General features: G+C 54.4%; 7 protein-coding genes across 14 annotated transcripts; 2 read left to right on the forward strand and 5 right to left on the reverse strand.

The window, feature by feature from the left end:
* Positions 1 to 30332: 30332 nt before the first annotated feature.
* AVPR2 (arginine vasopressin receptor 2) lies at positions 30333 to 31889 on the forward strand. Its single transcript, XM_068963051.1, has 3 exons — positions 30333 to 30357; positions 30643 to 31524; positions 31684 to 31889. Exons 1-3 carry the CDS (start codon positions 30333 to 30335, stop codon positions 31887 to 31889), a joined length of 1113 nt encoding a protein of 370 aa, XP_068819152.1.
* Positions 31890 to 32559: 670 nt separating this feature from the next.
* Positions 32560 to 48093, reverse strand: ARHGAP4 (Rho GTPase activating protein 4). The gene is made up of 22 exons (XM_068962608.1): positions 48013 to 48093; positions 43954 to 44161; positions 43685 to 43847; positions 43411 to 43473; positions 42978 to 43157; positions 42236 to 42364; positions 41926 to 42147; positions 37911 to 38012; positions 37567 to 37758; positions 37382 to 37466; positions 37110 to 37137; positions 36787 to 36889; positions 36191 to 36251; positions 36002 to 36079; positions 35786 to 35920; positions 35572 to 35677; positions 35234 to 35467; positions 35071 to 35144; positions 34799 to 34982; positions 34515 to 34607; positions 34215 to 34329; positions 32560 to 33127 (listed from the first exon to the last, which is right to left on the reverse strand). Exons 1-22 carry the CDS (start codon positions 48077 to 48079, stop codon positions 32894 to 32896), a joined length of 2856 nt encoding a protein of 951 aa, XP_068818709.1. The 5' UTR covers positions 48080 to 48093; the 3' UTR covers positions 32560 to 32893.
* Positions 48094 to 52381: 4288 nt separating this feature from the next.
* On the reverse strand, positions 52382 to 57055 carry NAA10 (N-alpha-acetyltransferase 10, NatA catalytic subunit). 4 transcript variants are annotated; one of them, XM_068962385.1, is made up of 8 exons: positions 56891 to 57055; positions 56322 to 56420; positions 55867 to 55907; positions 54850 to 54895; positions 54652 to 54767; positions 54414 to 54458; positions 53245 to 53329; positions 52382 to 52700 (listed from the first exon to the last, which is right to left on the reverse strand). In XM_068962385.1, the coding sequence occupies exons 1-8, from the start codon at positions 56909 to 56911 to the stop codon at positions 52464 to 52466; spliced, it is 690 nt and encodes a 229-aa protein (XP_068818486.1). In that variant the 5' UTR covers positions 56912 to 57055; the 3' UTR covers positions 52382 to 52463. The 4 variants fall into 4 exon arrangements, with proteins under 4 accessions (XP_068818486.1, XP_068818485.1, XP_068818488.1 ...); XM_068962384.1 differs by having other exon boundaries at positions 55849 to 55907; XM_068962387.1 differs by lacking the exon at positions 56322 to 56420 and having other exon boundaries at positions 55849 to 55907.
* Positions 57056 to 57352: 297 nt separating this feature from the next.
* On the reverse strand, positions 57353 to 64201 carry RENBP (renin binding protein). Of its 2 annotated transcripts, XM_068962208.1 has the most exons (11): positions 64129 to 64201; positions 63730 to 63839; positions 63487 to 63562; positions 63239 to 63314; positions 62869 to 63041; positions 61320 to 61544; positions 60540 to 60621; positions 60137 to 60312; positions 59485 to 59616; positions 57576 to 57663; positions 57353 to 57486 (listed from the first exon to the last, which is right to left on the reverse strand). In XM_068962208.1, exons 1-11 carry the CDS (start codon positions 64153 to 64155, stop codon positions 57353 to 57355), a joined length of 1299 nt encoding a protein of 432 aa, XP_068818309.1. In that variant the 5' UTR covers positions 64156 to 64201. The 2 variants fall into 2 exon arrangements, with proteins under 2 accessions (XP_068818309.1, XP_068818310.1); XM_068962209.1 differs by lacking the exon at positions 64129 to 64201 and having other exon boundaries at positions 63730 to 63857.
* Positions 64202 to 67115: 2914 nt separating this feature from the next.
* HCFC1 (host cell factor C1) lies at positions 67116 to 89021 on the reverse strand. The gene is made up of 26 exons (XM_068962831.1): positions 88572 to 89021; positions 83307 to 83455; positions 82994 to 83154; positions 82237 to 82445; positions 81288 to 81372; positions 80686 to 80792; positions 79406 to 79585; positions 78964 to 79323; positions 78574 to 78734; positions 77980 to 78177; positions 77428 to 77652; positions 77230 to 77334; positions 76653 to 76872; positions 76151 to 76293; positions 75872 to 76010; positions 75552 to 75772; positions 73727 to 75074; positions 73366 to 73529; positions 72298 to 72874; positions 71615 to 71935; positions 71286 to 71404; positions 71063 to 71200; positions 70584 to 70769; positions 69705 to 70005; positions 69252 to 69315; positions 67116 to 69034 (listed from the first exon to the last, which is right to left on the reverse strand). The coding sequence occupies exons 1-26, from the start codon at positions 88762 to 88764 to the stop codon at positions 68995 to 68997; spliced, it is 6114 nt and encodes a 2037-aa protein (XP_068818932.1). The 5' UTR covers positions 88765 to 89021; the 3' UTR covers positions 67116 to 68994.
* Positions 89022 to 94152: 5131 nt separating this feature from the next.
* On the forward strand, positions 94153 to 96917 carry TMEM187 (transmembrane protein 187). The gene is made up of 2 exons (XM_068963166.1): positions 94153 to 94925; positions 96794 to 96917. The coding sequence occupies exons 1-2, from the start codon at positions 94153 to 94155 to the stop codon at positions 96915 to 96917; spliced, it is 897 nt and encodes a 298-aa protein (XP_068819267.1).
* A 22325-nt stretch (positions 96918 to 119242) lies between these two features.
* IRAK1 (interleukin 1 receptor associated kinase 1) lies at positions 119243 to 127054 on the reverse strand. Of its 4 annotated transcripts, none has more exons than XM_068962183.1 (14): positions 126919 to 127054; positions 126658 to 126825; positions 126404 to 126535; positions 126185 to 126288; positions 125841 to 126029; positions 125530 to 125594; positions 125209 to 125323; positions 124708 to 124826; positions 124038 to 124245; positions 123724 to 123789; positions 122359 to 122598; positions 121376 to 121694; positions 120815 to 120958; positions 119245 to 120532 (listed from the first exon to the last, which is right to left on the reverse strand). In XM_068962183.1, exons 1-14 carry the CDS (start codon positions 127052 to 127054, stop codon positions 120471 to 120473), a joined length of 2067 nt encoding a protein of 688 aa, XP_068818284.1. In that variant the 3' UTR covers positions 119245 to 120470. The 4 variants fall into 4 exon arrangements, with proteins under 4 accessions (XP_068818283.1, XP_068818285.1, XP_068818284.1 ...); XM_068962181.1 differs by having other exon boundaries at positions 119246 to 120532; positions 121376 to 121787; positions 122362 to 122598; XM_068962182.1 differs by having other exon boundaries at positions 119243 to 120532; positions 126658 to 127054.
* Between the last annotated feature and the right edge of the window lie 7727 nt (positions 127055 to 134781).

The following is a 134781-nucleotide window of genomic DNA, read 5'->3' on the forward strand; positions in this document are numbered from 1 at the left end:
GGCGGGGGGTGGGGATGTGGGGGTGGCCGGAAGTCTTAGAGGAAGCTGCTGAGTCCTTGGTGCTCCCAGCCTCGCCCCACTCTCAGGGAGAGCACGCCCTCAGTCCCTTCAAGGCTGCGGTCTCCAAGGCAACACCAGCTCACCTGTAATGGACCATTCTCCTTACACGGTAAGGAAGGGGTGGGGCAAAGGTTAACTCTTTGTGGGAGAGAGGGGAGAGCGGATGGTCTCCACTGAGAAAGGAAGGGGGGGGGGGAATCTCCCCAACGGCAGTCAGACATTTCCCCCTTTCCTATTTTATTAACTGAATTCATGGCCAGCATGTCCTGCAAGCCAGGGACGCCTCTAAATACCCTTACATGCATCACTCATTGAATCCTGAAAATGACCCTGGGAGAGCAGTACTATCATTATCTCCATTGTATACATTGAGGAAACTGAGGCTCAGAGAACTGGAGCACCATGCTCACCATGTATGGGGTTCTAGATGGCGTGGAGGCCCCCAAAGACAACTCCGGGGGTCAGCTTGCCTCTGGGCATCTCAGGCATCCTTGTGCATGCACCTGCCTGCATTCGCAGAGGGTCAGGGGCCTGGACAGGGATGCGCTCCAAGCCGGCCTGCCCCCTGGGGAAGGGCCTATTTGCTAGGCAGATGGCAGGCAAACGTGGGCAACCGGGAGGGAACTCTTGGGAGAGGGCCACGCGGAAGTAGAAGGCGAGCCACATCCCATCTCAGCACAAAGCAGAAACCACCCTACACCTCAACCCCCTCCCCCACCCCCCCCCAGGACTCTGCACAAGAGAAGGCAGACGGCTTTTGGTTTCTGGCTCCTCTCTCCCTGGCCATGCAGAACCTTGGGATGCTCTGACCCCTTTCTGTAAACCAAAGGCTCCAGGGCCCCCCTCACAAAGACCTGGCTACCTAGAAGGACCCTCTCTCCAGATACAGCTTAGGGGCAGCATGGACTCCCTTCCTGGGCAGCAGGGAGGTTCCCAGGGTGTGTGACCAGTTGGGAAAACTGATGCCCATGGCCTAAAAATGGGGCCCCCTCATCCTCTCTAAGTCCTCCCTCTGGGTGTGGAAAGTGGGCTCAGAATAAGATCGCAAGCCCCCATCCTGAGAAATGAACCTGGCACCAGAGGGGGCTGGGGGCTTCGGGGACTGGGCAAGAGGGGGAGATATATATCCGCTCCAGGACCCCAAAGGAGAGAAGGCGGCAGGCCCTGTGGGAGAGGAAAGGTGCCCAGCCAATGGGAGAGGCAGGAGGGGCCCGGCCCAAGGCCCACCCCAAGCTGCACAGCCACGCTGGCCCCGGGACACCTGGCCCAAGCGAGAAGGGGCCTCCTGGAAACAGCTCAGACACAGCCGAGGCCCCTCTGGTTGCCTCGGGGCTCCCTGTTCCAAAGGGTTAAAGGGCAGAGGGGGCACCGGAAGCCTGGAGATGGACAATGGAGGCTCTGTTGTCCCCTGGGCTTCAGCATTCCTAAGGCATGAATGCAGGCGGCCAGGGGAGGGGCCAGAGGGCACCCTGCCCCCCAGGAGGAGGCCTCCTCAGCCCGCAGGGAAACACACACGGCCTCCACCAGCAACAGCCCCGCCTCTTCCTAGCACAGGATCCACGCGGGTACAGGACAATCTGTGTGCACACGCTCTCTCAAGCACACGCACACACACACGATTGCACACGTGCAATGAGATGGCTAATGCCCACGCATGCAAACAGGAATATGGGGAAGCCGCGCACACACACACACACACACAAAGCTGCCCGGTGCAAACCTCCAGACCAGCCGCCCGCCTGGCTTTGAACACTTCTGAGCAAAGCCTGGCTCCTGGGACACACCAGAAGGGCAGGAAGGGCCAGGCCTAGGACATCACAGCCCTCCTGCTCCTCTCAACCTGAGGTCATCCCAGTTGGCCCCACTAGGTTGAGGGCCAGAGGCTGCCAGGGGCTGCCCCATGGCAGGGGAGAGGCTGGGTCTGTGACCCCCTCCCCCAGCTCTGTGACCTGGGGAGAACACGGTGGGGGGGTGGGGGTATAGGCCCAGGCATCGGGTGGGGGCACTGGACAAAGAAAAGCTTCTGGAAAGACCAGCAGTCCATCCAGACCCTCCCCCTGCAGAGGAACTCACCACCCTCTGGCCCCTCCTGCTTGCAGACTACAGTCTCTAGGAAGTCACAAAGATCCTGTTGAGTCTGGGGAGAAGGTGGGCCGGCCTTTGCTGATTGCCCCCAGTCTTCGGTTGGTGGCCACCAGGCACTCCCCCACCCCCGCCCCAGCCACCCTGCAGGTCAGACAAAGCTCCATGGGAGGCCGGGGCCCAACTCAGTGGACTGGGCTGGGAGGTGGTAGCGCTGAGAGGGGAGACAGACAAAAGGGGAAATGGGGAAACAAGGGACAAGGGCATCTGGGGACTGAAGGGAGGGGGACAGTGGCATGCCCACCGCCACAGTGAGGGGGCAGGAAGTGAGCAGAGGGAGGAGGAAGCTGACATGTGGGGGGCGAGGGTATAAAGAAGCTGAGAGCAGGGTAGGGGGGGCATCCAGGAATGGCCAGGTAAGAGCTAGCAGGAGGGAGAAAGACTGGGGGGAGGTAAGGCCCCACCCAGGGACCTCAACCCAGCCTTCTTAATTAGGGGAGGAGAGACAGGGCCGAGCCAGCAGCCCACCTGGGACCCTAGAGCGGGGATTCAGATCCTCTCTCTCCCTCACGGTCCACATCCCAGGGTGGGGCAGAGCCCTGGGTGGGCAGCGCTCTGGATGGCCACTGAAGCCATGTGGGGGGGCCTGGTGGAAGAGGGAAGAGGGCCCCGTTATTCTATTCTCTCCCAGAACAGGCCCCTGCTCAACCCAGGGCACCCGCTGGGAAGCTGCTCCCACCCACTCCTGTTTCACCCCCAAGAAGGGGTTAGAGAAAGGCTTCCATCGCACCTTTGCCCCAGCTTGCCAGGCCAGGTACGGCAAGGCTGCTTGCCCCCTGGACAGAGAGTGCCCCAGGAGACATTCTGTCCATTGAGAGGGGCACCAGGGACCATCTGCCTTGAAAGGGACCTTGTAGATGAAGGGGTCCACACCCCACGTGACAGCCAAGAACGCCGAGATTCAGAAGGGAAAGGGCAGAGGGGCCTGCATTGCTGGGCCATGGAATGGCGGGTGTGGCACAGGGGCACCTCCCCAGCTGGCCTCGCCCAAGTGCATGTCATGGAAGCTACCCACCCCAGCACAGGAAGAGGCTGACGGGGGCACACAGCCTGGGCACGTCTGCCCACTGGAGTAGGCCCTGGGACAAGGCCCTGCCTCAGTTCTTGCCTCCTCTTACCCTGCGGGGAGTCACAAAGGAAAACAGAAAACCCATCTGGAGACAAAGAATGTGCGGGTCCAGTATGTCCCTGGCTTTTCCATGGGCGGCCCTGAGCCTGGCTCAGGCAGGCACCCGGCAGGGCATGCTGCCCCATGAATGAATGTGTGCCCCGTGGGCCCCAGAGCTCCTGAGCTGGGAGGAGCTCCCAACTGCCCGGTGGCAGGGGGCTGGGTGCTGGGGGAGGAGTCTTTTGGGAGTGGTTTGTAGCCAAGCAGGGAGACTGAGGCTGGGGTGTGCTGAGCGGGGGTCTCTCTGTGATCAGATCCCCAAAGATCCCTAATTTCTTTTGTTCTATTTTTTTGTATATTTCGAGCCTACAACAATAAGATGTATTACTTTGGGGATCACACACACACACACGTGAAGAGAAAGAGAAACACACATGAAAAGAAAGGGTGTAGCAAAGACAAACATCAGGCGGAGGGGTGTCGCAGCCTCAGCACTGATAAGGACTTGCCATCTGGCCATAGATTAGCCAAGAGCCCCCCATGAGAGCTAAGGAGCCCATGGGTGCACCTGTGGGTGTTGCATGGAGGTCCTGTGATTGGCCAGGCCGGGCTGAGCCCCATCACCTGCAGCAAGGCGTTGGTCAGAGGCAAGAGGCCTCCACCTCACCCCAGCCACCCCACAGGGGACCAGAAAGGTGGGACTCGGGGGCACTTCATGGGAGGGAAGGGTGACTGGCTTATTCACCCTCAGGGCCATGTGAGTCAGCAGAGATGGCACCGAGTTGCCCAGAAGCCCCTGCTCTCTGGGTGGAGTTAACTGGAGTAGGGTTAACTCCTTGGAAGGGGGTGTCAGTCCCCCCACTTCTTGGGGGGACCGGATGGCCCTGGGCCTGCCAACCAAGAGTCTCCCAAAATTGACCCTAGGAAGGGGCAAGAGGAATTGCCGTCTCCTCCCATAACCAGACAGCCAGAAGGAAGACAGCCATGGGTGCAAGCCCTGCAGTGGGCAGGGCCGAGTCACGATCCCTGCTTCCTGCAACCCTCCTACCTGATGGGCTACAGTCTACATCCATGTGCCCAGCGGCACCCTAGTGGGTACCCAGGCCCACCTCACTCGGAGTTTCCTGTTTGGGTCCCGAGAGCCCGAAGAACCTGCGGGCTCCAGGGCAGGAGACTCTGGTCCTGGCACAAGGTGTGAGGGGAACCCTGGGGAGGTCAGGTTCAGGTTTAGAAAGCAGGAGAACAAAGCCCCCCTCTCCTACCTTGGGGCGGAGAGCTGGGCAGCGCCCAGCCCAGTTCCCTCCCCTCCCCCCCCACCACTGCAGGGGCGGCTGAGTCCAACCTGCCCCCCAAGCACACGGGGCAGCTGAATGTTCCACCAAACAGGATCCTGAAAGGGGGAAGGGGGCAGCCACGCCCAGGGCCACACCCCACAGCGGCTGATGGGGACGCCTATGTGGGGGTCCCTGGGTCCCACCCCTCTCGCCTTCTCACCCGCGCACGCACACCCGGCGAGACGTGCCAACTTCGGACCCCCATCGGCGGGCACCGACCCTGCCCGACTCCCCCCGGAGAGACGGCACTGGGGGCGCCGCCCAGGTAGTCTTCACCTGTCAGGGATGCTCCTTCCCTGCCCCGCTGAGCTCCGCGGGGGCCCGGAGCCGACCGCCTGGCCTGGGTGGGGCTCTGGCCGCTCCGCTGGTGGTCTCGGGCTGGTCCGGGTGGGGCTCCCCGCTCTCGCCCACCCGCCCACCCTTCCAACCCCCCAGGGCAGGGCTGGGACAGGAGGCTCGGGGCGCTGCCCGCGCGGCCCGTGCTCAAGGGCTGGCCTGGCCGCCTTACCTGCGCTGAGGCCACCGCTCGGGCTGCCCGCCCAGCCTCCGCACGCGCCGGCCTCGGACGCGCCGCCCGAGCGAGACTGCGATGCTGATGCTGCGGCGGCCGCCGCGGCGGGGCGGGGGCAGGGGCGGGGCGGGGCGGGCGTGCGCGCGGGGAGGGCGGGGGACGTGGGGGCGGGGGACGTGGGGGCGGGGGGAGTGAGATCACCTTCCCGCCGCCCGCCCCGCCCGGTCGTGCCCCTCGTCCCAGCGGGACCCGGCGACGGAGGCCGGCGCGAGCCGGGGAACCCCGGTGACCCCCCTCCGGAGCTCAGTGGCATCCCGGCCGCCGGGTCCCGCCGGACCCGCGCCCGTAGCCCTGGAGTCCCTGGCCCGGCGGCGCTCCGCAGCCGGGCATCCGCTCCGCAGGGGCCGGGCAGGAGTCTCCGGGCTGGGGTGCCCCCCGGGGCGTGGTGCCGGGCGGCGGAGAGAGGAATCGGGGAGCTGGGGGAGGGAAGAAACAGATGCCCCCGAGACTCCACCCGGCCTTCGAGGGCGCTGGCGAGCGGCGGGCACCCATGCGCCAAGCGGGCTCGGCGGTGCCCTGGCCAAGGGATGTTTGGACGGCTCCTCGCCCCCCACCTCCGGCAGGATTCCCGAGTTTCTCAGCTCTTCCTGGAACCACTCCTAGGAGCTCTGTCCGCTCAGGCCTGATCTCAGCCCGCCAGGGAGGCACAGCGGGGCGCGCGCTCCTGAACAGCGCAGAGCCCGGGGAAGGGGGGGTGTACGGAGGTGGCTGAGAGGGTTCCCCGTCGAGCTGCCATCACCCATCCCCAGAACTGCCCCCCACCCCCGCTCTCCATCCCTTTTCCTGGCGTCTGATTTCTTTGTCCTGGGGAATGGCCTCATCCCTACCTCTCCTGGTGGCCCAGGCCTCCCCCTCTCTGGAGGGCCCCCGGGGATCATCCCCTCCCCAGCGCCCCCTACCAGGGCTGGCGGTCGTGACCTCCGAGGCCACGAGGAGGGCAGAGCTATTCCGGAGCCAGCCGAGCCCAGCCGCAGGGCAAGGAAGGCCTAGGGCCCAGATGGCAGATTGCGGCCCTGGTGGCCATGGTATTTTTATGGACATGCCTGTGGCCCAGTGAAGCATACTCGGTCCCTCAGCTAGGCCTCCTAAGGCCCTCTGAGTCGTGCAAGAGGCCCTTGTGAGAGGAGGCCTCCATTCACCATCCCATCTCACAATCCCTGGAAGGAGAGGCTTTGAGTGGTCCCACGTGCCCCCAGGGAAGGTCTGGATGCAAGGTTGCAAGGTGTCTTCAGGATCTTGAGTGAAGCAGGGGGCTGGGGCAGGGAGAACCAAGGGAGCCGGGGGCAGGGTGTGTCCCAGGGCGGCCAGTGGCCCCCCTACCCTTCGATTCCAATAGACCCAGGGCAGGAGAGCTGGCTGGGCCTTTGTGCCACCCGTCCGGCCCCTTCAGGAGCTGTGAGGAGGCTGGGGCTGGCTGGGGTGCTAGGCCAGTAGGCTGGGAGCTGGGCGTGGAGGAAGCTGGGCAGAGGGCAGGCATGGGCACCCAAGAGGGGGTATTTTCCATGAGGCGCTGAGCTGCGGTTGGCTTCCTGCCAGCTCTGATCTGATCTCTGATAGGCTTGGCTTCCTGCCGGCTCTGATCTGACCTCTGATAGGCCTGGCCTGTGCCTTCACTCAGCATCCTCTCTCCCTCCCCTCCCACCCCCAAGTTCCCAAGCTCTTCAGCCAGCTCCAATTAAGGACCCTAGGGTTCCATGCTAATCCCTGGGATGAGAATGACCACACTGAAGTAAGAAGGGGATAGAGCCATTTCGTGTGCTCCTGCTAAGCACAGAGTCATGGGCTCAGTCTCCATTTCTCATACTATATTCATTACTATTATTCCACTACATCCCATTTACTGACCATTGTCTCAGACCTGTCACTGTTCTCAGCACATGTCGAGTCTTGGCACATTTACTTTTCATGCCAACCAGTGAGGTCAACTGTGAACCACATCAACCAACTCAAGGAACGTGTCCAGGAAGCAAGGCTGGGAAGAGTGTCTTTGTCTCTTTAGCTCATTGTGTCCACAAGTTACCCACCTCTCCAAGAGAGGGGCCCAAGGGGCAGGGGGGCAGTCATGCAACCAGTGGTGCTATATGGAGCAATTCGCTTGCATTCACCCACCTGCTCTTCAGCACATCACTCTACATCAGCACCAGTATTGCTCCCATTTCCCAGATGAAGAAACTGAGCTTCACACTGGTCATGTGACTGACACAAGATCACCCAGAAGGTGAATGGTAGAGCTGGGATTTGCACTTGCTTCTGTATGACTGCCATATGCAGAAATGGAGGAATAAGAGAGGACTGTGGGGAGAGCGAGTCCCAGGGGAAGCATTGGCAGGCAGATTCTTTACCTCTGAGCCACCAGGGAAGCCCCAAGTCAACAATACTCCAATATAAATTACTTTTAAAAAAAGAAAGTGAAAGTTGCTCAGTCGTGTCTGAGTCTTTGCCACCCCATGGACTATACACAGTCCATGGAATTCTCCAGGCCAGAATACTGGAATGGGTATTCTCCAGGGGATCTTCCCAACCCAGGTTTCCCACATTGCAGGTGGATTCTTTACCAGCTGAGCCACAAGGGAAATGAAACTAAAAGACACTTGCTCCTTGGAAGAAAAGCTATGACCAACCTACAGAGCATATTTAAAACCAGAGACATTACTTTGCCAACAAAGGTCTGTCTAGTCAAAGCAATGGTTTTTCCAGTAGTCATGTATGGATGTGAGAGTTGGACTATAAAGCTGAGCGCCAAAGAATGGATGCTTTTGAACTGTGGTGTTGGGGAAGACTCTTGAGATTCCCTTGGACTGCAAGGAGATCAAACCCAAGGGAAATCAGCCCTGAATATTCATTGGAAGGACTGATGCTGAGGCTGAAACTCCAATACTTTGGCCACCTGATGCGAAGAACTGACTCATTGGGAAAGAACTGATGCTGGGAAAGATTGAGGGCGGGAGGAGAAGGGGATGCCAGAGGATGAGATGGTTGGATGGCATCACCAACTCAATGGACATGAGTTTGAGCAAGCTCCGGGAGTTGGTGATGGACAGGGAGGCCTGTCGTGCTGCAGTCCATGGGATTGCAGAGTCGGACATGACTGAGCGACTGAACTGCACTGGACTGAAAAAAAAAAAAGAGAGATGGGCCTGAAAACTGAGTGCCAGCTACTGTCCCAGCCATTCCCTCAGCTCTGGGCCATCTTTTAGACAGACTGAATGTGCTCTTTTTTCATTCTCTCCTCTTATTTGTTTAGAAGCACTGTAGTTCCCATTTCAACATGCCTCCTTAACAAAGTCTAAATTTAGTCTGGCGATTTTAACCTGTGGCTACAAGCTCTTTGATGCTCATCTCTTCAAGAGGTGCGTCCTCTCAGGTGTGGGCCAGACTTGGTGACTCATTTCTAATGAATAGAGAGACAGAAGGGATAACAGGCAACTTTGGGGAGCAGGTCATAAAAAGTACTGCTTCTTGCTTCCCATTCTCTTCTAGGGTTGCTCTGTCTGAAAGTCAGACGCCATGTTGTTTGAGGTTCTCCTCATCGGGCCTGGCCACCCTCTGCTCCCTCTTGTGCTATCACTCTGCCAACCTGCCCTTCACCCATACGACATCCCCACCTCTCAGTTCCTTGACCTTCTTGGCCTCACCTCAGCCTCTCCCTCACACAGTTGTGCCTCGTCACCACCCACAGAATTGCTCTGAGGTGTTAAGTTCCAAATGCCACCTCTCTGGGCATAACCTTCAATCTTCTCTTCTCGTTCTCTAGTTCCCACCCTTCTAGCACCCCTGCATTTGAGCTGAGCTCCAAGTTTTCCAGTCCCTTGACCCCTGCACCCAATCTATCGGATCCCATTTGACTTTTTTCTCCCTTCCATATCCCATCTCAGCTCAACAGCAGATCTCTTTACACTCAAGTTTCTGCCTTGAGGGAGGGTTCCTGTAAGAATGAGGAAGGCCATTGTGTCAGTCAGAGGTTTTCTAGAGAAACAGAACCAATAGGATATGTGTGAGTGTGTGTGTGTGTGTGTGTGTGTGTGTGTGTGTGTGTGTGTGTGTGTGTAAAGAGATTTATTAGAAGGAATTGGTTCCTGAAAGTATGGAGCCTGAGAAGTTCCAAAATCTACAGTTGACAAGCTGAAGGCCTGACTGTAAATTCCAGCCCATGTGCAGGAAAACACCCATGTCCCAGCTCCTGCAGTCTGGCCAGAGAGTTTCCCTCGCTCAGCCTCTTTGTTCTATTCTGATCTTCAATTGATTGGATGAGGTCCACTCACCTTATGGAGGGCAATCGACCTCACTCAATCTACTTATTCAAATATGGATCTCATGCACAAACACCCTCACCAACATGCCCAGAATGATGTTTGACCACATGTCTGGGCATCCTGTTGCCCAGTCAAGTTGACACATAAAATTAACCGTGACAAGGTTGACTTCAGACAGCTCCCCAGGCACAACCCGACACCTGAGCTTTGGGGAATCTGAACCAGATATTTGAGCAGCTCTGTGGTCCAGGTTTTCTGATCTATATGCTCAGCCTCCCATCCCTGAGCTGCTATTATGGTGACTCAGCACCTGCAGCTCCTACCACCACCAGCCAACAATATCACCTCTGCTCTGTGGCTGTCTTTTCTTCATCCCTTTGCTTCTCCCTAATCTTAGTTTCTGCTCCCCATTGGCTTCGACTGCCTCATGAAAGTCACATGTGGCCTTTCCTCTGCATGTCTTTTGGCTTCTAATCTCATTGCAGTTCAAGTACCTACAAGAAAGGAGCTTATTGGCCCAAATCCTCACTATCCTTATTTGGGAAGAGCCTTCATCCCAGGTAACCTGATAGACTAGTTACTTGCCCATCAGGTTACATGGGATGAAGGCTATTTGATATATAGTCTGGTCATCTGCTATAGACTGAATTTTGTGTCCCTCTCCCCCCACAATTCATATGTTGAAGCCCCAGCCTCCCATGTGACTATATTTGGAGATGAGGCCTCTGAGAAAATAATTAAGTTTGAATGAGGTCATAGGGGTGGGGCCCTGATCTGATAGGATTAGTGTCCTTATAAGAAGACACATCAGACCCCACAGTCACCTGTCCCTGTGCCCTCTCTCTCTCTCTGCTATGTGAGAACTCAGTGAGAAGACAACCATCTACAAGCCAGGAAGAGAGTTGACAAAAACAGCAGCTACGTGTAAATCACTGGCTGGAGATGCTCCCACAGCAGGGAGCTATGTCTTTGGAGGCATCTTGCTGGGCCTGTCCAGTCTAACCATACCTAAGTCTCCTAGTCTCTTGTTTTCCCTAGAAACCCCCAGGTTTTGAACAGAATTGCCTATTTGACTTTACTCCCCACCAACAGGCTGTGGAGAACACTGCTGGATGAAACCAAGTCAGTGTGTAGACAGATCACTAGGAACTCATGGGCTCCAAACAAGCTGGCCGGTGGGCACCATAGCCCTGTCACACACCCCCTGCCAACCTCCCTCTGTTTCCATTCATTGGCTCCTCCAGACTTTTTCCACATACTGTCAACTTGGAAACAAAGGGGACATATTAAATACATGCATTTACTTTCTCTCCCCACCCCCCATGAAGCCCCATAACAATGACAGTAAATGATTTTTAAAAGCAAAAATTCCCAAGGACAAAAATAATAGATAAAATAGCAGCAACAAAGTTATGATAGCAGAGCAGTAACCACTGTAGCAGGTCCAAGAAAGCCAAGGGAATGGGCACTACTGAGCACCAGCTGAATTCACAGGGCAGAGCTCATGCAAGGCTTAGAACTCAGTAGAAATGGGGGTGGGGAGGGGAATGAAACTGTACAAGAGGCAGTTGGATGCCATTGTCCATCCCAGAAGGAAAATAACTTCATTCTTTGGGGATGATGAAAGCGTGGGAACAGCTGAGCAGTTACCATGTTGAAAACGAGGAGACTGTTTACTTACTTACTGAACATGGGGTCGTCTGGGCCTTCTCACTGACTCAGTTCTTCAAGTGCTGACAACCAGCCACAGCTATAAGACTAAAGGTCTTTCTTTGGACCATTTGAACATTCCACAAGGAAGGGACCCCAGAGGGTAACATTGGGATTCCCCTCAAAAACAGCCCAGGTACTTCACCCTACCATGAGGCTCATATTGACAAGCCTGCCTCTTGCAATAAGCTCTTTAGTATCCCATCCTTGAATATGAGACAACAACCAAGGCTCACTAAACATCTGAGAATGCCTCCAACATGAAAGCATGACAAATAAAGATCAAAATGAAGAGGAAAACAACTGATGGGAAACAGGATTGTGAGGGATAAGAAATATTTTCTTAAAAACTCCTTAACTTCCTCAAGGAGATAATAAGATGAATATCCATGAGAGAAGAACAGAAGCCATAAAAAGGAACATTCAAAAATAATTCAAAAAAATATTCAAAAAAAAAAGGAACATTCAGAGAACCAAAGAGAGCTTTCTGCAGTTGCAGAAATTCCAAAGTCAATAGATGGCTATTTTGCTGCTGTCTGAGAACAGAGTCATAGGTTTTTTTTCTTTGAAGCCTATCAGGGATCTGAAATCACAACAAAACTGGGCCAAAATCTGGAAAATGACAAGTCCTTCCCAGGAAAAGGCCCATCGCTCCTTTTATCCTGGACAGCAGCTGCAGCAGGAGGAGAAGGAAGCTGCCAGACACTAGTGTGAGCAAAAAACAGAGGAACTTTTGATAAATTTTTTAAACATTGAGTATAGGATGATGTGACAGTTTGAATTCCTAGGAACCTTAGACATAGAGTTTGCATTCACCCACCAACCCTTTGCCATGGCCTTCACCAACAAAGTTTGCAGACAGGGCAGCTGGGCTGAGGGAAACCACACTCCAGACCTTCCAGTGCTAACTGGTGGCTGGGAAGGGGCAAAAGAGCTAAGAGAGAGTCTCCCCAGGTCGAAGGGACAAGGATGTTGAGGTCCTAAGTCAGGATAAGGAGGACTGAGAGACACCTTCCAGGCCATCGCCTAAGTCTCCCACTGAGACTTAGGGTGAATAAAAACCCAAAGCAGAAGGCTGCTATGGCAGAAGACTGGAAGCACATGTTCATGGACCTACTGGAGTCTCAGATCACGAGTCCTGCTGCAGAGAAGGCTCTGATCCTACCTTGAAATCACTTTTATTTTCTTTTTGGCCATGCCCTGAGGCACTGGTAGCTCGGAGTCTTAACCACTGGACCACCAGGGGAGTACTTGAAATCTCTGAAGATCACGGAGAACAGAATCTACCTAAAGCAACAAGAAATCGCAGATGTAGCTCAACTACAGAGCAAATTGACTCGAACCAACACCCAACACACCCAACACACACACACACACACACACACACACACAAATAGTCTAACAGAAGAGGAGGCATGTCTTTTGGGGGACATAAATATGTTTCTGCTTTGTTTTATAATTGGAGTATAATTGCTTTACAATGCTGTGTTAGTTTCTGCTGTACAACAAAGTAAATCAGCTATTCAGTTCAGTTCAGTCGCTCAGTCATGTCCAACCCCTTGTGACCCCATGGACTGCAGCATGCCAGGCTTCTCTGTCCTTCATCAACTCCCGGAGCTTGCTCAAACTCATGTCCATTGCGCTGGTGATGCCATCCAACCATCTTATCCTCTGTCATCCCCTTCTCCTCCTGCCTTCAGTCTTTCCCAGCATCAGGGTCTTTTCCAATGAGTCAGTTCTTTGCATCAGGTGGGCAAAGTATAGGAGCTTCAGCTTCCAATGAATATTCCGAACTGATTTCCTTTAGGATTGACTGGTTGGATCTCCTTGTAGTCCAAGGGACTCTCAAGAGTCTTCCCCAACACCACTGTTCAAAAGCATCAATTCTTCAGCATTCAGCTTTCTTTATGGTCCAACTCTCACATCCATACAGGACTGCTGGAAAAACTATAGCTTTGACTAGACAGGCCTTTGTTGGCAAAGTAATGTCTCTGCTTTTTAATATGCTGTCTAGATTTGTCATAGCTTTTCTTCCAAGGAGCAAGCATCTTTTAATTTCATGGCTTCAGTCACCATCTGCAGTGATTTTGGAGCCCAAAAAAATAAAGTCTGTCACTGTTTTCATTGTTTCCCCATCTATTTGCCATGAAGTGATGGGACCGGATGCCATGATCTTCCTTTTTGGAATACTGAGTTTTAAGCCAGCTTTTTCACTCTCCTCTTTCACTTTTGACTTCCCTGGTGGCTCAGATAGTAAAGCGTCTGTCTACAATGTGGGAGACCTGGGTTCAATCCCTGGGTTGGGAAGATCCCCTGGAGAAGGAAATGGCAATCCACTCCAGTACTATTGCCTGGAAAACCCCATGGACAGAGGAGCCTTGTAGGCTACAGTCCATGGGGTTGCAAAGAGTCGGACACGACTGAGCGACTTCACTCACTCACTTTCACTTTTATCAAGAGGCTCTTTAGTTCCTCTTCACTTTCTGCCATAAGGGTGATGTCATTTGCATATCTAAGGTTATTGATATTTCTCCCTGCAATCTTGATTCCAGCTTGTGCTTCATCCAGTCTGGCATTTCTCATGGTGTACTCTGCATATAAGTTAAATAAGCAGGGTGACAATATATAGCCTTGATGTACTCTTTTCCTAATTTTGAACAAGTCCATTGTCCCATGTCTGGTTCTGTTTCTTCTTGACCTGCATACAGACTTCTTAGGAGGCAGGTAAGGTGGTCTGGTGTTCCCATTTCTTGAAGAATTTCCCACAGTTTATTGTGATCCACATAGTCAAAGGCTTTGGCATAGTCAATAAAGTAGAAGCAGATGTTTTTCTGGAATTCTTTTGCTTTTTCTATAGTCCAGCGGATGTTGGCAATCTGATCTCTGGTTCCTCTGCCTTTTGTAAATCCATCTTGAACATTCGAAGTTCTCAGTTCACGTACTGTTGAAGCCTGGCTTGGAGAATTTTGAGCATTACTTTGCTAGCATGTGAGATGAGTACAATTGTGCGGTAGTTTGAACATTTTTTGGCATTGCCTTTCTTTGGGATTGGGATGAAAACTGACCTTTTGCATTCCTGTGGCCATTGCTGAGTGTTCCAAATTTGCTGGCACATTGAGTGGAGCACTTTCACAGCATCATCTTTTAGGATTTGAAATAGCTCAGCTGGAATTCCATGACCTCCACTAGCTTTGTTCTTAGTGATGCTTTCTAAGGCCCACTTGACTTCACACTCCAGGATGTCTGGCTCTAGGTGAATGAGTATACCATTGTGGTTATCTGGGTCTTTAAGATCTTTTTTTGTATAGTTCTTCTGTGTATTCTTGCCACCTCTTTTTAATATCTTCTGCTTCTGTTAGGCCCATATCATTTCTGTCCTTTACTGTGCCCATCTTTGCATGATATCTCCTTGGTATCTCTAATTTTTTTGAAGAGATCTCTAGTCCTTCCCAGTCTATTGTTCTCTATTTCTTTACATTGCTCACTTAGGAAGCCTTTCTTATCTCTCCTTGCTATTCTTTGGAACTCTGCATTTATATCTTTCCTTTTTTCCTTTGCCTTTTGTTTCTCTTCTATTCTCAGCTATTTGTAAGACCTCCTCAGACAACCATTTTGCCTTTTTCCATTCCTTTTTCTTGGGGATGGTCTTGATCACTGCCTCCTGTACAATGTTGCAAACTGTCCATAGTTCTTCAGGCACTCTGTCTATCAGATCTAATCCCTTGAATCTATTTGTCACTTCCACTGTATAATAGTAAGGGATTTGATTTAGGTCATACCTGCTTCCCTGGTGGCTCAGACAGTAAAGAGGCTGCCTGCAGTGCAGGAGACTCTGGTTCAATCCCTGGGTCGGGAAGATCCCCTGGAGAAGGAAATGGCAACCCACTCCAGTATCCTTGTCTGGAAAATTCCATGGACAGAGGAGCCTGGCATGCTACAGTTCATGGGGTTGCAAAGAGTCAGACTCGACTGAGTGACTTCACTTACTTCTTTACTTTCTTTCTGAATGGTCTAGTGGTTTTCCCTACTTTCTTCAATTTACATCTGGATTTTGCAATAAGGAGTTTATGATATGAGCCACAGTCAGCTCCCAGTCTTGTTTTTGCTGACTGTATAGAGCTTCTCCATCTTCGGCTGCAAAGAATATAATCAATGTGATTTTGGTATTGATCATCTGGTGATGTCAATGTGTAGAGTCATCTTTTGTGTTGTTGGAAGACAGTGTTTGCTATGACCAGTGCATTCTCTTTGCAAAACTCTGTTAGCCTTTGCCCTCCTTCATTTTGTACTCCAAGGCCAAACCTGCCTGTTACTCCAAGTATCTCTTGACTTCCTCCTTTTGCATTCCAGTCCCCTATGATGAAAAGGATATCTTTTTTGGTGTGTTAATTCTAGAAGGTATTGTATATCTTCATAGAACCGTTAAACTTCAGCTTCTTCAGCGTTACTGGTTGGGGCATAGACTTGGATTACCGTGATAGTGAATGGGTTGCCTTGGAAAAGAACAGAGATCATTCTGTCGTTTTGGGGATCGCATCCAAGTATTGCGTTTTGGACTCTTTTGTTGACTATGAGGGCTATGCATCTCTTCTAAGGGATTCTTGCCCACAGTAGTAAATACAATGGTCATCTGAATTAAATTCACCCATTCTGGTCCATTTTAGTTCACTGATTCCTAAAATGTCAATGTTTACTCTTGCCATATCCTGTTTGATCACTTCCAATTTACTTTAATTCATGGACCTATCATTCCAGGTTCCTATGCAATATTGCTCTTTACAGCATGGAACTTTACTTCCATCACCAGTCACATCCACAGCTGGGTGTTGTTTTCTCTTTGGCTCAGCCTCTCATGCTTTCTGGAGTTATTTCTCCACTGATCTCCAGTAGCATATTGGGCACGTACTGACCTGGGGTGTTCATCTTTTAGTGTCCTATCTTTTTGCCTTTTCATACTGTTCATGGGGTTCTCAAGGCAAGAATATTGAAGCAGTTTGCCATTCCCTTCTCCAGTGTAGCATATTTTGTCAGAACTCTCCACCATGACCCATCCATCTTGGGTGGCCTTACATGACATGGCTCATAGTTTCATTGAGTTAGACAAGGTTGTGATCCAAGTGATCAGGTTAGTTTTTAGTAATTGTGGTTTCCATTCTGTCAGCTATATGTGTGCATAAATCCCCTCCCTCTAGGACCTCCCTCCTACTCCACCCCCATCCCACCCCTTTAGGTCATCACAGAGCAGTGAGCTGAGCTCCCTGTGTTGTACAGAGGCTTCCCGCTAGATGTCTATTTCTACATGGTAGTGTATATATGTTAATCCCAATCTTCCAATTCATCTCACCCTCCCCATCTCCCACTGTGTCCACATGTCTACATCTGTGTCTCTACCTGTCCCTTGCAAATAGGTTCATCATAGCATTTTTCTAGATTCCATATATATGTGTTAATATATATTTGTTTTTCTCTTTCAGACTTACCTCACTCTGTATGACAGACTCTAGGTCCATCCACATCTCCACAAATGACCCAACATTGTTCCTTTTTATGGCAAATATTCCATTGTATATATGTACTACATCTTCTTTATCCATTCATCTCTCAATAAACATTTAGATTGTCTCTGTGTCCTGCCAAGCTCCTCTGTCCATGGAATTCTCCAGGCAAGAATATTGGAGCAGGTAGCCATTCCCTTCTCCAGGGCATCTTCCTGACTCAGAGATCGAACCTGGGTCTCCTGCATTGCAGGCAGGTTCTTTACCATCTGAGCTGCCAGGGAAGCCCTTCTATGTCCTGGCTATTGTCAATAGTGCTGCAATGAACACTGGGGAGCATGAGTCCTTTTGAATTCTGGTTTTCTCAGGATATAGGGCATAAATGTTATTTATTATACTCCCTACTGTTCTATTACATACAATATCTGGCATTCATTTCTTTTTAAAAAAGATACATGTAGAAAAGCAAGGAAATAGGATCCATCATCAAAAGAAAAGAAATAATGAAACTAGACTCATAGATGGCCTAGAGGTTATAATTACCAGACAGAGACTTTAACATAATAATGTATTTATCATAATTCCAATACCCCCCAGGCACTTCATAGTCAAACTGCTAAAAAACAAAATTTCTTTAAAACCTTGAAAGCAGTCAGAGAAGAAAAGACATACTATATCCAGAGGAATACTAAGAGTGATAGCAGACTCCTAATCTAAAAACAAATGGAGGCCAGAGAGTAATGAAACAACACCTTCAAATGCTAGGGAAAAAAGAAAAAAAAATTTAATCTGGGATTCTATATCCAGCGAATATATCCTACACAAATTAAGACAAAATAAAGTTGCATCCCCAAATGGAAGATAAATTATATCAGACTGAAGAAAGGAATGAAAAAGACCAGAAAGAGTTAAAATATGACTATTTTACTCTTTGAAGTAAAAATAATAACAATGGAAGGTAGAGTTATCTTTTTGTATGTTGTGTGTGAAAATAATTATATAACAACCAGAACACAAAAGTTGGGACTGAAGGAATTGGAATACTGTTGTAACAGTCTTACATTGTTTACAAAGTAGTAGAATTTTTTTTTTTGAGGGTAGAGTGTGCTAAACCAAAGAAACAAATGGTAGTCTCTAGAGCAACAATTTTTAAAATAACACGAAAGATTAAGAACTACCAAGGCAGTAAATAAGATGAAATACTGACAAAATCCAGTTTGTCCTCTCCCCCTGAAGAAGGGGGGAGAAAAGGAGAAAAAGAAGAAAAAAGGATGGAACAAATAGAAATCAAACATTGAGATGATCGACCCAAAGATATCAATAATTTTGGTAAAATATCAATGGACCAAATATACTAAAACTATTCCTGTTACTGCTGTTGTGTAACCAATCGTTCCAAAATTTAGTGTTTCTATTTTTTTAATTAATTAATTTATTTTAATTGGAGGCTAATTACTTTACAATATTGTAGTGGTTTTTGCCATACATTGACATGAATCAGCCATGGGTGTACATGTGTTCCCCATCCTGAACCCCCCTCCCGCCTCCCTCCCCTAGTGTTTTTAAATAGTTAAAATCACTTTCTTATTGTGCATGGTTTCTGTGAGTCAAGTAAATGGGATAGGCATTCCTCGAAAAGCTAAACAAAGGAGGACCATATTATCCAGTGATTCCACAGTTTTGTTTTGTTTTGTTTTGTTTTGTTTCAAAAAAAGATGTGATAAGGGCTCAACTGGGCAGTTCTGACTGAAGGTCTTTCACGCGGTTGTCATTAGACAGTGGCTTCAGCTGCGGCAGCTTAGAGCTGGTCAGGTACCTTTCTTTCCATCTTCATGTCATCTCAGAGCGTTTTCATGTGGTCTCTCCATCAAGGGCTACCTTGGGCCTCTTCATAGCATGGCAGCTTCAGGGCACTTGGACTGATCACGTGGTAGCTAAAGGCTGCATTGCCTTTCCTGATCTAGCCTTGGAAATCAAGTAGCACCACTTTTAACATATCATCTTGATTAGAAATAAGTCACAAGTCTGCCCAGATTATAGGGAGAGGATTAAATCCCACGTCTTGATGGGAAAATGGAAAGGTTCCAGAAGAGCATGTGGGATGGAAAATATTGTTGCGGCTACCTTTGAAAAACACAATCTGCCACAAACACCAGTTAAAAGGCAGGGAACATCAGGCTAGATAAAATAGCTCTGTGCTATTTACATGCACAAAGACACAGAGAAGTTGCAAGTAAAAGAACAGGAAAAGATACACCATGCAAAACACTGAATGTTAAAAAGTCAGTATGGCTACATTAACATCAGATAGAGTAGACTTCAAGACAAGGAATATTACCTGAGGTAAAGAGGAATATTTCATAATGGAAAAAGGACAAATCATCAAGAAGATATAATCGTTTTAAATATGTAAGCACCCTATAACAGAGTTCCCAAGTACATGGAAAAAAAAATTGACAGCACCAAACTGATCTGAAAATAGACAAATTTAAAAACATAGTTGGAGACTTTCCTATTCCTTTCTCAGTAACTGACAAAATAAATAGTAAAAAAAAATCGTTAAGCTAAAGAAGATTTGAACAACACTATCAACCAGAGTGACCTAACTGATATTTACGGACGACTACACCTGACAACAAGAGTATACACATTCTTCTCAAATACATATGTAACATTCACCCACAGAGACAACTTGCTGGGCAATAGAGCAAGCCTCAGTAAGTCACACAAGATAGAAATCACACAAAGCAGGATTTCTGATCACAAGGAAATTTCTATCTGGAAATGAAAAAAAAAAATGCTTCTAAGTAACCCATGGATTGAAGGAGAAATCACAAGTTAAAGTAGAAAATATTTGTAATTGAATAAAACTAAAGACATCACATATCATAAATTTGGAATTCAATTAAATAAGTGATTAGAGGAAAATGTGCAACATTAACTATTTATATTAGAAAAGGAGAAAAGTCCCAAATCAATTTTGTTCTTTCTCTTATGACTTATTTTCTGTACAGGAATTTTGAAAAATTGTTAAATAGTTGGACTTCATGAATTTAAGTGAAATAATACAGAGAGACAAATGATCTCACTTATACATAGAATCCAAAAAGTGGAACACGTAATAACAGAGAATGGTGAGTGAGTACTAAAGATTGTGAGCCAGCTGAAATGGGAAGATGTTGGAAAAGGGTACACATTTTCAGTTATAAGTTCAATAAGTTCTGGAGACCTAATGTATGGCATGATAGTATACTCGAACTCTGCTAATAGAGTAGATCTCAAGGGCTCTCACCACCACCAAAAAAAAAATTTAAAAAGGGAACTGATGGGGTGATGAATATGTACATCAAAATGTCACTCAATATACCTAAATATTTACAATTTCAAGTCAATAAAACTGGGGGGAAACCTAGAATTTATTTGTATTTTCTTTTATAGCTTCTTGTTTTATCTATCTGTGTGTTTGTTTTACTATAATGAGGATGGCTTGTCCACAGCAAGAGAGAAAAATTCTCCCATGTTTTCGTCTAGTGTTGTTCAGTATCTGTCTGTTTGCAATCCCATGGATTAAAGAACTCCAGGCTTCCCTGTCCTCCAGTATCTCCTGGAGTTTGCTCAAACCCATGTCCATTGAGTCAGTGATGCCATCCAACCATCTTATCCTCAATGGCACACTTGTCCTCCTGCCTTCAGTTTTTCCCGGCATCAGGGTCTTTTTTAATGAGTCAGCTCTTCATATCAGGTGGGCAAAGTATTGGAGTTTCAGCTTCAGCAACAGTCCTTCCAGTGAATATTCGGGATTGATTTCCGGTAGGATTGACTCATTTGATCTCCTTGCTGTCACATTCCAACCTTTCCTCTGTCTGGAATTTCTTTTGCTGTAAAGTGTGAGGTAGTGACCCAAATAAATATTTTTTCAGATCACTTTCCAGTTTCCCCAATATCCTTCATTCAATAATTCATCTTTTACCAACTGATTTATAATACTATCTTTATAATAAATGTATGTATATAAATTATATATAACATTTCATATAGCTATAGTCTTAGGTTTTTAATTTTTTTTCATTGATCTATGTGTATACTGTTAAAAAAATTCAGAAAGTGAATTTGAAGATCTGATTGGCTTTATTAGGCGACTGATAAATTGGGCAGCATTCCCTCTAGCAATGAGAGTAAACTAAATAAAAATTAGGTAAAAGGGAGAAAATAATAAAGATGAGAAATCAATAAACTAGAAAACAGAAAAATAATATAGTAAATATATGAAACCAAAAGCTGATCTTTGAAAAGATTAATGAAATTGATAAACCTCTAGCCAGTCCGCTCAGGAAAAATGGAGACAAGATATAAATTACCAATATCAAAAATGAAGGAGGGGCCATCAATACAGATCTTATAAACATTAAAAAGATATTAAGGGAATGTTGTATAAAACATATGGCAATAATTAGATGAAATGGAGGAATTCTATGAAATATACAAACTATCAAATTTCATTAAAAACGAAATAAATAACCTGACTAACCCTATAGTCATTAAAGGAGTTGCTACTGCTAAGTTGCTCCAGTTGTGTCCGACTCTGTGTGACCCCATAGACGGCAGCCCACCAGGCTCCACCATCCCTGGGATTCTCCAAGCAGGAACACTGGAGTGGGTTGCCATTTCCTTCTCCAATGCATGAAAGTGAAAAGCGAAAGTGAAGTCACTGAGTCGTGTCCAACTCTCAGCGACCCCATGGACTGCAGCCTACCAGGCTCCTCCGTCCATGGGATTTTCCAGGCAAGAGTACTGGAGTGGGGTGCCATTGCCTTCTCCGTAAAGGAGTTGAGTTTGTAGCAAAAATCATTCTCACAAAGAAAACTCCAAGCTTGTATGGCTTCCCTGGCAAATTGTACCAAATGTTATGGAAGAAATAACACCAATTCAACATGAACTCTTCCAGAAAATAGGAGAGGAGGGAACACTTCCTAACTCAGTTTACAAGGTAAGCATTATCTTTACACCAAAACTGAAAACATTACATGAAGAGCAAACTACAGAGCAGTATGGCTCATGAACACACATGATGTAAAAATACTAATCAAAATTTTAGCAACTCAGGGAATTCCCTGGCATTTCAGTGGTCAGGACTCATGCTCTCACTGCCAAGGTCCTAGGTCAGGGAACTAAGATCTTACAAGCTGTGAGGCAAAATTTTTTTTTACAATTTAGCAAATCGTATCTAGCAATATGTAAAAAGATAACACATCATGACCAAATAAGGAGACAGTTTGCTTTAACAGCTGAAAATCAGTCAGTGTAATTGACCATATTAACAAAGCAACAATAAAAAAAAGAAAATCACGTGATCATCTCAATAGCTGCAAGAAAACATTTGATAAAATTCCACACCTACTCATGATAAAAAACTTTCAGTAAACTAGGAATAGAGGAAAACTGCCTCAGCATGATAAAGGGTGTCTATGAAAAACCCACAGTTACTGTCATATTTAATGGTGACAGATTGCTTTTCCCTTATGATCAGGAAAAAGGCAAGGCTGTTTGTTCTTATCACTTTCACCCTTCGCTGCACTGGAGGCCCTAACAAGAGCAGTAAGGCACGAAAAGGGAATAAAAGGCATACAGATCAGGGAAAAAAAAAAAAAAGTAAGACTGTCTTGACTCAGAAAGAACATGAATGGCTATGTAAGAAAAAGTTCTAAGAAATCTGCAAAAACCAGTAGAACCAATAAGTGTTTAGCAAAGTTGCAGGATAAACAGTCAATATCCAAAAATCATTAGTATTTTTATAAACTAACAGCAATCAGAAATTGAAGTTTAAAACTACCATTTACAATAGCATCAAAAATGTGAACACTTAGGGATAACTTAACATATGTGTAAAACCTGTATATCAAAAACGACAAAATATTGCTGAGAGAAACTAAAGAAACTTAAATAAATGGAAAGAAACACCACATTCTTGGGTTGAAAGACTTGTTACTGTTACGATGCCAATTCTCCCCAGATTTATCTACAGATTCAATGTAATAGCAATTAAAATCCTGGCAGGCTTTTTTAATTTTTTGGTAGAAACAGACAAGCTGATTTTAAATTTTACATGGAAATGCAAATTACCTACACTAGCCAAAAAGATTTTGAGAAAGAACAAATTTACAAGATTTATGCTATCTGATTTCAAGACTTACAATAGGGAATTTTCTGGCAGTCCAGGGGTTAGGACTCTGAGCTTTCACCACAGAGGGCACAGGTTTGATCCTTTATCAGGGAAGTAAGATCCCCACAAGCTGTCCAGTATGATCCAAAAAAATAAATTACTATCACTCTAGAGTAGTCAAGATAGCATAGCCTTGGGTTTCCCTAGTGGCTCAGTGGTAGAGTCTGCCTGCCAATGCAGGAGATACGTGTTCGATCCCTGGTCCAGGAGGATCATGCTTGTCTAGGAGCACCTAAACACTTCTGCCATATCTATTGAGCCTGTAGTCTAGAGCCCTGGACCTGCAACTACTGAAGCCCTCGTACCCTAGAGCCCGTGCTCCCCAACTAGAGAAATGACCATGATGAGAAGACTATGAACAGCAACTGGAAAGTAGCCCTCATTCTCTGCAACTAGAAAAAAGCCCAAGCAGCAATCAAAACCCAGCACAGCCACACAATAAATAAAGACATACATAATTTTTTTTTTAAATAGGCAGTGTAGCCAGCCTTGGTTTAAGGTATAAGGATAGGCATAGAAATCAAAGGAATAGAATTGCGAGTCCAGAAAAAATAAGACCTACCCGCATATGATCAATTTTCAGGAAAGGTGCAAGGTAATTCAAGATGAAAAGGACAGTCTTCTGAACCACTGGTTCTAGCACAAATTTGTATCCACACAGAAAACGAGGAACCCAGACTTTTACCTCATACTATGCACAAGATTTAACTTGAAATGAATCATAGACTTAACTCTAGGAGCTAGAAATATACACCTAGAAGAACTCATAGAAGAATATCTCTGCGACAGTGAATTATTCAAAGAATTTTTGAAGAGGACACAAAAACCCAAACCATGATAGAAAAAAAATATATAAAATTAGACTTTGTCAAACTTAGAAAACCATTTGCTACAGGGCGGGAGAAACTATCTGCAAAACCTTTCTGTTGGAGGACTTGTAACCAAAATACACACAAAATGGAAAGAAAATGAGAGAGAAAACTTTTAAAAAGTGCCAAAGATTGAACCAAAGAATTCTATATTCTATATTCTTCACCAAAGAATATAGACAATTGGTAAGGAAGTATATAAAAAGATTCTCACCATCATCAGTCAAAAGAAAATGCAAAATAAAACCTGAATAAAATACCACTGAAATGGTTAAAATTGAAAGAGGCTAAAGAAAAATGACAGACCAATCATAGCAAGGGCTGGTGAAGATGGAGAGCAAATGGAACTGTGCTTGTGGGAATGCAAACCGATCCAAGGCATGTAGAAAACAATCTGCTTTCTTATCAAATGAAACCTATTTATCACAGAAGCTGGCTGTCCCAGGACTAAGGCTGCCTGCTAGAGAAGCTAAAGCATGGAAAGGCTTGCACTCAAGGGCTCAGAGTCACCTTATTCATGAAAGCCCCGAACTGGAAACAACCTACCTGTCTATCAACCGTTAATGGAATAAGGGGCTTGTGATCCATCTGGACAACAGAATGCTTCTTAGAAAGAAAGAAGAACAAAGTCCTGATACAAACAGCCATAGAGATGAACTCAAAGGCATCCTGTTGAGTGAAAAAAGCCAGACATGAAATATTGCACATGCTTGGATTCTACGTGTGGACAGTTCTAGGGAAGACACAGATATAGGGATAGGAAAATGCCAGGCTCTGGGTAGGGGAAGGAGACTGCAAAGAGCCATGAGGAAGCTTTCTGCAGTGATGCAACAGTTCCGTATCATAATTATAGCGGTGCTTACACAACTGTATTAGACTTCCGTTGCGGCTCAGCTGGTAAAGAATCTGCCCACAATGTGGGAGACCTGGGTTTGATCCCTGAGTTAGGAAGATCCCCTGGAGAAGGGAAAGGCTACCCACTCCAGTATTCTGGCCTGGAGAATTCCACGGACGAGTTCATGGGGTTGCAAAGAGTCAGACACAACTGAGCAACTTTCACTTTCACTTACACAACTGTATTATGTGTCAGATCTCGTGAAGCAAGTCATGAATTTTACTGTATGCTAATCATCCTTCAATAGAGCTGATTTTACAGAGTCATTCCTGGGGAATGCCCTGGCCATCGAGTGGGTAGGACTCGGTGCTTTCAGTGTCGAGGGTGCAGGTTCAACCCCTAGTCAGGGAACTAAGATCCCACCAGCAGAGGTGAGACCAAAACGATTATTTAATTAATTTAAAAAAATTATGCATTTATTTATGTATTTATGGCTGTGCTGGGTCTTCATTGCTGCACAGGCTTTTCTCTAGTTGGGGTGCACAGGCTTCTCATCGTGGTGGCTTCTCTTGTTGCAGAGCACGGGTTTTAGAACGTGGGATCACTAGTTGTGGTGCACATTATTAAGTGCTCTGAGGCATGTGGGATCTTCACGAATCAGGGATGGAACGCATGTCTCCTGCATGGGCAGGTGGATTCTTTACCCCTGAGCCACCAGGGAAGACCTCATGACTTAATGTTTGAAAACTCATCCAGGACCTGGAGAGAGCTCAGAGCCTACAGGGCTCCTAAGCCATCAAGTTCCATTGCCCAGCCTCCTCCAATGGGCAAACGGGGCTTGTCTCACTTTCAAAATCCCTGCTCACTTTCATTCAGACCTCAGGCGAGTGATCACCCTATCTTTCCATTGTCCCAGCACACACTTGCCCCAAAGCACATCCGCATGTTTGGATTCAGGGCATCTGTGTCCTCAGCCTGACTCCTGGCCCTGCTTCGTCCCTGCCATACCGGTTCACTCGCTGGGACATTACGCATTCCTCCCACTACCAGGCAGGAGCTGCAGTCTGCAATGCCTGCTCCTGGGGGGATGCCCAGTTACAGGCCCTCTCTCCATGTCTGGTGTAGAGAAAGAATGTCACCTGCACCTCTGCATCTTGCCACACACAGAAAAGTACTGGATGCAGTCACTTGAGTTGTCTAGCTTTCTTTAGCCGACGCTAATCTTTTGATGTTCCCATGACCCGGTTTTAGTTGCAAAAACTCCCATACATCCTGGCTCTTCCCTTACCTGTTGGGGACCGTCCCTCAGAGCTTTCTGAGAGGCTGGTGCCCCGGGATGCACTCCTCCAAAAGTCAGCCGAATAAAACATACTTCACTTTTGAGGTGTGCATTTTTTCCAGTTGACACGAGGTCTGGCCTCCCCTTGGCTTGGCTCCTGTCTTTCCTTCCCTCACAGTACCTGTCTCCCCTCCTAACCTCGGGAACATCTGCTCCCCTGGTTTTTCTCCAGGCTTTTTGTCACTCTTTCCTTGTGTCCTGGGCTGGCTCCTCTTTCTTGCTCATGCCTAAAATAGCCTTCCAGGGTCTTTCCCAAGGCCTGAGAAATGCCTTTGGTCTCCATTCCTGCTGGGCTTCAAAATCACTGCAGATGGTGACTGCAGCCTTGAAATTAAAAGACGCTTGCACCTTGGAAGAAAAGCTATGACCAACCTAGACAGCACGTTAAAAAGCAGAGACATCATTTTACCAGCAAAGGTGCATCTAGCCAAAGCTATGGTTTTTCCAATTGTCACGTATGAAAGTGAGAGTTGGACCATAAAGAAAGCTGAGCGCCAAAGAATGGATGCTTTTGAACTGTGGTGTTGGGGAAGACTCTTGACAGTCCCCTGGACTGCAAGGAGATCCAACCAGTCAATCCTAAAGGAAATCAGTTCTGAATATTCATTGGAAGGACTGATACTGAAGCTCCAATACTTTGGCCACCTGATGCAAAGAGTCAACTCATTGGAAAAGACCCTGATGCTGGGAAAGATTGAAGGCAGGAGGAGACGGGGAGGACAGAGGATGAGATGGTTGGATGGCATCACTGATTCGATGGACATGAGTTTGAGCAGGCTCCGGGAATTGGTGATTGACAGGGAGGCCTGGCATGCTGCAGTCCAGGGGGTGGCAAATAGTCGGACATGAGTGAGCAACTGAAAAACCACCACCATCACCTGTTGCCTGTCTGCACACCACTTGGCACAGGACTGCACTTCCCAGGATCTGGGTCCTGTCCCCCTGACCTCTTCTCTGACCTCCGCCCTGGCACCCAGTACCTGGGGGCGGCCTTCTGTGGCCTTCTGCTCAGACACTGGGTCAGGGGAGCTCAGGGCATGCTCCTTGGCCACACATAGAACCTTTCTGCAAATGCAGTCCTGGGCAGGGCAGAGGGGGCTGTGCTGGGGAAGGGGCTTGAGGGGATGGGGAGGGTGTCTACTCAGCTCTGCCCCATGCCTGAGGCCACCTGAGGCTAATCAGCATAGCTCCATGGCTAAGTCTTTCTTGGTGGCTGGGGCAGGGGCCTGCTGGGGCGTCTCTCTCTCATAGGTCTCTGCTGCAGGCAGCGGGACTCGGCCCAGGCTCTCAAGGGGCAGAGCACCTGCACGTGCACTGGGGTTCCGGGGGTGGGGGGTTCTCAGGGGCCGGGGGAGGCCAGAGTCTCTCTCCAAGCATAGCCACTGGCCTCGGGGTCTCTCTGTCCCTTCCAGAGGTCCCCAGCACTTGCTTCCCTTTACACCCTGGCCTTGGTGTAGACACAAATCCCTCCCCTTGCTTCTTGGAACCCAGAGAAAGCTGGAGGGAGGGGCCTTCCCTGTGACTTTCCCTGGACTCTCGACAACAGGAAACAAGGAACACGGGGAGCAGAGATGGTCCCTGGCCCTGCGCCAGCTCGCTGCTGGAATCCAGCCCTGTGGGGCCCCGTTTGGGTCTGGGCAGAGAACCCTGTAAGGAGGTGATGAGGTTGGCACTTCCATCACCAGCCAGCTCAAGTCTCTGCCCGTTCTAGAGCCAGGGCTCAACTTTCAGTCACTGGATTCCCATTTTACAGAGGGGCAAGCTGAGTCACAGAGAGCTGGTCACAGCCTTCCAGAGTCACACAGCGGGGGAGTGGCAAAGCAGGTACCTCAGATTCCCAGGCCGATGGGGGAGTCCTGGGGACTGGGGTCCTGTGAGGCACATAGGGACACAAGGCAAGAAGAAAGACATACTGAGTGGTGGTGTGTTGTTTCAGTCACTAAGTTGTGTCCAACTCTGTGATCCCATGGACTGCAGCATGCCAGGCTCCTCTACCTTCCACTCTCTCCTGGGATTTGCTCAAACTCATGTCCATTGAGTCAGTGTAATGTGATGTGAATTTTTCCCAGTGGCTTACAGTTTTCCTTCGAAAAATCTGTTCTATAATCTTACCTGGGAACTCCACTTTCTACCTTTTTAGTAGATCCAGATGGCAGCTGAAAAGTTTTTTCTATGCCTCTGGGTTAATAAAACTCATGTGGTTACAGGCAGAAAGTAAGGATGCTCTTGTTGTTAGGAGGTATGGCTGATGTGTTCAGACGTGCGGCGCTGGTATTCTACAACCGACTCTCAAATAGGAAAAACCATTATAAATACCCATGTGTACTGCGGGAGTGTGGCGGGGGAACATGTGTACAAGCAGTGTGTGTGTGTTTACTGTGTGCTGTATGAATACTGAACATGATGCGAGTGTGATATGCTGTGTGTGGGTGCATGGTATGGGTGTGTGGTGTGGGTGTGTGGTGTGGATGTGTGTGGTGTGTGGTATGTGTGGGTGTGTGCTGTGTACTGTGTGTGCTGTGTGTCCTGTGTGTTGTGTGTGGGTGTGTGGTGTGGGTGGGTGCGTTCTGTGTGCTGTGGGTTCGTGGTGTGGGTATGTGGTGTGGATGTGTGTGGGTGTGGTTTGTGTGGTGTGTGTTTGTGGGGGGTGTATGTGTGTGCTGTGTGGGTATGTGCTGTGTACTGTGCGTGCTGTGTGTGGTGTGGGTGTGTGTGGGTATGTGTGCTGTGTGTGGTGTTTGTGGCATGTGGTGTGTGGTGTGTGTGGTGCATAAGGTCGGGTGGACCCCCATCCTAATGTCCCCCTACTGGTGCTGCCAGAGTCCGGCCAGGAGGAGGAGGCCTGGCCTGGGCTGTACCCGGGCCTGTTTGGAAGAGGCCGTTTTGGTCTCTAACCTCGCAGGTCAACAAGGAACATGGACAAACAGGAAGACAGAGTCAACATCAGCCTGGAGTCAGGCTCCGCGCGGTACAGTGCGCAGGCCACTTCCTGGGGCTGGGCTGGGCCAGCCTGGACTGAGGGAGGCCGGGCCTGTGGCACGAGAGGGCTGTCGAGGGGGGGAAATGATGGGCGGGAGGGAAGGGGGTCCTGGAGGCTGAGGAAGCACAAGGAGGGGGAGATGGGATGTGGGGTACAGAGACGGACAGGTAGCTGCGAGGTGGTAGGGGGAGTCCGGGCTCCCATAGAACCTCAGGGGAGGGAGCTGGCAGGACCTCACTCCACCGCCTTCCCAACCCTCATCTCCGGCCCTCATCTCTTCCCACCCCTCATCTCTGGCCCTCATCTCCGGGAGGGAGGGCCTTCACTGGCTGGGGACAAGCCCTCCCTCTGCCTAGTAGGAGCCTCCAGCGCTTCGCCCAGGCCCGGAGAGGGGCCAGAGGAGCCTGTCCTGGCAGAGGGGAGTCAGGCTTTGCCACGAGAAAGCTGTGTGGCGCTGAGCCAGTGCGTCTCTGGTCACAGCTACCCCACTTTGAAAATAGACACAGTGAACTCCGGGATGGCCCAGAGCTCTGCAGACCCGACATTGTCATAAGGCGGTGTGTGTGTGTGGGAGGGTATTGGGGGGTAGCCAGGCCCAGCTCAGAAGGGCTCGGGCCTCCTCAGGGGCAGCCTGGGGCCCCAGGGACTGACCTGGGATGGCTCGGGCTGGCCGGGAAGGGAAGCAGAGGAGGCCAGGAGCCTACTTCCCGGTACCAGAGGCCAGGAGGCTCATGGAGGTGGGGGAGGAAGTCCCCTCCTGAGCTGGTCACTCCCAGAGGACTGGCTGGGGCGGGGCCGCCCATGGAAAGCTGATCTGAGCTCTGGGGCCACCTTTACGCCTGCTGCCGCCCAGCTGCCCAGGAGCCCAGGAGTCTAGCCAGGTAAGGGGGATGTAACAGCCCTCCTACCCTGCCCCCAGCCCTCCAACGGTTCCCTCTCTGGGCCTCTGTCAGGGCAGGAGGTTGTGGGGGGTCTGTATGTCTGCCTCGCTTCTCATGGGCTGCCTGGATGGGTCTTAAGCTGGGTTTGTCCATCTGTCTGATGACCCCTGGCGCCATCTTCCCCCGCCCAGTCGTGGGTGCCAAGGTCTGAGTCTGCCTCAGTGGCCAGACCTCACCAATGTCGATTAGGCTAAGACGTACCCCCCAGGACCCGGCCATGGGAATGAACACACACACACACACACAGTCTCACACACACACACAGTGTCTCTCTCTCACATACACATGATTCACACACACAGTCTCACAGACACACACACAGAGTCACACGCACAGGCCCCCACCCCACCACCCCAGCCAAGGCTCTAAGGACCCCTATCCAGAGACTCTGGGCAGCACGGCTGGCCCCTCAGGTGGGAGGCTGAGCTCACAACGTCGTCTCCCCCAGGCGCTCAGGACTCCTGCACACCCTGCCATGTTCATGGCATCCACCATCTCAGGTAAGCTTCCCATCCCTCGGCGTCCCCAACTCAGCCCACCTCCCTCACTGGAAAGAGCCAGCCCTCTGGTTCACCTGGGCCTGGGGCTGCCCTTTCCTCCCCACCACATGCAGTTTGAGGCAGTGTGTGGTGGGGGGACGGTGCTGGATGACGTGTGTTGTGCTGGAAGGCCAGGAGCCAGGAAGGAGGAGGCTGGAGGGAAACAGAGGGCCCAGGTTGACAGCGGCCTGGTGCCTGGGCAGAATAGACTCACTGACTTGGCCCTCTGCCCCTACCTCTGCCCAGCTGTGCCCCGGCACCTCTCTCAACCTACCCCAGCAGGCAACGGCAGCGAAGGGGAGCTGTGGACTGCCCGGGACCCGCTGCTAGCCCAGGCAGAGCTGGCCCTGCTCTCCACCGTCTTCGTGGCCGTGGCCCTGAGCAACGGCCTGGTTTTGGGGGCCCTGGTGCGGCGGGGCCGGCGGGGCCGCTGGGCACCCATGCACGTCTTCATCGGCCACCTGTGCCTGGCCGACCTGGCCGTAGCTCTGTTCCAAGTGCTGCCCCAGCTGGCCTGGGACGCCACCGACCGCTTCCGTGGGCCCGATGCCCTGTGCCGGGCAGTCAAGTACCTGCAGATGGTGGGCATGTATGCCTCCTCCTACATGATCCTGGCCATGACGCTGGACCGCCACCGTGCCATCTGCCGCCCCATGCTGGCACACCGCCACGCGGGTGGCACTCACTGGAACCGGCCGGTGCTGCTGGCCTGGGCCTTCTCGCTGCTCCTCAGCCTGCCCCAGCTCTTCATCTTTGCCCAGCGTGACGTGGATGGCAGCGGGGTCCTTGACTGCTGGGCCCGCTTTGCTGAGCCCTGGGGCCTCCGTGCCTACGTCACCTGGATCGCCCTGATGGTGTTTGTGGCTCCTGCCCTGGGTATCGCTGCCTGTCAGGTGCTCATCTTCCGGGAGATTCATGCCAGCCTGGGGCCAGGGCCGGTGCCGAGGGCCGGCGGGCCCCGCCGAGGGTGCCGGCCGGGCGGCCCTGCCGAGGGAGCCCGGGTGTCGGCGGCCGTGGCCAAGACCGTGAGGATGACGCTGGTGATCGTCATAGTGTACGTGCTGTGCTGGGCGCCCTTCTTCCTTGTGCAGCTGTGGGCCGCGTGGGACCCAGAGGCACCGCGGGAAGGTGTGTGGCGGTGGCTGGGGTTGTGGGGGCCCACCCAATCTTGGTGCATGTGCACCTTCACCCCCCTCCACCCCTCAACCCAGCCAGCGTGGCCTTCGAGCCCAGGTGCACCGACCTCGAGGCCCCCTCAGCCCCAGCCCCAATTCCCGCCCCACACAGGGCCTCCCTTCGTGTTGCTCATGCTGCTGGCCAGCCTCAACAGCTGTACCAACCCCTGGATCTACGCCTCCTTCAGCAGCAGCGTCTCCTCCGAGCTGCGGAGCCTGCTCTGCTGCACCCGGAGGCGCGCCCCGCCCAGCCTGGGGCCCCAAGAGGAGTCATGCGCCACAGCCAGCTCCTTTCTGGCCAAGGACACCCCCTCCTGAGAAATCGGGGCAGCAGCGGGGGTGGGGGTGCTGCTTTCCTTCTAGAGGCTCCACAGAACTCAGCTGACCGCCTACAAACTGGCTCCACGGGGGCCTGGCCGAGACATGCAGCCAGCCAGTGGAGGTCCCGGGGGCCCAGGGGGCAGAAAAAGGAGGTTGGACCAGGGGCCATTCTTGCCCCCCCCCCGCCATCTTGTCCCCCTTGGCCCTCCCTTCTGACCTTGCCCTCATAAAAACTCTGGCTCATTTTCCACCTGGTGAGTCTCTTTGGATACTGGGGTACTGAAGGAATGAACACATTTTCAATAGGTTTCCCATATTTTTCTATATTTGCTTCTTTTTGTCCCCCTTTTCTACAAGGATGGTATTTTTAAAAATTCATGCATGTTTAATTGCATTAAATGTGGGGGAAGCACAGAGAGATTCTCAGGCCCCTCCTGCAACCACAGACACGTGCACGGATCTGGAACCTACCACACAGGAGACAGGACTTCCAAGACGCAGGTCCCCAAGCCACACAGCCCTGTGCCAAGAAGCCCCAGAAGCTGGCCTCGAGTGCTGAGGGTGCCAAGAGGCTGGGCCTGTACCCACCTTCCAACTACCCTCTCCCCTCCCAGCCAGCCAGAGAACTGGCTTGCATCTGGGAGTCAATGCACAGGATTTTATGAATGGTTGCCAATGCCTGTCAACCCCCACCAGGCTGGCGCCCTCAGCTGAGCAAAGGCACCCGCCACCTACTGGCTGCCAAGGGTGACAACCAGCCACGAGCCCTCACACCCAGGGCCAGGAGGGGCCTGCCCCCTGCCTCCCTCCGCAGCGGCCTCCCAGAGGGGCCCAAGCCAGAGCAGGGAAGGCAGGGGTGAGCTGGAGCGGCCACTTCCTCCTCTCTGCAGAGGGTCACGAGCAGGTATGCTGGATAGGGCCAGGGAGAAGCAAAGGGTTGGGGGCGCCTGGCCGGTTTTGCCCTGGGCTGGGGCAGGGCCTGCAGAGGATGAGGGGGCCCTTCAGTGGGACTTGAAGGGTGAGTCTAGGCCCTGGGGATGGGAGGTCGAGGGTGAGGCTGGGGCACCAGGGCCCCGCGAGAAGCCTTTGTTCTTGCCCAGGCGCCCACAGCCTGGAGGTTTCGGGCTGCGAGGCCCAGGGCTTGGGGAGTTGTTGGCATCCGGTCCGAGGCCCTGACGGAGGGCGGTCTTCCCCAGGAGCTCCTTAAACACAGAGTCCATGGTCTGTGCCACAGCCTGGCGGAGAGGAGAGAAAGGCAGGATGCTGGCACAAGTGGGCCCCACCTGCCCAGTCGGTCCCCTGCCCCCAGGACAGTGACCTGACCCAGGAGTCAGCCCTGCTGATCCCCTGAACTCCTCTGCCCCCTGAAACAAAGTCCTCAGCCACTGCCTCTGTGGACTGCAGTGATTAGCTCAGCCTTCAAATGGGAGCTCCTCCAGCTGGGCCCTGGGTACCCATCTTCTCCCCACTCTCTCCCTGGCAGAGATCACAGCCACCACCCCCTGGCTTGGGGGGCCCCAGTGGGCCCCAACGTCCCAGGCCAGGGCTCCCCCACAGCCCGCCTGGCCCAGTCTACCGGCCACCTGCCCTGGGGTCTCATGGATGCCCTGCCCCCGACACTTGGCCCATGCTCCCCCAGCTACCACACATGTGTGTCCCCAATCACCCCTCTGTTCCTGGTGCCCAGGCCTGCTCACCAGGCCACACCTGGGACATGGCAGGCTCTCTTACTCTCTGTCCCCAGGCTTGCACTGTCCCCCAGGGCTTCTGGCAGTGCCCACCAGGAGCCTACGGAGGGGTGCGCTGGGGCCAGTGGGCACAGCAGGCAGCTGGGTCTCCCCAGGCTGCACCCCATGCCACGGCCCCATCTGGCACCTGCTCTCTGCCCCCCTGTAAGGACCATGACCCCGCCAGGCTCCCAAGTTCACCACTTCCCTCAGCCGCTTTTCCATCTGCCCCTTTCATCTTCTCTGGCTCACAAAGCACCTGCCATGTTACCACCTGTCACCTAGCCTGGCTCTAGATGCCAGCCTTGAAGCCTGTCCCGTGTGCCGCTTCCCACTCAGGAACCAAACGTGAGGCCTAAATGTGTGACTGCTCTCCCCCAGGTCTCCCACTACCTTGCCTCCAGGCCAGTCCCTCCCTACCAAGCTCACCCCCTTACTGGCCTGCCCCTCTCTAGGCTGGGCTCAGCCAGTGTGTCTGCGATCAGGAGGGTCAGACTTGAATCTCAGGCAGGAAGAGCGGCTTGTAAGGGGAAGCAGAGAACCTACCTCCGGGGAGGTGCACCCCTCTTGCAACGTGACCATCCCCAGCGCTCACCTTATCCACCTCCACGTGTCGTTCCGGGGATGCTGGGACCATGCAGGGCCGTCGGTACCCGGAGTGACTCCCGGGGATACCAAGAGGGATCTCGGGTGGGGTGCATGGCTCCAGCCTGCAGGGCACAGACAGGGAGCTTAGAGGGGACCCTGGGGAGGCCCCGTGCTCCCAGGCAGGGGCTTCTCCCAGTCCAGTGCACGGGAAAGGGAAAGAAACTGCAAAACTGGTCCTTGGCCATCCTGCCTCCAGCCTGGGATGGGCAAGCAAGGCCTAGAAAGGGTCTTCCCTGCTTCTGCTCACCTCTGGACAAGCTCCACCATGGGGAGCCCCTCTGAGCTGCTCAGCAGGTCCCCGGTGGCCAGCAGCCCCTGGCCCACCACGAGCTTCTCCACTCTGGAGATGGAAAGACAAGACACTTGGAATGCTCACTCTGGGTTTGGGGTCTGCAGGGCAGAGGGCATGGTGCGGGCCAGCAGTGATCAGCAAGGCACAGCCTAGGCCCGCGGAACCTGGGACTCGGCATGTGGGAAGGGCTGGAAGCCTGGGGGTGGATGGGGGACTGGAAGGAGAGCCTCCAAACTCACCCCGCAGGCAGAGTGATGTACTTGTGGGGGATGAGCCCCCGCACCCCCGCGTGCTCGCCCCGCCACCAGTCGCCCGAGGCCCGCTCATGCAGCCGCAAGATGTCCCCGCGCTGGAAGGTCAGCTCCTGGGCCGTGCGGCCTGTGTAGGCAAAGCAAGCCACGGCCTCCACGACACCCTCCAGGTCTGGGGAGAAGAGATGCAAGTGAGGTGGGGGGGGTGGCATGGACGCCCTGGCCAGGGACCCCGTGGGGCTGTCCTTCCCCACCCTCACCCTCATCCTGGGCTGAGGTCCCCGGCTCCAGCTCCAACTCGTTGTCCCCCGTCGGGCCCTCCAACTGGGCATCCCTGTAGTCCAGAGAAGAGCGAGGTGGCTGAGCATCCTCAGGGTGCCCCCTGCAGCCAGCCTCTCTCTCCTGCCGGTGCCAAGAGCCTACCCCAAGCAGCTGGCAGAAGGCGGTGCCATGCACTTCTCATAGATGGGGCCGGGCAGCTGGGCCGGGGCCGGGAAGACCCGTGCAGGCTGGATGATGAGGGTCTGCACCAGCTGGTTGACACGGCCTTGCAAAGCCACTGGGTCCTGCCCAGCAGGGACGGGCAGCAGCGTCGGCCCAAAGCACACAGCCAGGTTGTAGGGGTCCATCATGTTCTCGTCACTGTACTGGGCCAGGCTGGGGGTACAGACAGGTCATAGGCACAGAGCTCCTGGCTCGGCATCCCCACGCCCCAACCTGGGCTGCCCCCGAGCTCCCCCCCGACCCCTAGAAGCACTCACTGGTTGAGGAAGGTGAAGAGGTACCGCAAGACCACCAGCACGGGTCCAGGCAGCCGGGCCAGGAGGCCAGCCACGTGCTCCACCCGCTCTGCCACGGCCTCCAGCTCTGCAGACAAGGCCATCACCCCAGGGAGAAGCCGTGAGCCTGGGCAAGGTAGCCACTAGGGAGTGGGGAGCCCCCCACCCCCACCCCACCCCCAGGCTCCTGGCTCACCTGCAGAAGCCAGCAGCTCTCTAAACAGGTCTGGTGGGAATATGGGGGGCTGCAAGCTCCGGAAGTAGAGTTTCAGCACGCCCGCCACCGAGTCCAGGTCATGGGCAGTGCAGCCCTCCACCAGTGGGTCCTCTCCTGGGAGGGGGTGAGGAGAGAGGCCCGTGACACTGGCTCTCCTAGCCTCCCCACCCCTGACCCCACCTCACCGGTCCCCACCTCTCTCAAAAGCATCACGGATCTCCGAGATCTGAGGCTGGGCGCCCGACACCCGAAAGATGCCCTCATGCTGCAGGCCTGTGGGAGGATGAAAACTGGTGGGCACCAAGCCTCCTCCCCACCCCAGCCCCTCCAATCTTGCAGGGGGCAGGGACAGGCCAGGGGTGGGAGGGCCCAGATCTCACTCACCATTGAGGTTAATGAAGCGGACACAGCTCTCCACCACCAGGGGCACGGGCTGGCCTGAGCTCTGCAGACAAGGACAGAGTGCCCTCCATGGTGGATATGGCGCAGCCCACCTTGTCACTCACTTGTTTCCCTTTTGTCTTAATGCATTCTGTGGTCGGCAACAAGGCTAGGGAGATGTACGCCCGGTGCAGGTGGGGGAGGGGGGGGGCGGTGTCTGATCCCTGGTGCCGTGCCTGATATTTTATCTGTTTCCTGCTACGGAGTGGAAATGCCACCCAACTCTCTCTGCTGACCTTGAATCAAGCAACATCATGAACCTCGGGTTTGTTCACTTAAATAACCTGCTGATTCTTCTGAACAGTGAGAGACTGAATCACATCGCTGCAAACAATAGTGTCATTTCTCCTTTTCTGATCTCTGGTGCTTTCCTGACTTCCCTCTCTAGCAAGCATCCCAGAAGTGGGGCCTGCAGGTACCCATGCTCCTGGTAAGTCCTCAGTTCGTGGTAACTCATTCGGGTTCACGGGGGCCCCAGGGCTGGAGGCACAGCTGAAGCAGGAAGGGGCCTGCACTCGGTTGAAGGGTAAGGCAAGTACCTGGATAAACTTCTCCATGTCTCCCCCGAAGAGTTTCTGGTTATACTGGGAGCTGGGGCGGGGGGCGCGGCTCTTCTGGAGTTTTCTCTGTGTGTACTGGGTCCTGTCGCGGTGAACAGGAGCTGCCTCTGAGGGGAGCAGGCCTGGACACGAGGCTGCCTGGACCCCTCAGCCCAGCCCAACTGGATGCTGGGGCTCGCAAGTTATTCCAGAACCCTCTGGGCAAAATAAGTAGGAAACTAAGGCCACCGAGGAACAAGCAGAGGGGACCCATGAACAAGGATGGGTCCTCAGGACAAACTGGTCCCTCTCAAAGGACTCACCAAGTCACCTCCCGGTCTTCCTTGTCACCTGGGAAGGAGAAAGGGTTGGTGTGCCTCTTGGGCCAGGAAGTTTCTCAGCACATGGCAGAGGAACAGGGCAGCCTACAGGTGAGGGCGGCTGCAGGACAAAGAGCAGGATGGGGGCCGGGACCCTAGCTGGCTTCCTTCCTGTGTGCCCAGCACCTTCTCTGGCCAGGGAGAGGCCGCAGGAGGAGAGCCATACCATGGCTGGGCTGCTCCCGGCCCTGGGGGTGGCGAAGCAGAGGGCTCACCTCGCTGGATGGCGTCCTGCAGTTTCTCATGCTTAGCCTGCAGCTTGGCAAGGATACTCCGTCCACTCAGGTACTCCTGGAGTTTCTGCCAAACCCCGAGAAGAGCCCAAGGCTTTAGTCCTAGCCCCGGCCCTCCCTGGCCCCCACCACCCACCCGCCCTCCTGGTCCAGCACCACCTCCCCACCGTGATGTAGAAGGTCTCGGTCTCCTGCTGTTGGCCCCGCCGCCGGCCAGCCTGCCGAGCCCCCGGGTCCGAGCTGGTGGACTTGAGGGACTCGGTGGACAGGCTGGCCTGGAAGGAGTCGAGCATGTCGCTGTCTTCCGATGCCACCACCTCCAGCAGGGCCTGCACTGTGGCCTTCAGCGTCTTATTCACCTTGGGAGGGGATGGCACCCGGGCAGAAAGAAATGGGGGAGAGATGAAGAACAGGGAGGTCGAGTCAGAAGGAAGGGGAAAGGGAGATCATGGCCATCCAGCTCCGTGTGTCCAGGTCCCTGTCCCCACACCTGGGCCAGGCCATCCTGTACCTCCTCTGTCTCGATGGTCTGGCGGTCCAGGCGGCTCTGGATATTCTGGGCTCTGGGCAGAATCTCATCCCGCAGCTCCATCTCAACCCGAATATCAGCAACCTGCAGGGTGCAGCATTGGGTAGGGGGGCAGTTAGGGCCACACCTGAGACACCGGGGTGGGCTGTGCAGCATGCTCAGAGGTTTCTGGGGCTGATTTTCACTGCCTTGGGGGCTACTGCAGAGGGTCACCAGCCTTGACACCCAGTCCAGCCAGATCTGAAGCATGGACCCCTTCTGAGAGGAAGGCAGCATACACTCATGAGCACTGAGACTTATGCGTGGATGTCCTTGCAGCGCTGCTCATAATAGCCCAAAGGTGGATGCACCCCAAGTGTCCAGCAGCTGATGGGTGGATAAGCAAAGGGTGGCGTCTCCATAGAGTAGAATATTATTCAGCAGTAAAAAGGGAGGAAATTCTCATACATGTTTCAACACTGGTGAACCCTGAGGACATTATACTCAGTGAAATAAGCCTTTTGTAAAAAAAAAAAAAGGACAAATAGTATAAGATTCTACTTATATGAGGTGTCTAGAGCAGTCATGGAGAAGGCAATGGCACCCCACTCCAGTACTCTTGCCTGGAAAATCCCATGGACGGTGGAGCCTGGTAGGCTGCAGTCCATGGGGTCGCTAAGAGTCAGACACTACCGAGCAACTTCACTCTGACTTTTCACTTCCATGCATTGGAGAAGGAAACGGCAACCCACTCCAGTATTCTTGCCTAGAGAATCCCAGGAATGGGGGAGCCTGGTGGGCTGCCATCTATGGTGTCACACAGAGTCGGACACGACTGAAGCAACTTAGCAGCAGCAGTAGCAGCAGAGCAGTCAAGTTCATAGAGACAGAAAATCAGATGGTGGGGGCCTTGGGCTAGGGGAGGGTGAATGGGGAGTTAAAATGTCTAACAGGGACAGAGTTTCCATTGAGGAAGATGGAAAATGTTGGGGGGATGGCTGGTGGGGATGGCTGCCCAACCATGTGAAGGTCCAAATGGTAAGTCCCATGTATGTTTGCCCACAATTATAAAATTTCTATCCAGGCTCTAGGAAACGCTGACGTGAGAAGACCCACCCCCCTCAAGCCCACATAATGGGCAGATCACGAGAAACTGACTCTTTGGAAAGGATAAATCAGAGACTTGTCCTGATGAGCAGGCACAGCAGCCACCACCATCTGTGCCTCGGCATGAACCTGTCAGACATAAGGAACGTCACAGAGCATCAGCATCACACAAAGCCACTCTCTGGCCATGGTGGCTAAAGATAAAAACAAGATCACATCATCAGCATGTCCGAGCATGAACCAAAACAAGAACTTTGTCCAAGCCACAAAAATTACCAAACCTCCCGCTGCATTTCCCTCCTCGCTAATGACTGCTCTAGCCTCTTTCTACCCACTTTCACCCCATCTTCTTGAGAAGATTTATTAAGACACAGAATCAGAGGCACCCCTGCCTCCTGACAGCATCCAAGTGAGAGCCGAGTCCCTCCCCCAAGTCCTTGAAGTTCTTTCCAGCAGCTGAGACACCTCCAGTTCCCCGTGCTGAAAGCGAGCATCACAAAACATTCCAAGTCTCTACCCAGCCACCCTGTGGGGAAAACCACTGTTGACAAGCTCTTCTCACACACACCAAATACCTAATCTATCTCTCAGTGCCTCTTTGGGAATAGGAACTGACAGCCAAGAACTGGCAGCAATTTGAGGGACAGCTCTAAAGTAGAAGATATAGGGACTTCCATGGTGGTCCAGTGATTAAGACTTTGCCTTCCAATGCACAGGATACAGGTTCGATCCCTGGTCAGGGGGCTAAGATCCCACATGCCTCAAGGCCAACAAACAAAATACAAAACAAGCAATACTCTAACAAATTCCATAAAGACTTTAAAAATGGTCCAAAAAAAAAAATCTAAAAAAATTAAGTGGAAGACAGAGATCAATCCAAGAAAACAGAAAAAATGTAGGGGACACGGGAATATCAAGAAAAATGATAAACATTTCAGAAAAATTTGAGAATATACTGTATCCATGAAACAAGAACAAAGGGCTATTTTAAATAAGAACATATAAAACAAACCAAAACTGTTTTAAAAAACTTATGAAAGTAAATTTTTAAGAAAAATTAAAAAGGGGTGGGCAGAGATAAGTCAAAAAGATCTCTAACAGAACAGAATTAAAAGGCATAGTGATGGGACTTCCCTGGTGGCCCAGTGGTTAAGAATCTGCCTTCCAACGCAGAGGATTTGGGTTCAATCCCTGGTCTGGGAACTAAGATCTCACATGTATGCTATGCACCACAGTGCTGAGTCCTCGAGCTCTGGAGTCCACATGCCACAAGTAGAGAGAGCTCTTTCATGCCACAACTAAAGACACAATGCAGCCAAATAAAGTTTTTAAATATACCTAAATAGTATTAATAAACATAAAAGTTGTAGTGATGAGAAATAGGAAAGATAAAAGATAATGAAATTAGACAACCCATGAGGTTCAATATCCAATTATAAGAATTCTTGAAAGCAAGCACAAATTAAATTAAGGGACGGAAATTACCAAAGGAACAATATGAGCTCAAAACCTTAAGACTTAAGTTTCTGTACCGACAAAGCCCATGGGCGGCCCAGCACCATGAAGGCAAAAGGATCCCCAAGGCATATCATTATAAAATTGTACATGAGGGAAAGGGGCTATCCTAAAAGCTTCAACGAGAAAAATTACAGGTGACAGACAACAGTGCAGAAATCTGAACAGCGGCTGAACTTCTCACCCACAATACTACTGAAAGCTTGGAGGGATACTTTGAACATTCCAAAAAGAAAACGCTTTTCAACCTTGACTTCTACACCCAGGTAAACTATCAACCAATTTCAAGAACAGAATACAGGCATTTTTTTCCAGACAGTCTAAGTCAGGAAAGTATGGGGGAAGATGTCCGTGAAAACAATGTAATAAACCAAAACAGAGGAAGACACACGATCTGGGATGCAGAGGGTCTAATGCAGGGATGCTCAGGACAATGGGGAAAGAAAGGTCCTGGACTGTGCCGGCCTAGAAGTCAATCAAGGCCTACAAGCTGGGACTGCATGGCTCCACAGCAGGGCTCTGAAGAGAAAAGATTGCCTGGTGTGGTGGAGACAGACGGTGGTGATGTGGGGTGGAGCCCTAATCGTCCATGGAAGGGGATTGTAGGACCTCTGGCAAGCTGCAAAGCACAAGCAGCACCTGATGCATTGTCTGCAGCAGCAGCTAGAAGACTGGGAAGTGGCTGCATCTGGGGAGTGGGAATCAGGAACAGGAAGGGTGGGTTAGAGAAGGGCGGTGTGCCCTTGAACGCCTTGAGTAACCTTTGACTTTATCAGATATGACTTCAGTCAAAATACAAATGAAATAAGCAAAAAAAAGAAAAAGGTCAGTGGAACCCCAGTCCATGCACAATCCAGTGTAATCCCAGTCCATGCTCATGAGGATAAACTGGTAAAGGAGAGTACAGCTCAGAAATGCATAAAAAGGTACCCTAGTGAGGGATTCCCTAGAGGTCCACTGCAGGGGGCACAAGTTCCACACGGTGTGACCAAAAAAGAAGATGCCTAGTTATATGCTAGTGTTTGCATGGTTTCTTTCCCTCCCAAGTTTGCATTGTGAAATGTCTAAAGCACACAGAACCACCAAAAGAACAGTATACGGGCAGCTGTCTACCACCAACAAGCTGGCCTCAAAATTGCTGCCATGCTGGCTATGTTTGCCCTTGTGGGGGATGCTGTGTTCACTAGTCGTACTGCATAAGTGGGTTGGGGAGGTCTGCTTGCTTCAGTGCAAGTGCAGAAACTCCCCATTTGCCTTGAGGCCACTTCTGAGAAGTGGCATTCAAGAGGTTTGAGGTCTCGGCAAAGGGAAGGAAATCCATTCCACTCAGCTGCCATCACAGTGAAGATAAGAACACAAAGAACCATTTTCCTGAAGGCTGGGCAGAGACCCTCACCTCATCCCCCTCGTGGGGCTGGTAGTCGAAACGCAGTGGGGGACAGAAGGCGATGGCGTGCACCTCTAGCACCTTGGCCTTGTCACCTACGGGATCCAGGGCATCCACAGCCTCCTCCAGGCTGCCCAGGCCCTGCATCTGGGAGGCTTGGATGCGGCTCTCTGCAGCCGTGTAGCTCCGGAGCACTTGGCCCAGGGCCAGGTGGAATCCTGTGTCACAACACTGGGGGACAAGCGAGGACACGGCTTGGGAGGGCTTGGGGTGCAGGCACCTGGACCCCCCCGGATCCCTCCCCACACCCCGCACTCACATCCATCAGGTCCATGACATCTCGCAGGTAGTAGTTGCTGACGGCGGCATTGACGCTGGCCAGGCTTAGCAGGTACTCATTGCGAGCCTTTGTGCACTTGAGTTTGTGCTCCAAGAACTTGGCATGACGCTGCTCAGGATCACATGAGCCCCCAGGTCATCCACATGGCCGAATCCCCCAACCCTGCCTCCCGTGTACCCACCACCCTCGACACATACTTCCCACCCCTCTCTTCCCCATTTGGACAGCTCTCCCACTATCCCACTGGGCCCCTCAAACTATGTAGCCCAGAAGTTGAAAGGTTCTTCATTCCTAAACCCTGCCAGCCTCCACTTCCCCATCCTTCCTTCAGGGACCACCTAGAACACGCATCCTCCCCACTGATCACTCAGCCCCCCATCCAACGTGTCCTCTCACTCCTCTGAGATCTCCCAGTACTGTATGAGGTGAGGATGGGTGGGAGGAAGGAACCCCAGGCTTGGGATCACTATTTTGCCAGCTGGGTTTGCAGGGAGGGGAGCATGTGGGCTGTCCCAGACCTAGAGACCGTTCTCCTGCCCCCTGTGTCTACCAACCGAGACCAGGGAGCCCCCCTGGCACCTCCCCACTCTGGCCAGAGCCAGCCCTGCTTTCCTGATCCACACACCACCTCCCTGCAGGGCCCAGTGAGGGTCGAGGACATGAAAGGACAAAGGCCAGGAGCCAGAGCCTTTGGACACAGACAGGTTCCCCCCAGGCCCACCTTCTCCACCAGCCGCCCTCCCTTCTTGATGGAACCCTTGCGGAGGGGCCCGGACTCAGTGCTGGTGGTGGTGGCAGTGGCACTTCGGCCTGCCCGCTTCTCCTCCTGCCGCTCTGCTTCACGGAGTTTGGCCTCAGCACTCAGGCTCTCTGTGTGGTAGACCTGATAGGTCTTCTTGGCCTGCAGGGAGGCCCGAGGCTAGGCAGCCCTGCTCAAGGCCATGGCCACAGTCAGCCTGCCCCGTCCTCCTCCCAGCCCGTCTGGGACTTGGGCCTTGAGCACTTGACCCAAGCCCTCAGCACCCGGGGCAGGGAGAAAGGGCCTGGCTTGCGATCCCCGAAACCCAGGTCTCTCCCAGGCACCTGATCCTCCTCCCTGAGCCTGACCCCGGGAGAGGTGAGGTGACGGCCTCCCTGTAATCGCGGGCTCTCACCATCTGAAGCTCTGACACCACCTCCAGGAGCTCCTCTTGCAGCTGTTGCTCCAGATCCTTACTCTGGGGAGGAGGCAAGCTGAGTGCCACCCTGCCCCAGGGCAACACCCACGTCCATCCCGCCAGCCCTCAGCTCAGCACTCCAGGCTCCCACTGGCTCCCCCTGGCCTCCAGGGCCTTCCCGTCCTTGACACTTGGGCTTTGAGCACCCACGGGCTACCCTCGCTGGATCCTGGGGTCTGCCCGCCTCCCAGGCCCAGGGAAGGGGTCTTGCCTTCTTGACCAGGCGCCCCACATCCTCGGCAATGTAGCTCAGGCGCTGGGCCAGGGGCCCGCCCAGCACCTCGCTGAGGGCCGTGCTCTCCCGGCTCTGCTGCCGAGTCTGCTGCAACAACACAGCCCAGCAGTGCAAGGGCGACAGCAGGGACGGCTCCTTCCTGGGGGTGGAGGGGTGGAGATGGGGGCTCAGACCGACCAGGAGCGGGCATCGGGCCTCCCGTCCCCCCACCTTGGCCATCCCAGCTGCCAGGCCCCAGGACCCACCGGAAGCTCTGGTGCTCCCGACTGCTGCCCCCGAGGCGGCCTCCGCGGCCGGAGAACCGCTCCACCAGCTTGTCAAGGCCCCGGGAGTACTCGAGCTCAACCTCAGCACGGCGCCGCATGAACTCAGCCAGCTCCTGCAGCAGCTCCCGCCGCAGCTCACCCTGCAGCTCCAGGCAGCGCAGTTGCTCGCCCAGCTGCCAGCGCATCTCTGCAGGGTGGGAGGGCAGCTGAGGCTGGGGCTGCGGGCCCCCTGAGTCTGGGGAGGTGATGCTGGCCCCGGGGGGAGAGGGGCCAGTTCCAGGCTCGGCAGTCCAGCTGGGCTCCGGGCGGGCCTGAGGAAATGGACCTCCTAGCGGAAACTAAGGGGAACCAGCCAGGTGGGCCAGGGCCCGAGGAACAGAAAGGCCATTCCTGGGACTATGGGCCAGGGCCGAGACGGAGTGGGGCCCATCCCTGCCAGGCACCAGTCATGTGGCCTTCCCATGATTCCCTGCTTCCTGGAAAGCCCCCAGTGGCTTCCCCTGCCACTTCCGGCCGCTGGGGTGCCCAGGACTCCAGGCAGGGCAGCCTCCTCGATAAACTCAGGGACGCACGGGGCTGCACAGGGCTGGGGCGGCCACGGCATTCTTGCCAAAAACTTGCGGCCTCGGGAGCTGGAAACCCGGGCCTCGGCCCCCAGGAGAAAGGGCGGCCTCACTGCAAGGGCCAGGCCGGCCAGCGGGGGCTGACCGGTGACAGAACTGAGGCAACGGGGCTGATTTCTGTTCCCAGTACTAACTCCCGATGACCCAACTCCAGGGCACCCTAACACCACCTCTCAGGAGAGAGCCACACCCAGGGTCCCCACACTGCTGGCTTGTGACATCTTATCGCTGGCTTGATTTGGCAATGCTGCTTTCCCCACAGAGACCCAAAGCAAAGAACCGCCTCAATGAGAATGACAAGCTTGAGTAAGCCACTGGCAAGCCCTGGGCATCCCAGGGAGAGAAGCCCTGTATCTTGGCTTCTGGCAAGTGGGTCACCCTTCTACTAACAGCTGTCCAGATGCCAGGGGTGGGGAGGGGGCATTAACTGATGTCTTCATTCAGCAGAATGTTGATTATACACCTAGTGGGTCTAGACTCAGAGACACACTTCCTGCCCTCCTGGAGCTGGGATAGGAACAGTGTGGGTGGGGGGAACAGCGGGGGAACAAGGGGCAACAACGCAGAGCAGGAGGTGGCATCAGGGAGGGGTTCTTTTAGAGGAAGGTGGTCAAGAACAAGCAGCTTTGGAACACAGAGCTGAAGGAAGTGACAGAGGGGCCGTGGAGACATCCAGGGGAAGAATGTTCAGGCAGATGGCACTGTGAAGGGTGTTGCAGGCAGCATGGCTGAAGAGAGCCGCGCCAGTGGAGGGTGGCAGGGGGAAGACGGCAAGAGAGAGGGCAGCCACAGCAGTGGAGCCAAAGGGTCCTGCTTTGCTCTCAGGGCCCACTTGGGCCCTCAGAGCCTGGGCAGGGGTCAGGTGACAAAGGAAAAGTGCCCAGCCCCAGTGGCCACTACTGCACCCATCTAGGCAATAGAAAATTGGGGGTTTCGACCAGGAGCCAGAGTGAGAGGAGGCAGGAAGTGGCAGGATCCAGGGTGGATGTGGGTAAGGACTCAGTACTGGTACACTTGGGACTTTTGTCCCATCAGTGCCATCCCAGGGGGGTCTGTGGGGCCTGCGGCAGTCTCCATGGGTCCTGCCTGCCCAGCACTCCTGTCTCCTCCTCTCATTTCCCATTGGAGAAGGTCCCTTTCCTACTCTCAGCCCCTGGGTCTGTCTCCCTGGCTCCAGGCACCCCAGCTGTGGCCCCTTCACCCCCCTCCACTGCTGGGACTAGGTCAGTGATAGGCCCGGGGGCCACCAAGCCCATGCTTTCACTGCAAACACTGAATGGGAGCACTCTCTTTCCACGGAAGAGTCAAGCTGGGTTAATGGAAGCCCGGGTGGGCGGGACTGCTTCCTGATGGTGAAACTGACACCATCTCCTTACACTGTCTGAGGCCTGGCCCCAGGGGCTGACTCAACTCCATGGGCCAGCTGGAGTGGGCTCTCAGTCACTTGCGATCATGAGACTATTCACTGAATCACGGTAACATTTTTTCAGATAAAAGTCAATTTCATTTCATTTCAAGAAAGAGCTGAGGTGTCCTGGCTTGCCTTGCTGTCCACTGGCATCTGCTCGCCCTCCTGGAACAAAGTTCCCTGGGGACCTATCATAAGTGAGTAGTGCTCGACGGGCCAGCACACCAAAATGTTCATTTCTTCTTCAGTGCAACCAAGCCTTGGCTGAGATCCAGCAGACCTGGTATCAAGCAGACGTGAGTCGGCAGGGTCTGAGCACAGCTGGCACCTACCTAAATCCCCAGGCTCTAGGCCGCAGCAGCATCCAGCTCTCAGATCTTAGCTGAGGTGTACTCATCAGGGAACCCTTCCCGCCTCCCCATAAACTAGGTCTGGCCCTCTTCCCATGCCCTTTTTGGACATCTGCGCTTTTCCTTTACAGTGGTTTTCATCATAATTGAAACAAGTTGTGTGATAAGTTGTTTACTATATGTCTCCTCCACTGTGAGCCGTATGAGAGCAAGGATGGCTTCTCGTGTGCTCCTCGCTGTATCTTCAGGGCCTGGCAGAGAACCGATGTGTACAAAACATCTGTCAAAAGGATGGAATCCATGTCTGCTTGCATTGCAGAGCTGGGACTGGGCCCCAACAACACTTCCTGTGAGCGAGGCATTCAGTCTCACTTCTGCTGACAAGCAAAGCAGAAAAGACAGCCTCCCAAACCATGACTGTGCTGACCTTTCAGAATTTCGGGTGTTGAGATACTGATCCTCTTTTTGTAGCATAGTAGGAAGTTTCTTTGGCGGGGGCTGGAGGGCGGAGGAGATGGGAAACAGAAGCTCAAGTCATTAGACACCCACAGCAGGCGACGAACATCTAAAGACAGCCTTGCTCAAAGCCCAATCTTTTTGGTGTGAATGAACTGACACGTATCTGCCGACTGAAGGGTTTCCAAAGTTCTTCAGCCTCATGACGTTTGGGGGATACAGGCTGGGATCGCTCTCTCCATCTGAGGGATGATGCAGCAAGGCCTGGAGAGCTGTCTCGCCATGCACAGTCACATCAAGCTGGGTCTGGACAGCAGCCCACCTTTACCAGATGGTAAGGCTCGTGCACACTTTAGTGCAAATTGCTTGCATCGCAGAATTACATTGGACTCTCCACCTCTGGACTGGAAGGACATTCGAGGTTCATTTTCTTACACCTCCTAGGACCTATGGTGCTGTGTGACCATGAGCACACTCTGAGCTGCGTCTCCTTCATCAGTAAAATCGAATGATTGAGACACCAGGAAACTGCTGGTGCTTGGATGTGGCTTTCTTCCCTTTGCAAGAGCCACCACACCCTGAATAAGACCCGGAGACAAGCTGTTGACTAAGAGTTTGCAAGGCTCATTTGCATGCGACTTGCACAGAGTGTTTATCAGAACACAAACAGGTCTGCTCTGCAGTCCACCATTCGCTGTGCCAGCTGGACCCAGAGTGGCCTTCAATTCGGAACCACCTCAAGGCCCAAAAAAGGGCAACCAGGGCTGGGCTATAGGACTGGAGTGGTCTTAGGGTAAAGCCATCACTAATCCACCCACTGAAGCCCCCGGACCCCCTTACCCAGCCCCCTTCGGCAAAGTCAAGGTGTTCCACTTTCTGGTGGCTAGAATGCCACTTTTTGAGGGAAACCAGGTGCCCTCCTTTCCTCCTCGGGCTCCTGAGGGGCAGGGAGAACCTAGGAGAGCAGAGCTACTAGGACAGGAATGGAGCGAAGGAGGAAGGAAGCAGGACCAGTGGCGGTTGAGGCCGAAGGGGCGTGAGGAGGCGGGCAGGGGGCTCAGGTTCCCTCCCTCAGCCCGCTCCAGAGGTTGCTGGGGGTGGGCCTCGAGCCCCGGGCCAGCAGCCAGCACATTGCAAGCTCTCCCACGACCTTTGGGGTCTCCGGGGGGAAAAGGGCCAGGAGCGCCCAGTGCCCTCTCACCTTTGACCTGCGCCTCATAGTCAGCCTGCGGCCCTCGCTCTCGGCGTAGCTTCCCATGAGTGGCCATGGCCGCTGGGCGGCCGCACTGCTGAGCCCGGCTGCTCCCACGCGGCCGTGAGCGGGCCAGGCACGGGGACCTGCGGCCGGCAGCCAGCACCCTGCGCCGGCCCCGCCCTGCCCCGTCCCGCCCCCAACGCGGCTCCTGGGGCGGGGCGCCCCGGGCCTGGCACTGCCCACGAGGGTCTCGGGCCGGTGTGGTTCTCACAGTGGCTGGACCTTGCCGTCCTCCCACCCCAACTCCGGGCACATGGGGCACGCCCCCAGGCAGCCTTGTGCCCCAGGTTCAGCTGCCAAGCAGCCAGGGTCGCTGTGAGAGCCTCAAGGTGCCCGACAAGCTGGCACCCTCTGGCTGCCACTCCCTCCCAAACTCCAGAGGGCTTTGTGGTCCCTGTTGCCAGACTGCATCCCTCACATCGTGGCCATCAGCCATCAATGCCAGTGTGCAGCAATGCCATAGCTGCTCCTGACCGCCAGGCTCCCCTGGGTCAGCTGCCTTCCCCAGACCTCCAGGACATCCGATGGGGCCCACCCTTCCCAACACTAGGAGAGCCGGGGGGGAAGGAAGATCAGCAGGGGAGACCAGAACCTGCCCTTGGGCCCTCCAGGCCGCATGGTGGGGTGGAGGCAGGGACAGAGGGCAGGGCTAGGCTAAGGTTCCCCTTCTGTTCAGCCCTATAGAGAGGAACCAGCCTTGTTTCCCCATAGGTGGTTACCACTTCCTGCTACCGGAAGACACTCTTCTGTCTCCTTTCCCCTGCACCTCACACCTGCTCTGTCTTAAGCCTGGGGGGCTGGGGAGGGGTAGCCCTCTTCCTGCACCCTTAGAACAGTGCCTTACTGAGCCCGGGGGGCAGCTTGCGGCTTCTCTTATCTAGGGATGCTTCACATCTCTCTAGCAACTCAAAGTCAGAGGGCAACAGCTTTTCTCTGGTATACTAAGGCAGGATGCAGTTAGCAGGTAGACAAGGTGGAGTAGACAACCGTGTTAGAGAAATCCCTGGGGTACACAGATGGTGACAAGGGTGGCAAAGGTATTTAAGCTTTGGGGTGGTGCCCAGGCAAGGGGAACCTGTGGGCACTTGTGCAAGGGGTCCAGGCATGTGTTTGCATGGAAGTCAAAGTCAGGCTCTGTGCAAATGTGAGCACATGTGACCTTGACCTGCAGCTTTGCAAGGGAGAGGACTTTGCACAGGTACTTCCTGGCTTTCAACTGTGCACAGTTCTCTTGCCCAGAAGGGGAAAACATACCTTCTCAGCTCCCTGCCCCCCACCCCCGTGTCTAGGCCCTTCTCTAAGGTAAAGTGTGTGTACCAGGGACTGGGGCTTTGGGACCTGGGAGCTAGATGGAACACATCTTGCCCCTTTCCCTCTATCTGATCCCTGACTGGTTCCCCAAAGTCCCTCCCCCATTCAGCAGAGCCAGGCACAGGGCTCAAGCCCACAAGAAACGGCTGCTGAACTGGCCTCAGCCCCTACTCTCCTTCTGTCCTTTTGCTTTATCACTCCAGAAATACCCACGTGATGCCCCATTCAGCCACTGGTGTAAAACTTTTGAGTCACTCATTTCAGTTCAGTCGCTCAGTCGTCTCCAACTCTTTGTGAACCCATGAATCGCAGCATGCCAGGCCTCCCTGTCCATCACCAACTCCCAGAGTTCACCCAAACTCATGTGCACTGAGTCAGTGATGCCATCCAGCCATCTCATCCTCTGTCGTCCCCTTCTCCTCCTGCCCCTAATCCCTCCCAGCATCAGGGTCTTTTCCAGTGAGGCAACTCTTCGCATGAGGTGGCCAAAGTATTGGAGTTTCAGCCTCAGCATCAGTCCCTCCAATGAACACCCAGGACTGGTCTCCTTTAGGATGGACTGGTTGGATCTCCTTGCAGTCCAAGGGACTTGCAAGAGTCTTCTCCAACACCACAGTTTAAAAGCATCAATTCTTCAGCGCTCAGCTTTCTTCACAGTCCAACTCTCACATCCATACATGACCACTGGAAAAACCATAGCCTTGACTAGATGGACCTTTGTTGGCAAAGTAATGTCTCTGCTTTTGAATATGCTGTCTAGGTGGGTCATAACTTTCCTTCCAAGGAGTAAGCGTCTTTTAATTTCATGGGTGCAATCACCATCTGCAGTGATTTTGGAGCCCCCAAAAATAAAGTTTCCCCATCTATTTCCCATGAAGTGATGGTCACTAGTACTGGCCAAACTTTTCTTTGGCATTTAACGCCGTACTGCCTGCTCTATCCTCAGCTCTATTTCTCCACTTCGGAGGATCTAAACTGCTCAGAAGGGCAGGACCAGATCTATGCAGGACCAGATCTGTGAGAGCTTGCTAAACCGGTTGGCGAGTGAATACTTGGTCCGGGCGGGGGCGGGGTCAGGTCTGCTACGCGGAGAATGGACCAGAGGGAGATGAGATCGGTGCCGAGGCTGTTACCAGGTGCCCATGTCAGGTTGTGCACCTCGGTGTATAGGCTCATGCCAGGGAAAACGTCCCCGGAACCCATCCACAGTCCCAAGGCTACAGGGCAGGCGTTCCTGCTTTTCCACCCCCAGCCTTCTGGCCTCAGGTCGGCACGATGGCCCTGAAGGGGCTGCTCCAGAGGCGAGCCCTGCAGAGGCGGAGGAAGTGCTGGGCCCCAAGGGTCACCCGGGCCTGCGGCTTCCCTCTTTGCCCTCCGCCCTCGCCGCAGCTCCCGCCTCCGCTCAGGAAACCCGACCGCCTAAGGGCGGCCGAGCTTCAACCTGCCCCCTGGGCCGCATGGCGCTGGAGGAGGGGCAGAGCGCTAGTCAGAAGAGGCAGGAAGTAAAAGGCCCGCAAGCGCCGTGAGAGCCTCTGCCGGCTCCCGCCAGCCTGCACTGGGGCGCGGTCGAGGTAGTGCGCATGCTCCACCGCTCGCCCCGCCCCGCCCTCCGAGCGGAGCCCGGCCCAGCCGCCGCCGGACCAATCAGAGCCTGGGAACGAAGCCGGCTCCGTAGGTGAATCTAAAGGGACTGACGCGGGGCGCGGAAGGTGGGGCGAGGCAGAAATTTGAGTCAATCAGAACACGGCCTCCCTTCCCCTCGCGGGCCCAGGAGCCGGCGGCGGCGCACAGGCCCGCGCAGGCGCGTTTTCCAATTCCCGACCCGCCCACTGGTCTCCGCCTACCCGGCTGCCTGTCGATCACGTGGCAGGCACCAGCCAGAGAGAGACAGGAGCTCCAACCCTTGGTAGCGTATTCAGCGTAGCAGGAGAGCAATGTGCCATCTGCGGTAGCAGGGGCATAAGGTAGTGACAGCTAAGGAGTGTTGAGCTCCGCTGGGAGGTGGGCGGCCCAGGCAGCCCGCCCAGGGAGGAGGGGCAGCAAACAATGGTGATGCAGTCGGAGGGAATGGTAGGGATGAAAGGTACTAGAGCAAATTTTAGGCTTCTATTCTGCATGAAATGACATGATGTTATTTGTCAAAATCCAGAGTGTACAACGCAGAAGGAAATGTAAACCCTGGACTAGAGTCGGACACCACTGAGCGACTTCACTTCCACGGTTCACTTTCATGCATTGGAGAAGGAAATGGCAACCCACTCCAGTGTTCTTGCCTGGAGAATCCCAGGGGCAGCGGAGCCTGGTGGGCTGCTGTCTATGGGGTCGCACAGAGTCGGACACGGCTGAAGCGACTTAGCAGCAGCAGGACTATAGTTAATAATGTATCAGTATTGGGTCAAATGTAAGAATACAAAGTTATTACTAATGAAGTAATTACCCTCCAATTAAAATAAAAAGAAAAAAGGTCAAAATGTTATTAATAGTTGAAACTGGAGGGGTGAGGCGTGCATCCACGGAAACCCTGTACTATCTGCTCACCTCTGTGAATCTAAAACCGTTAGGAAGGAGATTCAAGGGGTATCACGGTGATCAAATGCACAGAATTGGTGGATCTGTTAGTTTGCAGGGGAGGGAGGAATCAAGGACACTTGCCAGGGCTTGGGGAACTAGGGAGCTGGTTGGGCCACTACTGAGATGGTAGATAAGGTCAATGGAACAGCTGGACTCCCACATCTGGAGCATGGCAGGGCAGCAGCACAGCAAGGCTCAGAAGGCTTCCAGAACTCCAGGGTTTCTTTCCCCAACCACCCGAGACCCAAAGACAGCTCCAAGCCATCAGACCTCTCCAAAGCCCTGACAAAGCTCTTCCCTTCTAGGAGGGCTTGCAGGACGCACTGTGCCAAAAGGCTGTGAGGTCCACATCCAGAGGAACACAAGAGCCGGAGCAGGGCATCCACACATCACCCAGAAGGTGCACACTCGCATACGTGAACTCCCCAAGGCCACTGGGTGAAGTTTATTGTGAAACCTCTTGCTGTGAGGATGGGATGGGTGGGCCAGGACAGGGAGGGGAGCAGGTGCGGGCTCTAGGAAGCCGAGTCAGAGGCCTCTGAGCTGTCCTTAACATCAGTGCTCTCTGTGGTCTCGCTGACCTCGCTTAGGTCCTTGCTGTCGCCACCGCTGTCCTCCGCAACCAGGCCCTTTTCCTCACGACAGGCCTCCCCTGAGCTTGGAAGCGAGTTGCCCTTGCCTTCCATCTTGTTCTCGATGGAGCCCAGCACCACGTGCCTGCCCTTCTCCTTCAGCTCCAGGTGCCGCCTCAGCTGCCACCAGAAGCCCGGGAGAGGCAGGAGGAAGGAGACAGGGCCTAAGTCTCTAGACCATGAGGCCCTGCTCCCACTGCCCATTTCTGGTCCCTTGTTGGGGGGGCAGGCAGGGCAGAAAACACAGGACTGCATTGGGAGACCCAGGGCTAGTCCTGGCAACTGCCCCCTCTGGGCCTGTTTCCTCTGCAGTAAAGTGGAGGTGTTCACACACCCTCACACGGCTGCTGTGGAGCCCTCTGAATGGCCCTGGCCCCCGTGGAGCCTTGGGCAGAACCCTGTCTCCTCAGCCTTGGAGCCGGCTGCAGCCATCCCCAGCCCCACGCCTCAGCACGTCCAGACTGTCCTGTCACAGCTGCCTCTGGTCAAGATAGGCTTCTCAGAAAACGGAGCCTTGGCCCAATGAGAGCCTTCTTTAGAGCCCTGCCAAGGTCTGGCTCCCCACCTGTCAGCTGAGGTGAAGAGGACCAGGACATCTCCAACTCCCTCAGGCCACCCTACTCAGCCTGCTTGGGGCCGGTGGACCTGGCACCACTGGACTCACCTCATCGGCCATCTGGGTGAGGTCCCGCTTCATGGCGTATGCATCTTCCCCGTCAGCGTAGTATTTGGGTTCCACTTCACTGATCCTGGGGGCGGGGGGGTGGAGAGGAGGAGAAGAAACCGAGTTGGGGGCAATTCTCCTCCACCCTCTGGTGCCATCTGCCAGTGGGACGGGGTGTCAGTGCCCCCCAGAGGCCCTTTGGAGACATTTCCGACGTGGCCTTCTGTCTGCTTTCTCTGACAGTAAGCTGGACTCCCTCCCACCCTTGGCATTCTGCCACCCCCCACCTCATCTCTAACCTGGCTCCCAAGGATCTGTTTCTGTGGTTTTCTGGGAACCGCGGGTCCTGCATGTGGCAGTACCCTCCCCCTCCTTGCCCAGTTCCCTGTCATTTCCTGGGCATGCATGGCTGGCTGGCTCCCATGCCGAACAGTTGGAAACGGCGGGGGGTGGTGCTGTAGCCTCTGTTCTTGGTGTTCTTGGATGGCCCAGAAAGGCCCTGCCAGCCTTCAGACCCGGGAACTGTCAACCAACAGGGGCGTCTGCATCCAGGTCAAAGATCCTCAGATGCCCAGCCCGTAGGTCCTTCCCTTCCTTAAGCAAGCTGAAGCTAAGGCTGTCTCAGTGGCCTCTCCACAAACAGCCCATCCCAGCAGCTTTCACCACAACGCCCTGGGCAGGGCAGTTCCTGGCCAGGCTCTCTGTGTCCTGTGCTGGGCACACTGAGCGGACTGCTCTCACCCACTAGGACACCCAGGGCTCTAGACCCCTCTGCTGCACCCTTCCTGCGCCAATATGCTTAGGTTTACCCTTTCTTCTGGTTCTGCTGAGATGCTTCTAGGTGCCTGGTCACTCTCAGTCCTGTTCCTGTCCTGGGTCCTTGTCTCTACTTCTGAATCCCTTCACCATGCTGCCCTTCACCTGGCCCCCACCAGCAGCAGGTAGTCCTCTTCTGCCCACCCTGAAACACTAAATGTCCTCTAGGCCCACAACACGTCTCAAACAGACGGTAACAGGTGGGTGTCACTGTCTCCGAGTGGAGGCCAAAGCCTGTCCCTAGCTCCAGCTGCTGCCCACCCTCATGCCTAGAAGGTAGCTCAGCCCATCTCAGCCACCTGGGCAAGCCAGACCTGGGGACTGTCCCATTAGAAACATCTAGATTTACTTACTGAAAGTTGAGTGTGTTGGAATAGAGGTGCAGAGCTGCCCGGTTACTGTAGGGGAACAAGGCAGTGCTGAGCTCTACAAACCAGGCCAGACAGGGACAACACGTCCAGGCCCTGCCCATCCTCCCAGCCCCCCTCCCCACGAATCCCACCTCTGGAGTCTTCTCCAAAAGCCAAGGCAGCCCAGGACCCGTATCAAGACAGTAGCCCCCACCCCCCTTCCTTTGACCCCGGCCTCCACCTCTTCCTGACATGCAGGGAGACATATTTGGCATTGAAGTTCTCGATCATGGCTCGGGAGGCCTGGTCCATCAGCTTTTGAGCCAGGCCAAGACGCCGGTGGGAACGCTTAACAGCCTAGGGGCAGAAAAGTGGGACCTCAGAGGGGGCTCCAACTAACTTCCACACCCACTAGAGTCTAGGGGGAGGTCCTACGCACCAGCGAGGTGATATGTCCATGGGGCACGTCGTCTGGGTCTTCTTCCCTAGATCAAGAAGAAAGAGAGGCTAGGAGCGAACCTCACAGTGCCCCCAGACCCAGGGTAGGGGAGAGAGTCAGGGCTCTCCAGACCCCAGACAGCAGACAAAAAACATGTGCAGTATCAATGGAACACTATTCAGTGCTAAAAAGAAGGGAGTTATCAAGCCAGGAAAAGACATGGAGGAAACTTCAATGCATATAACTGAGAGGCAGTCTGAAATGGCTACACTGTATGTTGAGGTACGTATGCAGTCAGTCATGTCTGACTCTTTGCGACCCCATGGACAGTAGCCCGCCAGGCTCCTTTGTCCATGGAGATTCTCCAGGCAAGAGTACTGGAGTGGGTTGCCATTTCCTCCTCCAGGGGATCTTCCCCACCCAGGGATTGAACCTGTGTCTCTTGCACTGGCAGGCAGATTCTTTACCACTGAGCCACCTGGGAAGCCCACACACTGTATGATTCTAATCATGGGATGTTCTGGAAAAGGTAAAACTATGGAGACAGTAAAGAGATCAGTGGTTCCCTGGGGAGAGAGGAGGGATGAACAGGTGGAGTACGGAAAACTCGGCAGGCAGTAAGACTACTCTGTGTGATACTATAGTAGTGAACACATGTTGTTATACATTTGTCCATATGACTCCAAGAATGAAACTTACTGTGAACTATGGACTTTAATAATGATGTAGAAATACTGTAACAGATGTACCAGGAGATATTAGTAAGAGAGGCAACCAGGGAAGACAGGGAAGGAGTTATGTGAGAGGGGTGTGTATTTTAAACTCACATTTCCTTTAAAGCTCAAACTGAACTAAAGAACAGTCTATTCACTTCAAAAAGAAAAAAAAAAAAGAACCCAACCCAGGCAGGCTCCATCAAGCATGTGCAAATGTTGGTGTCCCTCCTCCCCAACCCGCAGGTCAGGCACCAGTCTTGTCTCTCTGCCTCTGGTGACTCACATTTTGGCCAGGACGTACCCCACGATCTTCCCATTCTCATCCTCAGCGATGTACGAGAGCTGGAAGACAGGAGGAAAGAGGAGGCAGGAAACAAGTTTCTATCAGAGCTGGAGGAGCCCTTAGCGGACATCTGGCCCCACCGCCTGTCTCTCGCCCTGGCCATGATGGACAGCAGCCCAGGGTGGAGTTCAGTGACAGCTCCTGACCTCCAGGCAAGGTGGCCTTGTTTTCCCATGCCCCTTGTTCTTAACCAGGAAGAGGTGGGCAGACAGGTGGTAATTCTGCTCCTAGGTTGGCCCTGTTCATCTCCCATCTTCAGGCACCTCCTTTCCACCCCCAGCCACCCCAGATGAAGCCAACACCCAGGGCCTCCTTCACCCAGGCGCCCCCCTGGGACTCTTCATGGTCTCAGCCAACCCAGGGTGGGAATTCTGACTTCCTTGACCCAGTCCCCAAATTCAACGGCCGCCCACCTGGGGCCAGGAGAGGCCATGGTAGAAATAGTATTTCATCTGGTAGTTCTCAGGCAGGCACAGGAGGTTACAATGTTGCATGTTCATCAGGTCCTCTGGCTGCGAGGGAGGGCAGTGGAACGCGGTCAAGCCTGGGGCTGCACTAAGTAGGCCTCGGTTCTGTTGGAGCGCTGCTCGTTGTCTACTCACCGAACCCCCATCCCCACCCCCAGACCTGGGCGGGAGCTGGGACTATCTGTCTCTGCACAGTCCTGGCCCAGGGCCGCCAGGCAAAAACTTGACTGTTCCAGGAACGGACGTGAGCGCTAGGAAGCTCCCCAACACCATCCCACAGAGCCCCGACATCCCCGAAAGAAGGGGTTCGCAGCCCCGGCTTTGAACCCCTGGCCTCATCTGTGGGGAGGGCCAACCCCACGGGAACGGTAGCCTTCACTGCTTTGTGCCGGGCGGCCGCAGGCGCTTCAGGCGGCCGGCCCTGGGGCTCGGCCGGGCCCCTCGGGAGCATGCGCACGCGGCCACTGGGCCTGGCTCCCACGCGGCGCGGACCGTCTCCGGCCCCGGCTCCTCACCCTCGCATTGCGGATGTTCATAACGGCGGCGGGACTCGCAGCTCCCAGCGGGTCGTGAACGCGCAGTCAGCTGCCGCCGCGCTTCAGAGCGACACCGGGGCTGCCAGGCCACGGCTAGGGCTGGAGCTAGGTCCGGGATCGCGGGGGCGGTGGCGGAAGAGGCGGTGCGCGCCTGGCCCGTCCACCGGACGGAAGTGGCGCGCTGCCGGACCCACCCTCCTGGGTGCTCGGCTAATGCGCAGGGAGCTCCAAGGGCGGGGCGGGGTCTCTATGTGGGGCGGGCCAATGGCTGGGCAAGCCCGGGCGCGGGGCGGGCCTCTTTGGCAAGGTGGGAGGTTCCAGCACTCCGGGTGGGTCACTGGCCGGGAGAGCAGGTGCCCTCCAGCCGAAGGCGGCGGGCGTTCCCCACCTCCCGCGACCCCACGGAAACTCACACACACAGACAGTGTAACGGGCTTCGTTTTATTCTGCGCCTGGGGGGGCGGGACCAGCGGGCGGAGACCGGGCGCTGAGGGCCGAGGCCGGAGCGAGGCGACTCAGCAGGTCGTTCAGCATCTCCTCGCACATGGCCAGGCACCGCGGCACGTGGAAGCAGCCTACGGGGAGAGGCGAGACAGCGGGTTGGGAGGGCTAGGGGCAGCGAAGTGCCCTGAGCCCCTGAGGCCTCGCCCTGTCCCCCACTCACCTTTGAAAGGACCCCCCTTGATAGTGAGGGCGACCTTCCCGTCTCGGTTTAAGTAGCCAAACCATTCCCCGTACTCTGGATCGCGAAACTGCAATAACAAGGCAGTGACAGGCAGCGCCGGCAGGTCATGTAAATTTGTAACAGATGATTCCCTTTGAGTTCCTGTTCTCTGCTTCACAGGCCTGTCTTCCAGTTGATGAGATTGTAGATATCTAGCACTGAACGGACTCCAGCCTTGCTTGTCACAGGTCCCAAATACATCTCCCTCTCCCTTGGAGCCCCTTGAAGCCTGACCCTGCCCAGCAGCTGTGTTGACCCATTCCAAATTCCTTTCTTCTCTCTTGCCCACAGTTCCTTGCAGATGCTCCAAGGTAGACTCCGGAGCCCTGGCCTAGACCCTTCTCTTTCCTCCCCAGATAGAGACCTGAGTGGAATCCCTTCTCAGAAGGACTGTGGAAGAAGTCAGTGACACTGAAGTCCACTATCAAAATGTCTTTTTAAATGTTGACCTGTGAATAGGTCTACTCCTCTTCATAGCAGGTAACACTAGTTCTGTATCTATTCATTCTATCTTTCCAGTGACACTGCTCATGTCCTCACATTATTCAACTATTTGATCTGACATGGACAGATTGAACTGTTTCTGTGGATGCCTGAATTTCCTGTCTTCTGTTATGATGATCAGTGCATAATGACTGATCTGTTTATAAGTTTCCTGATTGTTCGATGGCCATCTCTCTTTCTTGACAATTTATTCCTTAAATTTCACTTTATGCAGTTAACACCAATGGCCTCGAACACAGGTTCTTTTGAATGCATTCAATATTAACATATATCACCCCGGGTCTTGTGACTGTTGTATTTGGAAGTGATGATGAGTGTGTGTGATACTGGGAGATGCCCCTCGAACTACAATATAACGTGAACACATTTGGGATGTCTACTGGTGACGAAGTCAGACACTGCTAATACCACTCTGCTTTCATTCATGATGGAAGCGAATACTGGATTTCAGTTAGAGGTCAGCCTAAAGAAAGACAGAATTTTCTCCCAGGTCGCAAAACCCACAGACCACCAAGTAAGACCCCCTGTTGTAATCCCTCCTATACTTGGGTTTACTGATGGAGAGAGTTGTGGCTTTCAAAACACATTGGGAATTTTCCTTCATTCAGGCTCAACCCCCAAGGTGCCTCTCAGCCATGGCTGGCACAGGTCATCACTCCACTCATTGCACTCGGGCCTCTAGTGGAGGGGGGTCCCTGGCTCCCCTCCTGCCTCACAACTGATTCTTGTCTCCTTTGCTGGGCCCTCCTATTCCTTCTTCTCTTTTCTTTCTGTCCTCAAAGCTCACCTTGCCTTGTGGCTCGCAGTATATATCATCTATATCCTTATGACACCCAAACACTTGTGGCCAGTCCATACTCCTCCCACTCAACCAGACTCTGAGCCCTGCTCCTGTTGCATCTTCCACCCCGGGTCAGGCCCCCACTCACTGGCCAGGATGACAGCCACCGCGCCACCTCCCTGCCTTGGCCCGGGGCCCTATGGCCTCCCCTTCCGAAGCCCCAGCACCTGTGAACCCCGGAGTCAGGTTGACCCCTCTTTGCTGAGCACCCCTTCTAGCTTTTTTCCTTCCCATCAGCCCCGCCTGCAGCCCCCTGACTTTGCTGTATTTCCCAGAGCTCTCATCCCCATCTCCGTTTGCTTGTTTACTTGTTTATGGTCAGTCACTGCCAGCAAAATGTGAGCTCCAGTGGGGAAGGGGCTGCTCTGTTGACTCAACAGAGGGTATTGGGGCTGGGACCTCCATGTCTGCTGAGGGGCAAGCAGGGGATGTGCAAGAAGACTTGCCCTCCCCACCCAGTCTGCAGTCTCCACACCTTTGCTGAGACCAGGAAGCAGAACTTACCCGGTGGAAGGTGTACTCGGCCACCTGGTAGAAGATGCGCAGCAAGGCAGGGTCCCCAGTCTCACTGTAGCCCATGAGGAAGGCGATCATGGCTTCACTGTGTGGCCACCAGAGCTTCATGGCCCACTCCAGCTGGGAGCAGAGAGGAGGCATCTGGAAGCCTGTGTCCCACCCTCCACCACCCCTCTCAGCAGGAAGGTCACCCCCATCACTCAGGCCCTGGCTAAGACTCCATCTGGCCCAGGCACTTGGAGCTTCATTGTGACATGGACGTCTATGGAGGCCTTGACCGCCTGGCAGATTGGCACTAGCTTCTTGAGCCAGAAGGGCAGGGCTGGGCCAGGCTCCCCTTAAGCCCTGGAATCCAAACCCTGGCTGTCTCATCGGTCTGTCTAGAGCCCCTTGGACAGTCAGCTCCTGCCAGTGGCCAACTCAGCCACCTTCTGTGGACCTCAGTGGGATCAAGGCATAATCACACAGGCGTAAGGGACCAAATCTGCCCCCGCTGCTGATGGCTTAGAATCACCCAGCGAGCCTTTCCAAGACAGAGGGACACGTGTCTCCTTGTGTGCGTGAGCTTGAGGACCACTGGGGTCTCCTGGGCCCCCCACTCTGTGAAATGGGTTGAGGACAGCCCTGGGCACATTCCCACCTGGGTGGGGCAGAGGCCATCAGCATCCTGGAAGTAGAAGAGGCCACCATGCTCAGGGTCCCATCCAGAGTGGAAAGGCAACAGTAGGAACTTGTCAATCACGTGGGCTTGAAGTTTGGCATCACCTCTCCGGATGGCATAACGGAGCAGGAACCAGCCAGCCTCCAGCGCGTGGCCTGGTGAGGGCTCAGGGTAAGGCAGGTAGCGTGGTCTCCCCCAGGTAGGGGGCTCCAGCCCCCTGCGCTCTGTGCTGACTCCCTTCCTCTCTTGCCAGCAGTGGGGGCTGCTCTGAGCCATGCCCCCCAGCATGGCAGGCCCATCTCTGCTTCTCTGCCTGGTCCTCAGTGCCCAGTGTGGAGGGAGGCAGGCAGTCCCCACATCTGAAGCCCACCCCACCCCTCACCTGGGTTCTGGTGTCTCCCCAAGCAGCCTGAGAGTTCCTCACCATCCTCTGACACGTTCTCCAGCACAGCCTGCCCACCCCTCTGCAGAGGGAGGTGCAGAAGGGGGTTCAGCACTCAGCAACCCCCTCCATCCCCTCCCTCCTCATCTGCAGGCTTGGGTGGGCTGGCGGGAGTGGGCAAGGGGATTTTGAGGAGGAGCTGATTCACTCCCAAGGGTCTGGAACTTGCTTTGGGCCTGGGCCCCAGAAGACACTGAACGGGGTGGGGGGACTGAGATTGGGCCGACCTGGCTGTCCAGAGGCCTGGGAGGAAGCTGGGTCTGGGTTTCGTGCTCCCTGATGGGCCTGGGTGTCTGGACCCCACCCTCCTGCCCTCACCCCAACCTGGCTCCCCGGGGGCCTCCCCCACCCTTTCCAAGGGTTCTGGGCCACACCTCCCTGTATCTCCCCATCTGTAAAATAGACCCCCAGCTCATGAGTGGGCTTCCCTGGTGGCTCAGATGGTAAAGAATCTGCCTGCAAAGCACAGCAGACCTGGGTTCGATCCCTGGGTGGGGAAGATCCCCTGGAGGAGGGCATAGCAACCCACTCCAGTATTCTGGCCTGGGAGAATCCCCATGGACCAAGGAGCCTGGCGGGCTATAGTCCATAGGGTCACAAAGAATTGGAGATGACTAAGCTTGGGGGTGGGTGTGGGCCTGGGGGTGGGGAATGGGGGTCACTCTGTGCCCCAGCCCCCCATGACTGGTCTGGCAGCCGGCATCTGCCTCCTGCCCCCACCTGCACATGTTGCAGAATCCTCTGAGCGCACCAGTCCCCCAGCTCCGCGGAGATGCCTGCCAACTCCTCGTCTGCCTCCCCGAGCTGCTCCACCAGGTTGAGCAGCATCATGGGCACCGCCATGGACTCCGAGGCCGGGGCCCCAGGGAGCTGGGGCCGGCCCAGCCCAGAGGGGTCCTCCCGCACCCAGCTCACGATCTGATCCATCATCTCCATGGCTTCGTTCTGGGAGTGGGGGCGGTGAGGGGAGACCCAAGCTGAGGCTGCACCCCATCCAGTCTGGTCCACCCAGGTCCCTTGGGCTGAGCTCCTAGGATACTCCTGCCAAGGCCTGGCCCTGGGCTGGGTGCTAGGGCTCCCAGGCTGGGGGCTACAGACCGTGCCCAGGCAGTGAGGTCAGCTTTGAAAGATGAGGGGGCCAGGGAGGAGCACCCTCCCAGCCGGGCTGGTCCCTCTGAACAAGACCCTGCAGAGCCGGGATGGGCGAGGGCAGTTGATCCCCCAGGGTCCCCCACCTCTTGTTTGTTGAAAAGCGTTAGCCTCCTAGGCCTTTCCAAGTTCCAAGGAGCACATTTAATCAAATAAGTGAGGAAATGCAGAAACAAAGGAAAACAGATAAGCAAGACAAAACAAAAGTTTAGACTAAAGTCTTCCCCAAGAGCCATAAATAAAATCCTGAGTTGTATCCTCGAGCTGTTTTGTACATAACTAAAACACCCACCATGGGGAAGAACTTAAGTACATGCTGCCCACTGGCACATAGAGCCCAGACCACTGGAACCAGAAAGTAGATCATGTAACTCCCTCCTGGTTATCTCACCACCAGCCAATCAGAAGAATGTTCCTAAGCTCTGCGACCTCCTCCTTGATTTTGCCCTAAACCCTTCTCTGAAAGCTGTTTTGAGTAGGACCTACCCTGTCCCTTTGGAATAAATGCTGCACTTTCCTTCCCCACCACCTGGTGTCAGTGGATTGCCTTCACCGCACATGGGCCCAAGTCTGGTTTGGTAACATCTCTGTGCCCATCCTAAAGAAAATCAGTCCTGAATATTCATTAGAAGGACTGATCCTGAAGCTGAAACTCCAGTACTTTTGGCCACCTGATGCGAAGAACTGACCCATCGGAAAATACCCTGATGCTGGGAAAGATTGAAGGCGGGAGGAGAGGGGGACGACACAGGAGGGGATGGTTGGATGGCATCACTGACTCGATGGATGAGTTTGAGTAAACTCTGGAAGTTGGTGATGGACAGGGAGGCCTGGCGTGCTGCAGTCCATGGGGTTGCAAAGAGTTGGACACAACTGAGTGACTTAACTGAACTGAACGGTGCCCAGGGCCCCTGTGGGGGTTGTTGGGGGAGGGCCTCTAGGGGAGGGAGGACACATAGTGACAATAACAGCAGTAACAGTGGGTGTGACTGGCAGCCCCGGGCCCTGCGGGCCCAGAGAAAGGACTGATGTTAAGGACAGATCTGGCCCGCACCCAGGCACCAGGAGCCAGTGAAAGTGAGGGCACGGAGATGTACAGTGTGCCCATCCTCCCCCGCACCTGGTACCGCGCATCCCCAGTCACCCTCCACAGCTCGTTCATGGCCATGGTGTAAAAACACTCGCTGAAGATGGTCCGCTGCACCTTGACTGGGCGGCCGTCCCTGGTCAGCACAAAGGCACATTTCTTTGCAGGAGGTGCCACTTGGGCATAACGCAGCAAAAACTCGCCACCTGGTGGTCAGGAAGGTGTCACACTGGAAGGCGCGATGGGGGTGCCCCAGCGGCGCCTACCTCCCCATCGGTGGGCACCCAGCGTCCTTGGGGGGCTTCCAGAGCCGGCTGGCAAGCAGGCAACTGGGAGCACCGCGCGGCTACCGGGATCACCGGGAGTGGCTTCTGGGGAGACGGGGACTGGGAGGGGAGGGCACCTGCTTTAGCTGCATTCAAAAGCTCCGGGCGGCGGAAGCGCTCAAACTGGCGGTACAAGCGACAGTACATCCACACCTAGGTGGGGGGCGAGGGAGCGGAGGGGTCGTGGCTCAAGTGGGGGGCCGCCGTGCTCAGGGCCTTGGGAAGGAGGGCGGTGAGCCGCGATCCCTGCCCAGTGTGCGAACTCAGGCAGGACCCAGCGCGCCGGTTCCAGTCCTGGGCGCCCTGGGGCACGCCTCGTCCATACCTGCCTCCCCTGCAGCCAGACGTACTTGAGGTCATCGTACACCCGCCCGTCGCGGCCAAGGCACGTGAAGAAGCCCCTGCGGGACACGCTGGCGTTAGCCGAGTTCGCGGTAGGGGGGGTGGTGAGGGGGCCTAGGGGCTGGGGGTGGTGCCCCACAGATGGCAGTCAGCCCAGAGTGAGGTGCAGGGGCTCCAGAGGAGAGAAAAACCCAGTCCAAGGCCCCCAGAAGGGCGAGGCGCGCACCCCTGCTCCTGGTCGTGGGAATGATCCAGCCAGAAAGCCACCACGCGATCCAGCTCGCGCGCCACGCGCTCCTGCCAGGCCCGCAGCTTCTCTTGCTCCTTCTCCATGTCCTGTGGAGAGAGACTTGAAGACACGGCTCCCCCAGAGGCCTTCCCGTCCCGTCGGTGGACTCCCCGGGGCCGCAGGTCACCCCAGGCTCGAGTGGCCCCCTAGGGCTGCCTGACTCGGAGCCTGGGGAAACCCCCCCCCCACGTCCCCCCGGGGCAGATCTGCCCTCCTGACCAAGATGGGCCCCGGGACTGAACCCCCCGTCCCCGCCCCCCATCCTGGACGGCCTTCTCCAGGACAACACCGACCACCCCCAGCCCGCGCCCCTTCCCCGGGCCGCCGAGCACTGGCCTGCCACACTCGGAGACCCCGGCTCATCACTCCTTGTCTTCCAGGAAGCCACACGGAGCGGAGTGCTGTCGCGTGACTGTCACTCAGCTGACCCAGCCTAGCACCACCCACCTCTACCCCCCAGGTTCCGCCCGGCCCGGGGGCCGAGCCTGCAGCGGGGGCGGGGCTTGGCTGGCTCACGGCCACGCCCACCCTCAGGCCATGCCCCCGGGCGGACCCCACCCCCTACTCCCGCAGGGAGGCTGAGGCCGCTGGAGCTCCGCTGCTGGGCGCCCTCCATTCAATGCCCTCCTGGTGGGAAGTGCTGGGTGAGTTGGCAGGACGTTCTGGGATTGGGGTAGAAGGGGGGAGGAAAGAGTGAACTCAGGGCCGTCTTCCCTCCTCCAGCCACGTCTCCCCGCCTGAGGGGGGCCCCTCCGGGGCAGGGCAGGGTAGGGCAGAGCATGAGTCCAGGTGTCCAGGAGAAGAAAAAGTGACAGTGAAGTCGCTTCTGACTCTTGGGGACCCCATGGACTGTAGCCCGCCAGGCTCCTACGTCTATGGGAATCTCCAGGCCAGAACACTGGAGTGGGTTGCCATTCCCTTCTCCAGGGGATCTTCCCAACCCAGGGATCGAACCCAGGTCTCCAGCATCACAGGCAGACTCTTTACCATCTGAACCACCAGGGAAGTCCAAGAGAAGAGATAGCTGGAAATGGCTGAACACTGAGGCCCCGCTGACCTGTGACACCACAGGGCGGGCAAGTCCTCTCTCTGTGGAATCCACAGCCCCTGACCTCTTCACCCCAGAGATGCCACTCGACAGTCAGGCGGGAACCGTGCAAGTGAAGAGCAAGGTCCTCAGAGTCGGAGTTCTCCAGGTCTTCCAGCACCCAGTCTGCCTTTCTGGACTGTCAGATTACGTTGGGTGCTCCGAAGAAGGCGGGTCAAACTTCCTCTTCTTGCCCAGCCAATGGAAGAATTATGTGGAGGGACCGTTTCCGGGACCCTGAGCTCCCACTGGGGGCTTGGGGAAGCTTGGGCTTCGGGGGGGGGGGGGGCGCCCTGTTTGCCGAAGATGTAACTGGGCCTCTGCCTCATCTGTACAGCCCAGGGACAGGAGCCTGGCATGCTGTGTGCTTGTCCCGACAAGACCGTGGGCGCCCTGCAGGTAAGTGCGCCCTGCAGCCGCGGTGTGTCCCCCATATAACCTCATGCTTGGGCGGGGGGGGTTTCCCGGCTGGGGGCTCAGCTGGCTTGGTATCAGCCGCCCAGCTGCAGATGCCTGTCATTATTCCTGGCGTGTCCCTTCCACCCAGCCTTCCCCTGCCTTCCTGTAACATGCCTAGCCAAGGATTAGCCTTGCTCCGGGGAAGGTTCTGAGGTTCCTGCCTCAGGCATGGCCGTCGAGTCATGGGCCAACCCTGAGGTAAAAGCGGGTGGTGCTCCTCACCCCGTGACTTCTCTCTGGAGTCCCTCAGGTGGACTCTCCGCCCCACCGTTGGCCCACGTCCTCCCACCCCTGGACATTGCCCCCCCTGCTGTAGCCTGAAGGACGTGTGCCTGGGCCTCTGCCTGCCACCACCACCCCCCACGGGCCCCCCAAAGGGATGAGGTGCCTGGGCTCTGAGTCAGGTCAGAGCTGGCATGGCGAGGGACTGACAGGACCCCATACTCACAAGACTCCATGATTCCAACAGAGGAGCATGTGCTGGGGTGAGGTGCCATGGTGTGCCCTGAGTGGAGAGGTGCAGGGGTTAATAGCCACCTGTTGCTCTAAGTCACGAGGAAAACCCCATGGGCAAAGAATAAAATATAGCAATACAGCATAATCCAAATAAAAGTACATTGGGTTGATGAGTTGGGGTCGTCATGCCCTGCTAAGCTAAGGAGAAACATAGTGTGGACCTTGGAATGCTGGGTCAGCGCAAGTTCACAAGGCTGCTTGTGCACACGCCAAGATGTTTTCCCGAGGCATATGCGGGTCTGTGACCTCCAGCTAGGTGATACCCCTTGTACAAGAAAATAACAGAGATAGTTTAAGGTAATCAATAAAATGGGAGACATGACCGGGGACTCAGGAGGCTGACTTCATTGGAGCACAACAGATAATTTGTTTGCCAAGACACTAAATAAACGTGATGTGGCTCCGAGAAACAGGGCGCTTGATCTGAGGTCTTGAGTCCCCCAGTCCCATCTTGAAAACTTGAATTCTGTCTCTAGTTTTTTTCCCAAACTGCGTCGACCACTTTCTATCCCTACCTGCTGGATTTTGGTACCAAAGGAGTGTCTGAGACCCATCCGTGTCAGTGGGGCAGTACCCTCACGGGTCCTCTCTGTACTGTCTGGCACCAAGGTGGCCAGACACCCTGGCCACCCCACTTGGTTTTTTTGGCCCTTTGTCCTGGTTGGCACTGAGGACTGATGCTTCCTGCCTGCCCCTGGGTACACCACCATCTTAGCCTTGGCACCGCAACCCAACAGTGCGATTGTTTAGTTGGGGACCCTGGCCCATGTGCACAAAAAGCCAGGCTGGGAGTTACTCCAGCAGCATCCCCTGACCACAGGGGCATCCCTCCGGTGATGCTGGTCTGTCCTGGGGGCTGTGAGCTCTCAGTCCAAGGAGTGTGGTGGTTGTCCCCTGTCCTCTAGTGAGAGGAGGTGACATGGCCTCCACACAGGGAGTCAACAGCAGCTGTTCAGTGAGCCCCTTTGGCCTGTGCCCTGCATTCTGGCTGCCATCATGGGATCTTCCAGGGGCAACCCAGTCCTAGACCAGCTCGCTGCCAAGGCCACAGCTCATAGCACAACTTTTGAGCTGTCGGAGGTGATGGGAAGCACAATTCTGGGAGCAAAAATCTCCTGGACGGAGGAGGGTGGTTTGTGAGCCCTGCAGGGCCCAGCTTCCTGCCTCCTCCCATGAGAGTCCCGGACACAGCGGACACAGCAGGTCGTTATTTCAAAAAGTCTTTTAATTGTTCAAAATAGCACAAAACGACATCGCACTATGGTAATATTGAGTCACAAGGGTTACTCTACAATAATGAATGGGCATACTGTTTCCAGAAACAGAGAGATCAGAGGGCGCTCAGGAATCGGGCTGGGGGGAAGACAATGGGATCAGGCGGTGGGCTCCAAGGTGACTAAACGTGACGTTTTCCACAGCGAAATATACTATAGTACAACAGAGGCCCCAGAGGGTGGGGGCTAGGGGCAGGGGTCTGCAGAGGCTGGGGTCTTCCCAGCCCCAGCTGCATCTCCAGGGCAGAGGAAGGGGCTTTGAAGACATCGGCTGTTCGGTTCAAATCCTTCGGTGCGACTTGCTCGCAAGTCTTACTCCTTGCTAAAAACCTTGGACATGGGGCAGAGCTGGCACTGGACTAGCCGCTCCCAGCAGAGCCCAGAGCCCAACTTCGTAGCATTGATGGTACCACATGACTTGTCGTCCCAGGCAGCCTCAGAGGCTGGGTTCCTGTCCAACGTGTGCCATCCCTGCCCAGAGAGGGTGGCCGTGGGAAGTGGCGGCTGTGTGTGTTGGATGCTCTAAGCACTCATGCCAGGGAGGGAGCCTGGGGGTCGTGGAGAGGGCCACGGACCCAGGGCTGGGTATCGGGTCGTGCCCACGCCTTTGCACCATCGTCCTCAGGAAGTCTGACTCTGGGTTCTAGAGGACTCTCAAGCTCAAGCCTCTAAGTGTTGGAGCCATGGGCCATTGAGGGGGGCAAGATTTGACCACTCACCCTCCGTCATCCCAGAGACCTGGGGACAGGGAGCAGGGCACACAGCAGGGGCCAGAAAGAAAATCACACTGGGCAGCAGACACCAGGCCCACAGGGAAAATGCCATACTCCTCCTGCCCTGGCCACCCCTCACTTTTTCGTCCAGAAAGATCCCTGCCAAGGCTTCGCCAAGGATAAAAGGTTAAAAAAGAAAAAAAAAAAGATACACATTCTGTACACAACTAATAACAACAAAAAAAGGGACAAAACCCCACACGCTAAGACTAAAATTACAATAAAACTGTTAACTTCATCCATTTCAGCTTAAAAAAAATACAACAAATGCAGCAGTTGGTGATGTGGCCCCTAACCCCGACCCGAGAGGCCGAAGCCGGGCTCGGTGGGAGGGCTCCTCGAGGCCCCAGGAGGGCGTCGGGAGGTTTTCACAGAACACTGCTCAGGCCACCAAGGGGCTCCTTCTCCGCCCCTCGCTTTTTCGTTCACTTTTTCTTCTCTGAACGGTAAGAGGAGGGGAGGGAGGACGGGATGGGGGAACGAAGGCCTCTGAGAAAACGTGTCAGCTTCCCATGGGACTGCTAGGCAGGGCACGGTTGGATAAACCAAAAGGGCAGGCGGGCGTCACGTGGCAAGAAATGCTAAGGTCACAAAAGAAAACAGAACCAGATACCCGGTTCGGAGGGAGGGGGGGCGTGCCCCACAAGACTCTGAGACTAGAGGTGGGGAAGGGGGCCAGGGGTGCTTCTACAAGCTCCCCCCACCAACTCTTCGGGCCTTGGCTGATCCCTGGAGCCAAGGGCAACAGCGAGAGGTGTGCAGACTTTGGAGGAGGTGGGCTTTCCGTCTGCTCCGGTGCGTTTAGGTCTCTCGCTCGAGGGCTCCCTGGAGGAAGGGGGTGCACCCGCTCCCTCACTCTCTCTTTAGCATCTGCCTTCCGCTCCCCGCCCCCCGCCCCCCATCCCCGCAGCCATGGTAAAATGTGCTTTCTCAAGATTCTTGTAAAAACAGAGAGGAAGGGGGGAGGAGGGCAGCTGCTGGCTCGTGAGGGTGGAGTGCGCGCCAGGCGGGTGGGGCAGGCGGGGCGGGGCAGGCGGCGGTCCTGAAGCAGAGGGGAGGCTGGAGAAGAAGCCAGGCGCCGGGCAGCTGCCTCTCACTGACCGTCTGCCTTCGATTTCTTTGGCGCGGATTTCCTTGGAAGATGAGAGGCAAAGGCAAAAAAAGACAGGGTCAGCGTGGGTCTGCGTGGCGAAGCGAGTGGGACTCGGCCAGGGCTCCGGCTGCCCCCTAGGCTGGGCGGCCCCCCACGTTTCTGGAGAAGCAGGGCCCGGCTATCCCCACTGCTCCTTGCTCTCGGGGTCCGCCTACTCCCGGCCCCAGAAGGCTCTTGGAAAGGCACCCTCTGCTTACATTTCTGGAGACGACATGGGCCGCTTGCTGGCCGGCTTGGCGCCAGAGCTGTCTTTACTGGTTTCTAAAAGCAGAGAGGGGGGAGTGGGCGGGCAGCCCTAACGCCACCCGGCACAGCGCAGCCAGGCACCAAGTGTGCCGGCCCCTCCCGTGGGCGTGTGCCCCAGGGTCCCAGCCACCTGCACGCCAACCCCCAGGGCCATTCTGGACACAGCTTAGAGGCCTCTGCTGTTGTCCCCCCGACTGACAGAGCAGCCTGAAGCCTGGGTGCCCACCCCCCACCTCTGGCTACAGGTCCTGTTGGCCCTTCCCGTGCCCACCCTCCTCCAACAGTCCCCCAAGGAGCTTTCTCCACAGTGGGTGAGGAATCCACCCACCCCAGAGGGTCAAGCTCACCAGGCCAGCAGCTGGCAAGAGCTCTCCCTCCCCAAAGGGAGCCCCACACACACCCACCTTGCAACCACCTGACTTGGGTGGCTGGGCCATAGCCCTTCTCGTTGCGGGCAGCGATGCGGAAGATGATGGCGGGCTTGGTGGTGTAGTCGATGTGGGCGTTGGAGAGGCTGGAGGACTGCACGAGGCAGGAGGGGCTGGGCCCGCAGTATACCCGCATGAAGGCCAGCTGCGCTGGGGTTGAGCTCTTGGTCTCACCACCGGCCTGTGCGCTCTGGATGGCCAGGTACACTGAGTACTCGATGATCTTGCCGGAGGTCACAGAGGGCGGCTCCCAGGTGAGGTGAGCACCGTCTGGACTCTGGAACAGAGGAAGCAGAGACCGAGGGGGCCATCTTCGGCCTCTGTGACTTATTCCTCCCCTGCCCATCGGAGAACAGAGAACCTAGACCGAGTCAAAGCTTTCAGAACTGACAGCTCCTTCTTCACCCCCCTCCCAACACAACAAACCTATTTCACAACAGAGCTCAAGGAGCTCCAAAGAGATGGCTTCATCTGCCCACACCAGGAAGGCAGCCTGACACAATGGCAAAATGAACCGGGACTCCAAACACTTTCCTAGACCTGTTCTGTCACCTAACAAATGGCTTGTCATTTAGCCTCTTGGTGCCTCAGTCTCCCCATCAGAAAAATGGAAAGAACCACAAGCCCAGACCTCGTCAGGGAGTTTAGGCATTAGAGGATTAGGTAAATGAGCATGTTAGTCATGGCTCATGCAGTGTCAGAGATGGAGAGAACCAGAAGCTTCAGCCCAGACCCACCGGACTCTGCCTACATCTCAGGGGCCCCTCCCAAATCACCCCCGCCCAGCCCAGCGAAGAAGAAAGCCCCACAAGCACGGGCTTAGCTAAGGACAGAGGCTGATCTCACAAGACTCACTTTGCTGATTTTAATGGCACACGGGGCCCCCGGGAAGCCAGGCAGACATGTTTTAAAGGCTGAGATCTCACTGAAGGGCCCCCGGCCACAGGCATTGATCCCGGCGACGCGGAACTTATAGGCAGTGCCTGGCTGCAGCTCCTGCTTCTTTAGCTGGTTGTAGTCGGGCATGGTGCCCGAGTCATCCTACAGGGACAGATCAGGCGAACAGGAGAGATCAGAGTGACATGAATCCCACCACTGACAGGGCTGCAGGAGTCAGTGGAGCACTTTTCCACCATGGGGACAATGGGGTGGGCAAAGGGCGGCCATGGCAGCCCTGTCATGACTAGGGGGGCCAGGGCTGAGCTTTGCCACTGCTTCAAAGGCTGCAAGGGGGATAGGGTGAGGAGGGGTCAGCCCTGAGACGGAGAGCGCACCCCTTAGGAGATTCACAAGCCCCTGCCCACCTGAGGGTGCTGGCCCCCAGGGATACATACATCAGTCGGGACAGCGTCTTCGGGTGGCAGGAAATAGTGTGTCACCATCACATTGGTGCCCTTAATAACCCCCACGTCAAACCACTGGTTCTCCTTCTTTACAGGGGCTTTGCTAGGTGGCGGTGGCAGGTCTGGCTTCTGGCAGGCAGAGAGGGAGAAGAGATCAGGACACCCTCAGAGTCCGGATCCATTAGCCCGCTTCACCTCGTCACTCCAGACTCACCACACCCAGGGACTCAATGCCGTTGGCCACTTCTGTCAGGGTGGCCGCGGCCTGCAGCTTCGCGGGGCTGGCCACGACGACCGGCTGGGGGGCCACAAATGTGTTGGACGGGGCCAGGCCTGGGAAGTAAAACAAGGTGTCAGCAGGAAAGGCTCCAGAGACCAGGCTTCTTCACAGGAGCCCCTGCCTCAGGCTATACGACCAAGCCCATTTCTACCCCAAGGGACCTGGGACCCCACTCACAAGACTTTCTTCCCCAGTCAACTGACTTCCCTAGGGGAGCAAAGCTGTAGGCCAACCCGCCCGTGGCCAGACAGGGCCCCACGTACTCTCGGTGGCTGTGGGGGGCAATAGGCCCACGGTGCTAGGCACAGCCCCGGCCAGCTCATTGAGGCAGTTGCTCTCGATGGTCGGGTCGTTGAGGCTGTCGGCAGGGGCCAGAGCTTCCGTGGGCAGGTGGTGCTGCTGCTGCTGGGCCTGCGCCTCCTGGAGCTGCTGCTGCTGGACCAGGGCAGCCAGCTCCTGTTGCGTTAGCACAATGGGGATAGTGGTCGCCTGGCCTTCCTGGCCCTCAGCTGACAGGTGGCTCAGCTCTGCCTGCGTCACCGCCGCGGCCGCCTCTGAAGTATCCATGGGCTCCCCAGTGCCTGCTCCAGGGGCAGAAGATGACTCAAGAGGGATGCCAGCCCCGGCTTCCCACCACCACTGCCCTCTCAGAGCGACAGGCAGGATCTGTGGATGCCAGCTCTCAGAGCCTGTCCCCCAGACCTCTCCTCTGCCCTCCCCCTGGCGAGACCTGCCTCCTGCCTGTGTACCAAAGTCAGCCCCCATCCCAGTTAGGCCATACGGTGCCATCCTGGTGGCAAACAAGTTCCCTTTGCTCAAGCTGCCTGGAGGGAGGCACCCGAAGCACGGTTCATTACCCCTGAGCAGCCTGTCCCTCCCTCAGGGCTACCCCTGGCCTCAAGCGAGGACAGCCCGCTGAGCCAGCTGGCCTATGCGCAGCACCTACCCATGACGGCCTGCTGTGCGGCCTGGAGCACGGCCTGGATGGCCAGGGCCTGGGCCTCCTCTGTGGCTGCAGCCTGAGCGGCTGCTTCAGCAGCAGCAGTCACTGCCAGCTCCTCTGGGGTGAGCCCTGTCACCATGAGGGTGGTGGTGCCCGCCTGGGCCTCGGCCATCAGCTCCTGGGGGAGGGACAACTGGTCTACTTCGGACTGGGTGGGTGGCGGTGGCTGGACCACCACGGTGGCCACCACAGCCGAGCTGGCAGGCTCCTGGCCTGAAGACGGGTCCCCTGTACTGCTCAGATCCACGGCGGCCTGGAGCTCAGGGCTCTGGGAGGCTGACAGGACCTCGGTGGAGTCCCCCACCAGGGGCGCGGAGGCAGGCTGCAGGAGCTGCCGTGGTGGAAGCTGCTGGCGCGGCCCTGGAGAGGCCTGGAGCTCCTCTGGGGGCTGCAGGATGTCAACAGCAGAGAAGGGCATGTCAGAAGTTTCTGTGTTGGCTATGGTCACTGTAATCGTGGCCGGGATGGGGACTTCGGTGGTCAGAGCCCCTGGGGCAGTCTCAGTCACAGATGAGATCTTCTAGAAAGGGAGAGAAGCCCCTGTCAGAGGGGAGGAGAGGAAGACCGAAACCAGGCAGGCCTTCATCTCTCCCTGTGGGCCGGGATCTGCATTCTCAATGGGTGGCCACAACCCTGCCTGACAGGAACAGTAGGTCACTGAGCAGCAGGGCGCATGGCAAGAGAAGGCGAGACCTCCGACCTGCCGGCCCATTTTAACCCATCCCCATAGAGACCCCTTGGTCTCACGAAAGGGGCCCAACTCCTGCTGTGCCACACCATAGCCTAGTGATGAGCCACAGGAACCAGCTACAACAATAAAATCACCCAAAGGACACCCACCAAGGACTGGGGCCTCCTGTGCCCTGCCCTGTCAGGCAAGAAACTGTCCTTTTATGGTCTGGAAAAGGAGCCGGGAGCGGCGCATGCCTGGAGCAACAGCACCACCTGGTGTCCAGTTCAGGAACATGGGCCCAGGGGCGCCAGGTCACAGGGACCCTCCTTGGCTCTTACCGGCACTGAAGGGCCTGGGACTGGCGTGGACTGTGTCACGGTGGTCACGGCCCGCGTCAGCGTGGAGGACACTGTTGTCGTGATGGGACTGGAACTGGCGATATTCACACTGTCGCCCTGGGTGCTCTCCACCTCTCCCTGGTCACCAGCAGGCGGTGGGGGATCTGGTGGGGCAAGCAGAGAGTAGGGTGACAGGCCCTCTTCCAGCAGGGCTATCACCCAACTCTGCCACCAGGAAACACGGTTGCCTGGAAGACCTGCCCGTACCGGGCAACTGGGCTCCACAGAACTGAACTGCGGGCCTCTCGGTGAGCCCTGAGCCCGGGAGCCTGTGGGGACCTGGCTGGTTGCCTCCACCTACCTTGGTTGGAACTCATGTTGGAGGTGACAGTGGTGGCTGTGTGCGTAGTGCCTGTCTCGTGCGTCTCACAGGGTGGGTTGGAGCACACCCTTTGCGTTGGGAAAGGAGTGAGCAACGAAGCGCCGGCCTGAGGGGCGACTGCGGGTGGCACTGCCACCTCCAGGCTGGACTCCAGGGTCCTGTGGGAGGGGGCGGCATCCGGGAGCAGGGCGCCCAAGCTGACAGACATGGTCGTGCCAGTGGAAGCGGTCTGGTGCGTCTCACAGGGCCGGCTGGAAGGAGGCTGCTGCCCGCCCTCTGGCTGGCCTGCAGCCCCTCCGGATGTGGCCGTGGTGGGTGTGTGGGTGGTGCCCGTCTCGTGGGTCTCACACGGGGGGTTGGAGCAGACCTGGGTCACGGTGGCCGAGGGGCACAGCAGTGCTTCCAAGGCCGCGGCAGTCACAGAGGCACTGGCTGAACTCTCGTACACAAGTGTGGGGGCCCCCAGCAGCTCATAGGGCTCCCCGGCACCCATGGCAGAGCGGGCCACAGTGGCTGTGTTGGTCGTGTGAGTGTGATGCACCTCCAGCTGGCGCCCCATGGACACCAGCGGGCCCAGGCCGGCAAGGGACCTTTCCTCACCACCGGGCCTGACCTGGGCACTCAGCGGCCCCAGCTGTAAGAGAGTGGCACCGCGGCCAGCGGCCTCTAGGGCCACGCTTGGTCTGAGGAGCGGGCCGGCTGAGCATGGGGCCCCGGTGGCCATCACAGTCATGGTGGTGCTGGTCGCGCTGGTCTGACGGGTTTGGCACGCGGGCTTGATGGAAACCTGGGCTCCCTCTGACGCCCCGGCAGTCACGCTGACCCGGACCACGGTGGGAATGGTGGTGGCCGCGCAGGTGAGCCGGATGTCTCGCCGCGGCCCACCTCCGATGCCAGACATGGCGGTGGTGGCTGTGCTGGTGGTGCCAGTCTCGTGAGTTTCACAAGGCGGGTTGGAGCAGACACGAACGACACTGCCATTTGGCTGGCCCACCGTGGAGGTCACGAGAGCAGCAGTGGCCTCCTGTCTGTCGCAGACAAACTGCACTTGGGTGGGCTGGGGGTGCCCCCCGAGATTAGCGACGACAGTGGTGGTGGCTGTGTTGGTGGTGCCCGTCTCATGGGTCTCGCACGGCGGGTTGGAGCACACCAGGGTCACGGTGCCAGGCTGCACGTCACCCTGGCCCGAATCAGCGATGGTGACCGTGGCCGTGGGCTGTTCTGTAGTAGGGGAGGCCAGAATGGACACTGGGAGGTCGTGCACAGGCTGGGCCTCCACCCCGCTGGGTGCTGTTATCAGAGTCACCTGGGTAGGCTGGGAGACAGGCTGGGGAGAGGGCACACAGGGAGTTAGTGCTGCTGCCCATCCTCCCATGTCTGCCCCTGCCACCTACCTGCAATACCCCCTGGGACCAGCGACTTAGCACCTAAAGCAAAAACCCTGGCAAGTCTAGGACCTGCTCACCCTCACTCCAAGACACTGACTGGCTCAGGGACCAGAAAAAAGGAACCAGGAAGAGGTGGAGGAGTAGGGCCTAGGCTGGGGCAAGCCCTTGGTCAAGTGGGGGTAGGGGGAAACCTGGCTGACCCCGTGCTGTGCCAAGGCCAGCTTCACCACTTCACCAGAAATTCAGCTCAAGATGCAAGAACCTAGTGCTCAAACGCTAAACACGGCTGAGATATATCGTCTCAACCCGACAGGCTAGCAGGCAGTGACTAAGAATCACAATTATGCACCTACAGGTGCCACATGCAGGAGGGAAACCAAGGGCCTGGCGGCACACTGCAGCTCCGACTGCCCTACCTGCATGGTGATGGTGGGCGTGGTGAGCCCAGCGGCCGCCGTTAGCGTTGTCTGTGCCGCCGACACAGTGATGGCAGTGGGGTTGATCACCTGACTTGAGAGGGTGGCGATGGTGCCCAACGTGGTGATGGGCGTGGCCAGTGAGGCACTGGTGCTATGACCCCCGGCTCCAGCCAGGCTGGTAGAGACGGTGCCTGTCACCGTGCCCAGGGTCGTGACGCCTGGAGGCGGGGAAGCGGGGGGTCAGGCGGGTGAGGTGAGTGGGACCGGGGCACACCCCGACCCTGCCCTCGCGGCCCCGTACCCCGAGGCCTCCATACCTGTGGTGCCCTTGACAACCAGTGTGGTGACAGCCGGCTTGACAGCAGAGACAGTAACGGGGGTAACCAGGCGGACGCCCCCCATAGGCACGGTGCGCAGGATGGTGCCTGGCTGGCCAGGTGCGCCCTTCAGCACCACCTGGAAAACCGGAGAAAAGGGCCCCCGTGTCACTCGGGGGCTGGCCAGAGCAGACCCTGTGCTGCCTCTCCCAGGCCCTACGTGGCCTGCTGAGGTCCCAGGCTGGACCCTCGGGGAGGATAGGGCCAGGCACACCTCACCTGGGTCACTCCTTGCTGCCCGTGGCCTGTAGCGATTTTGGGAACAGCCGTGATGATTTTGGCGGGGGCTCCAGTTCCAGAAGTCATCACCTTGGTGGTGATAATGGTGATGGGCGACTTGATGCCGGCACTGCTAGTCACGCCTAGAGGAGAGGGGGGCATCCTGGCTTCAGGAAGGGCGAGGCAACAGCGCTGGCCTCCCACCCAGGCCCGCTTCTCTCGGGCCCTCTTTTCAAACAGTTATGCCTGTTACCCCTCAATTAAAACAAAGACGTACAAACTGCAGCCATACCCTTGCTACCTCCTGACAAATCGTAAACAAGAGGCAAGGGCAGAGCAGATGGAAAAATCTTACACAAGAGGCAAAGAGAGGGCACAGCAGAGAGGAAAATCTTAAGAGGCAGAGAGGGCAGTGCAGAGTGAAAAACCTCAACGGAAAGATGTTGCACACTGGCTACCCCCTCACCTGCTTTCTCCCCAGCACACCGGGGAAGGCCCCTACCCGTGGCGCCCGCCTGTGTGATGATGGCCGACATGGGGATGGTCTTAATGATAGTGGTGGTGCCGGGCTTGGTGGTGCTGGGGGACACACTGCTGATGCCCAGGATGGTAGGCTTAGTCCCTGCCCCGCTGGCCTGCGTGGTTGTGATGATGGTAGTGGGCTTGCCATCTGCAGACGTCACCAGCTTCAGGATGGTCCCGGCTGGCAGGGGTCCTTTGGTCTGTAAGGGGAAAATGTATGGGGGAAGGCTGAGATGAATGGGCATCACTGCCGGGATACAAAGTGTGGCTTTGTTGTCGTTGTTGAATTTTAAATGAAGTCTGGGTGCTCTACGATACTGTGTTAGCTTCAGGTGTCTAACAGAGTCAGTCAGTGATACACGTATGTATCTATCATTTTTTAAAAGAACTGCAAGTTTAATGGTGAGTCTGGTCTGGCCAGATTCACTGCCAGCCCAAACAGCTTGGACTATTCTGAAGACTGCAAGTGACAGAACCAAGCAACAGGACCTTCTGAGCCACTCAAACTCATGGGATCTTGTCTAGGCAGGGTCCCAGTCTAGGGTCCACGAGCTCACCTGGATAATCTGAGTCACCGGGCCTGTAGATGCCTGGCCTGTGACTGCCGAAGTCTGAACCGGTTTGGTCTGCACCACTGACATCACTTTGCCCAGATTGGAAATCTAAAAATGAAACGACAGCGCACCAAAATAAGTGATCCAGAGACCGGTCAAGGGCATGGACTGGGCTGGGCGCTCCTGGTGCTGGTCACTCACCAGAGCACTGCCTCCTGGGACCGAGATGGGGCTCTTCACCAGGGTGATGGTCTTGGTGACCCCACCCACCACTGTGGTCACCACCTGGGCTTGCTGGGCCACTGTCACGGTCCCAGACTTGTGTACAGTGATGATGGGACGGGTAGATGTGTTGGCGGCAGAAGAGACGGAGGTCCCCACCTGGGCAGCTGCAGTCTTCAGCATGCGAGTGGCTGGGTTGCTCACCTGGAGATCACAAAGAAGAGTGGTGGGTGGGGGTGGGGGGGTGGAGAGCTGGCCCCTGTGCATTTGTGTATGTCCACCAAGCTCAGTTTCGTTCACCTCTCCTTTAGCGAAACAAGGGAGGTCACTGGGCCACAGATCTGGCCACAAGGCTGCCACACCCCCATGGCTGCCAGTTTATTCCCCAGCCACCACTAAGCACCAACCACGGACCCCCATCCTCTATGGTTGGTCCAAAGGCCAGAAGCAGTGACCACTGTCTAATGACGGTGCCCAGAAGCCCCTGGCCCCAAGGCTGTGGGCTCAGAACCAGCCCCAAGGGATGCTCACCATGACTGGCGAGGAGGCCACCTTCACAGTGGCTGGGAGCGTGGTGGTGCCTGGCGTCACAGCCACGGTTTTGACGATGGTAGTGCCAGCCGGGACACTCAGGACTGTGGGTGCCGAGGAAGGAGGGATCTTCTGGGTGGCAGCAGCCGCGGCTGCCAACGCAGCCATGCCACTCATCTGTGGGCTGCTGCCAATGACCTGCAAGGGACACAGGAGCTTAAGCCCACAGGGAGCACCAGACCTGAGGTGGCCCCAATCCCTGCTTCCTGGAGCAGCACCTCTTGGCTTTGAGGACAGCCAAGCGCTGCTCTACTGGCCCCAGACCTGTACTCCCACCATAGACCAGGCCCGTGTCAAACCCCAGCTGGCTAGCTTCTCCCCTCAGAAAATACACATTTAAAATGCCCTTGAGATCAGATGGCGAGGAGACCATTCTGAGCTGTCAGCTTACTAATCCTGAAGTTAGTGATGAGAGGTTGCCTCATCAGCACTTTCCAGGCCTTGGATGAACGGTGTTAGCACAGGGTGGGAGTCAAACCCCTCCAGTGCGCCACTACCAGCAAAGTCCCACCGCGCCCTGCCCTGGCTCCTTACCGTCCCCTGGGCACTCTGTGTAGGCACAACCATCCGCACGCCTGCGGGAAGGGAGGTCACAGTCACGGGGGCTTTCCCAGCCTGGCTGGCAGGTCGCATGGTGACCAATGGGGTTCCCGTGGTAGCCTGAGGACCGGTCACTTTCAGCACAGCCGGGACACCTGCTCAGAGAAGGGACCGAAGTAAGCTACTTCCGGGACCTGCTTGGGCTTCAGCTCCCGCCCTTCCAGTACTGCTCGGGGACAGTCTCTGCGGGTCAGGACCAGGCACCCGCAGCAGCACTCAGCCTCCGGTCTGCACTAACGGCCTCCAGGCGTGCGGTCTAGCAGCCCCCGCTCAGGCATGCCACCTCTGGGTGAGCCAGTTCCTGCCCTCGAGCGCCTGGCTCACCTTGAGTCCTGGCTGCGGCGGGCACGGAGATTGAGCTGCCAGGCACCGTCGGCAAGACCTGGATGGTGGTGGTGGTCGGTGGCGCGGCAGCAGCCTGGGGCAGGAGCGTGATGCCTACTTGGGTCAGCGGCTGCACGGCAGGTGCGGCTGCTGCTGGGGCAGGGCTCTTGGGAGGATTGGCAGGCACAGACGGGACTGGATTGGGTGTGGGGGAGGTGGCAGTGGCAGCCGTGGCAGGAATGTCATATTTCTGGAGCTGCAGAAGGTAACTGTCGGCTGTCGCCACGGCCCCCCAGCTCACCTCCAGGGAGTTAGTGTTGGCTCGCACCAGCTGTACCCGGGCTGGAGGTGGCGGCTTTTCTGTAAGAGAGCATCACTGGTGAGGAGGGAGAGGCAGACACTTCAGGGGCGGGTGTGGCAGCTCTCGTCCAGTTAGCCTTACCCGTTTCCAGGTACCAGAGGTCCTTGCAGCAGACCTGGTTGTTCCAGGCCTTTCGGTAGCCGTCACGCCCACTCCAAATGTAAAGGCGGGTATTGATGGCTACTGCACAGTGGCCGGCACGGGCCCTGGGAATATTGTCTTCCAGTGTATCCATCAGGATGGTCTCCCAAGCCATGGTATCTGGGGAGGACAGGATGTGAAGGTCAGCGGGGGACAGAGGAACCGACAACCCTCAGGGGCTCTTTGGCCTTTTGCTGTCAGGGATGGGGAATTAAAACCAGGAAGTCATCCAAGATTACTAAAGTAAGATGAAGACAAAAACAAACAAACAAAAAAATACAATTCCGTATGGCAAAAAGACCGTACAAAATTAGAAACCACGAACTATAAACTGGGAAAACTACATGAAAGACAGTCAAAAGGTTCCCCTTCTTGCACATGGAGCAACACAAAAGCCTCTAGAAAGAGATGGGCAAAGAGGAACGCAAGTTATGGAAAACGTGACAGAAGATCTCAGAAAAGAAAAATACATACCCTCACTCAAGATAAGAGAAAGGCAAACTTAACCCAGAAGGTGCCTGACAGCTTGATGTTCCTTTCGCTGCAGCCAGGGTTGAGGGTGAGCCAGGGGAGGGGACCTGGGGCTGGCCCATGGGAAGTCAAGCACCTACGGGGCTTGGTGAAGAGTGTATGCTTTTGCCGGCCTGGTGAACACCACTAGGGACATCTGCGTGTCCGGTAACATCCCCCTGCCGGCAAGGCTACCTCTAGGTTGTTCCCCTTCGGATACACCTGCACGTGGCAAGAACGGTGCGAGGATACTCACGGAGCAGCGTCGGTGCAAGTTTTGACACCACGAGCGCAATTCAAAAGAATGAGCCACTCGCCCTGCGGGGATGGGATGGTCTCCGGGACAGAGGAAACACAAGGGCCAGGCACTGCGCTGCGTAGAGCAGGCCGCCATCCTGTGTGCTCCGTTTTTAAGGAACCTATAGGCAACGCTCACATCTATGGCACGGTCCCTGCAGGGTGGGTGAGAAACCACCAACAGGAGACGAGAGGGAGGCACTGCGTGGTTACGCCGGTGAGGAATAGCCTATTCAAAACACGCCAAGGAGCGTCCCTCAGGGCGCTTGGACCACTGGCTACGCCTCGCAGAGTTCTAGAGGCACGGCCTAGAAGCAGCTTGGCCCCCTGCGCCCCCAACACAGCCCGCAGGCCGAGGTGGGCCGGCCTCCCGCAGCCCTCTGCAGGCCACGCTGAGCCCGAGGAGGCCATACCCAGGTTGAGACAAGCCAGGGTGTTGGTACACTTCCACTCCTTCTCGTGTGTGGCCACTTTGACGTCATCCATGACGAGAGGCACCCAGCCACCAAACACGTACATTCTGGGACGAGGGAGGGAAGAGTAGGAGACGATTGTGGACGAGGTGCCAAGCTCGAGGCCACCTCTTCCATCCAGAACGTCCTGAACACACTGGGTCCTCTAGCTCTCCCCGGGACGCACAAAGCTCTGAACGTGGCCCTCTCTGCCTCGGTGGCTCAGCCCTCACAAGAACTGTGTCACCTCCAGCGCACGGAGCTTCGGTGTAGCTCACCCAAAGCTCCACTCTGTCCCCATCATCCTTACGTTCACTTTGGGACCTTGGCATTGACAAAGACACTCAGCTGCTGCTGCAGAGGATCTAGAACAATCTGTGTCCCTCTACCCTCTTTTTTTTCCTGGTCCCCCAGGGTCATAAGGGGAAGACAAGGCTGCTGAACGCCAGCCCAGCCAAAGAGAGGTCTCCTCAGGCCTCAGGGATTGCTGGAACGAAATTGTGAGCCCATGGGGGTGGGAGATGGGGGCTACAAAGAGAAAAAAGCCACGGCTGGCTACTCACTTGTTTCCTATGGTAGTGGCCGAGTGGAGACTTCGAGGAAGAGGTGCCACCCCACTGAGGCTGGGCTTATTCCATGTCAAAGTCTCTGTGTGGAGGGGTGGGAAGAGAAGGTTACTCACACCAGGTGGGACACATGCCCTCTGACCCAGAGGCTGTGTCCCAGATGTGGGGAAGGCTCTGGAAAGCAACTATTAACACAGCACGCCTGGCCTCCCAACAGGCCTTGAGAGACCCCCTGTTCACCAGGCTCTGGCACTTCCCAAGTGGTCTTTCCCGAGCACCTGCTATGAACCAGGGGTGGGGCTGGGGGTAGGAGCCGTCGCCATACCCTCCAGATGCGCCATAGCACCTCCCACTCCTCAAGAGGCACTCACCCACCGTCAGCTCCGTCATCTACAGACCCAGGGCTACTAGGAATTCTGTGCCCAATACGCTCTCTTTCGAACGCTGATGCAATGCTACAGGACCACCTAACCCTCTATAGTTGTGCAGTCGGCCACCTTCTCCAGGTGAAAATCCTAAACTCCTGATTCCTTGCCTGTCGACCTGCCCATATAGCCCCCAGGGTTCTCACCGCATCTCGGCAACCCCTCTGGCTGGGACAGACCAGGGGGCCCTGCTCTCAGCACACCATGACCACTTACGAGTTGACAGGGACTTGTGCTACCTTACCCACACAATGTCATTCTAGAAAGGCCATTTCTTCTCCCCTCACTCTACTGCAAGCTAGCAGACAGACTCGGCCAACAGAGCCTTGCTCTTTCTTCAACACTGCAAGCTCAGGGCAAAGAGAACAGCCCCAGATAGGTCCTATCCTGACCCAGTCACAAGTAGGGTGCTAGGCAGGACATGCCTCCTCTGTGAGAGCCCCACCACAACACCCCGCGCCAGCTGCCCTGCAGACCAACTGCACTCCTAGACCACAGGAGCAGCCACACCCATGTCGTACCGATATCCAGGGTCCAGAGGTCCCCCAGCCTGCAGCCACTCATCCCTCCATAGATCACCAGTTTGGACTTCTTGTTGTCTTTCTCAGTATAGACCACTGCAGTGTGAGACTCTCGGGGTGGGGGCAGGACACCGTACGTGATGGGAATGTCCCAGGCTACCACGCCAGAGCCCGGCCGCAGTTCCAGGATGTATAAGTCATTCAGGTACCTGAATAAAAATGTCAGGTTAGGGCAGGCCACCCACTTTGACAGGGGAATGGCAGACTCCTGGGGAGACAAAGCAGGGCTAAGGCTACACGGACTCCAAATCCTTCTACCTCTGTCCTCACCCCTGAGGGGGGGGTGCGAGTGGAAGGGGAGCAGCAGGATGGGGTGTGCTCAGCTGCCCTGCACGAAGCTGGACATGACATGAGGACCTCTGAGGTGAAAAGGGAGCACCAGCTCGGGACTACCTGCAGACTCTAGAAAGGCCCTTGGAAAATACCCATCATGAAGCCTGTAAGCACTGAGAAGGACCAGCTCTAAACTGGGTCTGAGGAGCAGGAACCAGCACAAAGCAAGGTTGGAGGAACCAACCGTCCTCCCACAACGCCTCCTGGGGGTTAGACCTCTCAGCTCTGGAAAGCTCTTTAGATGGCGTCTAGGCCCACTCTCCTGTTTCACAAATGAAAGGGACCTGGTACTGCAAAATTGACTGCTGTGTGGGCGAACACCCCGGCCTCCATGGGATTCCACATGAACAGGACAAAGCCTCACCTCGGAATATTGTTCTTGGGGTCCTCGCTATCATTGGCCAGACCCCCAAACAGGTAACATTTGTTGCCCACAAGGGAGAAGCTGTGCCCGAGCCGAGGACACGGAGGAGGCCCATTTTTGGGTGTCTTTGCTTTTAGTCTCTTCCATTCCCACCGGCTTGCCTGCAAAATCAAGGCTCAGTGATTAACTCGAGGGTGAGCTGGGTCGTTTGTCATATACGGAGGGGCTGCTGGGGTGGGAGGGGGCACCTGACTGGAGTAAGAAGGTCTGGGTGGTGCAGGGCCTGCCCCCGCTCTGACAAGCAGGACACTACCTGGAGCTCGTAGAGGTCGTTGCTGTACTTCCCGTATTCCACCATCCCTCCGAACACGAGCAGGCGTGTCCCATCGCACACGAAGCCATAGGCTGCACACCCAGGAGGGATGTCCCCTCTCACAGCCGGGATGAACCACTGGTTGGTCGCTGGAGGACAAAAGTTAGCAGAAATCAGAACACCCTGGGAGCCACCAGAACCAAAACCACCGCCCCTCTGCCTTCCTAAACCCACCAACCTTCAAATACAGTCCAAGAAAGGACAGGCTAAGACAGCGCCTCTTTTCCCAAGGATGTGGGACTTCTTCCTTTGAGCATCCAACTGCTAACCCTCTAAGCCATTTTCCAAACCCTCTGGCCTCAGAGACCACCCCAAAGTCACCCTGCTTCTCATCACGGTCATCTTAATAAGCAAGAAGTCACTGACAAGAGAATCCATCAGCTTCTGGGGATGGGACCACCTCCCGCCACTCTATGGGGACTTGGAAAGAAACATCTAACACCCAAGCTACCCTCCCGGAGGCCCACAGCTGGCTGCATATCTCAGTGGCTGAAAGAGCGAATGCTGCAGGCCAGGGGCAGCAATCCGAGTACAGGCCGAGGAAAGCTGTGGGGGCACGCTCGAGCTCTGCTGCAGTTTCCCCGGCGACGGTCCACAGCTCCCTCCTCCAGAACACAGGCAGAGGCGGTGGCGGGCAGCCTCCCAGCCCTGGAAGCCGCCTCAAGTCTGCCGCCTCAAGCCAGGGTGGAGCTCCTCAACTGCCCTTGCTCCGCCTGGCACCCCGTCCCTCCCAGGCAACCAGTCCCTTGCCTGCCTTGCCGGGGCTTCCTGGCAAAGTCACAGAGAAAACGCTGCCCTTTTTGGAGGGACGACTCCTGTCCTGTGTTATTTGAAGGGCTATCTCCTGAAACACACACTGAACTCTCACCAGACACTTCAAACCAGCAGCCAGCTGCAAACCTGACTCCACGCCCCTCCATCAGTTTTGGTCAAACATGGGCGAGCAAATCGGGACTGAGAAGACAGTGGACAGGACAAGGACCTGAGCGCCAATGGAGCCCCTCCCAGGGCATGACAGGGACCGGTCCCTACCACCCTCTCCATGCTGGGTAACCGGACTCCCATGGCGTCACCCTCAAGGGGGGAGAGGCCTGCCCCCACACCCCAAAGCACATTCCACCTCCCGGCATAAAGGCACCCTGGCTGGCCACTTCCCAGGTGGACACATCCTTGGAACGGGCCGTGGGTCCCACCCTCAGTTCAGGGGAGTCACTAGGCCTCAGGGACGCCCAGCACTCCCCTCCGTCTCCCCTGCCTGCAACGTGCACCCTAGCCCCAGAGTCCGGAGGTCCGCCTTACCCTTTCTCGAGGTGCAAAAACAAACCGAGAAGAGCAGCAGCTTTCCAGGCTTGAGCCCTCGGCCCTACACAAACTGGGGGGAGATGGCTCATGCAGTGCCCTAAGGAGCTACATCCAAGTTCCCAGGATAAATGCTGACACAGATCTCTGAACCTCCCTCCATGGACATGGGAAAGAAAAGAAAGTGAAGTCAATCAGTAGCGTCCAACTCTTTGTGATCCCATGGACTGTAGCCTACCAGGCTCCTCTATCCATGGGATTTTCCAGGCAAGGGTACTAGAGTAGTTGCCATTTCCTTCTCCGGGGGAATCTTCCCAACCCAGGGATCGAACCCAGGTCTCCCGCATAGCAGGCAGATGCTTGACCATCTGAGCCACCAAACTTTTAAAAACTGGACACAGGAACAGAGGCCGAAAGGGGAAGTAACTGACCAGAGGTCACAGGGTCAAACAAACACATGAGACGAGAACCCTGTCCCTGAGTAAAAGGGACAGCCAGGTGCCTCCCTGAGGGCCGGGGGAGGCTACACGGGAAAGAGACAGGCCCACAGGTGTCAGGTCACCTGCCACCTGATTCAAGGACTGGGCAAGAGGGACTGGTGACATCCCAAGAGCTCATTCTGCAGCACCCAGGAGGGGCTGACCTCGATCTAGAACACTCCAGGCAGGAGAAGGCTGTCAGGCAGCACAGTTTCTGGGCCGAAGCCTGGTTCTGCCCTGAGATGGCAGCTGTCCCCTAATCCTATCACCCCTCACTCACTTATCTAGGGGGGTGGGTGGTGCACGACCCCTGCGGGACCCTCCTCCCCCCTCAGTTCTGGCTTGTCACCACTCTCGGCTGGGAGGGGGGCTAGGAAAAGACGCCTATACCCCGGAAGAGGTGGCCCAGCGCCCCCAACCCCCCCGCCCCGCTTCCTGCATGGTGGAGGCGGCGGCAGGTGCTAGGAGGCACGGAGTGGGGGAGATGATTCTCAGAAGAGGTGACGCGGGACCCAGAGCCTTGAAGGCTGAACAGGATTTCCCAACAAGTGAAACCGGTGGGGTCGGGCAGGAAGTGCCTGTGAGAATGCGAAAGGCCCAGAACAGAGGGTGAACAGGTTGGAGATAAGCTCAACTTAGTAACCAATTAGCTCCAGGGAGAACACACCCGGGAGGTGTCCCCAAAGCGGGGGCCTGCGCCTGATAACCAAACCGAAGGCCGAGACAGCCAACAGGGTGACCCTGGACCCAGCATGTCCCGCCTGAGACCCGAGGGTCCACGTGTGCAAAAACAACGAAGTTTCACTAGCCGTTTTCCAAGGCTCCTTCCAGCGTCATCAGCTGAGGACATTGGAGAACTGGCGTCATCAGCTGAGGACGTTGGAGAACCACTGAGGCAGACCCGCCTCAACTGCTGCTTCGCCCAACAGCCACAGCCTCCCCACACCAGGGCGCACCCCACTGTGTCAGGGCCAGGGCCCCTGGGTGATCCACTTTGGTGTTGCCAGAAACTTCCCTGAGGTCAAGGATGGGTCTCCCAAAAGCCGGGGAAGTGTTCCACGGCCACTGGGGAGGAAGGACACACACTTCCTCATGCACCCCCTTCCAGTTCAGTGCACACCTGCCACCCCTAGCCCTGTCACCCCCGATCTCTGAGCTGCCTGAGATGGCAAAGCAGGCACGTGCCCCCTAGGGTCTTTTGTCTTAGCAACGGGGAACTCTCTCTGAACGATGAGTCTCTCTGAGCATTCCTATTACAGAAGGAGAAGCTAGAGAATATGCTCTGACCTCATTTAAGACACAAGACACAAGACACAAGGTAAACAGGAGGCCAGCTGTCAAGGCAGCACTAAAGATGCCCTAAGAAGGATGCTGGGCATCTGTGCCTCGGCTGGTGGGAGATAGGCCACACCGAGCCCGGCTCTCTGAAAACAGCAGAAGCTCGAGGCTCCGTCAAACAGGAAACACTAACATGCGGTGAGGACTGGGGAGCCGCGTCTACTAGCAGTGAGAAGTCGCCAAGGGAGTTCGTGGGGCACTTTCCGAATTGGTACCCTGGAGGAATCCAGGGCTGTGGCCCTTTGGAAGGCTGGCTCCCACTACTACACAACGTACCCTTCCAGAAGGGGAACAAGTGAATGCCGAAATGGTCAACGTATGTTGACACGGAGGCCCCAGGAAGCAGTGGCCTTTTGGAGCTGATGGTAATTAGGCCCCTGGCCTACTTTCTAAAATTGGCATTCCCTGCCAAGGAACCTGCTCCAGGCCTTACAAGAAGGAAGGTGGTCCAAGGGGTTGAGGAGGTTCTGCTGAGCGCACTGGCCTCTCTAAAAACAACCCTGCCCCTCAGCCTTCCCTTACTGGGCTAATCGCTGCCGCCGCAGCTGTCCAAGCTGGCACCAAGCTCCAGCAGCCAGCCCAGCCTCCCCAGAAGCAACAGGTGCTCCGACCCAGAATGTGAAGGGTCACCGGCAACCCACCAGCCTCGGAAAGTCAACTTTGTAGGATCAACCACTTATAAGACGCAAGTATATTGAACTCTGTGCCTCAGGGGAGGCGCAGGCCGGGAGCACTCAACTGAGAGAAAGCTTGGCTCCAACCCTCAGCGCACGGACCAACAGCCTAGCTCAGAGCAACCACGGACCTGGGGGCAGAGGCAGGGGGGGTGGGTGGGGGGACACGGGGTGCCCAGACCCAAGGACCCCGGCCCGCCAGAACCCTGGGACAGGACAGCTTGGGGGCAAAAGGCATTTGGCAGATGAGCTGGCATGGGGGGAAAGGGTTAGAAGCCAGCCCCTGGCTGCGGCTGACCCCAAAGCGACCTGGAACTGCAGAGAAGAGCTTCCTAAAAGCACACTATGAGCCAGGAGGGGGTTTGCAGCAGCTCCACCTCCGCCGCTCAGGCTCTGGAACGGAACGCGCCCAGGCCCATTGCACCCAGTGAGAACGCTCAGTCCCTCTCCCCAGGCCAGCCTCCATTCAACAGGCAGCTGGGGCCCACGAAGGCACCAGGTGTACCAACTGGCCACCATGGGGGAGGGGGCCGCAGGAGGATGCCGCAAAGCTCTAGAGACTGAGCAGGGGTACCAGACAACAGACCCAAGGCGACTGCACCTCACTCCTCCTAAAGAACCCAGCCTCGGGTTTAGGGGCAGCCTGGGAATGGGCAGAGTAACCTCCTCGGTCCACTGTGGGATAACTGCAACTAATCCTTCTCTCTTCCAGCCAAAGGCCCCAGATCCAGACCACGGGCCATGGGAAGGGAAACACTGCAGGAGTCGACGCTGCAAGTGGGGAACGGCAGCGTCGTCGGATTTGTGGGGCCCCAGGACGACAGTTCCCCAGCGTGGCACACCGCCCGCCCACCCCGTCCCTGGGGCAGGATTGAGGCCGCTCAACTCTGCCCCTTTTCTCGAGACGGCCACCTCATCTGTCATCGAAAAGTTGCCACTGCTCCCCAGAGCGCACCAGAGATGAGGAAGAGCCTAGCAGGAATGGGGGGGGTGGGGAGGGGGGTGGGACTCTGCGCCAAAGGGACGCATCCGCCCGCCTAGTTGGCGGGGGTAACGGTGTCTTATCTGAAGTCACCACCGCGGGCGCCGCCCCCGCTCCCTCACCAGCCGGCCTAGAGGGTTCTTCTCCAATACTGAAAGGCACCCCCTTCGGAGACAGGAAAAGCAGGGGTGTCAGGATGGGGACAAGAGCAGGGCAGAACAGACAAGCCATGCAGAGCAAAGGATCTCGGAGGGGAGTCCCGTGCGGCTGGAGGAAGGAATGGGAGGAGGGGGGAAGAAGGCAGCCGGGGAAGGGAGGAGAGGAAGGAGGGAGAAAAAGGGAGGAGGGAAGGAGGAGGGAGAAGAGGAAAGGAGGGAGAGGGAGGAGATGGAGGGAGGGAAAGATCCAAGGACCCAGCGGGCTTTGCACTCACCCGTGTTGTACACGTGCAGCTCGTCCACTATCCCCTCGTTGCCGCCGCCAAACACCACGATGAGCTCCTTGATGGCCACGGCCCGGTGGCCGTGGCGGGGCCGGGGCACTGGACCCGACCAGCCCACCACTCGCTTCCAGCGGGGCTGTAAGAGCACTGCTGGCGAGTTGGCGGGTGACACGGCCGAAGCCATAGTTCCGGGAAAGGGCGCGGTGGAGAAAAGTCGCCAAGTGGGAAGGGAGCCCCCCAATTCCGCTCACACACACCCCTCTTCGTCTAAGGTGGCTCTCACTGAGAAACTGATCCTCACACAGCGGTGGACGGCTCCATGGAGGCCGCCATCTTAACTATTTTCTCCTTCCCTTCTCCTCTTCCCCTTCTTCTCGCTTACCGCGTCTTGTCGAGAGCCTCTTGAAACTGTCAAGCGCCTGGACCCGAGAAGCTGGAGGCCGTCGAGTCCCGCCGCCCTGACTACTTGCCTGGGAGCTCCCACTTACAAGCTCGAGCGGGAGGCCCTGGGAGCCGCCATCTTGAGCCGCCTCTCTCTCCTCCCTTCCTCAGTCGTAGCCCTCCCCTGCCGGAAATGGCGGAGCCCCGGCCCGGTTCCCACACCCCCCGAGTCCCCTGTACTGGCCGGCTTCCGGGGCGGGTGGAAAGGAGCCACAAGCGCAGCGGTTGTCTCAGCCCCGCCGGCGCTCAGACCACAATTGTGGGAGCCGCCATCTTGAGACCGTCCCGCTTCCCCGCCCAGCGCTTAGTGTAGAGGCCGCTCCCTTAACAGCCTCGACACTCGTAAGGAATAGAGGCGCGCCAGAGGCCAGTGCAACGAGCTTGAGTTTTTGAGGGCTGCTCAGAGACTCGCCCCGTATGGCTCGTGAGGTCTCGAGAGTCTACCCTTAGTCCGCCTCTGCTGCTTAGGCTGCGCCTGCCGCCCTGGGAGCCGCCATCTTGAGACTAGCTCCCCCTTCCCCCCTATTCTCTTCCTCCCGGGTCAGTTCTTCCACTGCAAACCAAACGCAAGGCAGCGTCCGATCCTCGCTTTCCTCTTTATGACTCCTTTCCACAGGAGCCGCTTCAAAAAGGCAGAGTTAGGCCCCGAAGTGGCAACTGTACGGCAGGAGGAGCGGTAACGGCAGGGCGCTCATGCCTCCTCCCTGGGAGCCGCCATCTTGTGTGAAGAAGTAACAACTAAACATGGCGGCAGCGGTGGTCGGGCGAGGGGGCGGAGTCGTATACGTCACTGTTTTTCACCCCCCCCACCCCGCCCTCGCAGGATTCTCCTCCCGTCCGAGGCCCGTTAAAGGAACTCCGCGCTGCTTCGCGGCAAGAGACCGGGGCCGCTGCACGCTCGGCCTGAGGTCAGGCTGCGCTCGGGTCAGGCACAGGCGCGCCCAGCTCTGTTGCTGCCGAAGCGCGCCTCCACGCCTCCGTCCTGGGAGCCGCCATCTTGCCACTTCCCCTCGCCCGGCCGTCCGCGGGCGTCAATAGCGACTTTCAGCACAAAACAAAGATGGCGGCTGCGGCATCTGGGGAATGCCCGGATGAGGATGCCTCAGACGCGGTTGGCCCCGCCCCCTTTGGAACTGCCCCCCGGGTCGCTGACGGGACACTCGCCAGAGGAATCGTTTTAACTAGCAGTGGGGACAGGGCACAGGTTGCAGAGAGTGGCTGACAGGAGACACTAAAATCAGGCTTCGGATCAGGGAGCGGACATTTTCCCTCTCCCCACACGCAGCTGGCTCCAGGGAAGCAGCCCGAAGCCCGCCACGGGGGAGCCGGGGGCGGGGCGAGCGTGAGCGATAACGCGGCCTGGCGCGCGACGCCGGGGGCGGAGCCCTCCCAGGCTCCCAGGCCTCACGCCCCGCCCCCAGGTGGTGGCGCCGCCAAGACCCCGCCGGCGCCCCAAGGAAACTAGCCAGGCTGTCGCGCGCCGGGCCGGCCCCTGCCCCTTTGCCCGCCGGGCGAGCGGCCGGGCTGGCGGTGTTTGAGGCGAGCGGCCGGGCGCGGGAAAGGTCCGTGTCGCTCCGCGTCACCTCGCGTCACCCCGCCCCGCCTGCTTCCCAGAGCCCTGGGCCCAGCCCCTCGCGCAGGCGCACAACCACCTTTAGGGTCCGCCCTTTTTCAAGATTTGAATTTCCCCCAGCAAAGCAAGACAGGCAAAATACCCGGATGGTGATCGCTGGCCTTTTCGCGCCAATACTGTAAGTTCTCACGACAATCTTGAGAGGTGGGTACATCATCCTGATGTTCCAAATCTTGCAGGAGCCTGTCTGGTCGCTGCTCCAAGCTCACGCCCAGACGATGCAGGGTGCAATGCGCTGCTGTCCAGGATCTTAGAATGACAACAGATGGTTTTTCCAGTTTCTCTCATTTTTATTTGATCTTTACATTCATTAGCTTCTAGCCAAAATTTGGCCTTTCCCGCAACTAAAGTGTAGGTAACAAAGCACAGAGCGTTAACCTGGTGATTGTGTCACCAAGGGAAATGACATCATTTGAGATTATATAGCTTTTCTTTTAGATATCCTGAAAGTTAACTAAACTGCAAGTTACTACAGAATAACTCATTTGAAATTACTGTAGTTATTCAACCTGCCTATAGATCGTGTAATTTAACATGTTAGTAAGGAAGCACACTTATTACTATATCATACATTATAAAAAATATTTTAATAACTATCTTTGAACATATTAAGTTTGTGTTTTAATTCTGTTTTAGTTTATGGATTTGGAAGCATTTGTTTGAGGAGAGGCCAAAGAGTCCTGTGACACAGTCAAGGGACAAGAACCCTCACCTGTGTTTCTGTGCCACCAACTGCCCTAAGTGACCTTGGCCATTCATGTCACCTCTCTGGCCAAGTCCTTCCCCTCTCAAATAAGGAAACTGAGCTGCGGGTTCTCAGCAGCCTTGCCCACATGCTGGGATTCTGTTCTCAGAGTTCAAGAATTGCTATGGTAGCTCCTTTGGCATCCAGGTGGCGTAGATTGAGCTCTCCTGCTGGTGTCCCATGGTACAGCCTTCAGACTGGCATCCCCTTACCTGCAGAAAGGGAACAATGGTGGTCAGGGTAGTCCCGGGCACAGCAAACAGTTGTTATAAGGGATACAGGTTAAAGAAGCCACCACTGTGACAGGCGACAGTAGCTTTTGCATACAGACTGAGAAAGCAGAAGAGTTTAAGGAACACATCTTAACCCCTTAGCCCGGGGATTGTCGGGTTTTGCAGGACTTCCCCCTGCAGCGAGCCCAGAACCAGAGCAGGGGAAAGGGTGATGCTGGTGAGCCCTCGGACCTTCATGTGCCAAGCAGGGGAAACTGGGAAGAACTTTGAGAGTCACATCACAAGGGTCACAGCAGCTTAGGACTTAGGCCATAAGAGACCTGCCCTGGTCTTTCTAGTGGACTTGGGAAGTTAGTTAGGTAACATGTCGCTTTCAGCTTGCGCAAGGGCTCGAGCAACCTCTCCCCAGCGGCCAGAGAGGAGTCCTTTTCTACACCCTTCCTGGACCTCCTCCTTTAGCAAGTGGACAGTGTCAGACTGCCTGTCCGCAGCTCTTCTCCATGCTTGGCTGGTAGACAGGAGGATCAGGCTAGCACTGGCAGCCTGGGGCCCCGGAAGCCTGGCTCTTCACACCAGGGAGTCAGACCCTGGGTGGGGTCAGGGAAGGACCTGGAGACACCAGGTGAGGCCTCAGCTCGTGTCCCCGCTGGACTCGGAGCTGAGTGGGGAAGTGCTGGTGCTGGAGAGGAAGTGATAGCTGATTTGAGGGCTTCAGCAGGCCAGGCAGAGGAGGGCAGGAAGACAGACTATGCCTGGGAACTCACAGGACTGCATGAGCATGGCACTTTGGTGTCTGGCCAAAAGGCTGGGGCATGATCACGTGTGAGCAGAGAACCAGCCACTGAAGGGTGTTAAACAGGGGCAGTCCTCGAGGGGGCTGCTGGGGGCTGCGGTGTGCAGACCACGTGAGCGGTGGCAAGCCTGGAAGTGGGAACGCTGGGGGAGGGACAGCCTCTAATTTAAAAGACTCTTCCTTCACCAGAGGCTGCAACGGGGAGGTGCACGACAGTGGCACGGGCTGAGATGAGGGTCAGGACAAGGGCTTCACTTCCTTCGGGGAAATGCTGCTCCCCTTAACAACAGGCTCCCTGGAGGTGGGAGGGGATTGAGAGGGTCACCATGAGGCCCAGCCAGCCATTTCCTGGATCTTACAGGTGGGCCCTAGGGCCAGTCAGAGCAATGAAATGGCGAACAGGATGACAACAGAAGAGAGATGCTAACTTTGTGCTTGAACCAAAATTAGCAGGTCTTTGCTAAGCATGGGAGGGAGGGGCCAGGATCAGACTGGGCCCTGCCCTTTCAGGGCCTAAACTGCAGGAGGGGACAAGGGGCCTCAAAAATAAACAGTGGTCTGCATACCTAAGAACTCATGTAGGTCACACAACAACTCTGCTAGGATGTACATCCCCATTCTACAGGTATGCAAACTGAGGCCTGGAAGGGTTAAGGCCCAAGATCACAGGGTTAGGTGGGGGAGCTTGGATTTGACCACAGACAGTTCTTCTCATCCCCACGCCCGTGTGCTTGCCTGCCAGCTTGGCTTTGAGTCATCTTCAGGGCACCGAACCTCTTCTCTTGTTAATATTAATACATTTCTTGGCAATGAGGCCCACTCATACCACAGCTGGCCCCAGAACAGTTGACAATCCATGAAAAGTCCACATTGTTTTTAAATTATCTGTCTGCTTCCGTGACTTCAGGAAATGGAAGGTTTTCCTGTGACCCAAGGACAGAAGGTGATTTTGGAAGGTGTGGCACTTCAGGGGAGGGCAGAGGAGGGGGTGACTCAGGTTGGCAGGCCTTGGGGGATGGCTCCCTCTGCTACCTGGCCTCACACCCACAAAGCAGCTGAGCCCTTCCTCTCTGCCCACCCCCAACCCGCCCCACCATTCCCTTGCCTTAGATTCCAGAATCTGGCCCACAGCTAATGTCTCTAATTTAACTGGGAATTTAGTTCAAAGGGCTTTGGGACTGGCTTGGAAAACTCCACATTTGTAGTACCATGGAGGTGAGAAAGCATATCCTGAGTTTTAACAACAGACCTAGGAAAGATTTAAGTCTCTAAATGCAGTGGTTCTAGGGGAGCGGAGACGAGGAGCAGGATTTTTTATAATACGCAGATGAAAGAAGAACAGCATAGGTGTCAGGAGAGAGGGTCATGATAAAAACTTTGGCAGAGCCTGAGGCTGAGAATTGGGAAGATGGAGGCGCTTTTTTGGATGGTTTTCTTTCTACCCGCACTCTTTTTGTAACCACAAAGGAAGAAGGCAGAACGGGCCTCCACTGGTGCCAACCAATCAGCAGAACCGCTGCCTTCCTCGGAGCCGCTACCTCCACTGGGGCAAGGTCGCAGCATCTGCGTCGGAAATCACGGGGACTTCTTCCTGCTGGCTCAGCTGGGAGGCTGAGGAGTGTTTTGCAAAAAAGAAAAAAAGAAACCGTTTATCCGAATTCTGCAATAATAGCCGAGGCGGCTGCTCTGTGGAGCTTCCCATCCTGGGGCCACACCTAAAGTTCCAGATGAAGCCTGAGTCGGGGCAGGCCCTCTTCCATGTGGCCCTGGCCAGCTGCTTCTGCGTGGCCACTGTCCACACTGGTATTTTCGAATGTGTCTCTGTCCAAGTGGGCTATGAGCACTATGCGGAAGCCCCGGTCACCAGCCTCCCTGCCTTTCTGGCCATGCCCTTCAACTCCCTTGTTAACATGGCCTATGTGTTCCTGGGGGTGTACTGGCTGCGGAGCCAGGCCCGTGCCCCAGGAGGCCCTGCAGAGAAGTGGAGGGCTCGCTACCTGAAGGACGTCTTCGCAGGCATGGCCCTGGTCTATGGCCCGGTCCAGTGGCTGCGCATTGGGATGCAGACACGGCCCACCGCCGTGCTGGACCAGTGGCTCACCTTACCCATCTTCGCGTGGCCGGTGGCCTGGTGCCTCTGCCTGGACGGGGGCTGGAAGCCCTGGCTCCTCCTGGCTGTCGAGGGCCTCTCCCTGTGCAGTTACAGCCTGGCCCTGCTGCACCCCCGTGGGTTTGAGCTGACGCTGGGCCTGCACATTGCAGCTGCCGTGGGCCAGGCCCTGCGCACCCAGATGCACCACGGCAACTCTTCCTCGGGAATGTACTTGGCTCTGGGCGTGCTCTCCTGCCTGGGCTTTGTGGTCCTCAAGCTATGTGACCATGAGCTCGCACAGTGGCATCTCTTCCAGCAGCTCACGGGGCACTTCTGGTCCAAAGTCTGTGACGTGCTTCAGTTCCACTTTGCCTTCCTGTTCCTGACCAGCTTACATACCTGCCGAAGGTGCCCACCTGCAGAGAAGATGCGTTCAAGTGTGGGAAGAAGGGGCTTATGACCGCTAACCCTCTCCCCAGCGTCTACATGCACTGACTGATGGCCTTCTGTCATCAGTCCTCAGTGTCCTATGTCCTGATGACATAGGGTGATGACACGGAAGACTGTCCCTGCCTTCGAAGTTACAGGCTTCAGTATTATGAACATGAGTATTCAATTTTGTGAAATGTTATGCTTTCTGCAACTTACTTTCAAAGGCTTAGAGCAAAGATCTAGGGGCTGGGGATGTGGGGGTCATTGTACTAGTCTTGTAATTTTTCTGTGGTTTGAAACTACTCAAAGTGTTGGGGGGAAGTGACCCCCAAGAAATCCATCACACTCACAGTTGGCCAGAGAATGGTTGTCTGCTTTGGGATGTTGGCTCCAAGCATGGGCGGGCGACTTGGGGGAAGGGCAAGCTTCTGCCCAGTGTGCCGGGCAAGGCACTGGGGTTACCAGTGAGTGTCCCCAGAGGTAGCTGGCTTCAAGGAGACAAAGTCATATTAAACACACACCTAGCAGACTGATGGGGAAATCCAAAGGCCAGAGCACTAATTCACCATGACATCTGTGACTGCCAGGCTGACAGCAGGTCACATGGAAGCCACACCCCTTCAGATCCTCTGTGGAACAAGGCAGGGTGCGTCTAGATGAAGAAACACCCACAAGAAATACAAAAGTTGAGTTCTCAACAGAATGTTGTTTGGTGGCTCTTCCCTGAGAGCCAGGGGATGGCTCAGATGTCCTTAGCAGCTAGGGTTACTGAAGTGTCAAGTGTCTGTCACCCATGGATAAACCCGGGGCCTTTAGGAACCATGATTCCCTTGATGGGATCTCAGGTTCACGGGCCCTGGAGTTTGCCTCTTTTATTACTTTGCCAACTAAGGTTCATCTAGTCAAGGCTATGGTTTTTCCTGTGGTCATGTATGGATGTGAGAGTTGGACTGTGAAGAAGGCTGAGCACCAAAGAATTGATGCTTTTGAACTGTGGTGTTGGAGAAGACTCTTGAGAGTCCCTTGGACTGCAAGGAGATCCAGCCAGTCCATTCTGAAGGAGATCAGCCTTGGGATTTCTTTGGAAGGAATGATGCTAAAGCTGAAACTCCAGTACTTTGGCCACCTCATGCGAAGAGTTGACTCATTGGAAAAGACTCTGATGCTGGGAGGGATTGGTGGCAGGAGGAAAAGGGGGATGACAGAGGATGAGATGGCTGGATGGCATCACCGACTTGATGGACGTGAGTTTGACTGAACTCAGGGAGTTGGTGATGGACAGGGACGCCTGGCGTACTGCAGTTCATGGGGTCGCAAAGAGTCGGACACAACTGAGCGACTGAACTGAACTGAACTAAACCCTGAAACACGCTTTTTGTGCAGATGAGGATGTCTGAACCAGCGGGCCCACCCAGGGGTGGGCGACCCTGACAGATGCTGAGGACTCTGCTTTGGGCTTGCCCTGTGGAGACCAACTCTCTCTGCACTCTCTCCTGCTTGTTAACATGTTCCTTAGACACTGGTTTCATTCCCCTGTCACCTGAAAGGCATCTGGTCTTTAAAGACACTGGTGAAGGTGGAGAGGAGAGGACACCCTGTCCCTGCCAAATGGCTTCTTGTGATGGCCAGCCCACATGCATCTGTTCAGTGTCCCCTGAGTGTCCCTAGAGCCTCAAGGGTTGGCCGGTGGACCGTTGCCATAACTACCGAGGTCCTTTTGAAACCAGATACCTGGTGCTGGATGTTCTGTCCCAGCTGACACATCCCCAGTGGGTGGTGGGTCTCAACCAAGTCATTACCTGAAGGATCCAGCCGAGAACCGTCACCTCTGCCCCTCTCCCCAGGAATGGGGCCCGAGGTGGGGCCTACCGGGCAGCATTTGCCTCAGGAAGCAACTTTGTTCTGCAGCGATTATCTCGAAGGCTCTGTATGTCCTACAAGAGCACAGTGTCCAGGACATCTCCTTGAAGAGGCCAGAGGGGAACATGTGATTTCTCAGATGGCTTGGTTAGAGATGGAGGTGGGAGGGTGGAGGGCCGGGGGAGGACCAGGGTCTGATTGGGGTGGGGGAGGGCGCTCTGACTCCCCTCTGCTCTGCTATCTCTCTCAGAGTTGCCGTTTCCTTCCTTGACAGTGTGGGTCCCCTGAGAATGGGGCTTTGCATAGCCTCATTGATTCCATACCTTTGAGCTGCAAGTACCCATAACGTATTTAGTTGTTTTTCATTCTTATTCTTTTTTTTTTTAACCAATTCCCATTTAATAAATAACCTGAGAACCTTCTGGGTGTCGTTCCACTCCTGTGTCAAGCTGGGTCCCCATAGGAAACAAGTGGCACACTGAGACCAGGAGAACTACACACGCCAATGTGTGCAGGTGGGGAGAGTGAGTGGGGAGACCCTGGGCAGGGTGCACTCCGCCCAAAGCAGAGACTCGTGTGGAAGGGACACTTCAGGGGGGCCGAAACCCTCAGAAGCCCAAAGCCACTGCCTCCTGGCAGGCCTCCCACCTAACATGGTCCAATGAAATACAGGATGACAAATGGTATTTCAGGACCACTGTGTCTCCAGTGTCGCACAACACGTGCTTATACTAAGAAAATGTTCACTGCTTATCTCAGATTCAGGTTTAATAGGGTGTTCTGACTTCATTTGCCAAATCAGATGACCCCACATTGAGCCAATCCAACCAAAGCCAGAGGCCTGGAACCTTCCTTCTCTGGCCTGTGTATTTGATCAGCGTTTCTCAAAGGGTGGCCAGCGTCAGCCACACAGCTTCCTGTATCCCCTCCAGCCCTGGTGAGTCCTGCCTTTTGGGGGTGGTCCCAGCCCAGCCCCAGCCCTGTGTGAGATGCCAGAGGACAACAGAGAGGCCAGTGGTTGGCAGATGGGCCCATTCCCCACATTTGGCCTGATTTAGAGGTTCCCTAGCTGGGTGGGATCTCAGAAAGCATCTATGCCAACCCCCTCGTTCCGCAGAAACGGAAACTCTTAGATGTTCGACTGGGCTGCAGATTTCATCACTGAGCATCAGAAAGGCAGGTGGCCAGCCTCCAGGCCCAAAGCCTCTTCCACGGTGCGGCCTCACCTCTCCGAGGAGGCAGTGACCGTGGCATGGCCACCTGGCCCCTTCCTGCCCCTGCCAAAAGTAGTGGTAACAGTTTCGCTCTGATCACGCAGGTATCCAGGCTCACAGCAGGGAAGACGAGGGTTGTAGTGGCCCCTACATCGGACTCACCACCCCCCGCCCCCGCACCTGTCTTTCCCAGTCAGTGCTGGGCATGGCTGCAGCCACATCTATGCGTGCTGCCCTCACCTGACCTCCTGCATTTGTGCCCTAGAGCTTGCCTTCCTCTGAGTCAGCCTCAGGGGGCAACTCAGAGGACACTCGCGTTGCCTTTCCCACTGACACTAGTATTTCCCACAAAAATACTATGTCTTTGACGGTGGTCAGAGAGGCCTCCCAGGGTCCCCAGCCACAGGCAAGGTGTCGCAGGCTTTTTCATTTTGTGCCAATCTGATGGGGGCGAGGCAAGATCTTGCTGTGACTTTAACTCATGCCCCTCTACACACACACACGCACACACATGCACGCACACACATGCACACTTGTGCACAACTCGTGCTTATGCTTTCTATAGAAAATTAGGATTTGTTCTTCCATAAATTGTTTATATCCTTTCCTCAGTTTGGACTTTTTCTTCCAAAAGTTTGCAGAAGCTTGTTTTATATTAGTCATTCACCTGTCATGTGGATGATACATGTTTTCTTACTCTCATTTGTCTTTTGCTTTTGTGGGCCTCTTAAAGGAAGGTGGTTGCAGCTTTTCCCTAATCATGGATTTCTATATGTCTGTCTTTTTCCTTGTAGCTTTTGGGGTTCTTGTGCACATATCAGATACCTTTGTCAAATCTTAACATCTCCAATAGCTACTTCAGATATTTTGCCTTATAAACATGTATTCTAAAAGTATTCAGAATAAAAATTAAAATAGTTGAAATGTACATTCAGAAACCAAACAGTGCAGCTATCATCACTGTTCACAGGAAGTTCACCGAACTGAACTTGACCAAAGCCATTCACAGTCACAATACATGGCCGAGAGGAAATGCCCAAACCTCGAGAAATGCATTTCATCAAAGGTTGGAGGACAAAGGAGGTTTTGTCTCTCGGCACTTAAAATTGGCCCCATCCCACAGGTAAGCATTTCCCTCTCTCCTATGAAGGCCTCCATGAGGGGAAATCTTTGGGTAAATGGAAATGAGGCAATTCCAGTTCCCAAGCGAGCCCCCAGACAGCCACGTAACTAGCCCCTTATCAGCGGTGCTTAGGTTCCTGGTGTTTGCAGATCCACGTGCCCCTCGAGCCGTGGATGCCTTTCTTCTAAGTGACCTGGAGGCTGCCCACCGCCACCTGGGCTGAATGATGGGGCCCAGGGTCCTTCTAACCATTTTCATGCATTTCTAGTATTTTCTTCCATTTCCTGCTTTTCACTTGGATCCTTGCCCTCCATTGTACTTCAGAACCGCTGACTTCTGGTTTTCCTTCTGCCTCATCTTTCTTGGCCCTGCCCACCTTCCACTTGGGGCATCTTCCATGGGGTTTGCACTGCCACTATCTCGGCCATCCCGTGCAGCCTCACAGATCACATCGGGGTCCTGACCCTACCCTACCCTCTCACCCCAGAGGCAGCCGCCCTCAGGAGTTCGGTGTAACCCACTCCCTGGCACATTCTGAGACCTTTCCTGGGGGTGGAGGGAGACGAGCAGCCATGCCCACTGTCCACTGTCACATGCTCTAAACTTCTCTAGATGCACCACGTGGTCCAGAGCCATCTCCCACCAGCTGCAGGACCCAATCTGTGGACATTTGCCCCCGGGGCTCCTGGGTACCCAGCCGGGGAGTTCCTCCTTTGGTGCTGCTCTCTGGGACTCCCTGCCTACGTGTGAGCACATCGCTAGAGGATCTGCCTGCATGCAGCATGCCTGTGCTCCAGCCACAGTGGTTGCTGAAATGACTGCCTGCCAGAGTCTCTGTGCGCCAAGCATCACCAGCACATGGTGCTGGGAGAAGGGTTGCTGTCTGCTACGCGGATGGCAGCCAACTAGAACTGCACTGCTTTCTTGCTTGCCTTTCCTGGCTTAAAATTGAAGTTGCCCGGAAAAATCAAACATACAACTACCATAGGATCCCGGAATCCTACTTGAAGGGGATCTCCCCACCATAAGGGAAAGCAGGGCCTTGAAGCAATACTTGTCCCCCTGTGTTCACAGCAGCCTTATTCGCAATAACTGAAACATTTAAAACAACCCAAGTGTCCACCGATGCATGCCTGGATGAACAGAATATGGTCCAGCCCCATAAAGGAGTGTGATTCAGCCTTCAAAAGACAGCCGCTACAACACCACTGGACCAACAAGGTGTGATGGTCAGTGAGATAAGCCAGACACAAGGACAGACACAGTATGACTCCACTTGTATGAGGCGCCTAGAGTCATCAGACCCTAGACAGAGAGAGGAGGAAGGGGAGGGGGCAGAGGCTCGGGAGGGGGAGTTAGAGTCTAATAAGGACAGAGTTTCCATTGGGGAAGATGGGCAGTTCTGGGAATGGACACACACCCACATGAACATACTTAGTGCCGCCAACCTGGACACTTAAAAATGGTCAAGATGCTACATTTGATGTTTGTTGTTGTTTAGTTGCTAAGTCGTGTCGGAGTCTTTGCGACCCCATGGACTGTAGCTCATCAGACTCCTCTGTCCATAGGATTTCCCAGGCCAGAATACCAGAGTGGGTTGCCATTGCCTTTCTCCAGGGGATCTTCCAAACTCAGGGATCAAACCTGGGTCTCCTGTATTGGCAGATGGATTCCTTACCAGGGAAGGTACCAGGGAAGCCACCAGAGAAGCCCAAATTTGATGTTATCAGTACTTAATTACAGTTTCAAAATCCACATTGACGTCTGCAGTTCAGGAGCTGGGACACCTTGCATACATTTTGTCAGCCTTCTGTGCCTCAGTTTCACCTCTCATATGAGCACTGGACAAGGTCACATAAAAGCAGGTCACAGGCTTCCCAGCAAATCCAGTTGTTCAGAATCTGCCTAGCAATGCAGGGAACATGGGTTTCATCCCTGGTCAGGGAAGATCCCACGTGCCACGGAGCAACTAAGCCTGTGAGCCGAAACTTCTGGAGCCCACAGACTCTAGAGCTTATGACCCACAACAAGAGAAGCCACCGCACTGCAATCAGAGAAAGCCTATGCAGCAACAAAGACCCAGTGCAGCCAAAAATAATAAATAAATCTTAAGAAAACCAACAAACCCAGCAGATCAGGAAAGTGTATGCACAGAACCGGGTGGTGTCCTGGCCACCCTTCCCGACCAGGGCTGCATCTCTCGGCGGCATTGTAGATGAGGAAACACATATCATTCCAGGGAGGATGGAGGCCTTACTGTCAAGAACGGTAAGTTTAGAGGAGGTGAACGACCTTCAGGTCCGAGGGGGTAGGAAGTGGCGAAGGTGAGGCTTGCCCTGCTCTTGGCTGCTACGTTGGTCTTTGTAACTGGAGCCCTTGCTACCATGGCTTGGGAGCCAAATTTCGTTTGGAAAATACAATGAAAAATTCAGATCTGAATGACATACCATATAATTCATGTTCTTTCGTGTTACTTTTGATAACTTTTTTTGGGCCATGTGGCTTGTGGGATCCTAGTTCTGTGACCAGGGATCGAACCTGAGACCCCCCCTGCTGCATTGGAAGTGTGGAGTCTTAACCCCTGGACCACCAGAGAATGTCCCAATTCACGCTGTTAATGTGTATGTTTCAGTGTTTTTAGTACATTCACAGGGCTGTGCTGGGACAGGGGCTGATTTTCTGTTGAATTGTTGGAGGACTGGACACACCATTCCTACCACAGTGCACAAGGTTTTCGATTTCTTAACATCCTCACCACCACTTGTTACTGATTTTTTTTTTTAATGATTTTTGACTGTAAGCCTCCTAGTGGGCGTGATACAGGGTCTATTGTGGTTTGAACATACATGCTTAATTTCAAAGCCCTCTAATCAGCGCTCTACTGTGTCATGGGGCACCTCAGCTTTTCTGGAGAGCACTCTGACCTTGCCAGGCAGCCATCTGAAATGTTTATCATTTGCAACTCTTTGTCCTTGCCATTCAGATGGGCTTTCTTTCCAGATTGTTCTTCATAGTGTACAACCCAAACAGGTGGGAGAGCTGAGAGTGTGACATCCACAATGAGCTGAGCCAGCCCCACAGGGCTGGGGAGGGGGGGTTGCTTCTGTGGTGGCCGACACAACAAACAACAGATGTCAACTCTGAGAGGACTTCAGATAGTGGGACTGTCAGAGATTACAGACATTGTCACACTGCATCCAAACCACAACTTCCAGGCATATGCTGTTTAATAGACACTCACCTAAAACATATGTCTGTGGAAAGATCACATGTGAGGGAAGGAGAAAAACAAGATCTACTTGGCACCTAAGAACCAAGAGGGAGCTGGTGTAGTTATATTAATATCAGACAAACCTACAACATTTTATGAAGATGTTAAAATAGTTTCAAAATATATAAAGCACAAATGGACAGAACTCCATGGAGAAATAGACACATCTAGCACCTTACAGGGAGGTTTCCATGGGCTTTCCTTGAAGGTGTTGCAGGAAGGCAGACCCCTTCCAGGGCCCAAAACCGGGCTCTTGTCTAACACTCAGAAATGAATTGTCCGAGGAGACACATGTGCTGACAAAGCAAGAGATTTTATTGGGAAAGGGCACCCGGGTGGAGAGCAGTAGAGTACGGGAACCCAGGAGAAGTGCTCTGCCACACGGCTCGCAGTCTCGGGTTTTATGGTGATGGGATTAGTTTCCGGGTGGTCTTTGGCCAATCATTCTAATTCAGAGTCTTTCCTGGTGGTGCATGCACCGCTCAGCCAAGATGGATGCTAGCGAGAGGGATTCTGGGAAGTGGATGGACACGTGGTGTCTCCTTTCGACCTTTCCCAAACTCTTCCGGTTGGTGGTGGCTTATTAGTTCCCTATTCCTTATCAGAATCTCCTGTCATAAAACAGCTCCTGCAAATGTTTACTATGGTGCCTGGCCAGGGTGGGCGGTTTCAATCAGTGTGCTTCCCCTAACAATTCCCCCCTGAGAGACTCCATACTCAAGATACTTCTTGGGAATTGGGGCAGAGGTCTCTTTCTTCTGTAACTTCTTCCTGCTGTGCATGGCTATAGGCCTGCCTAGCAGAGCAGAAGTCTCTCTCTACCAGATTTAAGTCAAGGTATTTTTGGCCTGAAACCAGCATTCACCCTTGTAATAACAGCAATTTAGTTTGAAACTGTTGGCCCCTCTCAGAGATGAAATAGACAGGGGCCAAACAGGAGACCTAACAGGATGGTCATCTCTGGTCCCCGGAAACAGAAGGCAACATTTGGGGTGAGGATTGCAGGGTTTGTGACCCTTTTTGATTGGTTGGTGGTGAGGCAATAGAGCTGTGCCCCCCCCCCCATCCCCCGGAATCTTTTCAGTCTGAAGTTACCATCCTCCACCTGGGTGGGGGCTCAAAGATATTGTTATGCATATTTCTTTGAGTAGGAACCAGGACTCTGTCTGGAGGCTGCCTGGTCCAGGAACTAAGATCTCCCAAGATGCCTGGTGCAGCCAAAAAGAAAAAGACTTAGAACTACAGTAATAGAAAGAAGGAAATAATAAAACTGGTGGCTAACAGTGAAAGTGGTATTTAAAGTAAAATTTACAACTTTATGAGCTTACGTATCTACATTATTTTTATTGAGCCAAAACATACTAAGTGTAACCACTGGAACTTTCCATACACACAGCGGAGGCACCATCAAACTCAGCCCCAAAGCAAAACTCTCCAGATTCCTTTTGCAGTTCTAGATGTTGGTATGAAAGGAAGCTCGCAGTGACATCCATACTCGTATCAACATGTCCATTCCTTTTTATCACTGAGCAGCAGTCTGTGATATGGAGGTCCTGCAGCTCTGTCAATGGCCATTTATTCAATTTGTTTCCAGCTGGGGGATCATAGAATAGCTGCAGTGGACATGCAGGTACAAGTCTTTGTATGGACTTGTGCATTCCTTGCTTTTTGCTACACACCTAGAAGGAGAATGGGCTTCCCTGGTAGCTCAGTTTGTAAAGAATCATCCTGCAATGAAGGACACTCCAGTTTGATTCCTGGGTCAGGAAGATCAACTGGAGAGGGGATAGGCTACCCACTCCAGTATTCTTGGGCTTCCCCTGTGGCTCAGCTGGTAAAGAATCCACCTGCAATGTGGGAGACGTGGGTTTGATCCCTGGACTGGGAAGACTCCTTGGAGAAGGGAACCGCTACCCACTCCAGTATTCTGGCCTGAAGAATTCCATGGACTATACAGTCCATGGGGTCTCAAAGACAACTGAGCGACTTGCACTGCACTTAGAAGGGGAATGGCTGGCTGAGAGGGGCTGGGTAGGTGAAGTTCAAGTTCGTAAGAAAAGTGGCTGGCCAAGTTTGCACCGCTGTTGGCTCCACACCCTTGCCGACACTTGCTATGACCAGTCTTTTTAGTGTTAGTCATCTTGGTGTGTGTGTGCACAGCCATGTCCTTAAAGTCTTCTCAGGCATTTCCCAGTGACCGACGAGGCTCAGCAGGAGGCGAGGGCGGGGCTGTGCAAGGAAGGGGGAGGGGGAGGGCGGAGGCAGGGAGGGGCCCGCAGTGGGGAGCGCCGGCCCGCTGGCCCCAACCGCCGGACCCCGCCAGGCGGCGCGGGGTGTCTTCCGCTTCTGAGCGGTGGCCTCGCCCATCCTCTCTGCCAACTTGGCTGCGGACACCTCCGACACTGTCCCCAGAAGAAAGACAGCAAAAGGGGAGAGTTGTCAAATGCATCCTTTCTGGCTTTTCAGAAACGGGTCGTGCCACTGTATTCCAGAAAGTAAAGACAAGCTTCCAAGTGCGTCTAATGAAACCGAAAGAACCTTCTTGAGAGTGGCACACAGGGTGACTCCCCGTGGTTCTCCCTCCCGGGTTCAGTTCCAAGAGTCCAAGTGGGGCGGGGTGCTCCGTGGACACTTCTGGCCTGACTGACAGTCTGACCTGGTTTCCAGACTTGACAAAGAATCCCTACCCACCCCCCAAAAAAACAAACACACCACAAAGAAAACTGCAGATTCTTTGCACTGAAATATTGGTGCACAGTTCAAAAATTAAAAATTAGCTAAGACAAGCCAAAAGCAGATTAAGAAATTAATATACCATAACCCAGGGCTTCCCTGGTGGTTCAGCAGTAAGGAATCTGCCTGCCAATGCAGAACACATGGGTTCGTTCCCTAGGTCGGGAAGATCCCCTGGAGAAGGAAATGGCAACCCACGCCAGTATTCTTGCCTGGAGAATCCCATAGACAGAGGAGCCTGGCAGGATACGGCCCATGGGGTCGCAAAGAGCTGGACACGACTCAGTGACTACCTGACTACACAATGCCATAACCAAGTGGAGTTCATTCCAAGAGTGCAGAGGTGATTCAACTACAAATGATGTTACTATAATTAGCAATATTAGTACATCCAAGGAGGAAAACATGACATCAGAAGATCTCAGAAGGGTATTTGAAACAATTCTACCCAAAAGAATTGAAAGTGGGGATTGGGACAGGTACTTATACATCAGTGTTCACAGATGAGTGGACAAAGTGTGGTAGAGACACACAGTGGAGTGTCCTTCAGTCTTAAAAAAGAAAGAAATTCTGATACATATTTCAACATGGACAAACCTTGAAAACATTATGCTGAGTGAAATAACCCAAGACACAACTGGACAAAGAGTGTATTATCTATGGTATGGGGTCCCCAGAGCAGCCCAGCACACAGACACAGAAGGTAGGAGACTGGGTGCCAGGGCCTGGGCACAGAGATGGAAAGAGCTCTGGGGATGGATGGTGGTTGATGGCTGCACATGAGTGTGAATGATCTGAACTTAAAATACCACTGACCTGGAGAGTTCAAAGTGGTCAAAATGGTAATTGTTAAAAAAAAATCAGTTCGCTTAATAACACAGGAATTGGAATAGATGCCGTTCCAGTTCACTATCCACCCCAGAACAGTGGCTTAAATCAACACCAAAGGTCCATTTGGCTGGTGGGTCCAAATCATGGTCAGGGCTCATCTCTGTTCTACGTGGTGTCAGCTGGGGCTAGCCCACTGAGGGCTGGGCATCTTTGCCAAGATGCCACATGGGCAAGTGGGTGCTGGATGGTCCCTCTGCACACGTGCCCCTCTGGGTCACCTCCCTAACAGTGTGGGGCCTGTGAGGGTGAGCCTCTCAAGAGATGGACTTCGCCTTGGATGTTACTAATTTCTTCTGCCAGACTCCATCTAGTCAAGGCAGTCATAAAGGCCTGCCCAGGGCCAAGGGGACTCTACCTTCTGATGAGGGAGTGGAAATGTTCTGGAAAAGCAAATGGTGTGGGGGATATCACTCCAGCCATTGTTGGAAAGTGAAATTTGTGATAGACGCTAGCTTCAAAACCTGATATATGATATACATGTGTGCGTGCCAAGTCACTTCCATCGTGTCTGACTCCGTGCGACTCTATGGACTGTATAGCCAGCCAGGCTCCTCAGTCCATGGGATTCTCCAGGCAAGAACACTGGAGTGGGTTGCCATGCCCTCCTCATGATATATATATCTCAAGCCAAAAGGCTAGATGAGTTACTGTCTGGATCCTTCACTCTGGGGAATAATTTTGAGGATTAATCTGGGTTGTTTTGTTGTTCAAGTTGTGTCTGGCTCTTTGTGACCCCATGGACTGCAGCATGCCAGGCTCCTCTGTCCTCCACATCCATCCAGGAATCCATTCACCTTGCATTTGCCTCCTTTCTCACCTCTCAGCCCTGCTGACCCCACAGCCCTTGCTGCTGGAGGTCCCTCAGTAGGACATACTTTTGGGTAGAAGTTAGCAAGAAAGCCCACCTGACACCCACCATCTCGTAACTTTCAGTCCCGGGGGAGGCGGCTTCCCCCACACTGCAGCAGCTTTTGACCTGCTCAGGCAAGAACCACAACTACAGTCACCCAGCCTCTTAGCTCCCGGTGCCTCTGCTATGCCAGGAAATTCTTGTCTAGGATGTAGAAGTTGTAAATAACTTTATTGCTGATTTCAGGAGCTTCCTCAAAATCCATTTATCCAAACATGACCTTCTTTAACCAGCCCTCATCAGGGTGACGGCCTCCAACTGAGCATAACAGCCCCGGCTTTGCAGAGGGCCCTTTGTTCTTGCAGTTACCTTCAAAGCCCTGGCTCAGCAGAGTCCACCAATCCTGAGTCAGGTTGGCTCCATCCCCATCAGATCCCATCATTAAAAGTCCAGCCTTACAGCAGACTCAAAAAATCTAATTAAAAACATCTCACCCCTGACCTGGCCCTTCTAAGAAGTCTCTAAGGCTCTGACAAGGTCGTGGTCTCTCTTAGTGCAGGCCGAAGTAATTTTGGCCTGGCTTGACCAAGAATCATCTTGGTGACCTCACAGGGGAGTGAGTGGGCACCAACAGGGGCCTAAGGCTCTTGTGAAATCTGACACCAGCATCCTTTCCTAGTCCTGTGTTACATCAGACTGGGAACAAACAGACCATCCTGTCCCCAAGACAAACAATTCTGGGACTGGGCATCCTTTCCCACTGCATTGTCAAACTGGGAACAGAGCAGAGTACATGAGCTTCTGGCTCCAGGACAAACTTAGTCCAGGAAGGTAAGACTGTAACCCAACCCTAGGTGAAGACCCAACCCTAGGCTGTGTCCACCAATCAATCCACAGTGACCATGTCATACCCTTGGCTTGCCCCCAGATTCCCACCTGGATATCACTGTGCACTTTCCTGGCTCCGAGTCTTTTTTCTAGGTTCCTCGGTTGAGGTGGTATCCTTCCTCATCGCCTTTGCACTGAGTCCAGTAAGCTCAGCTTTGCCAGGTCAAAAGGTTTTGCCTGTGGTCTTTGAGGAGTCTGCTGCCAACAGCTGCAATTGGGAAAAGGTGGGAAGGGGCTCCCATGGTCACCCCGAGTGGCTGCACACAGGTAGCAAGGGACCACACACACACACATGTATCCCCAACTTAGGCTGTGTTAGGTTCCCAAGTTAATTAGGCAAAGAGGCAGAATTGTGTTCAAAGACAGATGGTGGCACCAGGTTGGGGGAAATGTGGCCCCAGCCCCCAGCAGGCCTCAGCCAGGCAGGGTCCCCCAAGTCTCATTCCTTCTTACACCCCCTGGGCTCACCCCACTGTGAGAATGCCTCTGTGAAAGGTAAGAACAGTTTGCTGAATACAAACTTTGCATATCATTTCATATCATGTGTGGTTCTTGTTGGATTCGGTTTTTCTACTTTTTGAGACTATTTTGACATATACCCAGGAACGGAATTGCTGGGTCCTGTGGTAGTTCTATTTTTACTTTTTAAAGGAACCTCCATACTGTTAACTTATCCATTTCACCAATGGCGTATGAGGGTTCCATTTTCTCCATGTCTTTGCCAACATTTGTTATTTATTTGTAGTCTTTTTGATGCTAGCCGTTCTGACAGGTGAAGATTTGTACAGTTTCGCATGGCAAGTACCAGGAACAAAGTTAAAAACGTGTCCCAAATGAGGATAGACTACTTGGAACACAGATCATCCTAGATATGGAAAGAACTCTCTGTTCCCAATAAGAAAAAGCTGTAACTAGGTCGCTCACATGGAAAGAAACTCAAAAGGGCCCATGAAGAACATCCAACACCACTCAAACTGAAAGAAATGCACATAAAAAGCAAGCTATGCTTTTTCGCCAGTGAATTGGCAAAGGTGAAACTTTGGCCAATACCTGGTGTCTTGGAGGCCACGTAGGCTATGTCTACGAAAATGAGCTAGTGATCCAGCTCCTGAGGGTCTCACCTAAAAAATACCATTGCCTCAGTGTGTAAAAATACACGTGCAAGGAAGCAGGATTGTTTGTAGTGGCAAAAGCACAAAGAGAAGAACTGGAAACAACCTAAGTGACTCCCCAACAGAGGACCACGTACATCACTCGACAGCGTATCCAGACAGTGTCTGCTCCGCAGTTCCGTAAAGGAGCAAAAGTGGGGGTCCACCTGTGAGTAGCCTTTGGGCACCCAGCTGGACGCGGGGTGGGCTGGGGGAGCACCATTTTGAGCAGCGGCTGGTAGACCATGGCGGCTGGCGTGGTTGCTCTCTGCCCTTGGGGAGGAGATGATGCAGGAAGGGAAATTCAGAAGGGCTTTGTCTTCATAAACTATACTCCTAGGCTGTTTGGGATTCTCCATGAGAAGCAGATATTTTTAAAAGGCAAGGTTTGTTCTTTTGAAAAAAAAAAAAAAAAGGACTCTAAAAATGTTCTGGCTAGGAAAAAAACTGACCACATGGTGGCCAGGAATGGGACTACTGATCCCAAGTTGGCTTTGCTCCCAGCCTGCTCACTGGTTGCCTTAGAAACAGGCTAAGAGACGGGGAGCCAGTTATCTCGGGGAGCCATTAAGGCAATGACTCAGCAGAAAACCTAGCCCAGGAGGGAGGTCTCCATTCACTGTTTGTGCCTGCTGACTTTCATTCTCTTCTAGAAAAACAACAGTGAGGGAGGATTTCTGATGTCACATCTGCAATCTGGCGAGAGGATAAAAAAAATGAAGGTTTTAGGATGCGTTGACCCTCTCTTCTAAATTGTCACTAGCAGAGTGATGTCTCTTCTGTCCCTAGGAGACCACAGGTCCCCTGCCCTCTGCCAGCCGTTCCTTCAGCACTACTGAATCTGCAGCTTCTACTTGTGGCCCGGCATCCCAGAGCCTCCTACTGATGGTGTAAAGCAAGCTTCCTTTTGCAACTGGTGGCTCCTAGAGCACAAGCAAGCCGAAAACACCACCCAGCATTAGCTGGAGAGCTTAGTGTGGTTCATCCCTTCAACAGAGAGAAAAGCAAAGGGACATAACTTTGCTTGGATTTGGTTCTGGCTTGCTGGGGCACAGATCTGTCTTGACCAACCTTATAATGTCTGAGTTTTATGAAGAGACCCAAGTGGCAGGAAAGGAGGCAGAGGGGAGAGATATACAGTGTGGAAGAAGATAAGATGTGTTGGCTAGCTGTGTTGGGAGTATGAGTGAGGGAATGAGAGATGTCAAGATTAACTTGTGGTGACTTTTCATTCTGATCACAATTGATAAGAGTATATCAGAACTAACTCTCCCTGGAAACACCTTGGGAAGTTGGTAAAAATGTATATTTTTCAAGAACAATTTGTAGTCACCAGAGAACAAGGCCTACTCGAGCGGCTACAGAGGAGAGGACAGAAGCAATATTTGAAGAGATAGTGGCCAGGAACTTTCCAGAAGTGACAAAAAGACATCAGATCCTAGGTTCAAGGATGTTACAAACATTGACCAACATAGATACAAAGAAAATCACAGCTAGGCACCAGGTGCCTCATACAGTCAAACTGTTGAAAACCCAAGACAGAGAAGAACTATCAGAAGCAGCTAGAATGAAATGAAACATTCCCTGCAGAAGCATTATAATAAGACTGGTAGTGGGCTTTTGTGGAGAAGGAAATGGCAACCCACTCTAGTATTCTTGCCTGGAGAATCCCAGGGACAGGGGAGCCTGGTGGGCTGCCGTCTATGGGGTCGCACAGAGTCAGACACGACTGAAGCGACTTAGCAGCAGCAGCAGCAGCAGCAGCAGCAGTGGGCTTTTCAACAGAAATAATGAAAGGTGATAGGATGATACCTGAAACAGTGCCAAAAGGGAAAAGTTGCCAACCTGGAGTTCTATACCCAGAAAAATAACCTTTAAAGATGAAAGTGAAATAAATACATTTCAGGCAAAGTTTGGGGAAACTCAATGCCAGCCTACCTATCCTGTAAGAAATATTGCAGGTACTTCTTCAGGCTGAAGGGAAATGCCCCTGACATGAAAAGGTGTTTGACACCATTAGCCATTAAGGAAGTAGAAACCTGCAAACTACAATAAGCTGGCCCTTCACACCTACTAGAATGGTGCTCGTCAAAAGGACAGACAGTAACTTGGGGCCCTCACACATTGCTGGCAGGGCTGTAAAATGGTGCAGCCCTTGTGGAAATAGAACCTCAAAATGTTCTATGTAAGTTACCATACCACCTAGCAATTCCACTCCCAGAGAAATGAAACACAACCACAGGAAAACATACACAAATGTTCATAGTGGCACTATTCACAGGCACCCCAAAGTGGAAACAACCCACATTTCCATCTATGGAAGAATGGATTAACAAAGTGTTTTCTCTCTGTACGATGGCATATTATCCAGCCATCAACAGGAATGGAGGTCTGACACAGGCTGCAATGTGGCTGAACCTGAAAGTCATGCTACTCAGGGAAAGAAGTCAGACACAACAGATCACATTTATGTGAAATGTCCAGAATAGCTAAAACCATAGAGAGAGCAAATAAGTTAATAATTGCCTTGGGTTGGGGCTTCCCAGGTGGAGCTAGTGGTAAAGAATCTGCATGGCAATGCAGGAGACTCTGGTTTGATCCCTGGGTTGGGAAGATCCCCTGGAGGAGGACATGGCAACCCACTCCAGTATTCTTGCTGGGAAAATCCCATGGACATAGGAACCTGGCGGGCTACAGTCCATGGGACCGCAATCGGACATTACTGAGTGACTAAGCGTAGCCTTGGGCTGGAAGGGGGACAGGGAAACACAGGCAGTGACTGCTGATGGGCATGCCATTTCCTTTTGCAGCTTGGAACAAGTGAACGCTATGGTATGTGAGTTATAGCCAAGAAAGACTGTCACAGACCCCAGCATAGTTACCCCAGCCCTCTTGATAAACACGTCAAGGAGCCCCACATTTCCCCTGCGTGCAGAGGTCCATCCAGAGAATATTTGCTATTTAAAGTGTTATTCAAAAAACACTGACGTCTAGGTCATGGGGCCCATAGAGGGGATTTGGTGATGTTTGCAGGAGTCAAGAGCAGAGAACAGCAGAGGATGGTTCATACTCGTTAATGGCTCTGGTGGTGATGTTATCCTCTCATTATTTTCTTGACCCTATTTTCAGCCAAGAGATGAAGTCATTTGAGAAATAAAGCAAGGGAGGGATAGAGGGATCCAGGGTGGAAGACCAGAGCAGCAGGAAGGCATACAGAGCATTAGAAAGGGAATCTATGTGGTCAATGCAGCATAAGTGAAACCATGCAGACACTATGAAGCCAGGAGTGCTGGGGGAGGGCTACATGCAGGGCTGCAGACCTGATCTGCAGGGTAACCCAAGAGGGATGACACTAGTGACACTGAAAGAATGTGAGAAAGGAGAAAGGAAGGAACACAGAGCAGATGGGACAATATGGGCATCTCAGGAGGGAGAATGGGGTGTCACTGGTTAGTGGGCACAGGGTTTGTGTTGGTAATGATGAGAAAATTGGGAGGTTTCAATGGTGATGATGGTTACACAACACTGTGAATGTATCCAGGGCCACTGAATCGGATACAAATGGTTCACATGATAAATATTATGTCATGTATATTAACCACAATAAACACACACACAACCATATGGGCAATTACATTAAAATGTCAGTGGATAAACAATGATTGCCAGGCTGGATTAAATAGAAAAAAAACCCAACAATATGTTGCTTAAAAGAGTCACATTGTATTTTGAAAAAAAAAAAAAACCAACACAGCAATCTTGAGATAGAATTGACATAAAATCAATTGCACATAATCGAAAACCTAGACCTCTGAAAGTTCTATCTATGAAACCGTCACCTCAAAAGTTTCCCCTCCCTCTTGGTGACTCCCGTCTCTTGCACCTCCATCCCCACCCATCCCTAAACCAGCCACCCACCAGCGTTTTGTCAGGAGAGATAAATTTGCATTTCCTAGAATTGTGTGCTTTTTTTGGTCTGGCTCTTTTCACTCAGTAGTTACTCTGAGTCCAATAGTTCATTCCTTTTTATTGCTAAGTTTTCCTCTGTTGTATGAACATACAGTTTATGCAGTCACCTGATGGCTATTTGGATTGTTTCCACTGTCTGGCTGTTGTGATTAGAGCAGCTGTGAACACTCACGTACAAGTCTTGGTGTGGATGGATGAATTTGCTCCTCTCAGATGCTAGCCGGGGAAGAGTGTATCGTCGTATAAGTGGATGATGACATTTTAAGACACTGCCAAATCATTTTCCAAAGTGGCTGACCCATTTGACATTCCCAGCAGCAGTGGAGGAGAGCTCCAACTGCTCTACGATTTATGTGGAAATGCAAAGAGTCTAGAAAAACTGGAAGATCAATTTGGAAGAAAAACCAGATGATCTAGAACAAACCTGAAGGCTCAACGCTCACAGAAATAGACACTTGCTCTAAGGCAGCAGTAATGAAGCTGATACGGTGCTGATAGAAAGAAGGCAGAAAGCCTGGTGTAATGGAACAGAGAACAGAGCTGGCCAGTAGGTTGATGACAAAGTCCCCACTGTGATCTACTGGGGAAGGATGGTCTTTTTACTTACTGTTGGAGGCTTCCCCAATAGCTCACGGTAAAGAATCTGCCTGCCAAGCAGGTGATGCAGGAGACGTGGGTCTGATTCCTGGGTCAGGAAGATCCCCTGGAGAAGGAAATCCCATGGACAGAGGAGCTTGGTGGGTGACAGTCCAAGGGGTCACAAAGAGTCAGACATGACTGAGCGACTGAACACACGTGGGAGAGATAGGATGTCCATGTGGGGACAAAAAGGACAGCTTGATGTCAACCTGCCACCAGAAACAAAAATCAACTTGAGGTATCGCATGGACCTAAATATGAAATGTAAAACAATGGAGTGTCTAGAAGTCAAAGGAGAATATCTTTATGACCCTGGAGGAAGCCCAAATCTCTTAAGCAGTGCACAGACCAACAGAAAAGATCTCTTAACCCAAATGGAAATGATCACTATGTTGGGCTTCATTCAAATTAAGAATTGTTCATCAAAAAATGTCATTCAGAGCGTGAAAAGATAAAGCCCAGAGTGGCAGAAGATGCTATGGGACACTTGTCATCCAAGACAAATCCTCTGAATGGACACAGAAGCCCTGCATATCAACAAGGGCCTCATCAGGTGGTGTGCCTTTCCCAGGAGCGGACCTGCAGATGGCCAACAAGCAGATGAATGGACGCTGACCATGAGTCATCAGGGAAATGGAAACCAAAACCACAATGAGATAGCCCTTCAGAGCCCTGTTGGAATGACTACAATGAAAACACGCAAGAACACCAACTATCCGTGAGGATGTGGAACAACTGGAATGCTCACGAACTGCTTGGGGAGAGGGGGTAAACTGGTGTAGCCACACTGGAAAACATCTGGCAGGACCCGCTACAGCTGACCACATGCATCCCATGTGTATATGTGCCTGGGTTGCTCTGATACTGTGTTATTCAAGCTGAACTGAAATTTCTGAATTTCCCAGAATTCCCCTCCACATGTGATCCCAGGTCAAGGTTGGCCTAACAAGAAATTTGGGTGCGATCTGGCAGATGAGGAGCGGGTAGGAAGGCTGGTGGAGGGCGGAGTGCCTTTGTGGTTTGGAGTTGAGAACTGTGGGAAGCGTGCCTGCGGGTTGCTGTGTGTGTGACCTTGTGCACTGGCTTGTCTGTGGGCTGTTTGCACCATGGGGATATGGTGAGACCAATGCAGGCTTCACTGGGGTTTGCTTTCCCACGAATGGCTGTCTCTCCTTTCCAGAAGCCAGGCCTGCTGACCTGAGGTCCAAGAGAGGCAGAAGCTACAGCCTCACACACCCCGGCAGGCCGAACCCTATCTGTAACCAATAGTGGTTCTGCCTCTAGGCTAAAACCCTAGTGCATAGAACATCCAAGAGAAATGCAGGCATCCATCACCAAGACACTGACAGAAATGTTCACGGCACCTTTATTTATACCAGCCCCCGACTGAAAGCAACCCACACATCCATGAAGGGGAGAAGGGGTAAAATGTGGTCTGCGTGTTCAATGGAAGAGCATGTAGGCATGAAGGCCTGTCTGCTGCTACCGCTCAGCTGCGTCTCTGAACAACATGCTGAGTGAAAGAAGCTAGCCACAACAGGGCCCGTCTACGCGGTTCCATTTCTGGGAAGTTCAAGGACACAGCAGACCCTTCTGTGTTTGAAGCCAGCAAAGTGGTCCTCTTTGTGTAAGGAAATGCCCGTGCTGGTTTTCAACACGTCCATGAATCCTCTGACACTTCTCACACCAAAAGCTGGACTGTAATCGCTTCCCCCTTGAGGATGCAGTGGAAACCAGACCAAAACTAGTGATATGGCCTCCAGCAGGCCATCTTGAGGGGCTCACTCTTAGAAGCAAGCCCCCATGTTGGGAAGAAACCACATGGCCACGAAGAAGCAGTATGCGCAGATAGGTGTCCCGGCCTCGGCAGGGTACTTGGCAAATCCCCAGTGTCAACCACCAGACATGTGCAGAAGCCTGAGTGGTCCCAGCAACCAGCCTTCTGGCTACTCCATCTGACACTGAGCTGTACCCATCAGAGGCCTGCCCACATTGCGGGTTCGCAAAATAAATGTCATCGTTTCAGCCTGTTTTGAGGTGGTTATTTGGGATAATAGATAACTGGTGCTGACTTAGATCTCAGTGGTGGCTGTCACCTGGCTGTCTATAGCCAAACAACATCAGTGAGCTGGGAATCCAATGTTCTATTTTGTCATTTAGGTTTATGGCACCTGTGAGATATCAAAGAGGACATGTCTGGTAGGCATCTGGGTGAAAAGGAGTGAGTGGAGGTAGTGAAGGGGTGGCATAAAGGATAGAGCAGGCAACATCGCAGAGGTGGCACCCAGAGGCCCGGAGGATGAAGTCAGAAGGGAGTCACGAGATTCAGAAACATGGTCAGTGGTGTCTTGGACATCACTTTGGTGGAGTGGGCAGGTCGAAGCCAGATTAGAAGGGTTTGAAAAGGAAATGGGAAAAAACTAAGAAAAGAGACAATTATTTTGAGAACTTTGTCCATAAAGAGGAATAGAAAATTGGGGTTATGATTTGGAGAGAGGTGCTACGTCAAAGGAATGGTTCAAGCTACTAACCAACCTACTGTATAGCATGGGGAATTCTACTCGATACCTTGTGGTGACTGACCTATAATGGAAAAGAATCTAAAAAAGAACAGATATATCTATAGTGTATAAGTGAAAAGGATAGATATATTTATAGTGTATAAGTGAAACACTGTTGTACACCTGAAACATTGTTAACCTACTGCATTTCAAGAAAAATTAAAATCAAATCACATGAGACTGGAAAAAAAAGAAAGATTGGAAGCTACTAGAACATATTTGATGAAAGTAGATCCAGGAGTGAGGAACAAATGGATCCTGCAGGAGAAAGATGGGGTCATCTTAGGACTGAAGAATTCCTCAGAAGAGGGGAATGTTGTGATTCCGGCCAGAATAGCCCTCTCATCGTGAACAACTAGAAAACTAGACAAAATATTCGAAACAACTATTTTTAGATATTGGACAACGGCAGTATCAGACTGTGATCAGAAGGAAAACAAATGTCGTGACCCCTACAAGCAGCCTGGCATTTCTGCCTAGAGGTACTTTCCAGGATATGATGCCCAGGATATGATGCAGCTCCTGAGTAGAACCAGTGGTCTCAGTTATTAGAGCAACGAGCCAACAGGAAAGAAATAATAGAATATAAGAAACATGTGATTAATCAAAAGATATTAGGGACAGAGGAAAAGAGGAACAAAGGACAGATGTGACAAATAGAAAATAAAAAGCAGTTGATAGACTGAAACCTCACTATCACATGTAAATGGACTAAACAGATCAATTAAAAAGGTAGAGATTATGAAACTGGTTAAAAAAGATAAACCAAAACAAAAAGTGGCACTGAACCATATGCGTCTATAAGTGCACTTTAAATTCAAAGACACAGAACTGAAAAAAAAGGCTATACCAGGGAACAAATTAAGCACAAGGAAGTTGAGAGTAGCCACTTACATCCACACCAGACAAAGCAGACATCAAAAGAAAGAACATTAGCAGAGATAAAGAGGGGCATTTCATGATATTGAAAGAGCCAATTTATAAAGAACACTATCCTAAACGTGTATGTACCCAATGAGAATGTCAAAATACATGAAGCAAAATCTAAAAGAATTGAAAGGTGAAAGATGGAGTTACAGCTGGAGACTGCAATCCAGAGACTCAAACACTGTCAACCATCTTGACCTGACACTTACAGAATACTCCACCCAACTGCCAAATATACACTCTTTCCAAATACACATGGAACATTCATCAAGCTAAACCATATGTTAAGTCATGAAGCAAGTCTCAATTATTTTCAAAGGAATGCAACTATACAGAGTAAATTCTCTGACCACAACAGAATTAAAAAAACACAAAACATAATCACTGATTTAGGATTATACTTTAAGAAGCTGGAAAAAAAGATGAGCAAATTAAACCCCCAAAAAGATTTATTACTCCAAAACAAGTAAAAGAAAGGACATGATAGTGGAACTTAATAAAAGAGAGAAAATGGACTATAGAGAAAAATCAGTGAAACCAAACTTGCTTCTTTGAAATTATCAATAAAATCGATAAGCCTCTATTTAGGCTGATCCAAAAAAAAAAAAAAACGGAAAGACATGGGACTTCCCTGGTGGCCCAGTGGTTGGGAGTCCACCTGCTAAAGCAGGAGACATGACTTCAATCCCCGTCCAGAAAGATCCCTCATGCCGCAGAGCAACTAAGCCCATGAGCCGTAACTACTGAAGCCTCTGTGCACCCCAACAAATAGTAGCTTCCACTCGCCACAACTGGAGAAAGCCTGTGTGCAGCAGTGAAGACCCAGCACAGCCAAAAATAAAATAAATTCAGAAAAAGGAAACAAACAAATTACCAGTATTGGGGATGATAGAGGGGCTGTTGCTATATATCCTACAGACATCAAAGGGTAAGGGGGCATTATTAAGTTTATGTCAACTTAGATGAAACGGGCAAATTCCTTGAAAGACACCAACTGCTAAAACTTGACACATGAACAAAATCTGAAGGGCCTGATATCTAATTAAAGAAATTGGATTTATAATGAAAAACCTTCCCTCAAAGAAAACAAAAAAAAGAGAAGAAAAAAAGAAAACTCCAGATGCATAGGACTTCACTGGTGATTCCATCAAACCTTTACAGGAGTAACACTTAAGCATATATGAGCCCTTTAACAACTTAGGAGGAGAAGGAAACACTTTCCAACTTACTTTATGAAAGCCTGCTGCTGCTGCTGCTGCTGCTAAGTTGCTTCAGTCGTGTCTGACTCTGTGCGACCCCATAGATGGCAGCCCACCAGGCTCCCCGGTCCCTGGGATTCTCCAGGCAAGAACACTGGAGTGGGTTGCCATTTCCTTCTCCAATGCATGAAAGTGAAAAGTGAAACTGAAGTCGCTCACTCATGTCCGACTCTTTGCGACCCCATGGCCGATTCTTTGCGACCCCATGGACTGCAGCCTACCAGGCTCCTCCGTCCATGGGATTTTCCAGGCAAGAGTACTGGAGTGGGGTGCCATCGCCTTCTCTGTATGAAAGCCTATCTGATAGCAAAACCAGGTAAAGATATTATAAGATAACTACAAATCAGTATCCCTCATGAACAGATGCAAAAATTCTCAAAATGATATTAGCAAATGGAATTTAGCAATATATAAAAGGGTAACATCATGACCAAGTGCTGTTTTTATCTAAGAAATATAAAATTGGTTTAATATTAGAAAATCAACTTATGGGGTTTACCACACTGACAAAACACACCTATGACAATTCTATTGGTAGCATCATACTTCACGGTGAAATATAACACTCTGCACCTAATACTGAGAACAAGGCAAGGATGTCCCCTTTCACCACTTCTATTCAATACTAGACCAGAAGCCCTAGCTAGTGTAACAAGGTAAGAAAAAGAACAAAGGGAATTCCCTGGTGGGTCAGTGTTTAGGATTCTGCACTTTCACTGCCATGGGCCTGGGTTTAATCCCTGGTCAGGGAACTAAGATCCCACAAGCTGCACGGTATATAGCCAAACAAAAAAATAAAGAAATAAATTTAAAAAAGAACAGCATACAGAATGGGAAGGAAGAGGTGAATCAGTCTTTATTTGCACATGAGATGGTTGTGTGCATAAACCATCCCACGGTATTTACCAAACTATTAGAGCTAATGTGTAAATTGAAGCAAGGTGACAGAAAGCAAAGCCAATGGACAGAACTCAACTGTGCTTCCATACAGGAGTAACAAGCAGTTAGAAAAGGAAATAAAGATGCCATTTACAATAAAAATGTGTAACATAGGGGAAAAGGTAACACCCTGTGAAAGTACTGCTGGGTAGTAGTGTTGTGTGACCTGTCACCAGCATGGTGGCTTACTGGGAGAGGAAGCAAGTACCTGCAGAGGATTTGGGAGTTGGGTGGGAGACTGGTGTCTGAGTTTGGACAGTTAAGAACCCTGAGAAGAAAGTCCCTGGACAAGCTCAGGGCTTTGCCACAAAGTCTACGAGTACAGCCAGAGATGGAAGGGTAAGCTTTTATTACTCCAGGACAACTTGGATTCCACCGATGCCTCGCTTACGTGGGGCCTGTAGTGTGACTCACGACTGCAGACACAGAAGCATCTGGAGCCTCTGCTACAGCCCTGGGCTGCTCTCAGAGACACTCAGTGACACAAACCCTGACTTGCTCCGAAAACTGAGAGTCCCCTTGTCTTTTTTCTTCCTGTCTGCCTGGCTCCCAACTTCCTGCCTTCTTGGGGCTTCTCACTGTCTGGGTGACACAAGGTGTGTGCCAAGCCAAACCTGGAGTGGGGGGGCGTGACCCCTCTGCCACAAGCTGTGCCCAGGGGCGGAGCCTGTGGTCTGGAGAGCCTAGCCTGGCTCCGTGACTGTCCACAGTACCAAGGGGTGGCCTGGGTAGCGGACCAGCTCCTGGTCCTCCAGGGCAGCCTGCAGACACTGGCCTGGTGGGAGGCACTGTGGGACTCCCCGGGGCCTCTTGGAACCCCCACTTCCAGCTTGTGGACTGAACCACGGGCCAGCCAGACCTGTGTCTTTCCCAGTTACAAGGCTGGGAGGGGCCCTCCCTCGATGGCTCTGTGCCCTGTAGCCCTGGGCTACAGATGCCCTGCCCAACTGGCAGTGCCCACTCTAGCTCCTCCTTGGCCCCTCCAGGGCCAGCGGCCTTCTGCTTCCACAGATGTTGGACTGAGGGCAGGTCATGAAGATGTCCCTGCCCTACTCAGGGTGGGGGGCTCCAAGCCCAGCCTGTGCCCACACCCCAAAAGTGCCAGGGCCACCAAACACCCTCCTCCAGGCGGATGGAATCCCCCCACCCCCAATGCCCGTGGGCTGCCAAGGGGTTGAGGGCTGTGAGAACTTTCGACCATGAGAACTTGGACTTCCAGGTTTGGGGATCGGCCCAGGCGGGCGATTCAGCTCCGAAACTCGTCTCTCTCTTCGGGCCCCTGCCTGTCCTGCAGGTCCTGGCCCGAGTCTGCACAGTGGGTAGGAAATGCCAGTCGGTTAGCCGACAGTGGGGCTGCCCTAGCCCTCACTCCCGGGGCGCTCTCTGGACTTAGTGGTTTCTATTCCTCAGCAGCATTTCTTTGAATGGAACCTGCCCAGCAGGGGCTTCATATGTTTTGGAAGTATGGGCACGGGCAATCCCGGACTACGGGGAGGGGGAGTATTGGCAGGACAGGGAGGTGGGACAGGACAGGAACGGGCTGTGCCCAGGGCACATGACTTCTCAAAGGCCACTGTTCTTGGAGGGTACCTGGGAGAGAGCTGGACGAGAGCAGCTGCAGGCTGTCTAGGACCCCATCCTCATACAATGCCAGCTTCTGCAGCATCTTCCGTCGCGCCGGATTGATCACTATCTGCGGGGGCCGCGAGGATGTGGAGCTGCCCAGGAGGGGTCCTGGGGTGGAGAGAGGACCCCCTGAGCCTCTGGGAACTCCCTGCTGACACTCACTGCTGGCCTCGCGAGCCTTCCCCATCCCCAGCCTAGTTCCCTCCCTGCCCTCCCAAAGGACAGAGGTCCTGAGTGCTCTGTCTGTGGGCAAGGCCTGGAGCCCAGTCATGGACTGGGCCTGCCTCACTCCTGGCCTATCCTCAGCCAGCTGGGGGCATGGCCCAGTGAGACGAGATGGCCCGGGACGGTCCTTCTTTGGACCTTCCTGGGGTCAGGCGAGCAGCCCAACCCAAGACGGCAGCCTGCAACTTGCTAAGGACAGATGGAGCTTCATGGCTGGTCCTGGGTCTCTCCTCCCAGAAGGCTGGGGTCGGGAGGATGGGGTTTGCCCGGAAAGGAGGCCTTTGGTTCCCCTGCTGGTACCTTCCACAGCTGTAGGCTGGAGACCCGGGCTGCTCCCCCAGCTCGACTCTCGGGCGGCAACCCCCTGGGTGCAGGCAGCCTGCCCGAGGGGTGCTGGCACCCAGCTGGGGGCCCCTGGGCCCGCAGGGCAGCTGGGGCTCAGATGCCAGGAGTGCAGGGCAGCAGAGAGGTCAGACACGCTCTCGTCACTCTCCACGGGCTGGTTGGCACCTTTGTGCGGCCAGTCTGTAGCCTGGGCCTGGGCCCCCGAGGGCACCGCCAGGGGCTGCCAGGGGCTGGCACGGCTCAGGGCGCTCCCGCTGGTGGACACGTAGGAGTTCTCTTGCGGGGAAGGGGGGCTGTGGCTGGCAGGCTCTGGCTCCAGGCATGGCCCTGCCACCACCACCTGCAGCTCCTCCAGTGTCTGGTACACCTGCAGGGAGGGACCGGGGCTCTCAGGGTGAGTGGCCCTGTCCAGGTCCTCACAGAGGGTGGCGGAACTGCAGGGCAGCTCCAGGTCAGGGCCAGAGAAGAGAATCGTTGTCACTAAAGCTAAGGACCGAGAGCAGCTTCTCTTTGTCTTTGAGAAAGCAAACCTTTTTGCCTTGATGCCCTCAATGATGCTTCTTTCTTTTCTCAAGAGAGACAAATGAGGGATAGGATGGGGAGGGACGTGGGGGGGGGGTTGTTCAGGATGGGGAACACAAGTACACCCACAGCTGATTCATGTGAATGTATGGCAAAAACCACCACAATACTGTAAAGTAATTAGCCTCCAATTAAAATAAATAAATAAATAAAAGAGAGACAAAGAGGTGGAAGGGACACAAAAAAGGCAGATGCAGTGGCGCAAGGCACCCAGAAGGGGGCGCAGTAAAAAGCCGATCGCCTCCCTCTCTGTACCTGGCTGGGTTCAGTGGGGGTTCAAGCCAAACCAAAGGGCAGTTGAGCAACATGTGGAGACTGGCATCTCAAGCACTTCCCATACCCCCAGCTCACAGGACTACCTGGGTCATCGGGGGTCTCCTCTTGGCCCGGCGGTGTAGGCAGCAGCAAGCCAGCTGGCCCAGGGCCAGGCCCAGTTCTGGTGGGCATGGCCCTGGCCTGGGGTCCAGGTGCTTCTTGTAGATCTGGGCGGCAACTGGGGCGGCCCACGTGTCTGTGGCCGGCCCGCCTTGGACTGCGGTCTGGGTGCCCTTCAGGGTCACCCCGGCCTCCTCCGCCTCCTCTTCAACCAAGTCTTTCTGTGGGATATGCAACGTGAGTCTGGCCCCCGTGGGCCGTGCCTTGCGCTGCCATCCCTGGCCCTCATCTGCATATGCTCAGCGCTGACTTGGGCCCCCGGGATCCAGCCACGCGCCCAGCACCTGGGCTGGCTTTCACAGAGCTGACTTCCTGAGAGGGGAGAGACGTCGATATGCTTCGAAAACCAGGGGAAACCACAGCAGGGAGGCCTCCCCAGGGGTTTTGATGGGGGGGCCCAAGCAAGTGACACTCGGGCTCTGATCAAAAGACAGCAACTAGCCAGAGAGGGCAGGGCTCAGAGGGGAGAGCCCCACGGAGATGGGGAGGGACAGGACCAGACAGGAAGGACCAGGAGCAGACCCTGGGGTTGGGGGGCGTGGCCTTTTAGGCAGAGGAACAGGGAGCCGCCAGGTCTGGAGGACAGACAGCAAGCTGGCAACCACGCAAGGGTCTGGGCCTTCATCCCAAGCATGGCGGGGGTAAAGGGGTTCCACCACCTCCTCACAGTTCTAAAAGAGCTTTTTGGTGGTTGCCCAGAGAAGCCGTGGTAGGGACCCTGTGGGGTCCGGCATGCTGTGCCACAGCGGTGCTGACAATGGGCCCGAGTGCAGATCTATTTGGTGCCCGGCTCCAGCAGAGATCCCTTTGAGACCCGGGAATGGATGGAAACAGCCCCGAGCCCGGGCAACACACCGGCTTATACAGTGTGAAGGATCCTGCCGACTAAGCAGAGAGGAGCTGGATTTTGGGCTCTGGGTCAGTCTGCGGAGGAATAGACCTGCCCCGCAAAACCCAGGGAAGGCATCTGGGGTGAGGGGGGACATGGTCCGATTCCCAACCATTGCTTCTCCCAGGTCCCCTGATTCTGTTTTCCACTGTGATCGGGCTGCAACCCCCAACCCTGACCCCCCCCCCCAAAACCTCGCCAAACCCAGGTGGGGTCTGGAAGGGCCTGTGGCACTTGCCAGGGACAGACAGGTTTGTCCCCAGCCAGGCAGATGCAGCTGTCTGGGGCCCTGCCTACTCTCAACAATGAGTCAGCAGAGGCCGGGCTGGCGGCCCCACGTTCCGGATTGTTCCTCCGTCCCTCTCTCTCTCCCCACCTGCCTCGGGAGGAGGCTCACCAGATACTTGGGCTGGGCACCATGCATCCTCACGGCCCTCTGGCCGGCCAGGGTCTCCAGCAGCACCTGCAGAGAGAGCAGGCTGCAGACTGGGGCCGCTGAGAAACTGCACGGGGGACTCAAGCTCAGGGGGTCTGGAGGGCCCACGTGGAGGAGAGGAATGGAAAACGACAGACATGAAGGTGTGGAGCCGCGCAGGGCGCCCGAGCTGGGGAAGACGGGTCCTGGGATCTGAAGCTGGTCAGGCCTGCTGGAGGATTCTCCGGGGGCTGCAGCCCCCCACCCCCAGGCCAGTCGAGGGCCCCGCAGCTCACCACGCCAAAGCTGAAGGTGTCGGTGTCCACGGCCAGCCTCCCGGTCTTCACGTACTCCTCAGGCAGGTAGGCCAGGGTGCCACGCACCGTCCGAGTCCGGGCCACACTACTGCTCTGGCCGGGGTTGGCCCCTGTAAACCGGCTGAGACGGGCCAGGCCGAAGTCCCCCAGTTTGGGCATCAGTCTCTCATCCAGAAGGACGTTGGAACTTGGGGATGGAAGGCGGTGGCGTCAGCCTGGCCTTAGCCCTCTCTGCGACTCATCACCCCTGCACCTACTGCCCCCTGCCTGGTCCTGAGACAATCAGACCGGAGCCACTGACATTCACCTCAGTGGCGGATTGTGGCCCGTGCTCATGGTGTTCTGGCCACTTGGGGCTCCGAGCAAGTGGCCTCCAGAGCCCGATCCTGCAGTTGAGGCCCTGTTCACCAGTGGAACCCATCCCTGGCCTCCATGTCCACCCCTGGCCCACACTGGGTGCTCAGTGACCCTCAGACCCCAGCCCTGATGTCCCCTGTTCTCAGGGGGATCGCTCAGGGCCAGGCTCCTAGGGACCAGGCAGCAGGCACCCTCGGTCCCTGCTGACGGGAGGTGTGGGAGCATCACCCCTTGCCATAGGGCTCCTGCCACCCTCAAAGGCCCCCAGGGGCTGGCCGTGTCACCGCCTCACCTCTTGACATCTCCATGGATGAGGCTGGGGCTATCTTGATGTAAGAACTGAATTGCCCGGGCTGTGCCCAGAAGGATGTCCAGTCGCTGAGGCCAGGAGAGAGGGGGCCAGGCCTGTGTCTGGAGGGGCACAAGGAAGAAAGGGGAGACCGTGGAGCCACTGTCTTTGATGCCCATCCATGCTTCCCCTGAGCGCTGAAGTGTCAGGTCAGAGATGCTCCTGTCTTGGGCTTGGTCAGCCCTTGTGTCCTGTGGGCGCCTCTCTAGATGGGGCCCAGGGGCTGTCCATTGCCTCTTGCCCTCTGGGCAATGCCGCCAAGATCCTTCCGCTACTCTGTTTGCCCAGGGGAGCAGATGGGGCCCCTTTCAGAGGCCCCATGAGCTTGGCTTCCAAGCATGAAGAGGTCCCGATCACTGAGGCCAAGGACCCCAGCCCCATGTCCCGCTAAGCCCAGGTGCCAAGAGTGACACAGTGTGCCAGGCCAGGCCAGGCAAGGCTTACCTGGACGTGGAGGCGGTCTTCCAGGGAGCCATTGGGCAGGAAGCCATAGACAAGGCAGTAGAAGCCACTCTGAGCACAGTAGCCGGCAAAGTCCACGATGTTGGGGTGACGAAACCTATTTGAAACGGTGGAGTCTCAGTGCTCTGCTCCCAGCATCCAGCACGCCTTCCATCTGGCCATTGCGGGGGGGTGGTGTAGGGTGCGGATGGTCCCTAACCAGGTTCCCCGGCTCGCCTGGGCCTGGCAGGCTGCAGACCAATGGGGAGCCAGGTCCCCGGACATGTGGTCCTGGTGGGGCCCTGCCCCTGCCTGCAGGCTCACCGCGACAGCTGCTGCACTTCGGTCTGGAAGCTCTGCTTCACTGTGGTCCACTCCAGGTCAGCCTCCTGCAGCCCTCGGGGAGAATGAGGCAGGGGGGACTGGCAGTGTGAGACTCCTGTGGCCCGGACTTCATGCCCCCCACCCCCCGCCACCTGTTCTGGGCCCAGAAGGAGCACGGGCCTGGGGGCCCTGGACTGTGAAATCAGAGGGCTGAAGGAACCCTGTGGGGTTGCGAAGGGGGTGGGGGAGGACCACAAAAGCCCGAGTCTGGGAACAGCCCTTGAGGGCCCTGGCCAGGATGCTCCACACACCTCCTTGAGCCTCTTCACAGCATAGACGGTGTTCCTCATCACTGCCCGGTACACACAGCCAAAGCCGCCCTCCCCGATCTTGAGCTCCTCTGAGAAGTCGTGGGTGCCCTGGCAAATCTCATGAAGGGGCCAGCAGAACGAAGAGGAGGGGGCCCCCGGCAGGAGGGGCATGGGGCTCTCTGGGCTGGGCTGTGGGAAGAGACCCTGTATCAGGTGAGGTCCCATATCCTCCCCTCTGCCTCAGCCCACCCTTGCTGGGCTGCCTGGGGTGGCCCAGGGGACCAAAGGCAGCTGTCACTGCTTGCTGGCATCAAACCTCTGGGTGGGGGGCAGGACCCACCTACCTTGGTAGATGAGGGGGCTGGAGATGGCAATGGTGGCTGGTGGGCAGCTGGGTTTGGTCCAGGGCAGAGCTCGGGGTCAGAGTGAGTCTGGGAGCCTGGAAAAGCTTCGCAAAGACACCAGTGAAAGGCAGGCAGAGGCCAGTGGCAGGATCTATCGGGGTGGCCAGGAGCAAGGGGGTCCTTTCCTGAGGTTCATCAGGCCAACCGGGGTTTTCTTACCTGGGGAGAGGAAGGTGGAGGCCAGAGACGGCAACTTCCGGTGGCCGGGAACCGCAGCCTCGGAGGGTGTGGAGATGCTGCTGGGTGTCGGGGAGGTGGTGCTGGCGGGCAGAAGCGGGGCGGGAGGGTGCCCTGGGAGGCCGGGGAGGGAAGGACGTTAGGCCCAGGCTGGAGGGAGGAGCTCCGAGGTAAGCCCTGGGTGGCCCCTGTCCCAGGGTCCTGGGGGTTCCGGGGGTCTCCGGGGCCGCGCTCACAAGCAGTGATGATGTCCCGCGCCCGCAGCAGCTGCAGGTGCGTGAGGATGCGCACGAGATCGGCCACGCGGGCGTTGCGGTTGATCCACGGCCACAGGACGCTGGCTGTGCGCTGCCCGGAGCGCTCGCACAGCCGCAGCTCGGTCTGGTCGCGGACGATCAGGGCGGCTGCGGGGCAGGGGGCGTCAGGCCGCGGCGTCCGGGCCCCGCGCGGCTCCCCGGCCCGCCCCGGCCCGCCCCTGCCGGCCTGCGGCCACCCACCGAACTGGCACCAGTCGGCGGGCTCCAGGGCGTCCATCACTTTGTAGAAGCGGCACATGACCCAGGGCGGCACCTCGTACAAGAAGTGCTGGGCGCCGGGGACCGCGGGGTCTCCCGGGCCCGGCCCCCCGGCCATGGCCACCGCCGCCGCCGCCGCCGGGCCGGGGCCTCTCCGGGCCGCGGCGGGCGCGGGCCTCGGCCGGCCGGGTCCGCGAACACTGACTCACTTCCCCTTTAAGGCGGCCTCGTGCGACGCCCGGCGGGCCGGAAGGGGCGGCACCCGGGGCCGCCACCACCGCCGCCAGCCCCGGCCACACGGGGGCGCCGCGCGCGGTCACGCCTCCCGGAGGCCTCGCCCCGGGGCCCGGCGAGGCGGACGGGTGAGCTTCCCGGAGGAGGAGGGCTCCGAGGGCTGCAGGAGAGCGCTTCTCGGCCCCAGGGACGATGGACACAGCGAAGGCCTTCCAGAAAGGGCTAGAAGCGGGGCTTCGGAGAGCCGCTGGCTGGTCCTCTTTAGGTTTCTGTTTCGTGGGGAAAGCGGTGGCGAGGGGTCAAGACATCCAGGGTCAGATGTGGGTCACACCAGGGCTCCCGGCTGATTCTCTGCAGCTGGCTTGTGAGGCTGGGGGCAGGAAGAACGATCTGGAAGCTCGCAGCATCTCCACCCACCCCCTGGGCCCTGCATCCCATCTTTTCTTGGCCCTCCCGGAACCTGCTCCAGCGGTGGTTAGGTCTTTGCAGCAGCTGCCCTCTTTTCTTCTTCGCTGGCTCCTTCCGCTAGCACAGAAAACGTGTTTACTACTCTCTTAGAGACAGACCTTCACTCCGGCTGCCCTCCTCCCTCTTGTCACGCTTGAGGATGGCGGGCTCTGGCAGCTCCCACCCTTTTCTCTGAAGCTCACTGAGCGCCATACTTGGCCTGTCTGGCGTCTCCCCACAGGCCTCCGGCATGCCTCCATCATTCGCAGTAGCAGTAGCAGCCACCAGGAAACTGTTACCTCTCTGAACTTCTCTGGAGTTCCTTTCTTCCCCACGGGGGTCTGACCTAGATGAACCTAAACAAACATGCTTCCCTGCCTCCTCTCGGCTCAGGGGTCTTCCTTAGGCACAAAGCACTCCACACCAATTTTTCTGCTTAAGACCTTTCCGGGGTTCCTGAAGCCCTCTGAGGGATTGCAGCTTTTCAGCACGGCTTCTGACGTTGTCACCGTGTGGCCCTTTCCTGCCCACCTGTCTTGCTCTTGGCACTTGGCAGCAGCCTTAACCCAGCCACAACTCCTTGGGGTTCCGAGAATGTGCCAGGGCTCCCACCCCCATGGGTTTGCACTTGTAGCTCCATCCAGCAGATACTCAGGTAGCTGGAAGCTGGCCTGGAGTCCCGTGGCACGTCCTTCAGCCTCAGCACTCATCTGCTTCCCCGACACCCCTCCTCGCCTCCCGCCAAGCAGCCAGGGCGCCTTCCTCTTCTGTTTTTTCCAGCTGGACGCCAGCTTGAAAGGCAGGTCTTTGCTAGCCACCCCCTTGTCCACTTGATCCTGACCCCTGAGGGCTGCCACCCTCCCCGCCCGCAGGCTGTCCATCCAGATACTTCAAGAGTGGTTTGCAGAAACCAGGTCAGCTTGAGACGCACCTCCGTGGCAGCCTCTTCCCAGAAGCTGCAGCCACTCCGCAAGAGGAGGCCAGCCATGCCCTGAGCCCCAGTAGCTTCCCATAGGGACAGCTCTTACCAAGACTCCCAAGCTGTGGAGGGAACTAGTGGGCACACACACACTAAGTGAACTGGGACTTGGTCCCACTTCCAATTCTGCTGGACTGCAGCTCCCGGGACAGCCCTGGCACCTCAGGGATGCTCAGCATACACACACGCCATGAATGTTAACCCTCTGTTTTACCATTTAAGGCCAGGACGCTCGAGTGCACCTCCAAGTAGCTGTGTTCACATACATGTACCTGTGGTGCTGAACTCTAAGCAGTTCATCTCCAAGCCATCGGCAGCCTGATAAAAGGACAGCTGTAGGGAAACCACGAGCTCCTGAGAGCAATCCACCTCATCAGAAGCCAGTGGGGGGAGGCAGCGCGTCCTCCGAGCCAGGAGCAGGTCAGCAGAGACCTTGGAATGGTCTCAGGCAGGAGGCACCAGAGGAGGGTCTCAGGCAGGAGGCACCGGAGGAGTCAGAGCTGGGAGGTTTCCAAAAGCCCCGCAGCCCATCGGGGACAGCCAGGATGCTGCCCTGCAGAAGGCCCTTCCCACCTGCCGGCTCAGAGCTCCCCTCTGGGCAGGCGGACCCCGAGGCAGGCCAGTGCGGGGTGCCGGCCAGTGCCCTGTCCTCCCCAGGGCGCCCAGAAAGCAGCTGGCTTCTGGGTGTTCCCAGGAAGTGCCCCACCTTGCTGTCCTGAGAGCTGTCTTGATAATGAAAGCCCAGACCTGGAGTCACTTTCACAGAGAGATTTATCGAGAATGCTAACAGCACAGGATACAGTACTTCCCAACAAAAGGTGCGAACGCGTCACTTAGAAAGGCATGCTGAGTATTCTTGGCTTTCACACGTATTAAAAAACTTACAAAAATAAAATAAAACTGCGTGCTGCCCATCTTTTCAAATAGTAAAAGAACCTTATGAAAAAATCACTTGGTTTTACAACAAAAGACACAAACGGACATTTTTATGTAAATTTATAAGGCAAACTCTTTATATAATAAATAGGTTACAGGGATTCAGTGGGGGGGTGTTTTGAAACGTATACAGGTACATTCAGACAGGTTTACTGAAATGGTACAAATTTCCTTAATAAATTGCCTTTTGTTTTTAAATATATCAGTGCTTTCAGTCATTTGGCTATACACAAAGAACCTTTTTTTGAACACTACAAAAAAGCAATCAATATTTTTTTTGTTTTTAAAACGATCTACTTAAGTTTTCTAAAGTAATTGTCCCAAAACACAAAAACTGAAGGTGAATGCGATAGAGGGCTTTTGGAGATCATCTCCAGCCAAGTCTGTCCTGGGTGACTCCCCTCACCCCATACACACTTTTCCAGCCCTTTTCCTCCTGGGCTGGAGCCTGCTCCCTCTGCACAGGGTGACCAGGGTCCCTGCGACTCAGGAGGGGGCGGTGATCCTGCTTGGTTCTTCTCATTCCTAAGCCCCATGCCCGAATGGTCAGCGCTGTTCTCGAAGAGGGGGGGACCCCGGGCGCTAAGGGAGCACGTGGCCACCCTGTTTCATCAGTCCTCAATAGTGTCTGGGAGGTAACGGCTACTCAAGAGGATCGGGTTTTGCCATGAAACGAGAAGAGGGGTTTCTCATATCCAAATTTTGCTGGGGATCAGATGACAGCCAAGGGTGTGCACCCCCCCCACCCCATCATCATCTCCTCGTCCAGGAAAGTGGGGAATCCAGAGGTTACGTTAGTGTCCTGCACTGTGGGGCGGGGTGGATTTGATGATGGTACCCCGAACAGTAATGTCCCCCCCGAATGATAATGCCGTGTCCACACACGCCTGACCTGTGGCCACAGTGGAGGTCTCCTGGGAGACGCCCACCCTCAGGCCGAGCCTTGCCCCCGCAGGCCCACCCTGACCTTCTCCCACCAAGGTGTGGTTGGTTCCGCTCACACCCCTCCTGGCTCCCCTTGCAGGAACGTCAACCTTGTCTGTCCTTAAAAAGATAATCCTGATGCTATTAATCTGGGAGTGGACCAAAACCTGGTTTTGCTCTGACTTCACAAATGGCAGCACGTCAGCTATTCACTTTGTCAGCTCTAGGTGTCACTTCTTTGGGTGGCTTCTGGCTGATCTGGGCAGGGGGTCCTGTCTTTGGCTCTCCCCCTCCTGGGGCAAGAGGACAGCCCCTCTCCTTCTGGTTACCATCCCCTCCCTCTGAATTCTTTCGTTGGTAAAGAAAAGGTGTCTAGAAGCATTTGTCTCTGGAACAATTACTTTAAACATGGTTACAATACAGACTTCAGTTCAAACACAGAAGAGATTTACTTTGCAAAATTCCCTTCACCCACCAAAAATTACACAAATAGAAGCCTCAACACCACAGTTAAGAGGACCAGTAGAGAGAAGCTCATGTTTGGAACACAAAAGGAGAACTCAAAACCAAACCAAACCCAAACAGAAACAACCCCAGAGAGACGAGGGGAGGGCGGAGGAGGGGAGGAGCGCAAACACAGCACACGGTACAGTGTCCGGGTACAGGAGCCCTGCGCGAGGAGAGGGCTCGGCACACCGAGTAACAGTCCTGGTGATATTTGGTCATATATTCATCAACTACTGACTCTGGAGCGGCTGTTATTGATTGAAGCAGTGACAACTCAAAGGGAAAAGGAGGGCTTGGGAGCAAGGGAAGGAGCAGGTTTTGAGTTCTGCAAGCCTTTGCCATGCTACCGTCCGGCAACCCAGGAACAGTACACTGGGTGGGCCCTGCTGCCTGAGGCACGCCAGGTGAGAGGTCACCGGCTGAGGCTAACTCTGTGCTGTCTTCAGATCTCAGGCAGAACTGGACACACGCCAACATCCATCTGCAAGAAGCTGGACAGCAGTGGTCGCAGCAGCTTCCTCTGCCCCCCTGGCCCAGGCTGGGTAGGAGAAGAGGCAGGGACCCACCACTAATACTGAACTGAAGGCGGGGCCCAGCCCCCAGGCCCAGGTCCTCCCAGAGGCCTGAGGGGTGCCTGGCCACCTGAAGGGCCTCTAAGGGTTTCTTTTGGACGTAGGCCTCAGAAGTAATGATGCGGGGAGGGAAGCTTTTGGCCCTGGTGATTATAATGCTCTCTGCTTTGGAAGAACAAGTTTCTGGATATTATTATTATTTTTTTTGGTGTTTTTACTTACTTAAAAAATGATCAAAAAGAACTTACGGCTAAACTCTAGCAGATATTGCTCAGTAAGAATTACAAAAGCAAATGCAATTACTCATAGGATGGTGGGGGGGCGGGGAGGAAGGAACGTTTCTGGAGTCTTCGCTACCTCCTGGAGGGGACCCGCTGGACCACATGTGTGGTTCTGGGGTCCCTGATGTTCTACCTGGTACAGCTCACACTTTCTGAATTGAGACACAGCCTTCTGTCTCCCATGCAGCCCCCGGACTTGGCAGAGACAAGCCCTACCAGTAGAGAGGCTTGCTGCCTGTCTGCACACCATCACTCTGACTGGGTCACTGGAGGGTGTTGGCGGGGGGCAGGTCACCCCCATGAACGCCAGCTGCCCCACCCAGAGATCAAAGGGGACCAGGCAGTGCCAACTACATTCTAGGCTTCGCCAGAGCCAGGAAACACACTTGCATCCACCCACTGAAACGAACTGTCCTGCCTACACCAGTGCCCTGGGGCCCCACTCACAAGCTTGGGAAAAACAGTGCGAAATCCAGGAGCTGCCTCCTTCGCTCGGCACTGGGAAGCCCTTGAAAGAAGCGAGGAAAGACCACGGCTCTGCTTGGACACGAGTGACCAGCAGACGGATTTTTCGTTTTTGTTGTTGTTGTTTGTTTTCTCCGTTTGTTTTTTTTTTCTTTTTTTTTTTGGTTTTTAAAAATTTTCCCTTGTCCTATGCTATGGTTATCAGAAATATTGTAATTAAGCAACAGGTATAATTTTAACAGGTCTTTGTGTGTGTGTGTGTGTGTGTAGCCACAAGCAAAATGAGTTTATAACTGTGCAATATACAGATATATATATATAAAAATTCAACTGCTTTGTGTGTCTAGTCAGTGTATTTAAATAAAAGGGACAGGAGAGGGAAAAGCAAAACTAAAGAGCAAAACAAAAGCCCAGGAGAGAAAAGACCAAGCAGGTCTATTCGTATAGTCTAGAAGATACCGGATATAATCAGGGTCACCAGGAAGAATAGCTTTGTCACTTGACACAGAGACACTGTGGGGAGAAGGACTACCAGTGGGCAGGAGCCAAACCTCGTGGCCTTTTCCTCTCACCGCTGAGCAGGACTTGAGGAGACAGGTGACCGAGGGGGCGGCCGGCAGAGCCAAGGCAAGTTTCCCCAATGTTTGGAAACCTCCAGCTGAAGCCCCTTCCATGAGGGTCCTCTCCCCTGCCCTCCCTCAGCCCCAGGCCCCAAGGAGCGCAGAGCCAGGGACTGTCCTCGGGGGCAGGCCACACCACAGGCAGACGCTGTGGAGACATCACCTTCTCCTGCTTAGTGGCCTGGGCCCTAATTCGAACTAATTCTTCCTGACACCTCGGCAATTGGGGCAGGCTCACTGAAGATGACAGAGGAGAAGGAACAGGTGAAGTCAGGTAGCGAGGAGGTTGCATGCCTTTACAATTTCCTGCTGAGCGCCCAGCTTTCCCACCCGGAGCTGGGCTCCTGTAGCTTCACAACAGGCAGGTCTCCCTGCAGGGACCGCTACCCGAGAGACAGAGGAAGAGACAGAGACATAGACTCTCCAGTGACCCAAGGGCCCCAAGGCGCAGACCCAGCAGTTTCAGGCTGGATTCCCCTTCACCTGCAACGCTGGCCACACAGCAGGCCAGGTTGCAAGTCCTCTTAGATCAGCCTTCTTTTTGGCAAAAACTTGCTCTTATTCACCCAGAAACATCAGGATACAGTTTCTTGCTCAAGGTTTCCTAGGTCTTTCTTCTGCAATGTTGACAAGGGGCTTCAGTGTTCCCTTTTTTTCCCCTTGAACATGGAACTTTAGACCCTGGGTGAGGCAGTATCCTAGCGAGCTCTAACAATTCAGCTATGTTTTCTAAAGATTGATACAGCTTCAAAAAGAGAAAGAAGAAAAAACAGACTCAACAAACCCCTCCAGTAGAGCAGAGCGCTGAGATGGGGCCCTTGCAGAGAGCAACTGAGAGCCGGAACACAACGTGGCGGGGCTGTCGGCTTGAGAGTGGGGAATCCACTACGAGCCTGGCAACACGCCTGTGCCCCTAGCCCTCCCCAGGCACTGGCCAGTACTCAGGGGGTCAGTAGGCTGATGCCCACAGGGCTCTAGAGAGAACTCACTTCCCCGAGGTCTGGATGGTCTGGGCCACCCACGCGGGCAACTCACATCAGAAAAACAATTTGGGGCCATGACCCTGCTAGAGATGGCTGTGCTGAGCTAGGGCTGATGCCTGTGACCTCCCCTGGCCTTGTCAGGCCTGGTAGGAACACTCTGGAGAGGGGGCACAGAGCTCAACTGCCAGGCTCCACAAGATCCAGGCTACCATACCTGGTGGCTTCCCTTTATACCCTCTGTCCCCTCCTGGGCTCACGCTGCTTGTTAGAAGTTACTTCAAATCCAGAGGTCCTGTCAGCTAAGGAAACTGCTCTCCCACCAAAGATGGCAGCGTACTTGTGGCTATTTAAGTATCCTCCTTCATGATGGCTGTCACGGCAATGACAGGAAGGGAGGCAGGTGACAACCTGGTGCTGTTCCATGTCCCACTGCCACTGCTCATGGCCTCTAGGCTGGCATGCCACCACTGAGCAGACTGCTGCTAGCACCGGCATAGGGGCTCAGGAGAGAAGTCAGGTGCTGACTGACCAGCATGCCCAGGCCACCACTGTGGCTTCCACTGTCCAGGGAGCTGAGGGGAGTGGGGGGGAGCAGGGCATTTCTGGGGGTCTCCTGTGCCTTTTGATAAGGACTACAGTGCAGAAGGGATGTGTACTGGACCTTGCTGTGGCCCAGGGGCCCCGCCTCACTGTGGTGTCAACGTCAGCAACGACACAGGTTAGGACAGCCAAGTGACAGGCACGGGGTGGGGAGACCCAATGTGACGGACCTAGCCCCTCGGGTATCTGAAAGCTGTCTTATCAATTCCTGCCTTCTGGACACAGTCCCTAAGGGATGCCCCCTGAATCTTCGCGATGTTCAAGTACACACAGAATCAACATCACACTCCCCAACTG

The sequence above is a fragment of the Capricornis sumatraensis genome, chromosome X (assembly GCF_032405125.1).
Source record: "Capricornis sumatraensis isolate serow.1 chromosome X, serow.2, whole genome shotgun sequence".
NCBI lineage: Eukaryota > Metazoa > Chordata > Mammalia > Artiodactyla > Bovidae > Capricornis > Capricornis sumatraensis.

Coding starts and splice junctions, on each gene's coding strand:
- AVPR2 (XM_068963051.1), top strand. CDS start 30,333: ATGTTCATGGCATCCACCATCTCAG. Junction 30,358..30,642: donor CATGGCATCCACCATCTCAG/GTAAGCTTCCCA, acceptor ACCTCTGCCCAG/CTGTGCCCCGGCACCTCTCT. Junction 31,525..31,683: donor CCCAGAGGCACCGCGGGAAG/GTGTGTGGCGGT, acceptor CGCCCCACACAG/GGCCTCCCTTCGTGTTGCTC.
- ARHGAP4 (XM_068962608.1), bottom strand. CDS start 48,079: ATGGCCACTCATGGGAAGCTACGCCGAGAGCGAGGGCCGCAGGCTGAC. Junction 44,162..48,012: donor CTATGAGGCGCAGGTCAAAG/GTGAGAGGGCAC, acceptor CCCACCCTGCAG/AGATGCGCTGGCAGCTGGGC. Junction 34,983..35,070: donor GACCTCAGCCCAGGATGAGG/GTGAGGGTGGGG, acceptor TCTTCTCCCCAG/ACCTGGAGGGTGTCGTGGAG.
- NAA10 (XM_068962384.1), bottom strand. CDS start 56,911: ATGAACATCCGCAATGCGAGG. Junction 54,896..55,848: donor GGGTACGTCCTGGCCAAAAT/GTGAGTCACCAG, acceptor TTCTTGATCTAG/GGAAGAAGACCCAGACGACG. Junction 52,701..53,244: donor TCACCCAGATGGCCGATGAG/GTGAGTCCAGTG, acceptor TTCTGGTGGCAG/CTGAGGCGGCACCTGGAGCT.
- RENBP (XM_068962208.1), bottom strand. CDS start 64,155: ATGAGCCGGGGTCTCCGAGTGTGGCAG. Junction 60,622..61,319: donor GGATTCTGCAACATGTGCAG/GTGGGGGCAGGA, acceptor CTCCCTCTGCAG/AGGGGTGGGCAGGCTGTGCT. Junction 59,617..60,136: donor ATGGCCTCTGCCCCACCCAG/GTGGGAATGTGC, acceptor CTCTGCTCCCAG/CTGGAGTGGGCCATGAAGCT.
- HCFC1 (XM_068962831.1), bottom strand. CDS start 88,764: ATGGCTTCGGCCGTGTCACCCGCCAACTCGCCAGCAGTGCTCTTACAG. Junction 77,335..77,427: donor TCCCAGGAGGCAGTGCTCTG/GTGAGTGACCAG, acceptor TTTCATTTTTAG/ATTTCCAATCTGGGCAAAGT. Junction 70,006..70,583: donor GTGCCATTAAAATCAGCAAA/GTGAGTCTTGTG, acceptor CCTCTGTTCCAG/AGTCCAGACGGTGCTCACCT.
- TMEM187 (XM_068963166.1), top strand. CDS start 94,153: ATGAAGCCTGAGTCGGGGCAGGCCCTCTTCCATGTGGCCCTGGCCAGC. Junction 94,926..96,793: donor AGCTTACATACCTGCCGAAG/GTGCCCACCTGC, acceptor CCCTCTCCCCAG/GAATGGGGCCCGAGGTGGGG.
- IRAK1 (XM_068962182.1), bottom strand. CDS start 127,054: ATGGCCGGGGGGCCGGGCCCGGGAGACCCCGCGGTCCCCGGCGCCCAG. Junction 125,324..125,529: donor GAAGTGCAGCAGCTGTCGCG/GTGAGCCTGCAG, acceptor CGTTTCAAATAG/GTTTCGTCACCCCAACATCG. Junction 122,599..123,723: donor GTGCCCAGCCCAAGTATCTG/GTGAGCCTCCTC, acceptor CATATCCCACAG/AAAGACTTGGTTGAAGAGGA.